The sequence below is a fragment of the Jaculus jaculus genome, chromosome 2 (assembly GCF_020740685.1).
Source record: "Jaculus jaculus isolate mJacJac1 chromosome 2, mJacJac1.mat.Y.cur, whole genome shotgun sequence".
Lineage (NCBI taxonomy): Eukaryota > Metazoa > Chordata > Mammalia > Rodentia > Dipodidae > Jaculus > Jaculus jaculus.
In genome coordinates this window covers 163250655-163394833 of record NC_059103.1, presented here as the reverse complement: position 1 = coordinate 163394833, position 144179 = coordinate 163250655, and the positions used below count along the sequence as shown (strand labels likewise).

Below are 144179 nucleotides of genomic sequence, written 5' to 3'. Positions count from 1 at the left end.
CCCACTTTCACAAGAACTCCAGACAAAGCTCTAGCACTTTGCATATCTCTAGACTAGAATTCCAAGTCCACCCTCACACCTTATGGCTGGACCCAGAATCTAACCAATGACACCTCCTCCAGCCAGGCAGCTGGAGATCTAACTTACAAGCTTTAATAAACTCCTGAATGTATTGAGGGACATACATTCAAACTGCCTCAGGTATTGTCCAGGTGTTGGCTTTTATTGGGTTTCCCTGTACATTCTTAGTCCTATGCTACAGTCTAACCATGCTTCCACCTCACACATGCCTCTTTCTTTACTTTCATTCTCTGCCATCTGAAGGCCACCCTTGCCTGTTTGAGCTTCCTTCCCTTTACATTTTGGAAATTTCTCCCTAGTAATATCCTGCTCTGGCCTCTACTTCTTAGAGGACCCCCACAACACAGAAAAATTTGTTCTACTATCCTTGCAAACTCTTTTAAAATATATGCTCAGAAATGGGCTCTAACCTTGTTAGAAAGAATATATATTGCTAATGAAAAGTTGTGATTGTGCTGGGAAGATGGGCCAGTGGACAAAGTGTTTACCATATAAGCATAAGTGCTGAGTTTGGGTTCGCACCACTCATGTAAATATATACAGCATGGTGGCACACCTGTGATCCAGCATTGGGCTGACAGAGACAGGCTGATCTCCAGGATATATTGGTTGTCTAGTCTAGCTGAATGAATGAGCTCAAGGGTCAGTGAAAGATCCTGTCTCAAAAAATATTATGGAATGAAACTGAGGACATGGATGTTGACCTTTGGCCTCCACACACACACCCATGAATGATGAATGAGAACCCACATCCTCAGGTGCATCTACATACCAATGGTCATGTGTATATGCACTCACACACCACACACACACACACACACACACACACACAACAAGGTTACAATTATATTTGTTACCCTGAAGACACAATAAGTACCTTTCATCTCATACTCATTTGATTTTTTTATTATCATGAAATATTTTCACTGGAATCAATTTATAAAGCTGTTACGGATAAATATTGACAGATCAGTGTTAACATCTATGAGGGCTTTGATTTTGCTGCTTGCTTTCAAGATATGGATTAGTGATAGGCACAGATAATGTTGCAAAATCATGCCCAGTTGGTGGCTACAGATCCTGCCTAAGATAAACTAATTGTGGGCTGGGGCAAGGATTAGGGTTTCAGAGTGCATGCCACAAGCATGAGGGCCTGAGGTCACCTAAGCTGGATTCCCTAGAACCCACATAAACACTTGGGTGTGGCCTCACATGGCTATAGTCATAATCCTTGGGGAGAAGAGACTGCAGAATTGAAGGGAAACACAAAAACCACAGCTCCATGTGCAGAGGGAGACTCTATCTCAGGGAAATATATAGATGATTGGGAGAGAAATGACACCCAAGATCTGGTCTCTCTCTGCACACAGAAACATGTGTCTTCACATACATCATCTGTATGTGCATGTACACACACACACCATATATATATATATGTCGCATACTACATGCAAAATAAAGAAATATTATACAATCTTGAAGAAGATGAAGGCTTATTCCCATTAAACAGTTACTTTTAGTTGACATTCTGCTAATGCTGTGTGTTACAGGGTTTCTACAGGCAAATACTCTTCTGGTTACTGCTCTAGTTTACCTAGTCCAGCAAGTGTCAAATTTTGTTCATGTTTTATTCAAGCACACACATTTGTCCTCCATATATATACATACATATATACGTATAAATTTTCTCTATTTAACAAATAAAAGTGTTAGCATCTGAAAACCTAGATATTCAATGAGTCAACCTCTTTTACAGGGAGCTCTTGAATCCTCCTACCTTGAAGTTTGAAAACTACCATTTAGACTATTGCAATCCTTTGAACTACAAACTAAATTTATACCCCATATGCCAAAGGAAGGTATTTAAGGACCTTGCTCCATATGGTGTCTTTTTTCAATTGTGACAGAACTTTCTATGAATGACAGTAGAAACTATATATCTGAAGTTGGAATGGACATTTTTTTTTGGGGGGGGGGAGAAATTTGTCTTTGTTTAGGAAAATATTGCAATAAGTTTTTAAGAGAGTGGCATCTGAGGCTCTCAAGCATGGGCTTTGAATTCAAATTTGAAAGTGACAAGTAAAATACTCTGCCAAAAATGTGTAAGAACTAAAGAATAAAGGAGGAGCATCAGGAGAAAGAAGAGGTAGACAAGTCCGTGGCTAGGAAAGGATGGGGACAGAAACATGAGGTATGTTTGAAAAGGCCAAAATGTATGATATGCATCATTATAATTTTGATCCCACAGTACAATTATGTATGACTCCCATTATGGGAAATCTATCTGCATGATACAGATAATTTATCTAACTTATTTCTCAACATAAGACTATAGCACTCCATTTACACATATACACTTTGAAATACATGTGTTGACATGTTACTTTTATCACATGTTTTTAAATATTGGGTGGCTATACAGGTGGAAGGAGGTAAGTTTCAGTCCCAGGAATTAAATTTCTTTACTTTATGTTGGTGGTGAAGAATTTAATGCTAAGTGTATGTTTTAAAAGAAAATATACTTCAATGAGTCAAACTCTTTAAACAAGGCCACTCTTAAGAAGTTAGGAATCTTGGCTTCTCTACTTCGTCATGTCTTAGAATAGACCCAAAGTGGGTGGATAACCTACTAGAACTGTACACCTTACCATGTGTTATTGATTACTTCAGGCACCTTTCAGAACTATGCACAGGACTTGGAACAGTGCTTGGAATTTAAAATGTCTTCTTCTGTGCTTGATGTGCCTAATTATGTCAGCACCAGCTGGAAGGAGATATTGACAAGGCAGTACAACACGGCTATGTTCCTTGCATAATTCAAATTCCATGGCAGACTTCCACCTCCGTCTCCCCCTTCTACCTCCATCAGCATGAAGTGGAACAACTTTAGCTCTCCATATTAAATGGAGAAAAGAAGGGCACAAAAAGAAGGGCACTGCAAAGACAGATTTTCTAGTCTTTCAACCCTTCAGTGTCAAAGGTCTCTAAAATCAACATTATCAACAAATTATGTAATAACCACAGAAAGTGCCTGTCATGGGAGTTTTACAGTGATATTTTCATTCCTTATTAATTTGTATTTTGATGACAAATTTTGATCACTATTTTCCCTGCCTGTGATAAAACAGTGAAACATTCTATCTGCTTCCATCATATTTGGAGCATAATGAAATGGCATCAGGAGTCTAACAGTCTGTTTGGAGGTATATATTCACTGGAGGAATTTTGTTGCAACCTTGTGCATATTTTTCATAGTTCCTTAAAAGATGGCATATATGCCTCATCTAGTTTTTATTTTTTTCTGTGATTTAACAGACATTTATTGAATGCTTATTATGATCCTGAGGCTAGGTATATAAGATACAGGAGATGGTTTGTTCCTCTAGAATGTTCAAGCTAGTGAGGGATACTGAAAAATAAGCCAGTAAGTTAATCAAGAGAAATATGAATTTAAAAATATTAGAAACAATGAACTTCACATAATGGTAGAAGCCATTCTATTTAAAAATTGTTATTTGAAAATCAAATGTTTACATAGTCTCCATAATGTAAATCAAAAATCAAGCTTAACAAAAAATTTTAATTGAAAATTTTAAAACAGAGGAGCAACATCACCAACAGAAAATGCCCAATGCAATTTAGCAATACTATGTATTATTTATTTATTTATTATTCATTTATTTATTTGACAGAGAAAGAGGGAGACAGAGTGAGAGAAAGGGCATGCCAGGGCTCCAGCCACTGCAAATGAACTCCAGATGTGTGCGACTCCTTGTGCATCTGGCTAATGTGGGTCCTAGGGACTTGAACCTGGGTCCTTTGGCTTTGCAGGAAAACACATTAATAACTAAGCTATCCCTCCAGCCCAAGAATATATATTTTTAATAGCTGGGCAGGTTAACTGCATTTCTTATGAATAAATAAAATAACATGTTTGTTTTAAAAATTCTATATTCTTGGGCTTAAGAGATGGATCACCAGTTAAGGAGGTGGTCTTCAAAGCTTAACAACACAGGTTTGATTCCTCAGTGCCAGAGGCACAAAGTGATACATGGACCTGCAGTTCATTTGCAGTGGCTGGAGGACCTGGTGCGCTCATTCTCTCTGTCTGGTCCTGTTGTCTCTCTCTCTCTGCTTGCAAATAAAGTTTTAAAAAAATTTAAATAATCTATATTCTTAAATTTCTATAAACAATGAAGTAAGAATACACTTTTTAAAACTTTCTTGTTTATTTTTATTTATTTATTCCAGAGTGACAGACAGAGAAAGAAACAGGCAGATAGAGAGAGAGAAAGAATGGGCATGCCAGGGCTCCCAGCCACTGCAAACGAACTCCAGATACATGTGCCACCTTCTGCATCTGGCAAACGTGGATCTTGGGGAATGGACACTCTGGCTGAGGTCCTTAGGCTTCACAGGCAAACACTTAACCACTAAGGCATCTCTCCAGCCCAATGATAAAATTTTAAAATAAAACTATACTATAGCACTACTATATAACATTAGAACAAAATGAGTAAGGGTTATTGTCCATAAAAGTTCTTAGAATGTGGACTATTTAAGGAAATGTACTCAAGTTCCCCCACAGGTGAGGCATAGGAAACACATGAGAACAGAGACCTCGGTGTAGAATGTAACATTACCCAGTTGTGAAGTATTATAATTCATTACTGTACATCAGTACACTATTACAGTAGTATGTAATGTAAGCCCTAAAGTTAACCAATTTTGTGTTTTTTTTTTTTGTTGTTGTTGTTGTTGTGGGCAAAGAACAAAGATTCATTCCAGTTACCTCATGCAGGCCATATAGGAACAAAAAACATTTTTCAGTAAGAGTAGGAACCAATGAGCCAGCAAGCATCCTGGTGAATAGAAAGCTGCCTTTATCAGACAACCCACTCTCAAAATACCTTGCTGATTCTCTAGCGGTAGGTGGTCCACCCCTCATGTGAGCATCCATGTCCACCTGCCTGGCTTCCTTTGACATGTTTCCATTCCTACTTCCACCACCACTGACTTGCCTCTCTCCATGACCCTATTTGATCTCACTCAGGATAAAGATCTGATTAGTTCAAGGCATCACTGTCATTGGGAGGAAAGTCTTTCATGTCGTGCCATTTAAAAAGTCTCTGGATACCCTTAAGTTTCGTGCCTACTTAATTACATTACAGTGGTCAAGATGATAGGCCCAGATATAGATCTATATGAGTAAGATGCTGTCTAGGGATTTTTTGTTGTTTTTTACATGAAATTTTATGAATCAGTAATAGTTACTTCTAAAACTTGCTCCAATGTATAACATGACATGTTTGTCATATACTGAATTGATATTTTTTATTCAATTACTGGTATATTGTCTTCAAATTGCCTCAAGTTTCTCAAGAAACAGCAGTATGTACACAAAACTGTAATAAAAACAGTAAGTGCATTATTTTCTGCAACCACTGCAAATCTTTAAAAAATACTGGTCAATCTCTAGCATTATAGAAAATATGTAAAAATAAGACTTGAAGCTCTAGAGGTTTACCAGGTGAAACTCTATCAACTGAAACAATTAATAATTACTTGACTCCCTGAATTAATTAAAAGAGGTCAAAAGTCATGCACTCAAATCAATGCATTAGTTACTCATGCTTTCATTGTTACAAATATGTTTTTGTATTACATGCCTATATTTGGGATAGGTGTACCATAAATATGCAAAGTTGTATATTATTGTTAATATTTTTAAAATTTTGTTGTTTATTTTTATTTATTTATTTGAGAGTGACAGGCAGAGAGTGTGTGTGTGAGAGAGAGAATGGGCATGCCAGGGCTTCCAGCCACTGCAAACGAACTCCGGACGCATGTGCCCCCTTGTGTATCTGGCTAATATGGGTCCTGGGGAACCGAGCCTCTAACTGGGGTCCTTAGGCTTCACAGGCAAGAGCTTACCCGCTAAGCCATCTCTCCAGCCCTATTGTTAATATTTTAAATGTCAGTAACTCATTGGCCAACATTTATTGTCTGATTAGAATGTGTTACATATTATTATTTTGGTACATTAAGTTACTTGTTTGCTTAGTGTTGCTGAGACTCAGAGCTAGGGCCTCCATCATGTTAGGCAAACTCTCTAATACTGAGCTACAACACGAACTCACATTAACTTACAGTAGCTATTAATTAGACTTATGTATGGATAAGGTAACTGTCTGACAGAAAAATTAGATTCTTGGCTCAGATCAACACATACCTATCAAGTATGGAGGGTGTAATTTTATTACAGACTCGCTGAACTCAGAGCCCATCGTTTTCCGCACTGAACCAGACTTGCTGCAAGAAGGCAATGTTTAAAGAACAGGGTCGTCATGACTTTGAAGAAAACATTTGCTTATCAGTCTGATCTTGCTGAGAAAATAAATCTTTAACTCTTCAATACCTCTGTGATCAGCTGTTCAGGAATAAGAACAGAAATTAACGAAATGTCAAAAGCACTGAAGGAAGTTGATCCTGGAGATCTACCTGGAGGAAGATTGGGTTCTCGATGTGACTCTAGTATCCAAACTCTTGATATATAAACATATAAGGCTCACACCATCCCACGTGTTTTTCTTTCATCTTTTCTACTGTCTAAGTATCCATTTAAACGTCATCTTTTGTAAAGGTTCCTCCCAGTATCTGCCATCTAGTCTTAGAATTCTATGCTCCACAAATTATATAAGAAAAGTTGACTCTTACTGAAGCCCTTGGCTAGGCTCAGTTTGATGTGGGGATGAGGGAGAGCAGGAATAAGCAAGTGTGTTCTCCCTGTCTCTCATTATCTCTGTATCTGTCCTCTCTCTCTCTCTCCCCCCCCACCCCCACCGAGTATATTTGTGTGTTTCTAAGAAGTGCTGTGACTCTGATAACCAGTTATTTAAATACAATGCTAGTGAGACTTGATTCAAGACATTTTAAGATTACTTTGATGGTAAGGATAAGAACTTGTCAAGCATTGTGTTCTCTTCATTTTATGGTAAGAACCTGCCTTCTCTGTATTTGAAATAAGAGAAGTCTTTTTAATGGTCAGGTTAATTCTTCTGTCCCTGGCTCATGAAAAGTAGTTTCTAGAAAAAGTAACTCTCAAACAAACTAGGCTTCTGGGTACTTTGACAATATTTTTGTCCTAACACCTATTTGAGATCAGATGCTTTGAGAGACAACATCCCTACACTGATGGTTTCCATGACAAGATATTTTCCCTAACTACATGCCAAGAAACAGATTTGAAAGGATGCAAAAATAGCACCATATTGTTAGTTGTTGACAGAAATTTTCCTTCCCTGGATTTCTTTTTCTTTCTTATTTCTGCCTCAAATGATGATCAACCTAGGAAATAAACTTCAGGTGTACACTGTCAGCAGTGTGTGGCTTCAGTGCATTTTTATCAGATCTTATTAGAATGTAATCCATGGAAAAACTTTTAAGTGTCATTAAAGTTTGTTATAAATTTTCTTTTTCATTTTTGAGGGAGGGTCTCACTGTAGCTAAGACTGATCTAGAATTTACCATGTAGTCTCAGGCTGGCCTCGAACACAAAGTGTGCATCCCACCTTAGCCTCCAAGTGCTGGGAATTAAAGGCATATGCCACTACACTTGGCTAAGTCTATCTTTATTGTTAAGATGTGCCCAGCCTTTTATTTTTGTGTATGCAACTGCACTGAATTTAGAGAAAAATACAGCAGGTATCATAATGCAATACATACATTCTCAAGAATAATTATGGGCTAACATCCTGTGCTTTTTTCATATCTTTTAAATTTTATTTTGTAAATAATAATTCATATTTGTAGATTGCAATTCATATTTTAGTAATCATGTATACATTGTGTAATACACATTAGAATTAATATATGCACCATCTCACATATTTATCTTTTTGATGTAAAGATGTGAAAATCTACTTTCTTAGCAATTCTGAAATTTACACTATGAACTATAATCCTAATGTTGGATATGCATTGTTCCCTGATTTCACCATGTATGTGTTTTCATAGGTTAATGTGAAGACCATAATGTCAGAAATAAGGCTCATATTTGAAAGTGTTGCTTGAGTTCTATAAAAATTTAATGAACTTGTGAAGTACAATTTATAAATTATTTTCATTTTATCAGCACAATTAAAATTATAAGTGGGGGCTAGAGAGATGGCTTAGCAGTTAAGCGCTTGCCTGTGAAGCCTAAGGACCCCAGTTCGAGGCTCAATTCCCCAGGTCCCACGTTAGCCAGATGCACAAGGGGGTGCATGCGTCTGGAGTTCGTTTGCAGTGGCTGGAGGCCCTGGCATGCCCATTCTCTTTCTCTCTCTTATCTGCCTCTTTCTCACTCCCTCTCTGTCACTCTCAAATAAATAAATAAAAATGAAAAAAAATTAAAAAATAATTATAAGTGGACTTTTTCACTTAGTATATCAGTTTGTTAACACTAGAAAATGAAGCCACATGTTCATCTCACTGTCCTTTGATAATATTGAAATGATTCATTTCCTATTGGAAGAGAAAATGTCCACTGATTTTAAAAACACTTGGTGATAACAGTGTTGGAGGACATGTGAGTTATCAGGAAATATATACCTTTTTGAATTAGGAAGTACATATTATTCTTAAATTTTAAGGGCATTGTTTGGTAAAATGTACTTTTCTCAGTGTGATAACTGTATTCTAGTTTAAATTATTTATTATGAGATTTTATACTATACTTTACAATCTGAGGAGCATGAGTCCAGAGCATGAGGCTCTGTGGTAGTAAATCTTTGCTCAGCAGTACTTCAGATCATCTGTTCTTAGTGGGGATTTACAACATTAGAAGAATTAGTATGTTCTAGCAATATACATATGAAGTTCAGTTCTGAAGAACAAATTTTGCTTTATTTTATTCATTTTATTGTGAGAAGTTTGTTTGGTTTCTGTTTCACAAGGTGTTTTGTGGGTTACACTCATTAGGGTTAATGGGATGAAGATGAAAAAATTCTCTCCTGCTCCATGAAATATACAGGCCACATAATGTTTCCAGGAGGAATACTCTGAAACCTTCATAAAACATTTATATCAGTAGGACAGGAAAAAAGGTAAGGGAAAATCTCCTTTAATAAAACATTTGTCCCTATTATACTATGCTGCTTTAAAATTTTATTTATTCAAGTATCATATGCAATAAATTTGAATTATATGTACAGTTTGCACAGAAGGAAAGCATGCCAGCACTATCATGTTATGAAGAAAGATAGCTTCCCATTCAACAATAGTGCAAATTTGGTAAAGACATCCCTAAATCTCTTCTGTCTTCATTTATGTGTATGATTTTCTAGTTTGGACTCAATCTATTGATCTTAATATGAAGAAGAAGATAAAAATTATGGTTATTTAACTTTCAAGGGTGAAGGATTAGTAAGACTAAAATTGCATGAAGCAGAAAATAACAGATTTTTTTAAAGAAATCTGACAGAATGGGCACGTACTAAATTTGCTTGGTACTATTATTGTACTTCAATTATATTAACTCAAATTTCTGTTGGAATTTAGGACAAAGGAATCTGCAATGATATAAAGCTCTTTTTGAAAGTTTTAGGTAAATGTATTTTTTTTAAATAGCAAGGAAGAATAAAACATCTTATTACATATACATGTGTGTGCATAAATTCTAGCAAATCATTTTTTTCTGATCAAATTTTCAAAAATATTGCTGCCAACATGATAGTATCAGAAAGGTATAGCAGTAAATATAATGTTTATATCTTGAGTAGAACGTGCCACTCTTCTTGAGGAAATGTTAAGATGTTGAACATCTATGTTCTCCACAAGTAAATAACACATTATATGGCTACATTATGACCAGATTATATCTATTAGTTACTGCTGTGCACCATGTAAATCTCTAGATTCCCCTGGGAAATGAGAAAATCATTTCAGACTTCAATAACTAACAATCAGTTATTGCTCTGGGCAATAATAAAGCTGAATGCAATTACCTAAAGTGAAGTTAGCAGTGTAACAAATGAAATAGATTTTTTTCTCTCTTAAAATAAATGTAGCATCTCCTTCTCCCACATGACTTTATATTATAAGAGTCATTCTGACAGTACATTGTTGAAATAGTCTACTTGAGATTTGAAGCATATGTGATTAAACTTATAAAGTTACTTTTTATGCTGTCATTTACTTGACTGGTATTCACAAATATCAACAATAGCATATAGCAACAAGAGTAAACAGAAACATACAATCAATAAGGTCCCCTAAAGTGAAAAATATATGCACTACAAAAAAAAATCACTAGATGAAATTGTATTTTTAAAAAGTACTAATTTCCCTTAATGAAAAATTTAAATCTTTGTTCTCCTAGTCTTTGTTCATGTAGCCAAAAGGCTAGCAGGAATGATGATAAAATCTTCGTCTGAATTTGCTATGATGGGCTTACACATGGTTCACAACTCTAGATGGTTAAAGTTTACTGAAATGCATAGTAAAGAGCAGTAAATTGTTCATAAGAATGGATCATTTACAAATTTTACTCAGACCTTTTTCTTTAACATTATTTATTTATCCAAAATTGATTTCTAATTTATTATTTGCATATTTTTCCTATTTGTCACAACAACATACAATTACACTGAAGCAGATTTCCCAGTAGAAAGTTTATCCTGCTGTTTCACATTTTGTTGAACCATTTTTTATGTATAATTGTAGTCTGTGTGCTGGCACAGACCTCTCCTGAAACAGTGGATTTTCTGGCAATTGGGCTGTTAGCATACATTCGATAGTGAATCTAGCCTTTCATTAGCTCTGTATTCACATAGCACTGCCAAAGTCTTTTTTCATGTTCTTTACTCATTTCTGTTTATCATAAATCCTTGGAAGCCTGAAGCTGACATCTGCTTTCTAATGTAATCCCTTCTCTTTTCTCTGTATGGGCACATTTGAACTTATTATTGTAAGGTTGTTTATTGGACTTGGACTGCTAGCAATTATTAAGAAAAAATGAACTGTTTTCTGGGCAAAAACATGTAGGGAAACTGCATGAATAATGTTACTACAGGTTATGTATAAATTGACACCTACAAACATTGACAGCATCTGCTTAGCTACATATTTATATTCTATAGTTTTATGTGCTGAGTAATTGGAGGGTTGCCTCTGTTTAATAGTCCATAGTATTTGAAAATAATGTTCATGTGGTAGAGTACAATTATTACTGAATTTGCTTGATTAAAATCATATTTAAATCCTTTATTTAAGTAGATTATTTTTTCTGACTTTCTACCTCCTTTTCTTCTGTCCTTTCTTCCATTAATTATTACTGACTAAGCAATATTTGTTAGAGGTCTGTACATCATCATCTCTAATGGAAGCTCACAAGCCAGCAAATATGAGACACATAAACAGTAGCAATAACTTTTTATTTGTTTCATTGCTGTTGTTTTATTTGTGATCCTCAGCATTGATCCTGGGGACTTTAGGCAGGCTCTCCAGCATCCTAACATTGGGCTACGTCCCTATCCCCAACAATTACATTTTCAGCCTAATGAGTGTCAAGCCATGTACTTAAAGTGTCACTTAATAAAGCCTTACTAAATAAACACATTTATTCATTAATTAGCAGTTTTTCTGAGGAAGGAATATTGATGAGGTTGAGTACTACCCTTCTCTATAACCACCTCTGAGTGAATGCAAACACATAATGTTAAAGTCTTAGAAACCTACTCTGGAGAACTCTGAAAGAGTTGACAAGGCTAGTTTGGTTGACTAATCTGGGTGAGATGTCACATTTCTTAGTCACACATATACACGCAAATATCCAGGTCGTCAGTGGCTTTCAAGTTTAGTATCAGAATCTCTATAAGTGTCAATCACTTAGTCCAAGTGTGCATTTTTTCTAATTCAATAGATCCAAGTTACAGTCTGGAAATTTTCAGTCAAAGCAAGTTCTAAAGTGCTGCTGCTGCTGCGCCAACAACTGCACTTGAGAACTTTGCATTAGATTATCCAGCATCATTTTCATCTTTGATTTGCAGGTTATAGCAACGAAATCAACTCTACTGACAAATGTGGTTGAGTACAAGATGTCAACAGGTACATCACATGGCAGGCCGTTGCTGCTTTACTGTCTTTGTATCAAGGGGCAAGCCTTGACAAGATTTGGATAAATCTGAACTTATAGATACAAATTAATTAAAATCAAACATAATCAAAAGCCAGGTAATTTTTGTGTAATTGTTGTAGTCCAATTTTTTTTTTTAATTTATAGATGAGATGACCAACTAAGACATGATGTTCATAACCACACTAGAGAATTTATTGTCTTGAAGTCATGGTGTATTGGTACTATCTCCACCACTACTTACAGTTAATAATTTATAAGACTGGTACAAATGCACACACTATGTTTTACCTGATCATTAGTACATACATTTCCTGTGCATTTGGCTGGATGCAGAATATTTTCTGGAAGTATTATTTTTTGTTCATTGTAAAAGGAAATCATGAAAAAAAGACCTTACCCTTTTAAAAAAGTTTCTGGTTAAAGACTTATGGTTAACTCATCCAATTTAAGCCCCTTATTAGTCCATATTATCTTCCTACCAGGTTCTAATTTCTATCGCATTTCCTTGGATTTTCATTTCTTGACTTCATACTTCAGTGCTAGATATTGCTTCATGCCCTCTCTAGACTATTTTCTCATGTTTTTTAAAAACATTTTTTGTTCATTTTTATTTATTTGTGAGTGTGTGAGAGAGAGGCAGATATAGAGAAAGAATGGGAGCACCAGGGCTTCCAGCCACTGCAAATGAACTCCAGATGTATGTGCCCCCTTGTGCATCTGGCTAATGTGGGTCCTGGGGAATCGAGCCTGGAACCAGGATCCTTAGGTTTCACAGACAAGCACTTAACAACTAAGCCATCTCTCCAGCCCTTTCTCCAGTTTTTAAATATTGTCCCTTGCCTTCCCCCCAACAGCCCTTCATCATCTACTATCTTAATCCCTCAGAATTTCCATGGAGTTTGGCTAAAAGAAAATCTGCAGCAGAAGTCTATTGGGCAAGAAAATGGGTTTTGGATCAGGGAGTGATTGAATGCAATCCTTGACAATTATGTGCATTATTTGGATCACTTACCAGGCTTTCTCTTCCTCAGTTCATTTTTCTGTAAAGTAGGATTGATTCCCACTTCATAATTTCATTCTAATGCTTGAATCATATGATTGAAAAGTAAAATGTAGTGTTTTGGTATACAACAAATGATTAATTAATGGTATCTTTCTTTCTCTTCCTTCTCTACCTCATTTTTGGCTAGAAAAATATACATTGTAAGGACATCATTCTCTTTCCTCCTACCACCTTCTCACCGTGTGTGTGTGTGGGGGGGGGTTACATGAACATATGCTATTACCTTTTGCAAAAAGAAGTATCTTTGGCTGGTGATGAGTATAGTACTAATCTATGGGCATAAACATAATATGAAATTGTTAGGGAGAAATTTGATGAGAATATCATATCCATTCAGTCAAATGGCAGTAGTAGCTTCTTTGCCATAGCATTTGACTAAGGTTTTATTACCAGGCATGGATTTCCTCCTACAGAGTGGGACTGATATTCAATCAAAAGAACAGCTGGTTACTGGTATAATAGTCTTGCCACTATTGAACCAGTAGGCTCATCTTCCCTGGATGGTTGGTTATGTAGCAAGCACCGTGGATCCACCCCTGAGAAAACCTGCTGATGACATCTCTTCTCCAGCAGCCTACACAGCGCTGTTCTGCACTATGATAGCCAGCCAGGAGGGAGGAGGCTTCCAACTAAGTTCTAGTTTGATTCAGTATTCAGTATTCTGGAGCTGATGCAAACACTGTCTTCAACAAGATGGTCTTAGCATCTAGTACTGATAGGCAACCAGAGGCTTTGGCAATATCCTGTATTATTTATACTCACAGGGTAGTACCCCATTCTTGATTGGTCTTAGAGTTTTCTTGCAACAACCTATGACTTCAGAGAACAGCATTGCCACCACCACAGGAACTTTTGGCTCAAACTTTCTGTCTAGTTACATTTTTCAAATAGCTTACAAAATGGGTTACCCTAAGGGATTTTATAATGTCTTTAGGGTTGGTTAACCACCACCCCCACCGTTCCTCTCCTCCATTTCCATTTTCTGATCCATCCATATTTTTGTTTATTTATTTTTATTTATTTATTTGAGAGCAACAGACAGAGTGAGAAAGAGGCAGAGAATGGGTGCTCCAGGGCCTCCAGCCACTGCAAATGAACTCCAGACACGTGCACCCCCTTGTGCATCTGGCTAATGTGGGTCCTGGGGAGTTGAGCCTCAAACCGGGGTCCTTAGGCTTCACAAACAAGTGCTTAACCGCTAAGCCATCTCTCCAGCACTCAATCCATTTTTTGAATTTCATTTTTTATAGATGAATGAAACACCATTGTGTATATGTGCTACAGCTTCATTATCCATTCATCACTTGATGGGCATCTAGGCTGATTCCATTTTCCAGCTGTTGTCAATAGAGCATCAGTAAACATGAGTGTACAAATATCTCTGCAGTAAAGTTGAGAGTCCTTAGGGTATGTGCCCAGGAGTGGTAAAGCTGGATCTTAGGGTAGATCTATTTTTAGGTTTTTGAGAAGCTTCTGCACCAATTTTCATAATGGATGCACCAGTTTATATTATCACCAAGAGTGCATAAAGGTTCCTTTGATGTCAGTTTGGTATTTTTAGGGTATCCATTCTGACCAGTATACTGTAGAATCTCAGTGTAGTTTTAGATTGCACTCCTGTCAGATATAGATGGCAAAGATTTTCCCCCCATCCTTTAGGCTGTATCTTTACACAGTTGATGGTTTCCTTAGCTGGACAATAACTTGATTTTGCATTTTGGATTAGACTTATCTATTTGGGGAGACAATGAATTTGTCAGGACTTTCTGGCACACCTGTGTTAAGTGAGTGCTTGGAACAGTGCTTGATGCTTCTTTGTGTTCATGTTTCTTTGATCTCCTTTGTGTTACTTGGAGTTTAGTCTTGAAGACACTTGCTACTGTTTCATGACTGGGAAGGTGAGGTGATCTCAGTTGGGTTGTAGCCCCAGTGTAAATGGAAGATTATCAGCACTCCTGTGGTGAAGGGAAGAGACTCTTCTCAAGGCACTATATGTAATGTTGACTGACTTGGACCTAGGGGAAGATTTCACCATCTTTTCTTTTCCATGTTTTAAATTATTTAGTTATTTGTTTTAATTACAGAGTAATTTCCCTATGAGGTTTCCGTATTTATTGCATTTTGGTTGATTCTATTCCCTCCACTATCTCTTTATCTCCCTGCTTCCTTTTCTCTCTGTAACCTTCCTCTCCAGTAATCCTCTTACCACTTTGTTCTATTGTCTTCCTCAATCACATTCCTTAAGCCCACCTTTGTCCCATCTCTGGGTCCTTTCCTTGTTTCCTGGTCTTCTCTATATTTACATCCACCTGAGCACACAGGTTTAACAGATAGAGGATAGGATCCACATATGAGATCAAATACACTGTTATTGTCTTTCCAAGTCTTGGCTATTTTGCTTAAGATGATTTTCCAGTTTCACATAATTTTCTGCAAATGTCATAATTTCATATTTATTTATACCTGAATATAATTCCATCATTTACATATTATATATATTATAGATAGATAGATTCATAGATAGATAATACATTTTCATTATCCATTCATATGATGATGAAATCTAGGATGATTCCATTTCCTTATAATTGTAAAAACAGTAGCAACAAACATGGATGTACAGGTATCTTTGAAGTAGGATGATAAGTCCTTTGGATATATGTTTAGGAATGGTATAGATGAGTCATGATAGTTCTATTTTTATTTAGCTGAGAAATCGCTGCACTGATTTCCATAATGGCCTCACTTTTCCTCACATCCTCCTTATCTGTTGTGATTTGCTGTGTTGGTGGCAACCATTCAGATTGGCTTGAAAGGAAATCTCAGAGTAGCTTAATTTGCATTTCTCTTATGTTACAGATGTTAAACATTTGAAAAAATATTTGACATTTTTATTTCTTTTTAATTTTAAAAAAATTATTTGTGAGGAAAGAGAGAGAATGGGCACACCAAGGCCTTGTGCCACTGCATATATCTATTTGTGCATTTAGCTTTACTTGGGTGCTGGGCAATTGAGGCCTGGCAAGCAGGCTTTGCATGCAGGCAGGTTTAATCACTGAGCCATTTCCCAGCCCTATTTCTTCCTTTGAAAATTGTCTTATATCATTGGCACATCCGCTGATTGATAGTCCTTATTTTTTAAGTTTAATTTTCAGAAATCTTTAGATATTCTCCCCTTGTCTGATATTACAGTCATTTTAGCAATGTTGTTCCAACCTATACATTAGCAATAGCATTAGCAGTCTTTCCATTTTCAAATATCTACTTTAATTTCTTCCTTTTTTCCTTCAGTGTCCTACTGTTTTCATTATAGAGGTCTTTATCTCCTTTTTAGATTTCTTCCTTGGAATTCTGGTTATTTTTCTTCATTGGAAATTGAATATCAGTCCCAACAAGAGCTATCTATTTTTATATTGATTTTAGTATCCTGTTACTAGGTCAGGAATCAAACTATTCTAGATTGATTTTGTTTTCTATTTAATTGATAGACTATTTTCCATCCTTTGACTATTAGTCTGTTGGTGTCTTTAGTAATGAGTTATCTTTCTTGGAGACAACAGAATGTTGGCTCTAGGATTTTTATTTGTTCATTTATTTATTTATTTTGATGCAGGGTCTCACTAAAACTTGGGCTAACTGGAGTTCCCTTTGTAGCCCAGGCTAGACTCATGGCATTAAAGGTATGAGTTGACAGGATCTAGTTATTTTTTAAAATCTATTCAGTCAGTATCTTGTTATTGGTGAGTTGAGGGCATTTGTATTTATGATTATTATTTAGAAATGTTTACTAATTCCTGCAATTTTGTTTAACTGAATGATTAGATTATTGTTCATTGTTTACATTCTCTTCTATTAGTATCAGGAGTTTGTTAGTTTATTGTGCTGGACATGATAGATTCCCTCCTGGCTCTCCATTTTTTCATTATTCCTCTCATGAAATTGATTCTTCTCGTGTTATGATTAAGTCTATCTTTCTTTCTTTGCTTTGCATACTATTCCTTCAAGTATTTTCAGCAGTGCTGGCTTGGTGGTCATGAACATCTAAGTTTCTGTTTGTCTTGAAGTATCCTTTTTTCCCTGTTGATTTTAAAAGACAGATTTATTAAATATAGCATAAATATGGCAGTTATTTACTTTCAAGTTTTGAAACATTATTTTGTGCTTTTCTGACATTGATGGTTACTAACTAGGTATCTGATGCTATTCTGTTGCTATCTTAGTAGGTTAATTAGGTAGTTTTCCCTCACACCTTTTAATATTATTTCATTTCTTTGTATTTTTGACATCTTGGAATTTAATGTGGCATGAAGAGCTTCTTCTCCAGTTATGCTTACTTTGGGTTATAAATAATGTGATATTCAAAACAATGGTTTTAGTTCATTAAGGATGAAAAACATTAAATTAATGAAGTAAACCAATTGGGTGAGCAAAATTTTACATCTGGAGCTTCAGTGATTAACTGAGTGTTGATCCTAGAAATTGTCTACAAAATTCTGATTGCAAAACTATTAGTAGAAAAATATGATCTAGCTAAAAGGCCTAGTGATTCCAATATTTTATTGGATAAACACTTACTAGATTTCTCTAAAATTAAACAATAAATTAACAATAATTAATAATAGAACAATAAACAAAAAGTAAACAATAAATTTGTATATGCATATGTTTAGAGATTAAATATTTGTTAGCTAGTGTTGTAAGTTTATAATATGATTCATATTTAAAAGTCAAGTTTTTATTCAATAAATCAAAATAGGTTTTTATTTAAAAATTTTAAAACAAAACAACAGCAACAAAAGTAATCTCACTGTGCAACATATTATTTCACAAAATATAACAAAGATTTAATAAATGGTAATTGGCTAATACACAGTGAAGATAATGAAATAACACTATAGAAGAATTATACAATGGTCTTGAAAAATTACATCTACTTGCCTTAAATATGGTCATTTATAATAATCCTTCATGACACTAAATGTAAAATGCTTAGAAAAGACAATGAACTATTTTTTAAGTTTAGTAAGAATTATTACAAGCTATTGGAAGAGTCTAATATATATGGTTAGTGAAAAATTATCACCATTTATAATGAAAAATTTAATGAGATTATTAAATATAATGAGCTAAAATATGAAAGAAAGATAAATAAATCATAAATGAACATCTAAAAGCTAAATATTACTCATTTCAGCTATGATACCAGGAGAAAAGTTATATTTATCATGGAATTTTCATTATATGTCTTATTAAGTTTCCAGAAGAAGAAAAATTGTTCAAAGTTATTGACTACTGTATAAGCTTCACAAATTTGTCTTTTAACTCCCATAAAGAACAGAAGGAAAGGGAGCTTTCAATTTTAGACAAAGGTTCAAAAGTCAACATGGTAACAAATCTGACAGGATTGAAAAAGGAAAAAAAAAAAAAAAAACAACTGACCATACACCACATATTTTAACTTATATAGAGGACCATGACTTCTACTGTGTTTATGATAGGGCTATTATTTGGAATAATTAAATATATATATATATATATATATATATATATATATATAGTTTTTCTGAAAGACCACATTCACACACAGAGAACCCTAGGTTTTATTAAATGTTATCAAGTACTTTGTAAATATTATTTTGTAGCTACCTAAAGTTAAGTTGTTTGGCTTGCTTTTATATATGTATCCAACATAATAGACACATTTGAAACATGGAATGCATATTCTTTCATACTCCAGCAAACCATTTTCTCATGGTTCAATGACTTTAAATCTGATACATGTCTAAAACACTGTACTAGAAAAATATGTTCTTTTCCACTCAAGATATCTCTACTGGTGCTTAGAATCATTTTTGAAAATCTTTTACCTCAAATCTAATGTCTACCCCCCCCCACACACACACAGTTCCTAACATCCTTTGGCTTAACCTACTAAAATATGTTTATCTCTTTAAAAAATGTTGCCTGAATTTTCACTACAGGAAAAGTAACAAAAAGCTATCATTTCATTCTTTAGTGTCAATACCTGAGGTATTAATAAGTCTAAATCCTTAATAGCTACATTTTCAAATAAATATAAACTAATAAAATAATAATTTACTTTAATATAAATAAAAATGATTTTCTAAGATGTAAATGTAATTATATGTCACCTAAAACTCACCTTATATTATCCCAGAAATACTTATTTTTACTAAATTAACAGTTTTATTTTTATAGTCTTTGATGAGATATTAAGCATACACCTTGAAGTTATTGGTTTAATTTTTTGTTCTTGTACTAATACCAATATGTTAAGAAATACTCCAGTTTCTTTACATGAACTATTTTATTATTAATTTTCTCATCAACTGCCTGTCTTAAACTGCATATAAGTTCCTCACACCAAAGTATAAACCCATTCTACTGTTATTTTAAGTTTTTATGAGTTAAAATTAATTAAGTTTAAGCAAATATCAAAATTAAATGTATCAACATTAATTAAGTTACATATTTAATTATATACAATAGTGATTAAATATTAATTTATCATGCATACATTTACAGAGGAAATACTGAAGACCAGGTATAATTTAGGGCACTGTCTATAGGATTAAAATATGAATATATTACTGTGATTATTTATTAAAGTCTTAGATGAACACTTTAGACTAGAGGCTAAGTGAAAATTTATACTTTTTATTTGTTTCCATAGTTGTGACTGCCTCGCATATTAATCATTTATAGAGAAACAACTTTTTATGTGCTTAGAAAACTATTACTATACTATAGTCAATTAGTCTAGCACAATCAGTGTTATAACATGTCTAGCTTTCCTTCTGTTTCAATTTCATGTTGTTTTACTGTTTGAAAGCTCACAATATTCCTTCCTAACCTATGAGAAATACAAAGATGCTTAAAGACAAATTTAAAAATTCTTTACACTATGGACAGAACTTCTAAAGTTCATAAATGTGCACAGTGTGAAGTATACACAGTTTTTATAACACATTAATTCATCCCTTTATTAACTTTATTCACTTATGCAGGCATTGGTTGATCCATTCATCCAACAAATCAAAATGCACCATCTGCATATGAAGAAATAGCCATGTTTTTTCCCATTGTTCTCATATCTGCTTACTAGAGGTACAACACTGAGAAACAAATTCTCTATTGTTGCTAAGTGTAAAAGTAAATCAGAAGTATGACGTTTCACTACCGATGAATACAAATATGACAGAACTTGAACTCCATTTATGACATAATAACTTGCCAAGTGTGTCATTATACACCAGTAATACCAGCACATGGTAGGTAGAAACAGTAGTTTCAAAGATTGAAAACCAGCCTCTTTGGTACACAGCTAGTTTGAGAACAGCCTGAGGTACATGAAACCTTGGCTCAAAATAGAGTAATAATATCAATAATAATAACAATTGTAATAAAAAATAATATAAATCCTTTACATGCATTAACATCCCAGAATGACATCCCAGAATGACATACCCTAATGAAAGCCTTGCAAGGTTGACAAGATCTTGTCTTCTCTTTTAGAATGAAAATGGCATTTCAAACACTATCATGTATCTTATGGAAAGTTCAACATGATCCAAAATATTTTTGAGAACTCTTCAGAAGCCTGTTTCTAGGTTTTCCTTGACAATTGAAGGACCTAGTGCAAATCTGTTTTATTGTTCTGTGCCTATTGCCCAATATTCTGTGGTTCACTCTAGCACCTCCTCTCATCCAAAACACTGAGAGCACTATAAGTAATAGGCTTTTGTTTATTGAAAGATGGAAGGAAGTTAGGGGAGTTATAAACATGCCACTTATAAATGTAGGGGTATAATTTAGCATTGGCAATCCTAAAACTATCAGATCCTCTTCAACACAAGGAGAGTCTCAGTAAAAACTAAACTAATGTCCAGGGATGATGTTGTGTCTCCATACTGATTATGCTCTAGATATCTACTGGAGTGAATTTCCCATTTCCCTGTTTCTTCCACCAATAAAATTTCTTGTAAGCAAATGATCACTACTGATTTCTTTGGAAGGGTAACCTAGTACTTAGTTCACATGCTAGTCCTAATTCTAGACCTTTAAATAAAAAAAATCTGATGTCTATTAGAAGGAAGGGCTTCTATACAAAATTGAGAATATTCAAGTGGATAGATATATTTAACTTGATTTAAACATAAAGACATGCATATATGTGTCAAATCTTCATGGTATTCCATTAATATGCTTTGTTACAGATGAGTTAAAATATACTTACAGAAGCCGATTTTGGTGGTGCCACCTTTAATCCCAGCATTTGGGAGGCAGAGATAGTAGGATTGTTGTGAGTTCATGGCCAGTTTGAGACTACATAGTGAATTCCATGTCAGCCTGGGCTAGAGTCAGAACCTACCTCAAAAACCAAATATGAAAAAAATCTTACAAAACATTTAAGTATATGCACTTAATAATATTGTGATGGCAAATTAGTAACATGTTAAGGTGGGGTTTTTCAAGAAAGACATATAGTGGCAAATCAACAGTACTTATAATAAAGGGTCTAAATATCTGTGCACACAAAATTCTAGAAATGAGAATAGCAAATATTAAAGGCATTCTATGAAACTTAAATTGTCAGGGTTTGGCATAATCGGGCAGAAAGTACAGCACTGAATTGTGGCATTAAAGATTGTATTTGGGGACTAGAGAAATAGGTTAGTGGTTAAGGTGCTTGTCTGCAAGCCAAAAGACCTAGGTTCAATTACCTCATACCCAACATGAAGCCAGATGCACTAGGTAGCTAATGTGTCTGGAGTTAAATTTTCAGTGTCTGGAGCACATGGCATACACATTCAATCTTTCTATGTCTGCTTATCTCTCTTAAATAAATAAATAAAGTATTTTAAAAATTGTGCTTGGCTTAATACAAAATTATAAAAATATATTTTGATTGTCAAGAATGCAAAGAATGAGAAACATTTTAAAGCAACAAAGACAAAATGTCACTAAAGAAAAAAGGCAAAGGAAATTACAAAGTAAAAGAAGGTAAAATTGCATCACATTTTTTCCTATACATATGAATGCACTGAACTCATCCTGTTAAAGTGGACCTTGTCAACATTGGAGATTCACTTGTTCTTTTTCATTGAAGAATGTGTAGGAAGTGTACAGCTTGAAGAAAATAGGTTCATCTTTTCTCAAGAAAAGTTGGACATCTGAGTAGTTGAGTAGTTCTATTCATTAGTGGAACCGGTTTCGGTTTTGACAATGCTGTCTGTCTTCACCTCCAGTAGAGCAGGACTTCAACTTCTTCCTGAAATGTGGTGCTTTTCTATGTCTTAGTGAGGTGCCGAGGCTAACAGAGTATTTTGTTGTTGTTGTTGTTTGTTTTGTTTTCTGTTTTCTAGATCTACTCTCAGCTTTCAGTAGGCCCTCTTCACTTGTCTATAGAGGAGTATGTCCTCATGCTCTTGAAACAGACAGCAGACTTGGAGTTCTGTGTCTTCCTGGCCCCATTGGACATGTGTGTAGGAGCACAATTAAAGAACTGTTGTTTTTTTTTTATTGTTTGTTTTTTTGTTTTAGTCTATGAGGAAGCATGGAGCTTACTGAGGATGAAGGAAAAAAAGAAAACACAAGAAAGGAAGGTGAATCTGAATCATAGCCAAATTTGCAAGACCCAGGGCTATGTCTAGCATTCTAACCCTTTGTCTTGTGGCTGGCAAACTCTGACACATGTCTGTGTGGAGTTATGAGTCTGAGAAAATGTTCTGTTCCTTTATCAAGAGACATGAATACAGATTTGTGTTAGCAAGGAAGCCTGGATGTTTCTCCTCCTTCAGGTCAACAGTCTGTATTCCTCACCAAACCAAGAGCAAAGCTACTTTGCCTGGAACTGTCCAGTGGTAAAAAAGATATTGTTACTGGCACAAACCTTTTGGTGAGGGATAGTTTTTCTGCCCTTTCTTTCAGTGGCAGAAGGATTTTATTAAAATATAGAATTTTTTTCTGTTTCTTTTAACCTAATTTTGTGACCACCTCATCCTGTTAGGGTCTGGCAAACATGAATTTCATATGCTCCTGTCTCCTTGGAAAAGACAAATCAGCTTTAAAATTCAGTGAAACACGGTAAGGCCTGGGAGTGCTTAAACTTCAAGTTAGAAACAAGTCAAGGAATCTTTCACTATCATTTTCAATTCACTTACATCAATGTCCATGTCTCCCCATATTTTAATTTGTCCCTTAGCACTGAAAAGGACATAACATCTTGTGTATTGTTACTGCTGTGGTTTCTTGGTGTCATATTCTGCAGAATGTAAGTTCCATGACAGAAGTTTTTTTTTTTTTTCTCTTTTGTACATTGTTATATTAACTTGGATAGCTCCTGGCACAAGAATCAACTAAGCAGACGAATTTGCTAAGTTCTGTAACTTAATCCATGTTGCTGTTGAGGAAATAAATAATGAAATAAGATAAGAAAATTGAATTGGAAGAGCCAGAATTACTTCTTTGTCCTTATAAGTGCATATACCAAGAAAACCTAATCACTTAACTGAAAGGAAAAAAAAAAAACATAAAACATAAAACAAAAAACAGTACTTGAATTAACAACCAATTTGGTAGTGAGTCAGATTCCTTCTCCCAGACTCTGAATGCAGAGATGTATGAAAATTCCACAGTCATATACGTACTTGTGATTTATTTGCTGTGATAATAGTGTTCCACACCTTCATTTATGTACCCTTGCTCCCAAAGATCTTGGTGCTTCTTTATGTGTTTCAATTCTATAAATCCAGACATAGGTATACACACACACAAACACACATATATTTTTTGGCTTATTTGAATAAAAGTCAGTATTTATCAATTACATCCTACTTCATATATTACATAAAATATAACATTTATGTTTTAGCTTACACACTAATAATACAGATTCATCTTTGGCAAGCTTGACTATAAAAACAGAGAAAACACAAAAATAAAATAGACAAAATGATAAAAGAGCATCAGTGCAAAAACAGCATCCATATTAGCACATAATTGACTGGGATTCTAAAGCAACAGATGTTCTGGTTAATTTAATTTTCTTATAAATTGACAAATAAAACAGATGCTTCCAACACTTGGGAACTCTTTATGAAGTGTCTTTCTTCATGTCATTGTTGCAATAAGCAATGGGAAGAGCATAATACTGTTTCTGGTAGCTCCAGGTTTGTGTCCAACATGTCAGTCTGACCATGACTGCATGTTATTACATATTTCTGTTTAAAATCTATATTTTATGAGTTGCCTCTTATAATTTTAGTTAGTTATCAAATTATTAGTGATGTGTGTGTTCATGTGTATAGGGGTATAGTGTGTATATGGGCATATGCACATTTTAGAGTTTGCATGTATGTGTCAAGCAGAGGCCAGAGGACAACTTTATTTCTTCACCTAGGGTATCATTCCTCAGCAACACCATCCCATAACCTCCCTGCCTTTTTTGAAACAGGACCTCTCAATAGTCTGCAGTTCCAAAATCAGGCTAGACTTGATGACCATCAAGACTCAGAGATTCATCTGTCTCTCTTGCCCCAGTTTCAGGATTATGCATGTATGCCACTATGCCTGGATCATTGTTTTCACATATGGGGACTGAAGGGGGCATGCACATGTCAAAGCACTCATGTGAAGCTCCAAGGACAACGTCTGGGGTCTCTTCACCTTCTACCCTGTTTGAGGCAAGTTCCCCCCTCCCCCACCATCACTGCTGTATTTGCCAAGCTAGCTGACCCATGAGCTTCTGAAGATTCTCCTGTCTCTCTGAGTTTCATCTCATCACAAATGCACTGGGATCACAGACACTTGTGCTACTGTCTCAGGCTTTTATGTGGGTTCTGGAGACTGAAACTCAGACACTCAAGTGCAGCAAGCATTTCATCCAGTGTGCCATCTCACCACCATTTTAAGGTGTGTTCTGGGGATCTGATGGCCTAAGTCGGATGACCTACATCTTTAAGGAAAACACTTTACCAAGTGAGCTATCATCCTAAGACAAAATTATTAGGTTGTTTAAATTGCTTATGTGGGGATGACCAGCTCTGAACCCCCTCCTCACAGAAGCCTGTTTCTCTATCTCTTACTATCATTTTAAATAAACTATGCTCTGCTTTATCTTTTTAAAAGTCCATTTGTGGGCTGGAGAAATGGCTTAGCGGTTGAGGCACTTGCCTGCGAAGTCTAAGAACGCTTGCTCAAATCTCCACGTCCCACATAGATGCAAAAGTGATGCATGCGTGCAATGTTGCACATACGCACAAGGGGGCGCAGGCATCTGGAGTTCACTCAAAGCTGGTGAGAGGACTTGTTGAGCGCATTCTCTCTCTAGCTCTTAAATAAATAAGTATAATAAATAAGAGATAAATAAAAATTTTAAAAATTACTATGTGATCTGGATTGTCAACTTGGCAGTATTTAAAATCACCTAAGAAACACACCTCCGAGCAGGTATAAAAAGGTGTTTCCTGAGAAGTTTAACTGAGAATGTGGGCAGGACCATTCCATGGACTGGGGTCCCAGACTGAGTAAGGATGGTGCATTTATGTTTCTCTGCTTCTTAATTGCAGACAAGATGTGACCACCTACTTCATGTTCCTGGTCTATCTCACCAGCACATATTCCCTCTCATGATGGTGTATATCCCTTCAAAGTGCAAAGCAAAACAAACCCTTTCTTCAGTAGGTTTGGTCAAGAATTTTGTCATAGCAACAGGAAAACCAATTAAACAACTTATTAAAAACTTACATGTGGAAGTCAGTAATCCTGTTCATCATCTTGCACTGTTTGTTGTTTCCTTGAACTTCTGAATTAACAATATGTTCTTACAAAATGCCTTTACATAGATTCATGCCTCAGTGTATTTGGGACAATTTTTTCACTTGCTTTATGTTTCAATGTTTCTAGTTATTCAAGTTTTCTGGTGTATTTTCTTGTAGCCATAATATCTTCCATGTTTTAATTTTAAATTTTTATACAGCTGGAATCCATTGTGGTTTGGGAGTGAATTGTGCTTAAAATGGATTAATTTAACATAGAAACATACTTATAGCCTAATCCTTTATTCCTGAATATATATTATCTTTATAGCATATTAAATTACATTCTGATGACTCAAATGTTTGTTTATTGTTGTCTGTTATCCTCCACTGACTTATGCACATGTCCCTGACTCTATGAACATTCATTTTTAAAGTTCATCTTGTTCATTGACTTTCCAAATATAAATTTACAATTATTTTTGCATTCTTGATGAAAAATCAGAATTAGCATAATTTTGGGAGATGGGTGGAATCACTGATCAAATCACTGATATCCATACATGATGTAAAATATAATGCATTCAATCCAACCTTCAAAGTCCTCATAGCTTTTATCAATCCTGATGATGTTCAAATATCCCCATAGTCTAAGGTCTTTTAACTAAGCCATAATACAAAAAAAGAAAAAATCCCCCTAAAAACCCAATAATGTCACAAAATAAACATTCACACCGGAAAAGATGGCACTGGGCATAGCAAAGAAATATTCAATAAACACAAGATGTAGACAGGGCAAACATCTAAGCTCTAAGTCCCACAACTCTAGTCAGTGACACATATCCAAATCTGGTAATTGTAATCAGCAATGAGTCTCTGAAGTTCCAGTTCTGCCTCTCCATCTAGGTTACTCACAGTCCTGGACAACTTCATCTAGGGCTGGCAGCTCTCTTTAACAGCCTTCTCGTGGTCCCAGCATCTCCACTGGGTCTCCTCTGCAACCCATATATATCCTCACCACTCCATGGGTCTCCATGAAGGCATTCAACAAACCTGCTTCACACTGTCGATGGCCATTTCCAAAACATAAGACCATGGTGCAAACTCAATGACCCTCTCTCTTGCATTTCTTATACTCCAAAATACCAGGTAGGGTGCCAATTTGTTAATCTGGGGGTGGGCAGGGTGGGCATGGGTAAAGAAGACTTTGAAGAACAGAACACTCCTTAAGAATTTGGGCCCTTTCAAAAAACTCCATTCTTTCTGTTGTCCCAATGCAGGTCACCTGACCTAATCTCAATGGCTGTAATCTCTTGTACAATTGCAGCTGAACAGGCAGCAGTTTTGGCCTAAAGATTTCTTTCTGTGCAATATCCCTCTGTTCACACCAGTCCATTTCTATGCAAAGCAACCCTGCACAAATTCTTAGGACATGGGCATAACAGCAAGCTTCTCACACAAACCACTTCTAGCCCAGTCCAAGCAAAGATCTTTCTCACCCTCATAAGCCAAGGGTCTATATTTTTCCTGTTGTCCCAATACAAGTCAGCTGACCCAATCTTAATGGTTATAATCTCTCAATTGTAGCTGAATGGGCAGAAGTTTCACCCAAAGATTTCTTTTTTTTTTCCCTCTTCCTCTGTGCCATAGTCCTCTTCTCACACCAGCCCATTTCTATGCAATGCAACCCTATAAAATTCTCAGGACATGGCTGTAACAGCAAGCCTCTCACACAAAATGCTTGTAGCCCTTGTAGCCCAGTCCAGGCAAAGCTCTTTCTCACTCTCATTAGCCAAACCTCACAGTCCATAGTTCTTACTACTTTCACATCTTTCAACTTTCACCAGAATAGTCTATCAGGCTGTACTTACAGCACTGCAAGGCATCTCTTAGGCCAATGTTTCAAATCCTTCCACATTCCTCTTGAAAATTGGCTACAAAAGGCCAAAGCTACACAGTCAGATGTCAGGCAGCAATCTCACTCCTTGGTATCAACTATAATGTTGCAGTCAGGTTTGCATTGTTAGCATAAATCACCTGACCAAGAGCAGCTTTTGGGGAAAAGGGGTTTATTTTGGCTTACAGACTAGAGGGCATGCTCCATGATGGCAGGAAAAACAATGGCATGAGCAGAGGGTGGACATCACCTTCTGGCCAACAGAAGGTAGACAATAGCAACAGGAGGGTGTGCCTAACACTGGCAAAGGGACACTGGCTATAATACCCATAAGCTCACCCCCAACAACGCACTGCCTCCAGGAGGCCTAAATTCCCAAATCTCTATCAGCTGGGAACCTAGCATTCAGAACACCTAAGTTTACAGGGAACACCTGAGTCAAACCACCACAGCAGATAAAGAGACTGAATTGTCATTCTAGGGCCTCTAGCTACTGCAAGTGAACTCTAGATTTGTGTGCTACCTTGTACATCTGGCTTAGGTGGGTACTATGGAATCATGCCTGTGTCCTTAGGCTTTACAGGCAAGCACCTTAACCTATCAGCAATCTCTCCAGCCCAGACCATTACTCTTGTTCACTCCTATTAACACAGTTGAACATGGCTGTTACTCTTTACCAGTTCTTGGATTTAAATGTTTGTTTTTTTTTTCTAAGTCATTGTAATTTGTAGAAAAATATTTAAAGGAAAATGTTTAATGTCAGTTTTAGATATTGCATATATCTTATAGTCACAAAGTCATATGAAATAGAACAAAGATTGCAGTTGATATTTGAGAAAATAGTGTATAGCCTTTCAAGAACTTGCATAAAAGACTAAAATTAAGTTCTTCTATATAACATAAAATGGCATGTGTGAATCTGAATTTGATTTTGCAGAAATCTGAAGGGTTCTTATCCAAATACCACTATGCCTTCATATTACTCAACTGTTATAGTAAAGACTACAAATGCTTCTGTAGTAAATGACAACTATGTAAATCATATATAGGAATGATATGTGATAGTTGAATAATATCTTGCAACTTTTACAATATAAGATACAAAGTTGATGGTAAGATTTTCTATGTTAGCATATTATGAGCTTTGGTGGGATGCAATAAAATATTGCTAACATACACCAAAATTCGTGCACTGAAAATATGAAGGTTTCAAGTTTGGGTTATGGTAATGATTTACCCTCTTGCTTGACATGAATTAGGTATAGAATTCCTTAATAACAATAACATCACCACCAATATTACCAATACCAATGCCAAAGGATTTATTTCATAACTGTTTCCTGAATAAAAACCACATTTTAGTTGGTCAAGTTTTTCAATTTTTTATGACAATTGGGTCTGATGAAATCTTGATGGACTTCAAGGATATAATACAAATATTATGGTTGTTTTACTGCAGCTAGCAATAGGAATTATAGTTATGCTAAACCCATATAATGATTCTCAATTAAGTTAATCTCCAGATTTTTGTGATAATAATAGATATGTTTATTAATGTCAATCACCATTTAGTGTTTGATAGGAGTTAGTAGGGGATCAAAAACAAAAGCCAACAATAAAGGAGGGTAAAAACTAGAAGCTATCATGAAGAGAGGAAGGAAGATTTCTAGTCATTATCTAAATTGTTAATGGACTTTTAAAAATAAACATTCTGTTTTGTTTTGTTTTTTTTTTCTCCTCTGTCTAATTTGTCACCCATTTTTATCTCTCATATGTAAGGCAAAAAAGTCTACAAATCATCTCAAGCACCAGAGATCATTAGGGAACAATAATAGTCACTAAAAATCAATCATAGTGTCAGTTGACTTTGAAAAAGAAAACCAAAATGAGACAAATGCATGGTAGTATTCAACTTCACACTAGGAAAAAATTAAGAAAATGAATTATTAACCTTAACACATGTAACAGTCTGAAAGAAATTTATCATGGCAAGTGTCAGAAGAATAATTTATTTACAGATAGAATTTAGGGAGGTAATGAATGCCATATTATTCAAAATAATTAAATATTACTTTGTGGCTTTCATATTATATGCAATATAAAATATGCAAAATATATATAATCAAGAAAACATTTTCATTAAAATGATATATGTAATGACTGAGTATCCTTAATAAATGATTAAACTTTTAGAATAGACAAATATCTATAATAGAATAAATGGCTTAGTAAATACATTCTTATTTCTAATTATTTAAAACAAATTAGCATAAGGAATCATCCATTCTTTTGTTTCACTTTTTGAATAATGTCTATGTATACTTTTCAGACCATCACCTCTAAAAAGTCCATTCAGCTTTACATCTTCTTCATCTGTCTTTGAACTTCTTGACTCATATGGAGTGATACGATTCTATCCACTGTGATGACTTCATATCTTTATATAAAAACCTATTTGAAAGAATTCATTAAAAGCATATTCTGGCCAGATAACACATGCAAATTCAAATATACATTTAATATTGAAGAAGTACTATTTTCACAGAGATGTGGAGGGGATTGATGAAGACAGGAATAGAGTGCTAATGGTATGCCAACTTATGTGTCCAGCCATCTTCTAAATGACAAACTAATGTTTTTTGTTTCTTTTAAAATAGTTTTATTTACTTGCATGAAGCAAGACAGAGACTGAGAAAGAGGTAGAAAGAAATAGAGTACATGTTTTTCAGGGCCTCTTGATACTACAAATGAACTCAAGACACATGTACCACTTTGTGAGTCTGGCTTCATTTGTGTACTGTGGAATCAATCCCAGACCACCAGCTTTGAAAGAAAGTGCCCTTAATTACTGAGCCATTTCTCCAACATTGTTATTTCTTAATCTATATTTTCATGAATTTTTCTCCATCTATATTACCATCTGTGGTTTATGTAGAATGTTTCTAGGTAACTAATACTTGGAGAGATTTAATTACCTGACCAAATTTACAAAAAATTAAAAAGAAACAAATGATTCATTACAAAGTCTTAGAAAAGGAAGGCAAAGCCAAACCCAAAGACAAAATAAGGAAAGAAATATTAAAGATCAGTATAGAAATTAATGAAACAGAATCAAAAAGAATAATATAGGGCTGGAGAGATGGCTTAGCGGTTAAGTGCTTGCCTGTGAAGCCTAAGGACCTCAGTTCGAGGCTCAGTTCCCCAGGTCCCACGTTAGCCAGATGCACAAGGGGGCGCACGCGTCTGGAGTTCGTTTGCAGAGACTGGAAGCCCTGGCGTGCCCATTCTCTCTCTCTCCCTCTATCTGTCTTTCTCTCTGTGTCTGTCGCTCTTAAATAAATAAATAAATAAATAAATAAATAAATAAATAAATAAATAAATGAATAAATAAATTTTTAAAAAGAATAATATAAAGGGTCAATGGAATGAAAAATTATATCTTCAAAAAGATAAACCAGATTGAAGCCCCAAGTCATTTTAATGGAAAAATATAGAAAGCCTAAATTAATAAAATCACAGGTGCAAGGGGAGATTTTACAACAGATGCTATCGAGATCTAGAGAATTAGTAATATTTTGAAATTACTTCAATGCATTGATTGAAAAATCTTCGAGATATATGACATTTCAGATTTTTTTTTTTACAACATAAGAAGCTGGACAATCAAAGCATGTTAGCCCCCATGGATATATGAGGACAGATTTAGAGTCAGGGCCTATCAAAATAGTTTGACTGCAGTATAGAATATGGGACAAAAGGGAATGGCAAAAATATTGCTTGGAGCTTCTCTACAAGTTCTTACAGTGAAATAGTTTGGAAGGTTTACTAAGACTGGCTGTTATAAAAGCTGCAAGAAGAATAAAGACATCAATGGTTAAACAGAGCTGAGAGGTCAAATTCCAGAGCAGGAAGAATAAAGAAACCACAAAACTATAATGCATAAAATATTGGAAAGGCTAAGTTTCAAGGACCCTACTCTCAAACTACAAGAACAAAGATTAAAACCAAGCCTTGAGAGGAACTGAATGAGAAACTACTTTCAGTATGAGTCTAGCATTTGCAAAGAGTCTTGAAAGGCATCTTAGTGTCAATAAATTCACCTTAACAGAGCATAATGTCAAGCTTATAAAAATGCAAGGTGATTGGTCATAATTGGTCTTGCTGGAGAAAAGTATCCTTGGTCTCTCTCTCTCTCTCTCTCTCTCTCTCTCTCTCTCTCTCTCTCTCTCTCTCTCATACTGTGCTGTGGTAGTTTGAATGTGAATTTATGTCCACCATAGCCTACAGAATGTATGGTTAAGCTTGCAACTTGAGTTTCCAGAGGCCTACTAAAGAAGGTATCACTGGGGGTAGATCTTATACTGTAACCTTAAGGTGTGTTCAGAGACACTTAGACTGTGGCTGTTTGTGTTAACTGGTGGTTTCATGGTGTCTCTCTCCCCTAATCTTAGAAGTAAGCCAGCTTCTATCATTGATGGTGTTTCTCCTGGATTCTGTAAGCCTAAAATAAAACCTTTCCTCCTATAAATTGATTCTGGTCAGATGTTTCTCTTGCAACATGAAGGTAATGGCAATAGTAAAATTGGTATTGAGAAGTGGGGTTGTTGCTGGGATGAATCTGATCATATGCATTTTGGTCTTTTGGAACTTGTGGGCAGGAGGAATGTGAAATTATTTGATACTTTGGATTGGAAATTCCTTATAGTACTATAAGCAGAGCTTCATGGGGCTGTTGTACAGAGAGTCTGAAAATTCTAAATATGAAGAGAAATTTGAATTGTGAAGTCTTGGCTTATGTACTTTCAAAAGGAAAAGAGATAACTTTGTAGGAAATGGGCAATTGGCATAAAGACTGGTTGTGTGCCACCTGTGCCCTGAGAGTTTGATCAAGGTTGAATTTAGAAGCAATAGACTGGTGAGCTTGGTGGAAGGTATACAATAGAAAGATATGAAAGATGTACAATTTCACAGGAAAAATTCAAGCAAGCTTAAGACTGGTTTTAAGTTACTGAAGCTACAGGTGTTAAGCAGATTACCACCAGTAAGTGTGGGTCAACTCCTATGCATTGGGCCAATGGAAATGATTCCTTGAGGGTGAGCCTCAGATGGGTCAAATGAGTAGGAATATAAATTCTTTTGAAATGAGGCAGCTTGAAGGAAGACTGGGGAAGAAGTAACCTGCTCTTCAAGGTAAAGATTCACTACGATAGTCAATGGCCCCCTCCCCAAATTTATAAATTTGGCTATCCCACATACCTGGTAATGGTTTGGAAGCATGAAAATGCAGAGAAGCTGGTCATGAATTGCACATGTTTCCTAGGATGTGAAGCAGAGCTAGGTCCTTGTGTACAGGCCCAGTAAGGCAATTGTATGAAGGTAAACTAGTTCAAGAAGCCACCTCTGAGATGCAGAATGGGAAAAAGCAGCAAAAATCAATCCCTGTATTGGAGGACAAATAAAGCTATTGCATGGAGCTGTGATGGTGAACCATCATTTACCCTGTAGACCTAAGATTCTTTGGATGTACTAGGACTGTGGAAAAGTGTCCATGGGGAGTTGTTCAGTCAGGTCAGCTGGAGTAGCATAATTGGGACACAAAGACTTTTATCACTGATTATGGATGTTGGACTTGAATGCAGATATTTGATGTTTACCTGCTATTTATTATTTGCATTTAAGACTCTCTTTGTTAGGCCTTTTTACAAAGGAAATGTTACCTCTGTGCTATTATGGAAGTATTTAACTTGTGTTTTGATCATCTAGGGTTCACATTAATGAGAAGTTGATGTTGAACATCTTTCTCTGTTTCTCTCCACCTTATGTTTTAGAAACAGGGTCATTGCACATACAGCTCATAGATTCAACTAGACAGGGAAATCATCAAGTATTAGAAATCATCCTCTCAGCTTTCCCAGTACTGGGATTACAGGCATGTACCACACCACAGTTGACATTGTGTGTGGGTGCTGTGGATCTTATTTCAGTTCGTCATGGTTATGTGGCACTTTACTGACTGAGCCATATTTCTGAGCTCCTGTCTCCTGCCCAGTCATTTTTAGAAAAATGCAATAAAATTGAGTTCCTTCAGCATAGCATGTACATACAATGTCTAGTTTAGATGTGGATTGCTGGGTTAGAATCTAGATTCTCAGCTTGGTGATGTACAGAGATGGTGAAGGCCTAACAGAAGGTCCTCAGATCAATTAGTGGCATGACCCTAATAAGGGACTGTTAGATTCTAAATTCACATGGCTTCTGCCCTTGTGACTCTTAGTCTCTATGTATTACTACACTGATGCCTCCTCCACTAGTACTTTACTAAAAGCCAAAATCAATGTCATTGCTTAGTCATGTACATCTAGCATCTAACTCCAAGATAAATAAATAACACTTCTAATAAACTAGTCTACCAGGGCTGGAGAGATGACTTAGCAGTTAAGATGCTTGTCTGCCAAGCCTAAGGACACAGGTTCTATTCCCCAGAACCCACGTAAGCCAGATGTCCAAGGTAACACATGCATCTGGAGTTTGTTTCAAGTATCTGGAGGCCCTGGTGCTCCCATTCTCTTCCTATCTCTCTCTCTGTAGCTAATAAATAAAATTTAAAAAAAATAAACTATTCTACCTCAGGTAATTTGTTATAGCAACAAAAAAAATGTACCAATACATGCTGTAGAAACAAAAAGATTATCAGATATGTAGAAGGGCAAAAGATGATCAACAGTCAGGAAAAGCAGCAATTAATATAATGCAACTTCTTGAAGATGAAGTTGTAAACATCAGGTGTCAAAATAACTATCAACAATATGTTCAAATACTTGAATGGAAATATGACATTAATAAAAGAAGAGTAAGAGAAATTTAATATACATTTAAATAGAAATTCTAGAAATTCTATGGTAATTGAATTGAAACCTTCACTGGATAAGCATATGAATGAAGAAATAACTGAAATTAGCCTCTATTTGGAGAGCTAGAATAAAAGCTTGAAAAGTGAACACAGCCACAGTGACCTGGGTGACACAATTATCAGTCCTATAACTGGAACCACAGCATAACAGGATACTTAGGAGTGGGCCAGTAGTTATGTGAAAAAGATTTGGATACAACTTCCTAAGTGATATTCAACAATGGAATACAAATCCAAGAAAGCCAGTAAAATCAAGGAAGGGTCAACCCACAGTGAAGTGTACTGACAGCCAGATGAGTGTGTAACATTGCTGAAATGAAAGATGAAATCTTCAAGATATTTGGGAGTGCAAAGTGAGAGAACCAACTGGAATAGCAAGATAAATAAAGGTTCAACCCATAAGTAACAAGGTGGCAAAAGCATTGCCAAGTTTAATTATTCACGTATCTAAACACTGAGAGAAACCTAACTTTCAACACAAAATCTGAAGAAACTTTAAAAGAGAATAAAGACATCGGTAGATAAAAGTGCCATGAAAGAAATATAATGAGGGCTGGAGAGATGGCTTAGTGGTTAAGCACTTGCCTGTGAAACCTAAGGACCTGGGTTCGAGGCTCGGTTCCCCAGGTCCCACATTAGCCAGATGCACAAGGGGGCGCACACATCTGGAGTTTGTTTGCAGTGGCTGGAAGCCCTGGTACGTCCATTCTCTCTCTCTCCCTCTATCTGTCTTTCTTTCTGTGTCTATGGCTCTCAAATAAATAAATAAATAATATAACAAAAAAAATTAAAAAAAAAGAAATATAATGAACATGAAGCTTGCACTACAAAATGATAACTACGTAATATGAAGGGCAATGATGTCACTGGAAATGTAGCAAAAACTAGAATATGCTAGATATGGTAAATTGAATAAATATAAATTCTCTTAATTTCCTTGCAAAATTCTGACCATATAAATAAAGAGAAATTGAATCTTAATTTGAAATTTTATACTTCAAAAGAAACATTATAATTAAGGATAATCCAGGCTAGGGGCTGATAAAAGGAATCATATTTTTATAAGTTTCTTACATGCATGATATGTGAAGTTTGAATAAGAATTATTAACTGTTATGTGTAAAATATGCAACTCTGAACTCCAACTCTAGATATTAGAGTTAGGGGGAGACTGGGGAATACCATGCAGGGAGACCACAGAGTGATCATTCATAATAATATAACATTACACAGTAATAATAATGTCTATTATATCTTAGTAAGGATTTAAGGATGTCCACTATTAATACTACTCTAACAATAATCAAATGTGGCTAAATAGACTTTGGAAGATAATGCTTTAAAAAAATAAGAAATAAAGATGGCCAAGTATATTTGACAAAACAGGAGAAACAGATGATTAAAAATTGAATTGAAAAATATTAATACATAGAAATATTATACAGTTAAGCATCTGCATCAGTAATTACAGTAAATATAAGTGGAGTAAATATTAAGTATTGTAAGACTACATAAATAAACTCAATAATATGTTGGTTATAAAGTTACACTGAAATATAAAGATACGGATTACTTAAAAATAAAGGTAGGGAACTTGATCCTATTGAAAAAAAAAGGAAACCTAAGAAGTTTAGTTATAAATCAAAGTTAATTTTAAGATAAGGAATATTACCACAGTTAGATGTTTAAGAAGCCCAAATTTCTTAATTATAAAAGGCTTGAATCATAAGGAAGTAATCATAACATACACATGTTTCTAATAACATAGCTTCAAAATTTACTAAGCAGGAAATAATTAAAAGGAAATACAAAAATTCATAAGCATAGTTGAAGATTTAGCACAGATATGTTAAAAACATCATTAAGGATACAGAGTAAAAAAGACATTTATAGAACTCTTTAGCCACAATTATAGACTACAGATTTATTTTTTCAAGTACACTTGGTGAAGCCATCAAAAGAGGCCATATTCTGGGTTATAAAATAAATATCAATAATTTATAAATTTTTAAAATCTTACTGAGTATGTTTTCCAATCACAGTGGAATTGAATTAAAAATCAATAGTAGAATGCAGGTGTGGTGGTACATGCCTTGAGTCCCAGAACTTTGAGACTACAGAGTGAATTCCAGGTCAGTCTGGACTACAGTGAGACCCTACCTCAAAACACCAAAAAAAAAAAAAAAAAAAAAAAAAAAAAATCAATAAATCAATAGTAGATTCCAGAATATATACCAGTACTTGGAAACTAAACACAACTCTAAATATGAAATTGAATAATAAAATAGCTCAAAAAAGATAAATTAAAACATATGCAAATTGAAAGACAATTCAAATACTACATATAAAAATTATGGAATACTACAAAAGCAGTTATTTTTTTGATGATGACTTAAAGTTAATTTTTTTAAAGGTGGTTATTTTTGCAATGCCAAGGTTATAGGATTGCATGGAGAAGTAATGTTTCTCCTTTTCCTTAACCAAGCTTTTTTTTTAAACTTTCTTTAAAAGGCAATTTTTTTTTTAATCTCATAGATAATGATATAAAACAAGTGAACAAGCTTTCTCCAAAGGGCTATATAGTAAAAAAATTAGGTTTTACATCCACTTATAGTCTCTGTCATGTATTCTTTTATAACCACTTAAAAAAGTAAAAATCATTTTTAGTTTGTACTATACAATAAAAAGACTAGGCTAAACTTGGTCTATGAGTGGTAGTCTGTTGACCCCTGGTATAAAATATCTACTTGTCAGAGAAATGGCTCTCTCCAGGCAGCTGTTGCCCAATGCAGGGCAGGACCTGATTTACAACTGAGCATTGTTAGACAGAAGTAGATATGAACAGTCTCTGATCACTTCATTCCATTTGTTCTTTTCATAAATGTGCTAAACACCTACTATGTACACTTGTTTTAGCAAGGTTTTATTCCAGTATTCTCTCAAAAACAATTCTTCCTTCGAGTTTCTCTAAACCAGAATTTAGGTTTTACAGTCTGATTTTAGGGGAAATTAGAATTAAAATCAAGAGGGAATTCATGATTATAAAAAATGAATCTAGCTAACAATATCTTTTCAGTCAATATAAGTACATCCTTCTTGAAGAAACAGTCTACATGAGGAAAGATATGTAATGCTATTATGCTATTTAAAAGATACCCTTTTACCCCATACTTTATTGTGCATGTGTGGTATTAGGGATCAAACCCAATTAGTACATGCCAAGGAAGCAATATACCACTAACTATATCCCCAGCCCAGGTTGAAACTTTTTCAAAAAATGTTGCCACATCTATAACACCCTCAGATAATTCCTTCCCACTTTCCTAATTTGCTGTCATATGTCATAAAATGTGGATAAAGGCAGGGCTCTTTAACAGCCATTTCAGCCATATACTACGACTACTGTAGCCAAGCATGACAGCTCATGTCTGTAATCTCAGCACTAAGAAGCCTGAGGCAAGGGTACTGTCATGAGTTCAAGGATAGCCTGGACTATAGAGTGAGATCCTATCTCAAAAAACAAAAACAGATTAGATTTAAGGGCACATATTGCCTCCAAAGCAATTTATAATTCTACTTTTCTTTTTTAATCATAGAAGGAATGAATAATTATGCTTCCTCCAGAATGAAAACTATAACTTAGGTTTTTGAAACAAAAATGAGGGACACCTTTAAAAAATAAAAAGCCAGAAGGAACACAGAACCTCAGTATTAAAAAAAAATAATAATAAAGGTTGCCCCTATTTAAGATCTTTGGTAAAGACACTAACTATAGTTGATTGCCTACAACACAAAAACATGGCACGTTTTGTAGTTCAAAGTGACTGTGATTTTCCTTTTGACTATGTAAACAAAAGGACCAGGGCTGGAGAGATGGCTTAGTGGTTAAGCGCTTGCCTGTGAAGCCTAAGGACCCCGGTTCGAGGCTTGATTCTCCAGGTCCCACGTTAGCCAGATGCACAAGGGGCGCATGTGTCTGGATTTCGTTTGCAGTGGCTGGAGGCCCTGGCGCACCCATTCTCTCTCTCTCTCTCTCTCTCTCTCTCTCTCTCTCTCTCTCTGCCTCTTTCTCTCTCTATCACTCTCAAACAAATAAATAAAAAATGAACAACAACAACAACAACAAAAAGGACCAAAGCCTTGGGAGATCTTGGGAAATGTAATGACTCCCATTTCTCTTAAACACATGTACACAGAATCAGTCCATGGGTAGAAGGAAGAGTGGGCCAGTGTTTTCGTTTCCTTTCCCCGCTCTGTGTATTTTTCTTTTCTTTTTCCTTGTGCTCCTGCTTGGCTAGTTTGCCCCTCTCTCTCTGAAGCTTGTCCTGCTCCTTCTTCTTCTGGGACTCATCCTGAAGTGAGTCTCGCTCCAGTTTCTGAGCATTGAGAACATCTTCCACGTTGGTATTTCGGAATAGGGATTTGTCAGAACCACTATACATTGTCGAGGCACCTGAGTCACCCTTTTCATCTGCCTCGTCCTCTTCATTTGTCATGTCAGCATACTGGGCCAGCAGGGCGGCTTTTCTCTGTTTCTCTTCTTATGACACCATCCTGGGCTTCACAACAATCTGAGCCTGCTTCTCAATTAGGATAATAAGGCCCTGAACCTCATCTTCATTTTTCACTTTGGTGACAATATTCTGCGTTTCAGACCATCATTCTACAATTTCCTTGCAGATATTAAGGAGGGAATCTTCTTCCAGGAAAGCAGAGAGGATACCATGCAGAGCGTCCAGCCTATGTTCGTCCTCCTGCAGGACACCAAGGATGGAGGCGCAGTACACGGCTTGGTCCACTCCCAACGCCTCCAGCCATCAGTCTAGCCAACATCCCAAACCCGCGCAGTCTCCCTCGCTGCGGTCTGCCTCCACCGCTCCTCTGGGCGCCACCATCTTGGGGCCCAGGGTCCTCGCAAAAGCACTTCTTATAGCCAATTGCTTAGCTATAAATCCTTACATAAGAAAATAAAAGATTTAATCCACTCTCAGTTTCTACCTTAGAAAATAAGGTAAAAAGAATAAGTGAGAGGAAAAAATGTAGAGGATAAAAAAAGAAGTGAAGGGAATAACATATTATCAAAGGTAAAATTTGGTTTTCTGAAAAAAATCATACATTTAGTGTCTCAGAACTTGTTGAAGGGCAAAATAATACAAACATTTTGTAAGTCAATTTGTTATTTTAATTATTTTTATTTTTAAATAATATTTTATTTATTTATTTGAGACATGAGAGTATGGGAACACCAGGAACCCTGGCCATGGTAAATGAATTCCAGAGGCATGTGTGACTTTGTGTGTTTGGCATTACATGGTTACTGGGAAATCAAAGCAGTTTCAGTAATCTGTGCAAGTAAGTGTCTTCAATTATTGAGCAATTTCTTTAGCCCCTATTTTACTCTGATGTAGAATACAGACATAACTTTCAAATTTTGAGATCCTATACATAATTATAAGTTAAACACAATGCCTTGAAAATTTGTACGAGAAAACTCATGTGTTTATAAACATATTACTTGTTATAGAAGAAACAGCAGTAGTCCAAATGCCCTCCAATAGAACAAGTATACAAACTGTAGTATAGTTCAGCACAAATATATTTTAGAACCAATTATTTATGGCATAACAATTAATTCAAGGCAACACATACCATGGAAATTTATTAAATGAGTCAAGATGGGAAATAATTTCTTTACATAATTTAAATAAGGATCAACCCAAATTCCTCCACAGTTTTAAACCAGGAGATACTAAAACAACTTAAAATATGTGCTTGACTCAGATCCTAAAGACTTAAAAAATGTGTGTATGACCTAAAAAGTAATCTATGGCAACTATATTTAAAGCATTAAAATTAAGGTGAAGGACTTCTAGACAAGATAAATAATTTCACATTATGTCACTTGAATGTATTCTATATGCTTCATATATTTTTAATGTAATCATCAATCGAGTAAGATATTTGAGCCTTAAGCTAATAAAAGTTATGCAAAAAGCTAAGTTGGTTCTATTAAATTTCAAATGATAGGGGTATTCACACCCAGACCAAAGTGTTGTCATGTTTAGTTACTAGGTTCTACCTACCAAAAACAGAACCTAAATAATATGTGGTTGTATGAAAAATAATCACATTTACAATGTAAATCTCAGTTTCTATATGTGTGTGGAATTTTGAGGCAGGTTCTTGCTATGTGTCCTTCCCAGGCCTGGTACTTGCGATGTAGCTCAGGCTGGCCTAGAAATCAAAGCACTTCTCTTGGCTTAGCCCTCTGCAAGTTGAGATTATAGGAATGTGTTAGTACATGAATTTTTCATTCACATCTTGTTCAGTGTCTCTCAAATATACTTATTTATGTATTTGGTAAGCTATATTTTCATTCACAATTCTTCATATATAGAGACACAAATATATAATATATAACTAGATATTATACATATAAGTCTATAAAAGGGGTTTCAACTTTTGGAATAGAAGCATCAGATACAAAACAAATAATGAAGTGTGGATAACATTAAATTCTTCTACCCCAGATTTGGTCAACATCAAGTTAGTTGGAAGCATTTTATCTTAATTATTTAGAAAGACTAGAGGCAGGCATGGTGGCACATATCTTTAATTCAGAATTCTGGAGGCAGAGGTAGGAGGATCACTGTGAGTCTGAGGCCAACCTGAGACTACATTGTGAATTCCAGATCAGCCTGGATTATAGTGAGATCCTACCTTGAGCCTGTCTTCCCCTGCAAAAAAGACTAATGTGCAGTAGTTGTATTCATATAGTATGAATTGGTAGTGTTTTTTGTTTTGTTTTGTTTTGTTTTTAAGATCTGTGAAATGCTTGCAGAATTAGTACTTAGAACAAACTCATCTCACAGTAACAAATTCAATGGCAGGGACTCATTATTTGCTATTCTCTATAAGTCCCACAATGTTTTCTTTGCATGTATGACTAGATACCAAGGGGTAGAGTTCCAGGCACTTAAATATATGTCTCTTACATCTGGAGCTATACACATGTGTAATATATAGCTGTGCTTATTTTAACAATTACACATTTACATGCATACATTTACTTAAATGTCCAATATTTCATACATGTGAGAAATTCTACCAAATGCGTTTATTTGAACATGCATCTTAAACATGATTCAAACCAACATTTACCATTTGTATTTAAATCTAACAGCACTTATTTAAAATACCAATTAAAACACAATCATAACTCCTTTACACTAAAATATTTTTAAAAGATTAAAGAAACAATATGGATCAAGAGTCATACAAATCAATGAAGTTTTGGGTGGATTTTTTAAATTTCGAGTAAGCATTTAGAAGAAACTGAAAATTAAACAGGGTAAGAAAATAGTCTTTTGCAATTTAAGTATGATCATTTTAAAAAATTTTTTATTTATTTATTTGAGAGCGACAGATACAGAGAGACAGATAGAGGGAGAGAGAGAGAATGGGCGCGCCAGGGCTTCCAGCCTCTGCAAACGAACTCCAGACGCGTGCGCCCCCTTGTGCATCTGGCTAATGTGGGACCTGGGGAACCGAGCCTCGAATTGGGGTCCTTAGGCTTCACAGGCAAGCGCTTAACCGCTAAGCCATCTCTCCAGCCCAAGTATGATCATTTTATTCCAACAATTTTATTACAATGTTGTGGGCATTTGACTATCAAATCATGGTCTTGGTGTATTAGTCATCTTTCTTAGAACTACCAAAACTGACACGATAAACACATTTGGTTGAATAAGTCTAATTCAAAAGGCTTCACTATTTTAGAACACGCACACCAGATAAATATGACAATAATATACTGTCATTTAACTTTATCTTTATTTCTGAGTGTGGAACTGCATACCAGAAAATGATAGGACAGAAAATAAAATTGCAATGTGTATTAAGTTCCTCACAGTATCCTGGTTGCTACTTGGTCTTTTTATACTTGTCTCCATTTTTCTGTGTGCGTGTGTGTGTGCATGCACGCATGTGTTATTTTAAAGAAGCTTTACTAGGGCTGGGGAGATGGCTTAGCAGATATGGCACTCACTACTTAATCTGGAGTACCTGAGTTTGACTACTTGACACCACTTTAAGAAAGCAAAGTATACAGTTGGCCAGCCAGAGAAAGGTAACATACTTTAGTAACAGAAAAGTTTCCCTGGAAGCTCTATATTTTAAATTAGTTTACCATAGTAGAAAACTATGATTACAGATCCTCAGACTTGTTCAGTGATTAATGATTGCCAGGGTCTTATATTTGCCTGGAACTGTCAAAGTAGGCTAATCTGGCTGGACAGGGAGCCCAGGGATCCTCTTGCTTGCTCCTACTCAGTGCTGGGATTTACACTCTGAGTTCTATCACTCACTTGTTATTATTTTTCTAACAGATCTCCCAGGTTCGGTCTCAGGTCCTCAGGCTTCAGAGGCAAGCATTTCACCTTTTACCAACTGATCTGTCTTCTTACACCTTATTCCTATTATACAGATGTGAAGACCAAGGATCCAAAATAGATTCCAAACCTTAGTTTATAGTTATGCTTCAGAAAGATGTTTTCTCCCTAAATCAATTCCATTAAATTACCATTAACTTTTCCTATATATATATTTTATTTATATATATATATATTTTATTTTTGTGCTGCTGAGTCTCCATTCAATATTGTTTACACAGAACTTCTACATAAGGATTTTCAGCTGATTTTGCAATGTGTGTCTTTGTATAAGGCGAGTATGGAACACTAATTAGAATAACTTTTTCTTGTTGTTTTATGTCTGTAAAACAAGACAGAGTTCTGACTTTACCACAGCTAGAAGGTATCAGGGTTCTCAACTCCTCTCCAGGAGAAGCAAGGGCCCAGGATGCGCGCACAGCGGCGAGGGCCCAGCCAATCAGAGAGCCGACTGGGGATGGCCCCGCCCCTGCCAGCCTGGCCCCGCTCTCGGCAGTAGGGGTGTGCTGCTCGATGGTCACGCCCCTGCCTCTGAGTGACAGGACTGTGGACAACAACACTCCCACTTGGACTTGAAGTTTGTCGGCCCTTGGCTTGGCTGAGCTGAGGTGTGTGTTTCTGGCGAGGGCGAGGGGGCTGGGGAAACTCCTGGCAGCGGGTCCGCGGTGGAAAACGGGCGCACCCCCTTACCAGAGCCACCCAGACGACGTGGGCTGTTCAGCCCGACCCCTTCTTCCGGGAGGTGCTGAGGCGGGCTGGGCGCTTAGGAGGCCGCGTGGTTTAGCTCGTCCAGCCTGGGCCCACTTTCCGGGAGCCAGGTGCTCGCACAGCGCGCCTAGGGACGGCGAGCGGCCACCGGGTGGGGCGCGTGCGGGCGGGGCCGCCGCGGTTGCTAGGGAACGAGCGGTTCCCGCCCAGCCAACGTATCCGGCCACGGGCTCTGGGTCCTGGAGAAGTCAATCCCTCCCACTCCTCTTCCGCTCGGCTGGGGATTCGCTGAGCTGTGCTGTCAGTCAACTAGCCTGCCTGCCCTCCAGCTTCTACAGTGCCTACTGAGGCCTCCCTTTTCTGCATTGTGTTTCTTGTTTCCATTTATTAATGAACGGGATCTGCAGACCAAACTTTGCAGAGAAGGGTTGCTTTATTAGTCGGTGGTGGTGGTGGTGGAGGAGGAGGAGGAGGGGGAGGGGGAGGGGGAGGGTTGGTGAATGAAGGTTGGGTTTGGGGTTGTTCTGGAATAGAGGGTTCTGAAAAAGGTTCTCTCACACATGGAGACCTTTTCTTTGATGCTATGAAAGAAACTTGGTGGATTTCCCCAGGAAGTTAAGGAAATTCGTTACTGGAATGGCTGTAATAGCTGATCATCTTTGTAGTAGTCTGTATTGTGGAGAAGCATGATAGACTGTTAAGCATCTTCTTCCCATATTTAATGGTCAACTGCAAGATGGTAACGTTTCAGATCTTTTTCTGTTTTTATTACATTTGGCCCCATATGATTCAGCAGAAAAAAAGTTGGAGGGGGGGGGGTGCACAGAAGGGCTAAATTCTGCCTTTACTTCCCTGGGCCAGGTTTGCAGTGTAAATCTCCAGAAAGGAGGCTTGTATCGTTTGTTACCACTGTTACCACTGGCCTGCAAGAGAAGAGGCTGGCAGGGTTGTCTTTAGACAAAGTTTCCTCATAACTGCTTCTCCTCCAGAGAATGGTAATACTAGTATGTGCATTATCAGGATTAATTAATTTTAAAGTATAATTAAAATAACAAACCTGCACAATACAAGATGTTATTGATTACATTTTCAATCTGTATAATTTGATTAAAATACATAATTTAATAGTACTTTGGATTTTTTTGGTGACTTTTTTGTGTATCTTTGGGTTGATTAGAAATGAGAAAGACTCTCAAACTTCTATCCAGTATGCATTCAGTCTTGTTACTTTGTATGTAGCACCTGAAAGGTCCTGCATAACAGATTCTCCTATCTTAATAAACACTAGAATATATTTTTTCAGATATCTTGAAAATATTTCTGAAAGAGATAAGGAAACTTTAGGTTCAAATTTATTAAGGACTAATGTTTTGATATCAAGCCAAGGAAAACCATCGACTGTCCTCTTTGAAAAAGGTGCAGGGTGAAGTTTATGTGGATGCTGCATGAAGACAACTTGTTTCCTTCAACTTCTTTAGGGTTAAGGAAGTTATTTTCTTCATCATGTGTCTTGTCAAAGAGGCAAAGTAACAGATGGGAGCAGAGCTGATTTCTTTTGCCCTCTTTCTTTCAAGATGCCTCCTTTCATGCCTTTCTATTCAGTTATTGACACACTCACCTCCATTTTTTTTGTTTTCGAAGTAGGGTCTCACTGTGGCCCAGGTTGACCTGAAATTCACTCTATATTCGTAGGGTGGCCTTGAACTCATTGGGATCCTCCTGTCTTTGCCTCTTGAGTACTGGGATTACTGGCATGCGGCACCCTGTCCGGTTTACCTACCCCATTTTATTAGTAATTAACGAACTACCAGTGCTCAGTTAATTTGTTGCTATGTTATAGTCTGTATTTCGTTTCAAATGTTAATTGATCATAGGGTCTTAAAAAGGCTTGAGAGGTTGCTTAGTGGTTAAGGTGCTTTCCTGTAAAGCCTGAGGACCTAGGTTGGATTCTGCAATACCCATGTAAGCCAGATGCAAAACATGGTAAATGTGTCTGGAGGTCATTTGCATTGGCTGGAGGCTCTGGTCCACCCATCCTTTCTCTCTGTCTTCCTCTGTCTCCACTGTCTCTTAAATAAATAAATAAATGGCATATTTAAATCATATTCTGATAATTAAAATAGGTAGAAAAAATTATTCTAATATCTGAACAAGTGAAAAAAATGAAGTTAATGTTTATGAACATTTTAAATTTTATATTTGAAATAGTTAAATAAGTACATAAATTTTGAGTATCATTTCATAATGGACAAAAAGCTGATTTTTGTGACATTGTAATGTCATTGTCAGGTAAACTATTTTTTAAACTTAAGTGAATAATTTTTAATATTTTAATTTCCTGATGTTAAAAAATACTATGTTTGGCTTCATTGTGTGTCTTTTCTCAGTATTTATATTCAAGTAGCAGGCAGCAAATAGAGATTGTTAAATCCTGTGCTCAAATTACCAGTAAAGGGATATATTACTTTTGTCATAGATGTGATTATTTAGAAGTACCTGGCATTTCTTTCACATTTTTATATAAACCCTTTAGTACTTGATTCTTCCTTTTTTTTTTTTTTTTTACACTTCATATTTGGTGAAGAAACATGACTAAAGAAACATTAGAGGGAACATTATACTGGATTTAAAACTCTTCAGGGATTAATAGATTTTATTCCTGTTTGGAGTTTGTGAAGGGTTTCTTAGCATCAGTTTGCTATTAACAACCTGATTGGTGCTAGTGCTTTTAAATGGAGATGAAAATTGAATATTAGTTCCTCCTGCCCTTTGTAACCTTCTATCCCCTAGAACCTAGACATTAATCCACTTTGAAAAAAAAAACAATTAGTTTCCAAACAGATGTAAATACCCAGAACTATTGCTCATTGATCATTTGTGCTGTAACCTACCTCAATATTTGATAATATTTATGGCAAATAGTATTGTACTGTGTGGATATAATATGTCATTTGATTCTCTTTATTATGGTTTGTTTCTATATTTTTGATGTTAGAGTAATGTTGTTATAAAAATTTCCATATATGTTTGGTATATAGAGATGTTTTCACTTTTCTTTTGTATACCTACAAACAGAATTGTAGTCTATATGGTAACTCTGTGTTTGGAGTTTTGAGGAGAGACTGAAGTGTTTTCTTTGGTTTCGTTTTCTTTTTATTGATTAGAAACTTTGTTATATGGACAAATCATGTGTTGGTCCCATTCCCCTCCTTCCCTCCACTACTCCACTGAGGTCCCTCCTCAGTGTGATTACTGATATTTACTCTGGGGCTTTGGGTTATGAGAGTAGAATTCAGTCAGTGTGGGTGGGGACAATGCCTCTGAATAGTATTCCTGCCCACCCTGTGGCTGTTATAATTATTCTGCCCCCTCTTTTGCAATGTTCCCTAATCCTTGGTAGGTGTGTATAAGTCTACTTTAGTATCAGGCTCTCAGCAACTTCTGAATTCTTGTTTTGACACATTTTGAGTTTGTTCATTGTCTGTCACCATTTCCTGGTACAAGTTTTCAGGCTCTCTGTGAGACCAGCACTCTTGCTTAACTTGCCATTTCTTCTCTAGTTTCACCTGGCCCCTTGGGTCTTATTCAAGAGATGGCTCAACTCATGATACGGAGATAGGGAGTCAGCTGTCTTTTTTTGTTGAAGGAAGCCCAGCAGACTGGCCTTATTTTATGCAATAGAGAGGGCAGAGAGAGAGAATTGGTGTGCCAGGGCCTCCAGCCACTGAAGTTGAACTCCAGACATGTGCACCCTCTGTGCTCATGTGCCATGTTGCATTCTTGCATCACTGCATCTGGATTACGTGGGACCTGGGGAGTTGAACATGGGTTCTTAGGCTTTGTAGACATGCACCTTAACTGCTAAGCCGTTTCTTCAGCTCAGGAGTCAGCTATCATTTATCCTCATGTTATTGGAGTTTGGTTCTCCCAGGTTTTCACTGCCTTCTGTAACTAACTCCACAATGCATGACCCATATACCTCAACAAGGAGGGTCCACAGGTTGGGATAGGACATGGATAAGCCTAACAATGGTACCAACTTGACTGTATTCACTGAGTACAAAATTAATTAATAAAAAATAAATAAATTATTTAAAACACAGAAAAATAAAATAGATTCTCCAACAGACAGAAGCATGGATTATTAAGGGGGTAAACATGGTTAGTAGCCAATTGAAAAATTTAGATGGGGCTAACCTCTCTTTTGGCCAAAGACTAGTGGGAGCTTCTCACTTCTCAAGGGTCTAAGATCCTTGTCTGCATAGGATTCTGTCTTGGTTTCTAGTACCTGCTATGTGTTCCTTCCCACTGAGCTTGTCTCTTTGTTACTCACATAGGCTAAGTACTACTATTGCACAGGTGAGTGCATCTTGTTGAGATGGTTGCTTTCATATCTAGCAGGATCTGCTGCATGTTCACAACATTGGTGGCTATTTCCCCCCAGCAGCTCATGTAGCACTTTCCACACTGTGAGGGCTAGCCGTCGGGGAGCTGAATTACTTCTCTAAGTGCCAGTGTAATCTCTCAATGGCATGTGGATCAGCATTACAGTCTTCCCTTTTAGCTCTGGCAGATGTATGTTTTCATATTTATATTTTGAGTACAAATATGTATGTTATAGTGCATGTGTGGAAGTCAGAGGAGGACTTTGGACTCTTCAGTTACCACCTGCACTTGAGAATTACCAAAAAATTGCAAGCTATTTTTAGTGGTCTTATTAGAATTAGTAAAATTTGTCTTCTTAATTTACTAGTGTCAAATTTTGAGTTGTTACTATTATCATTGAACCATTCAAAGTCAATACTCTCATCCATATGAGAGTAATTTCAATATAACACTGAAGAAAATTTCAGTGTTTGGCAAATAAAATATATTAATTCTGATAAATTGAATAAAATAAATAAATCAAGTAGTAATTGATCATTTTTCCTTCTTAATTTTATTTTTTAAAGTTTATCTTATTTTATTTGTTTGAGAGAGACACAGAGAAAGAGGCAGATGAAGAGAGAGCCAAGAATGGGTGTACCAGAACCTTCAGCTGCTGCAAATGAACTCTATACACATGCACCACCATGTGTGTCTGGCTTATGTGCGTCCTGGAGAATCAAATATTGGTCCCTTGGCTCTGTAGGCAAGTGCCTTAACCACTAAGCCATCTCCCCAGTTCCCCATTCATACTCTATAGTAGAAATATTTCCCAATGTTTTTAAGATAATCTTTCAGGACATATTGGGTAAAGAAAATTTAAGTAACTGAGCTTTCCTAGTATAGAATTTCACAGAATCCTTGGTAGTGATTTGCACTGTTGGAAAATAGGCTATTAAGATGCATCATTTTCCAAGTATATTCTGGCAGTAGACACTGATTTGGATTAAATAGATAAAAGCATTATCAAACCAAGAATCACTTAAAATGCTTTTATTGCATCTTATTTTATAGATAATTAGGGAACTGGAGATCATCCATTTAATATTTCCATATACTCTTACACTAAATTCCAGTAAGTAAAAGCAACCAAGAGTATTATTTTAGGAGTCTGGAAGTGAATCTGCCAGGAATGAAAGCACAGCATGCTCACTTAGGACCTTGGTTTGGGAAGCATCTTAGTCTTTGGCTGCTCTCCAGAGTTTAGTGTTAGCAGCATCAAGGACAGAACACAAGGTGTGTCTATTTGACAGAACATTTGGCAAATATGTTCTGATTTGTGTTCTGCCTCTTTCACTTAGGTTTTTCTGTTTTGAATTGTTTGCCTTGTCAATAACCTTATGTTTTGAACTTAGTTGTTTTTATTTTTTTGTTGTTGTTATAGAAAGCACTTTATATTAAGAAAATGTATTTACTTGTATTTATTTTGTGGTGTTTGTCTTTATGTTTTTTATCTGTTTTTCTCACCTGGGTACCAGTGATTCAACAAAGGTCCTTATGCATGCAAGGGAAGTACTTTACTGTCTGAGCTCTCTCTCAAGTGCTATTTTGTGGTATTTGGATGAATCCAAAGAAATGAAGCAATAAACAAAAGCTATGAAGCTTATCTGACTTATTTATTAAATAGTATTGTGTTATTGTATATTGATTTGTTGCCATATTTAATATGTAGTTTCTTGATATATGGTATGTTGTTATACTTTATTACATTATAATAGTTTGGTAATTATAAATTGCTTTTAATCTATGTTGCCACATAATTTGTGAACAAAAATCAATAATCCAGCATTATTTTTACTAGCTCTTAATTAATTGACCCATTATTCCACATGTATTGTAGAGAAAGTACTACATAAAATGAAAGATTATTGGCTCCTGTTTTTCTTCTGACCTCATCTTCTGTGCTTTCTCAACTCAGAACCTTTGAATTCGTCAATGAGTAAAATGATGATTTTAAAATGATGATTACTCATGATGAATCTAGTAGTCTTAAACAAGCCTGTATTTTTCTATACAATCTGTCCTTTTTATTTCAAATTTTATCTATGTTATCATCTTCCTTTATTTGTTCCAGAATTAGAACTTAACTCATTGTTTTCCTTTGAACATGTCAGGCGCTCTCCCATTTCAGAGTTCACAGACTTACTATTGTTTTCTTTGAATTGTTCTTCTCACAGATATCTGCTTTTCTAATTTCCTTATTTTCTTTCACATCTCTATTAAAAGGCCATGTTCTCCACATATGATCATCCATTTAGGAGGTTGGCCATTAAACACTTCATATTTCCTTTTCTGTATGTAGCATTCATTAGTATTTAATAAGTTATATATTTTATACTTATTTTCTTTTTTACTGATATTATCTCTAACTAGAATCTAAGGAGCATTCTGTATTTTGAATGTGAAATGACCTAGATAGATTCATGTGTTTGTACACTTGATCCCTATGGGTCCTTTAGGATGTGGAGCCTATGTGAAGAAAGTGGGTTACTGAAGGACAAGCAGAGGTTGTATGTCATAGCCCCACTTCCTGCCCTGTGTTTGCTGCTTGGACCACAGAGATGTAAGCAAGCACCCTCATGCTCATGCTGCAACATCATTGAGCTGTACCTTCTACCATACCCTCCTTGCAGTGATTGACTGTTCCCTTAAACTACGAGTCAAAGTAAATTCAAAGTAAATTATTCTCTTAAGTTTATTCTTATGAGGTATTTGGTCACATCCACTAGGGAAGCAAGCAATGCATTCATTAGATGAGAGAAGAGAGTGTTATTTGTTTTTACTCTGTCTCCACAGCCTACAGTAGTCCCTGACTAATGATAAATGAATTTTGGGGTAAAACTATTTACTAAGAGCTGTAAAAAGTATACATTTTCTACCTACAAGAATACAGTTTAATAAAGAAATTATAATATAGCAGCTACTTTATTGGAGTGTTGTAGAAACAGTATGATTGAACTCTATATAACAACTTGATTTAAATCAGACTATAATGTGTTCATTAAAGGCTCCTTAAATAAAGAAGATAATTCTCTGCATCAGTTGAAATAGGATAGAATATACTGAGCAGATAAACAAGCTCACATCTCATTGTCATGATTCCATTAATGTTTATTTCTCATGTAGTCTATTTTCTCAGAATGGGTTCTTAAGAGTCTTGCAACCCCAAGACAGTAAAAGTTTCAACTGAAAATACTTCTGTGATCACTGCAGCAGTAGAAAATTAGATGAGGTTAGTATGTATTGAAGCAAGGAATTTCATTGGCCAAAGCAAATTGCTTAGTTACAAATGAAGAATTAAAAGAATAATATTGCTTTCTACCCAGAATGCAAGGGTAGTTATTTTATGTAAGTCAAAGTAATAACTGTCACACCTTTCCACTGTTTTAAAGGAAGAACTTTAAACATACAAGTAAAGCGGTATTTAAAAATATTTTCAAACAGAGTATAGAGCCAAGACAGGCACCGTGAATCAGGTATGATAATTTCTGGTAATTGTGTGTAATTTAAAATAGTTGGAGCACAGTATATGCAGGGGGAGGGTAAAGACAGGGAAAAGAAAGGTGACAAAGGAAGGGCCAGACTATACCAAATGATGTAGATGACTCTGGCAGTGTGGAGATGTATTTGAAGGACGGATGACTAGGTATAGTAAAATACATTATCATACTAATTTAATAAATCGATGAGGCCCAAGGTGGAGGTATTGACTATTAGATAGAAAAGAGGAAATCAAAAGGTAGAAAGGCCAGGATACGATACAGGTTAATTACCTTCACATAGGAGGCAAGATTATTTAAGTGGAGATACTATCTTTGGTAGAGTTTGTTTCTTATGATACACATGTATATTTGTGCTTATTGTAATGTATGTGAGAAAGAGTGAGTTATAGCAAGCTTGAAAACTGAGTGATTATTACGTGGTATTCTATTTATAGGAAATTTGAAATAATCCCATAGTTCTAGACAAGAATGAAGATGGATGCAAGATTTGAGAACAGCTGCAGATATGAGAATGGCTAAAAAAAAGAGAGATCTAGCACCAGATATGGAATGCAGAGATTATAGAGCAGTGCTAGACACTTACAGAACACCTGATTACATATTGTACTCAAAAAGTTGCTTTGGGAACTGGGCATAGTGGGCATGGTGGCACACACCTTTAATCCCAGCACTCGGGAAGCACAGGTAGGAAGATCTCTGTGAGTTCGATACCAACCTGAGACTGCATAGTTAATTATAGGTCAGCCTGGACCAGAGTGAGATCCTACCACAAAAAAAAAAAAAAAAAAAAAAAAAATTGCTTTGAAAAGCTCACTTGCATTTTTTGTTAAATTGTTTAGAGTTTAGCAATAATTTCACAGCAGGTCCCTTAGTAAAATTCTGTGTATGCTGTTTTCCTAAGAAGGGCTCATGAGATAGAGTCTAACCCCTAGATAAGAATCTTGTATCATACTATAATAAAGTCCAAATAGTTTCATAACAGAATTTTTTTTCTAAAACTTAATTTTCCTGAGATCATGTTAGGTGAGGAGGCAATTGAGAGTGAAAGTCATTGGTGGTTTTCTTGAATTTTGCTTATCATATATGACATAAAATACCTGTCAACATTTTTTATTTGGATAAGTAACCAAGGATAATTTAACTAATTTTGAGTATTTTTTTTTTTCTGTAGGGTGAAAGGTAGAGATGTATATTAGGATAATTTTAGGTTCACAGGACTATGGAGAGGATAGTATAGAGATAGCTCTTATACCTTCTGTCCTAACACATGGATCATTTCATTGTTGTCCACATCCCCCAGCAGAGTAGTGCATTTGCTGGAGTTTGTGAATGTATCTTGTTATATCATCTACCCCCGCAATTCATAGCTTACTGTAGAGTCCACTGTATTATAAATGTTGTGTACTTGGACAGATGTATAATGGTATGTGTTTAGGAGAATATACACACTGTTGGAATCTTATGTAGACTGAATATTCTTCTCTCCCTTGCCTTCCAACATCTGGAAACTACTATATAGTGGAATGATAGAATACATTGCATTTCTAGTTTTGAATACTTTCTATTCACTTCAATGGCCATTTTATTGACTGAAAGATTTTTGGAGGGGGCATTTCTTTTTCTTTTTCTTTTTTTTGGGGGGTTTTCGAAATAGGGTCTCACTCTAGCTCAGGCTGACCTGGAATTCACTATGTAGTCTCAGGGTGGCCTTGAACTCACAGAGATCCTCCTACCTCTGCCTCCCGAGTGCTAAGATTAAAGGCATGTGCCACCACACCCTACAGAGGGGTGATTTTAAAAATATTATTTATTTATTTATTTGAGAGAGCACAAGAGAGAAAAAGGAAGATACACACATACACACAGAGAGAGAGAGGGAGAGAGAGAGTAAAAGAGAGAGAGAGTGAATGGGCGAACCAGGGCCTCCAGCCACTGCAAACGAACTCCAGAAGCATGTGCCACTTTGTGCATCTGGTTCACATGGGTCCTAGGGAATCAAACCAAGGTCCTTTGGCTTTGCAGACAAATGCCTTAACCACTAAACCATCTCTCTGGGTCTGGAGGGGTTGATTTCTGCAGTTCTTCATATATTCTAGACATTAACCCTTTGTCTTAAATGTAGTTGTTAAAGATTTCCTCTTATTTCTTAGTTTGTTGGTTCATTGTGCTGATAGTTCCCTTGGCTATGTGGACACTTCTACAAGTTTCATGTAATCCTGTTTGTGTATCTATAGAGTTTTTTTTCCTGTGCTTTTGGAGTCCTTTTCAGATATTCCTTTTTGTAAATACCAAAGAGTGTAATTGTTGGTTCATGTCCTAAGTGTGTGGTGAGTTTTGTAAGAAGCTACCCCACTGTTTTGCATTTCCACCAGCAATGAGTGAGGATTTCTGTTCATCCACATCGTCATGAGCATTTGATGTACTTAGTGTTGTGGTTTCTGGCCCTTGTGAGAAATGTGAGATGATTTTTCATTGATGTTTCGATTTGCATATCTTTGATGACATGGGATGGCACATCCTTTCATATGTTACTTGCTAATTACATGTCTGATGCTTTCTGTGGTTGCTTTTGGTTTCCATTTTTATTTTTTCTTCTACATTTTTGCCTTTTATGCCTGTAGTATGGATTTTATATGCTCTTTTTGCTTTTGCAACAAATATTCTTCTTTCTAAGATTTTTTTTAGTGATTGTCTTTGTATCTATACTGAATATTTACAATATTATATGTCTTCTTAAAATAGTGATATCCTACTTGACATATGGTATGAGTTCTTTACAATAACAAATAATAATTCTGATTCCTCACATTCATCTCTTTTATTATTGATGTAATTATTTCACTAATAATACATAATCAAATTTAAGTATTATTAAAATTTTATATAAATAAGCATACATAATATAATACATTGATGTTGGTATTTTTGTGTGTGTGGTGTGAATAGATGTGTATATGCATTTTCTTATATATGTGGGCAAATATCGTGTAGGCACATGTGAAAATCAGAGTTGACATCAGATATTACATTTGTTGGCTGTCCATCTTATTTCTGAAATATGGTATCTCACTGAATCTTACCAATTTGGCTCAACTAGGTGTCCAGTAAGCCAAAGGATCCCCAGTTTCTGTCTGCCTAGAGATAGTATAATAGTTGCACACTGTGGGTCTCAGTATCAAAACTACAGTCCACATCCTTGTGTAGCAGGCACTTTGCTCAGTGAGCTGTCTTCTCAGTCTCTTTTATTGGTATTTTTAGAACTATTATTTGATAGACCATAAAAATTAAAAATGTTTTAGAATATTTTAGTTACTTATTTATTTGAGAATTAGAAAGAGGCATATATAGAGAGAAAGAATGCGCCAGGGCCTCTAGCCATTGCAAGCAAACTCCAGATGCAAGCACCACCTTGTGCATCTGGCTTATGTGAGTACTGGGAAATGGAACCTGGGTCATTAGGCTTCACAGGCAAATGTCTTAACTGCTAAGTCATTCCTCCAGCCTTTAAAATGTTTTGTTTTTGAGCTGGTCATGGTGGCACATGCCTTTAATCTCAGCACTTGGGAGGCAGAGGTAGGAGAAATGCTGTGAGTTCAAGATCACCCTGAGACTACATAGTGAATTCCAGGTCAGCCTGGGCTAGAGTGAGACACTACCTTGAAAAAAAAAGAAAGAAAGAAAGAAAGAAAGAAAGTTTTATTTTTGTTTGTTCCTTCTAAAATGCATTTTACGGAGATCCAGGTTTTTGTCTGGCATTGTGTTCCTTCTCTCTCGAAAATGTCTCTTGTAAGGCAGAGCTATTGGCAATGAATTCTTTCATTTCTTTTCAGATAGTATTTCTTTTGTTCTTTTTGAAGAACAGATTTCTAGGTATAGAAATATATTTTTTCTTTGGACACCTAAAATATTCCTTTGGACTCTTCCAGTGTATACAGCTTCTGAGGAGAACACAGATGTAATTCTCATTTTGTTAATCTGAAACAGTGAGGTTTTTTTTTTTTCTTTCCTTTTTAAAAGTATTCCTGTAATTTCTTTCAATTTTTTTTTTTCAATCAAGGAAAATGTGATTAGGTGTTGCACACTGGTACTTATAAAATAAAAGTCTCTGCTATTGCTTGACATGCTTCTTCTGTTCTTTTTCTTCTCCTAGTACTCTCATTATATGTAAGTTATATCTATTATTATTGCCTTGCAATCATTAAATATTATACTATTTTGTCTTTTTCTGTCTTTGCTTTCCAGTTTTGTGATGGTTGATCAATCATTAAGCTCAGAAATTCTTTGATGGAGAATGGAATTTCAAAGGGGAAAGTGTGGAGGTGGGGAGGGAGGGAATTACCATGGGATTTTTTTTCTATAATCATGGAAAATGTTAATAAAAATTTAAAAAAAGAAATTCTTTTCTCAGATAGTGTACAATCAATGAACAAGCTTATCCACAACATTCCTTCCTACTACCATGTTTTTATTGCTCTTAGAATTTCCAGCTCCCTTGCTCCCATTGCTATCTGTTGTGGCATGGTGGCCAGTTTGCCTGCTAGAGCCTTTAGCGTCCATATCACAGTAATATTAAATTCCTAGCTGGGTGTAGTGGTTCACACCTGTAATCTCGGCAGTTAGAAGTCAAGGCAAAAGTTTTGGGAACTCAAGAGCAGCCTATGTTAAATAGTGAGTTTAAGACAAACCTTAGGAACATGGCAACATCCTGTTCAAAAACAACAATAGCACAAGAAAGACAAACAGCAAAACACACAAAAAAGCTACTTCTGTAATTCATTTATCACTGACATGTCTGATTTGTTTACTTTCTTTTTTTTTTTTTTAATTATTTATTTATTTATTTGAGAGCGACAGACACAGAGAGAAAGACAGATAGAGGGAGAGAGAGAGAATGGGCGTGCCAGGGCTTCCAGCCTCTGCAAACGAACTCCAGACGCGTGCACCCCCTTGTGCATCTGGCTAACGTGGGACCTGGGGAACTGAGCCTTGAACCGGGGTCCTTAGGCTTCACAGGCAAGCACTTAACCGCTAAGCCATCTCTCCAGCCCCTGATTTGTTTACTTTCTACTCTTCAAATTGTTTTTGTTTTTGTTTCTTGTCTTTTAGTGTACCTTGAGTATTTTTCTTTTTTTTTTTTTATTTTTCTTGAGGTAGGGTCTCACTCTAGCTCAGACTGACCTGGAATTCACTATGGAGTCTCAGGGCAGCCTTGCCTCACAGCTATCCTCCTACCTCAGCTTTCCAAGTGCTGGGATTAAAGGCATGCGCCACCACGCCCAGCTGAACATTTTTCTTGACAGTCACATATAATGAGTGGTGTGGAAGGAACTGCTATAAATAGGTCTTTAGTGCAGTACGCCCTTCTGCTTATCTGTAGAGATATGTTTCAAGACCCAGAGGGGTGCATGAAACTGGAATAACCAAACCCTACATATGTTTTTTTTTTTCTACATATGCATACTTTTATTCAAGTGTTGTTTATAAATTAGATATATTTAGATATTAGAAGAGGGCTGTAGAGATGGCTTAGCGGTTAAGCACTTGCCTGTAAAGTCTAAGGACTGGTTTGAGGCTCGATTCTCCAGGACCCACATTAGCCAGATGCACAAGGGGGCGCATGCATCTGGAGTTCATTTGTAGTGGCTGGAGGCCCTGGCACACCCATTCTCTTTCTCTCTCTCTTTCTCTCTCTCTCCCTCTTTCTTTCTCTATATGTCGCTCTCAAATAAATAAATAAAAATAAACAAGATACTCAAAGAATAATGAATAATGGAGAACAATTAGAACAGCTGTGATAATATGCTGTAAGTTATGTATCCTACATCAGTCTATTGCTCAAAACATTATATATATATTTTTATTTATTTTTTTTAACTTTTATTTATTTATTTGAGAGTGACAGACACAGAGAGAAAGACAGATAGAGGGAGAGAGAGAGAATGGGCGTGCCAGGGCTTCCAGCCTCTGCAAATGAACTCCAGACGTGTGCGCCCCCTTGTGCATCTGGCTAACGTGGGACCTGGGGAACCAAGCCTCGAACCGGGGTCCTTAGGCTTCACAGGCAAGCGCTTAACCGCTAAGCCATCTCTCCAGCCCAAAACATTATATTTTTTATCTTTTATTTAAAGAACACTTTATAGAGTATCTTTGGTATATCTGTACTGCCAACATAACTATTTTTGTGTTGGGGCCATTATTAAAGAAAGTAAGGATGTATATGACGAAGCACTGGGGTACTCTATGACAAGTGACATAATAATCAAAATGTTTACTAAGGGAATAATGGTCTGGTAAGATATGCATTGTGGATACACTGAACAAAGGGATTACTCGTGTTAAGGCAGGATGAAATGTGAAAATAGGGGATTTTATCACACTACACAGAACTATTGGAATTTGAATTCTTATGGGCTATTTCAGGAATTCAATACTTTCACTGGTGGTTAGTAATGAATAACTAGAACCTTAAAGTGAAACTGTAGAGAAAGAAATCAGAGCACAGAGACAGAATGGTAAGGCGAAAGGGAAAAGGAGAGACAGTATAGAGTATTCCTGTGGTCAGGACTTGGTTTCTTCTCCATTAGGTGGGACAGAATGTCAGTAGTGGTCTGGAGTTGCTTATTTTCCTATTCTCACCTGAAAAGTTAGAGCTTACTGGAGTTAGTTATTTTTCTTTCTCCATGTCAATTAGGCTCTTGTTAACTAGTTTCTTTTGGGAGCAGAACTTGTTAAGGAGGACAGAATGCTCTTATGTATTTCAAAATTGCTCCTTTGTCCCTCTCCCTGGTGGAAACATGGGATGTTTTCCCTAATATTTAGTATACGATCAACTTCCTGATCAATCTTCTTAAGATAAACTTACAGAAAAATGGGTTTCCTCTACCTGTGTGAGACTGGAGGTTTTTCATTCTTAGTTTTGTTTGCAGTGAGCTTCTAGCAGTTGGTCAATTAGTTCATTTTCCTATTTTACCTCTGGCTCCTGAAGATGTTTCTGCTTGTGAGTCTTTGCCTCAGGAAGCTGTGGCTTCCTGTATAAACCTGCAGTGAAGTGTCATTTTCAAAAAGAAAACAAAAATGTTTTAAATATTTATATTTTTCTTAAATTTTTTTTGAAAGATTAACTCAAAGGTATTGTACGAAAATTGTGTTTCTTATCTTCACTTATGAGTTAAAAAACAGGATTATTTTAAGCATTGGGATAATACATTTAGTGTATGAGCCCTTTTTTTTTTTTAATCTAGAAGCATTCTGTTTTAGAAAATTTGAATACCCATTAGGCACATTTAATGTCAGCATGTAAGTAATACTTTTTAAGCCCAGAGCTTCCAGCCCTTTATTAGCAATAAGATAGCATGCATAATTTGGCATCTTGAAACTTATCCAAACATTCTTTTATTGAAGCCACTTAGCTAATGATAAAAGATGGTTAGAAGATCAAGTAATAGCTGTAGCTGTACAGTACAAATTATTAAGCTGTTCCAGGCTTAGTATATCCTCATGGTATTATATCCTAAGAACTTTACATATAAAGGGAACTCATAGATTTTTAATAAATATGAGTTCAAGTTCAGGAGTTTTATTTTATTTATTTTAGTATCTAAAATAATTTGGGTTGTGTGATGCCTCAATAGGAACTTGTGGTGATACTGATGACACTTACTTTTTTTGTTTATTTTTTATTTATTTATTTAAGAGCAACAGACAGAGAAAGAGGCAGATAGAGAAAGGCCATGTCAGGGCCTCCAGCCACTGCAATGGAACTCCAGATGCATGCACCACCTTGTGCATCTGTCTTATGTGGGTCCTGGGGAATTGAGCCTTGAATTGGGGCCCTTAGGTTTTACAGGCAGGCGCTTAACCATTAAGCCATCTCTCCAGCCCACTGATAACATTTTTTCACTGTGTGAAAAGTATCATGAGAAGTGTTTGATATTATTTATTTAATTTCCCCATTGCAACACAAACATAGTTATTCTTACTGTATCCATTTTATAAATGGAAAATGAGCTTACCTTGATCAACAGCTAAAATGTGTCAGAATCAGAAAGGAAAAAATAAGAGAGGAATTGATATGCTTTATTAAGTTAATATTCCTATGAAAGATTGTTTTAGTAGTATTTTAAAATTGAAAGTGTCTTTTTAGATTTTACTTTCTTTCTTTATTTTTTGACATTTTAATGCACATATACTACATTTTGTATATATATACCCCACACTGTTTTTCTTCACCCACTCAGTCTCATCATACTCCATCTCATCAGTTAAAAATGGTTATGCCCTGTGAGAAAGAGACTCCCCCTCCTTGGCAATCTTGAACTGTCAATAACTGATTAGCAAGAGAGTGGCCTCCCAAGCCCCACTTTTCTGTATTGCAGAACGTTGACAGGCCCCATCATGTGGAGCTAACATTATCTGATGTTAAGTTCATGGGTGCAATTACCTCATTTTATATTAAGTTTGTCTAATTTGGAACCAAGCATATGTATTGTAAGATAACATAATTATCTTCTAGAGGATAGTTACTCAAAGATATGCATCCAGTAACTACTATGTCTCTGATATTGTTCTTAATGTTTTCAATTCTTCAGTATACAATACAAAGATCCATGTTCTTTTGGTACTAAATTGTAGTCAAAGTCAGTAAAATACTAAAACAATGTACTTAATTTTAATACAATCAACATTTTAAAACCTATAGTTGATAGATTTGAAGTAAAATTACTTTTATGTTAGAATATCAGTAATCTAATTGTTCATATCACTTTGTGGTACCTATATGAAATCATTAAAATAATAAAATATTGAGTGCTGTGAAATAGCTATTTACTTTCAATAATTAATTTGAAATTATCTAGTGCTAGCTATTACAGTAGAGAAACTCTCTTCTCTTCCTTCCTTACACACCCAAGATATGGCACTCCAAGGAAGCAATTAAATGTGGTCCATGGTTAAAACAAAAATGAAAGTGAATTTTTTTAAAAAAATGTTTATTAGTTATGTACACAGTGTGTATACAGTCATGTTGGTACTATCGTTAGCCTCTTCCCTGTCCTTCCTCCTCTGCAGGGACCCTCCTTGCTGGGGAATAGGGGTCATGCATTGTGGAATAGCCATCAGTTATGGGTAATATGTAGTGTCTCTGTGCATAATGACCCAACTTGTGGCTCTAACAATCTTTCTACCCCCTCTTCCACAAATTTCCCTGAGCCACATTGGATTCATTTTAGATCTACTGCAGTGATGAGGTCTTGGGAGACTCTGTGTCTCTGGATAATGGGTTTGGTAGGAGTTTGAGTGTTCTCTGTGTCTATCTCTTTCCCTCTTTGGCTGGTACCAGGTTCACCAAGAAAGCAGCACTCTTGCCAATTTTCCCAAATACTCTTGGTTTCAGCTGGAGCCCTGGTGAGATGTGATCAGCCGATTCTCTCCTTTGGATCTGCAACCATCTGAAAAAGTAAAGCAAATTCTCCAATGGAAAGTAAAGCCAGCACAGGATAAATGCAATAACCATTATTTGTTTAGAGAGAATTTAAGAGGGGATTTATTAGGTATAGGACCTCTTGAAGCCCATGATTGAAGGATGCTTGATAGTGGAGAGTGGGCTCGTTTTTTGGGATATGGTTTTGACTTGTTTTCCAGCTCCATCTGTGGGTTCCATTCAACCTAATGGATCAATTAGCCAAATCAAGAGAAGTTGATTACCCACCATGGCTGTGTGCCACTATTGCACTTCTGTGAGCTTAGATCATGATTTGCTTGGACATATGTTGGTCAGTTTCTCCAAATGCTCATGTAGCATCTTCTGGCAACTCGATGAGCTAAGTGTCTGGGGAATGACTCTCTTGTCAATTCCAGCAGGTCTTTCCATGTTCTGTACCAATAGCTTATGGTGTCTTCAGCAGTCAGATTTTACCAATAACCTTTGGTGGGTCATCAAGTACTGACAGAAATCTGTCTACTTTTGGGAAACCTTGTAAGTTTCTCTTATCAACAGCTCATTGTGGATATTAACCACATGCTGGTACTGGGAATTACAGGCAAGCATAAAGAGGGAAGAAAAAGGTTACATAAAGGAGATAGAGAGAAGAGGGAGAGAGAGAGACAGAGAGAGAAAGAGAGAGAAACAGGAGAAGATTAAGGTTAGTCTTCATCTTATACTCTCCAGGGCCCTGTGATTCAGGTGTTCCCTCTAAGGACCTGATGAAGGTTCAATCATTTAGTTTGTCTTTTAGAATGTACAATTTGTAATACCATTGCCAATTGGGTGCAGGTTTCTGTCCCTCAATCCAACTCTTACCCTCCCCTCCTGCCTTACCCTCCCTCAAGATGCTTATTAGGCATGTCAGCATCTTAGGCCAATTCAGGTTAGGAGCCACAGATGGTTGAGACCATGCAACTTTTATCTTTCTGATTGGGTAATTTTGCTGAGAATGGTCTCTTCCACTTTCAACCATTTTTCTTCAAATTTCATTGTGTTATGTTTCCTTACTGCTGTGTAGAATTCCATTGTGTAGATAGAGCACATCTTGGTTATCCATTCATCTAATGATGGACTGGGTTGATTCCAGCTCTTAGCTGTTATGAACTGAGCAGCTATGAACATGGTTGAACTAATCTGGCTGAGCTGAGGTGTGAAGCTTTTAGGGTAAATACCCAGTAAGGGAATAACTGGGTCTGTTGTTAACTCTATAGTCAACCTTTTAAGGAGTCTCCATATATCTTTCATAGTGGCTGTACCATCTTACATTTCCACCAACAATGAATGAGGGTTCCTATTTCTCCACAACCTCACCAGCATTTGTTTTCATTTGATTTTTTAATGTTTTCTATCCTTACTGGGGTAAGGAGGAATCTCATAGTAGTTTTAATTTGCATTTCCCTAATGATTAGGGATGATGAACATTTTCTTAAGTGTGTGTTTGCCATTTGTATTTCTTCCTCTGAGAACTGCCTGTCCAGTTGTTTGTCCCATTGTGTGAGTGGGTTGTTTGACATTTCATTGTTTAGGATTTTAGATTCTACAAATAAGCTTCTGTCATTTGTATAGCCAACAAAAAATTTTCTCCCATTCTGTGGGTAATCTATTGGCTGTGATTATTGTATGTTTGTCTGTGAAGAAACGTTTTAGCTTCATGAGATCCCAATGTTGAGTGATAGTTTAAGTTCCTGAGTGACTGGGGTTTTATTCAGGAAGTCTTTTACCATTCCTAGAAAGTTCATCATAGAAAGTTCCTCCTATTTTTTTTTTTCTTCTAGTAGTAGCTGAGTTTCCAGTCTTATATTGAGGTCAAGGAGTGAGATAGAGAGATAGAATGAATAAGAAGATTATAATGAATTGTGTCTGAACTCTGTAGAAGCTATTGTTTCAGGAACTTTTCAGAGTACCAACACTGTAGTCCAGACAATTGACTAAGTGTTTCCAAATATTGTTAAAACAGAGATGCCATTTTCTGTCTGGTTTCTCTTTTACTTTTTTTTTTTAAAATTTAATTTATTAGTTTTCTTTTCAGCAAATACAGGCAGTTTGGTACCATTGTTTAGGCTCATCAATGATCTACCCCCTCCCATTGGACTCTCCTTGTTGATGTAAATGGGTCGTGCATTGTGGAGTTAGCCCACAGTTATTGGTACGATAAATGTCTCTGCATATCATGACCCAACATGTGACTCTGACATTCTTCCCGCTCCCTCTTCCACAAAATTTCCCTGAGCCATGTTGGGTTCATTTTTGGTCTGCTTCAGTGCTGAGGTGTTGGGGACCTTTGAGGCTCTGGCTCTCTGATTTGGTAGGAGTTGATTTTTCTCTTTGTTGGTCTCCTTCCCCTTTGTGCTGGTATCCGGTTCATCAGGAAAACAGCACCCTTGCTTGTTTTGCCAATTTTCCTTAGTTTCAGTTGGGCCCCTTTTGAGGTATGATGGGGCAGCTCTCTCCTTAGGATCTGCATCTATCTGGAAAAGAGAAGCAGATTCTCCAACAGAGAGTAAGTTAGCACCCGGAAAATTGAGATAACACTTACTTTTTTGACAGAGAGTTTGATAGGTGTAGGCCCTCTTGTACCCCATGATTGATGGTAGCTTGATATTGGAGAGTGGGCTTATGTTTGGATATGGTTCTAATTTGTTTCCCAGCTCCAGCTATGGGTCTCGTGCCACTGAGGGGATCAGTTAGCCAAATCAAGAGCAGTTCATTCCCCACCATGGTTGTGTGCCACTATTGCACTTTTGTGGGCATCACATCAGGTTATTTGTTGCTAATTAGGTTAGACAATGAGTTGCTTGGACAGATATTGGTCATTTCCCCCAGTCACCCATGTAGCACCTTCTGGCACTAGACACGCTGACTGTCTGGGGACTGACTCTCTCCTGGCTTCCAGCCATGCCATTCCATTTTACATGTCAGCTGCATATGGAGTCTTCAGCAATAGGGTCTTAACACTGGCCTTTGGTGGGTCATCAAGTACTCTGACAGAAGTCTGTCATTGTTTTGGGAAACCTTGTAGGTTTCTCTGATCAAAAGCTCATTGTGGATGGTAGCCCCAAGCTGGAAGTGGGGGTTACAGGTCAGTGCCCACTAAGAAACTGAGGAAAAACATAACTAATATACAAGAATTAGAGAAGAGAGAGATGAGGGGAGAGGGAGAGAGGGAGAAAGGGAAGATGTAGAAGATTTAGGTTAGTCTTGATCCTACCCTCTCCCATGTCTTGTGGTTCAGGTATCTAAATAATCTTGGTATTATTATATTTGTTATTCCTTTATATAAACATGTCTAGTATAACACACTGAACCTTATACTTCATCCTTACTTGGGTAATTAGTTATTAATTCTTAGTTCTTGTTAGTATTTTAAGGAGTCATCAATAGGTGGAATTTAAGGATTTTATTATTGAAATAACAATGACTTGGTGAGAATTTGAAATGTTTAATCATGGCATTACCAAAGAAGGAAGAATTAAGGGCAAGAGAAGAAAGGTTTTAAGATAAAACTCAAACACATCTTGAATATAAGATGAGTACTGTGTTGAGAAGACAGAATTTGTATTAAGAGTTTAGATATGCTGGTGACTGTATTTTTTGTATCACATTAGTTAACATGTAAGTGTTCAGAATAGACTCTAAGAATTTTGGAAAAAGTAGAGCTAACAACAGTGACACATTAAAAAAAAGACCAAGTTGGGGAGATGGCTCATTTGGTAAAGGTGCTTAAAGCAAAGTATGACAGTCTGAGTCCAATTTCTTAGTACCCATGTAAAGCTAGGTGCAATAAGTGGCAATTGCATCTGGTGATCATTTGCAGTGACAAGATGTCCTTGTACATCCATAATTTCTCATTCTGAAATAGACAAATAAATATAAAATGTGATATATATATGTATATATATATACATATATATACATACATATATATATATATATATATATATATATATATATATATATATATATATATATATTATATATCCATACAATAATGTCCTCAATAAATATATAGTCCAATCTGAGGTTGTGATTATGGCCAAATTTCATTAACATTTTGGAATGTGATCTTTGTTGTTAATGGCTTTAAGTAATTTCTTCAAGGAATAAGTACTACTACTTCTCTACAAATTCCATTTTCTGAATTGAACTTACCAATGCAAGTGTAAAATCTGGGGCTCAGAGTAAGAGTAGACTTCCTAATATCTTGGTTTTTAAATGCTTTATCTGAAAGTAATGTCCTGTTCATGATTTCCATGGCTTTCCCTGTTTAGAAGGAGGCAGATGGTATGAAAACTGGACTCCCTTACTTAAAGGGAGTGTTGATATTTATAACCAAGCTTATCTCCAGCAAGATTTGTTTTTTGCAGCTGTTCCAGGTTGGAAAAAGTATATTAAAGTCCTGGCTTGCTGTTCTTTCCATATTTAGGGGGAAGTCTTCAAAATGTGAAAAACTGATGTTTGGTTTTAAACATGAAAGCAATGTAAACTGTGATATTTTCCATCTATATGTGAATTTTCTGTTTGTATGCTGTGATGTTCCTCTTTTTGTTTCTCTGATCTATTTCCTCAGTACATCACACTTGAGAAATAATTTGCTCATCGTTTCCTGTATTCCCTCAAAGTACACTAGGAAATACAGTAGGTTTTGTTCAGAGTTAGCTTAGGCTATTAAACAAACCACTTCCTAATTTCCCATTTTGATGTTTTTGGCAGTTTTCTTTCTACTAAGAACATCTTTTTCAATAGTAAATCCACACTGCTTTTCCTTATTATTTACTTTAAGATATACCATTTTTTTTGTCTTTTGTCTTCTGCTGTTTGCTTCTATTTATAATTATAAGTACTTCTGTTTTATTGCTGGATGTATTTTAGATGCCTCGATTTGTAATTTGGTTCAGAATTAATTGTATTTCACATCCTAAACAATACACAGAGTTATCTAGTTTGGTACAGAGTAATATTAAAGGATGAATATCTATGCCTATAATTGTTTATAATCTTTGACATGGGTATATTTGTATATATTCTTACACATATATTATTCCATAAGGAAGAGTGATTTGTGGTTAATATTTAGTGAATAAGTATGCTGATTATTAATTAAATTGAGGATGGCAAGCAGTATACTTGTTAAACTTTTTAAGTAGTTTAGTTATTTGAGAGCAACATACAGAGAAAGAGGGAGAGAGAGAGAGAATGGGCACAATAGGGCCTCTAGCCACTGCAAATGAACTCCAGACACATGTGCCAGCTTGTGCATCTGGCTTACATGGGTACTGGAGAAATGACCCTCAACCTGAGATACTTAGGCCTCACAGGCAAGCATTTAACCACTAAGCCATCTCTCCAGCCCTATACTTGTTAAATTTAATCAAACTCCATTATTTAACAATTGTTTTCTTAAATATGAAACATTATACAAATTATGATTGTATCTTAATTTTTTTCTTTTAAATTTGGAAAACCAATTTTTATTTATTTATTTATTTATTTATTTTTTTATTTGGTTTTTTGAGGTAGGGTTTCACTCTAGCCTAGGCTAACCTGGAATTCACTATGGAGTCTCAGGGTGGCCTAGAACTCAAGGCGATCCTCCTACTTCTGCCTCCCAAGTGCTGGGATTAAAGGCATGTGCCACCATACCCGGCCTAATTTTTTTTATTATTAAATATGGACATATTTTATGTAATCATCACATGATGATACCATTCTTTCCCTCCTCCCTACCCCTTTTCTGAATTGGCCTTCTTTGTTGGGGATGCAGTCAACCCAATGTGGATTGTGGGCCATTCATTATGGGGCAGCAGTCAGTTATGGAGGACAGGCAATGATTCTGTGGAAAATGTCCCAACTTGTGGCTCTACCAATCTTTTCACCCCTTCTGCAAAATTCCCTGAGCCATTCTGAGACCATTTTAAGTCTACTTCAATGATGGGCACTTAGGAGCATCTGAATCCCTTGTTTGGTTGGTGTTGAGTATCCTCAGTATCTTTCTCCATCACCCTTGTGCTGACATCAGCTTAACTAAGAGAACAGTGTTCTTGCTCATTTCCCAAATTCCTTTGCGCTTTCAGCTGGGGTTGGGGTGGAGTGTGCTGGGTCATTTATCTTCTCAAGTCCAGTTCCCATCTGAAAAATAGAAGCAGAGTCTCCAATGGAGAGTGAAGTCAGTGCCAGTTAAATGGAATAATCATTATTAATTTAGAGAGAATTAAAAGGGTTTAGACACTTTTATAATATAAGGTTAGTGGGAGCTTGACAATGGAAATCAGAATCATTATCTGGATATGATTCTGACTTGTTTCCCATTTCCAGATATTGTTTCCTTTCCACTGAGTGGGTATGTTAGCCAATTCAAGAACAGCTGGTTACCCACCATGAGCATCATGTCAAGTTGTTTGCTTCTGAGTTGCTTAGATTTTGAGTTGCTTGGACAAATGTTGGCCACTTTCCTCTGATAGCTCACGTGGTGCCTTCCAGCAGTAAATGGACTAATTATCTGGGGAATGCTCTCCTGTGGATTCCAACTAGGTCTTTCCATGGTCCGTCCAACTGTGTTTGGTGTCTTCAGCAGTAGGGTCTTACCATTAACCTCTGGTGAGCAATCAAGTGCTCTGACAGAAGTTTGTCTTATTTGTTTTAGGAGATCTAGTTGTCTCTCTGATCAACAGCTCATTGTGGGTATAGACCATATCCTGGTATAGGGAATTACAGGCCAGCACCAAGGGAAAAGAAAAAGCCAGAGAGGAATGATAAACAACAGAAATTTGAGGTTAGGTTTCATCTCAGTTTCTCCAGAGTCCTTCAATTCAGGTGCTCACTCTAAGGTCCACTTGAGGGTTCCATGTTTTAGTCTGATTATCAGGATATAGGATTGTATGGTACCAGTTCAATTTGGGTTCAGATTTTGTGTCACCTCCCTCTTTTCCTTATCCCCAAAATATGAAAATATGGGAACTTTCAGTTAGTGTTTCACTAATTTTCAAGGCAAGTGTGCTTTTGCTCAATAATAATAATAATGCACTACATGGATGCCATTCTTCCTTTGCATAAGTATTTATTATTCATGAATTTAGAAAACAATAATTAATTTGAATTTTCAAAATTAAGAAACTATTAGATGTGAAATAGTTAAAGCTTCTAGAATTCCATTAGTGAATTCATTCACTGTGTGATAATACTGGATGTTCTCTATAATTCTATTACTGCATGCATTCAGTGTTTGATAACATAGAGGTTCTCCAGAATGCTATTGCTGTATGCATATATTCACCATGTGATAACACTGAGGTTCTTTAGAAGGCTATTACTGAGTACATTAATTGTGTGATAAGAGTAGCGAATCCCTAGACTGCTATTACTCTGCACATTCAGTATGTGATAACACTAGTGATTCTGTAAAAGGTATGAAACTATGTAAAAGTGTTGCAAAACTTTCTGGTTTGCATATTACTGGTGTATGTTTGTTTGCAGTAAATACCTGTATGAATAAGTGCTCTGGCCAAAAAATAGAATTTCTTGTTTTCTTATATGTTTTTGCTTATGTATAAGCAATCCTTTTCTCTATTATAATAGTTTAAAACATAGTTAATAGTACATTTAATATTGTACTTTTTCCCTCTGTTCTCTATAATAGAGTTATATAAGTATAACACAGTACTTTTCCCTATTAGTTTCTTTTCTCATTATTTTCCATTTTGTAAACTCATACTTTATTTATTGTATTTCTCTATTATATAATTTGGTGGTTTTATAAATGTGTAATTTACATTTCAGTTTGCAAATATAGACATTAATCTCTCAGTTGGTTTGGAAACTACCACTCTGAGAAATTTGTATATTAGTGTTTTGGTAATGATGATATCACATGGGATTCTCATATAATGAATGCTTCTAATGCAGTCTCTGCAGTTGAATATGTACTAGTTGTTGTATGCTTTTGACATCAGCTTACTAATAAGGCTATATTTAAATAAGTAATGCAGAATTACAGAATTACTAGAAACAAAATAACCATAAAGGGCATTCTGATGGTTTTCCTGACCTATTTGTTTCCTCTTACACATTTCAGTTATGCTTTGTTAATGTCTTTCAATGATTTAAAAGATGTATGTTGAAAGATTATGTAGTATTATTAGCTTATCCTAGTATGCAGAGATATATTTTCAGTCATGAAAATAATTATTCTCAGCCTAGAACATATGCTTATGCATGCTAACCTTTTAAGTTGTGAACAACCTTAGGAAATTTTAAGAGGAAAGACTGTATGATTATCAAGTCATCCAGTCTTTATTGAAAAGTTATGGCTAAACTAATGCTTTATACATTTTGATTTGGTCTATTTTCCTATTACTCCATATTTGTCATGGAACTGATATTAAATGTTTGGAAACTCATGTACTTAATTTGAACTTTCTTGTTCAGCTTGCTATTCTTAAAGTAGTTAGCTATCCAGAGAGATAAAAAAGAAAGTGTCTTTCCTTATGTTTGCTTTGTTAAACTTGAACACTTGCTTATTTGAAGTAGATGTGCACAATAGTGACATACAGTGAGCCAAGCAGTACCTGCATTAACATAAATCAAGGAAGCTCTGTTTACAGTACGTCACTGCATTAGTTACTAATGCCAGACAAAATCTCTGACAAACATCAATTTATAGGAAGAAGGATTTATTTTTGGCTTGTAGTTTCAAGTGGACTGTATTCTTTCATGGTGGGAAGAGCATGGCTACATAAGCTGAAACATCTGGTCACATTCAGGCCACAGTCAGGAAGCAGAGCAGAGTGATAAATGCTGGTGCTCAGCCAGCTGTTTCCTTTTTATGCAGTCCAGGATCTCATCCCATGGAATGATGCCACCCACAGCTCAGATAGGTCCTCACAACTCAATTAACATGATTAAGTTAATCCCTCACAGGCAGGCCCAAAAGCTAACCAAACCCCTCACAGGTGATATTAAATTTCTGTCAAATTGACAATCAGTGTAAAGTATCATGGACAATTATATGTTTTATAGTCAAAAGTGTGATAATTGTAGTTTTTAAAACATTAGATTGAGATAAGGTGGCCAAATGGCTAAAGTGATAGATTGCTAAAATATTAGATTGTGATGAATTAATATATACATATTTATGCTAGAATTTCACAGTAATCTTGAATTTTATCAATTTGCTATGTACACTGTATTTTTATAATTATAAGTACATTGTGACTGCACATTGAAAATAAACTTTTAATTTTCTATGTAGAATCTTCATCCTTTATCTTCGAAGAACTCTGATTTTCATCCACTATGTACCCCTTTCATGGATAGCCATTTTAAGGGAAACTAGACCCAATGTCTTTAATGGTCATAGTATATTCAAGAGCAGTCATTCTTTCTTTATCATATAGTGGAGGCTAAACTTCTGTAAAATATAAAATAATGTGATAAGCTTCTATGGGATAGCTAATATTTGATGCTACCATTATTTCCAAGTTTGTCTACATCAACACATTTGTTGTATGGTAGATTTAGTTCAAATAGACTGATTTATTGTCCTGTGGATAATTTGTAAATGTAAAAAATAAGTACTAAATATTATATAGAAATTAAGCATGGAAATTTTTCACTGATAAGAATATGACAGGTTTGAGCCAGGCATGGTGGTGCATGCCTTTAATCTCAGAGGTTGGGAGGCAGAGGTAGGAGGATTGTCTTGTCATCAATTTGAGACCACCCTGAGACTACATGACTATATAGTGAATTCTAGGTCAGCCTGGGCTAGAGCAAGTCCCTATGTCAAGCAAACAAACAAAAAAAAGGATATAACAGGTTTATCAGTATGAGAAAGGAAACTTACTCATATAAAGTAGAAATGGCAGGCCTAGAATCAACTTTATGGTGCTTGACTGTAAGTACTGATTTTATAACACCATATTTTAAAAATTACTTATTTATTTGAGAGAGAGAAAAAGAGGCAGATATCTACCTATCTATCTATCTATCTATCTATCTATCTATCTATCTATCATCTATCTATCTATCATCTATCTAAACAGATAGATAGACAGAGAGTGGGGGGGGGAGAATGGGTATGCCAGGGCTTTTGGCAACTGAAAATGAACTCCAGATGCATGTGCCATCTTGTGCATTTGGCTTACATGGGTACTGGGGAATTGAATCTGGGTCCTAGGCTTCACAGGCTAACACTAAGCCACCTCTCCAGCCCCACACCATGTTTTTATTTGAATGTAAAGTATCTTCCATAGGCTCATGTGAATGAGCACTTAGCTCTAGGTGGTGATACTCTTTTGGGAGATGGTAGAACACTTAGGATGAGGTCTACCTAAAGGAAGTGTGCCACTTGGGTTAGATCTCTTGAATCACCCAGTTTTCTCCAAGTTCTCTGTTTATGTATATGCCATGTAACCAGTCTCCTGAGGCTCCTGTAGCCCCAGCTATAAATGCTCCCTCCAATATGCCTTTTCTATTGTATGAACTATTTCCTTTCAAAATGTAAGCCAAGGTAAATTCTTTTCTCTGAATTTTCTTCTTTCAAGTATTTATCAAAATGATGAACAAAGAATGAGTACACACACAAGAGTGTGCATAGTCCCTTGCTCTGTTCAGCTTTATGGACTGGTAGCAGGATTCCTGCATTAGAAGAGAAGATATTTTGATGGTAGATTTGGATTTTCTTTCTTTTTCCTTACTTTAGAGAGAGAGAGAAGCAGATAGAGAGAATGGGTGCATTAGGGCCTTCAGCATGGCAAATGAGCTCTAGATACATGTGGCACTTTGCATCTGTGTTATGTGAGTACTGTTGTATGGAACCTGGGTCCTTAGGGTTCACAGGCAAGCTCCTTAACCATTAAGCAATCCCTTTAGCAGTAACCCAGGGTTTCAGAAACCATTTTCCAGTAAAAAGGAAACTAGGTCTCTTAGGAAAGTGGCAGTTTACAGGGCAGGAATAGGGGAAGTATAAGTATTTTTGAATGTCAGTAAAGAAGGAAGTGCAAAAGTGCTTTATACCTCATGATGGTACATCAGAAGGACACAGACTACTACTGGATAAATTTAGGACAAGTTGAGCCTCAAAAAAATACAGATGATATAATTGAATTCTTACTCATTGAGCAAAAACAATTTTTATGAATATATACTGCTATACACATATAAATATATAAAAGAATGTTACAATATTATATGTTATAGTATAATGACAGCTAACAAATATACTAGAATAAAATTTGCACATCATTATTTTGATACTGTCAGTTTATTTACTGCAATATAAGTAGAAGTCAAAGTAGTCATTCCAAATTTGATGAGAAACAAGATATGTTTTATGCAGTTTCAAAACTTATTGTAAAACTTAGTAATTGCTAAGAGGAAACTTTTCAATTCACAGTTGGGAACTGTAGGCAGATAATTTAATCAAGTGATTACATATACCACTGAAGACTTCCTGTCAGTTCATTTTGAATAATATGTGGAAGAATGAAAGAAAAGTCAAAAGAGAAATGAGAAATTTAGTTGGCCATGCTTTGGTAAAGAATGTTAGATATATGATTAAAAAGCAAAAAAAAAAATCAAAACAGGGCTAGGGAAATAGTTCCGTGTTTTACATTTGAAAGAGTGATGTACTCAAGGGGGGCATGATGTAAGAGGAATACAAGACAACAGTTTTACAGGAAGATGGTACTTATGAAGGAATCTGAGAAATAATCCAGATGTTGGAGAATCAAGAGAGCATTGCCTTAGAAAACAGTTGGCTAAAATATTAGGACAGAGTATTCCATAGTGACACATGCTGATTACGTTGTCAATATGGATGACTTATTTCAAAATACAAGCTTCGCATTTGCACACTCATATCTGATACAAGGATTGTCTAGAATATCAGTCTGTTGAGGGATCCACGTCAGCTTGTGACCAAGTGAGACCCTTCTCTGGTGCAATCCCAGTTACCTTGGATGATTTTGGTCTCAGTCAAGTTGCTGGCTGAGTCGTTGGGTTGCTGTTCTGATTTCTGGAGCTGGGCACTGGCTTTTCTTTTTCCTGTGGGGCAAACTGAGCCTGGCAACTGTGGCCCTGAAGAACAGCACCCCCGCTGCTAGAACTGCTACTGCTGCTGCCAAAGCTGCCACTGCTGGATCTGTCACCGCTGCTGCTAAAGCTGCTGCTGCTGGGTTTGTTGCCACTGCTGCTCAAGCAGCTGCTACTGGATCCACCGCTGCTGCTGCTGCTGTAGCTTCTGTGGCTGGAGCCGCTGCTGCTGCCGCTGAAGCTGCTGCTGCTGGATCTGCCGCTGCTGCCGCTACTGGATGTGCCGCTGCTGGGGCCGCTGTTGCCGGTGCCGGAGCCACTGATGTTGCTGCTGGACTCTGCTCCTGCTTGGGTCCCACTGTCGGCTCAAGTTTGCATGGCTGGGTCCCAGGACCACTGCTTTGTTCACTGGAGCTGGGCACAAGTGGTGGGGGAAGGGAGGGAGCCGATGCTGCTCTAGTTCTCTCGCTGTCCCATGTGTTCTTCTACCTTGTGATCTGCTCTTCCATTGTTCACTGCCACTATCCCTTCATGTTTCTTGAGTTGTGGAGAGCTCTGGTGTGAGTGGAAGCTCCCCTCACCTGGCTTTTCCTGCATCTCTAGCCGAGCCTGGCAGCTTTCTGGTGCGCTGTGGTCGGCGGACCTGCCAGGGCTGCTTTTGCCGGCCTTTGTGGGCTCTGGATGCTCTGGATCTCTTCTATTTCTCCACTGACATTTCAATTTCCTGTACACCTCGCTTTTTAGTAAAAGTGTGTATTTTGCTGAGTTTTTTTGGTCTTTTTCCCCCCTAGGCTGCTTTGGCATGGTACCTACGCTGCCATCTTAGCCAGAAGTCTAGAATATCAGTCTGTTTCCTGACCCTCATTCCAAAAGAGGGCTTGCTGGTCTTGTCTTACAAAAACTAGTGTGTTGTAAGTAGTCTAGTGTACTTCAATGGTAAGGCAAATGTGGTTGTTCTGGGGTGGTCCTGATTTTCACTTCTTTTGGTGTGATGGGACTCACTTTCATTCTTAAGGGTGTATTGGTTTAGATGTGGTCACCCTATGTATTACGTGTATCTGTTAACATAATGTCTTTTGGGAACTAATGGAAAAACATATGTCTTAGTCAGATATTGTTACCTTTTATTCATTAACCAAATGCTGATTCCTCTTACTTATAGTCCTATTAAATCAGCTTCTTAGTAACCGAGACTTCTATTTCCTGAACTTACATGGATCATACTACATGAGGTAATAATGCACACAGTTTGAAAAGATGGACAAGTAACTTAGAAATGTATCATACTCAAATCCTCTCTGCTGAAGATTAACAATCATTTTTTTGGGGGGGAGGGGTAAATGATTACATAATAAAAATTGTCTTCCTGGGGCTGGAGATATGGCTCAGAAGTTAAGGCACTTGCTGGCAAAGCTAACAAACTGGGTTCGATTCCCAGGATCCATGTAAAGCCAGATGTACAAAGTGGCACATGTATCTGGAGTTTGGTTGTGAGGGCTAGAGACCCTACCACACCCCTTCTCTCCCTCCTCTCTCTTCTCTTTATCTCTATCTTCTTGCAAATAAATAAAGTAGAAAGAAATTGTTTTCCTTTTATGGCCTGTCAGATTCAAAGTGCCCACTGCTGTTATACTTGTGCCAAGTTCAGAATTGTGAAACATAATTCACTGGGACCCGGCTAAGGCAGCACCACATCCCTCATTGCTGGATGTTGTTGATGGCACACACAAGACAGTGTTTTGTCTATTCTGGGCAGTATAAATTTAATGTGTTGTTTTCAAGTGTGTCATGTGTCCAGATGCCACAACAATCTGTGCATTAAAAAGGCTTTAAAATAAAAGGAAGCAAAATATTTGTGGGTATTTTTTAGTGGAGGATAAGGTATTTTTAATACAATCATATTGGATTCAACTGATTTGACTGGCTTTTAAGAAAATCAAGTATACTGTTTTACTATGGTAATTATAAACATTTTATCATGAAGACTTCTAACACTCCCCAACCCTTAATACCTACCCAATATGTCTTTCTAGATCACTTATTTCTGTTAATGGCATTACCATCTGTCTTGCCTAAGTATGGCTCACAATCACCTGAATTTGAAAACTCTGGTGAGGATGTGGTGCTGGTTGAGTATGTTGCCTATAGCCTCTGTCCCATCTTACTCTTTCTAAGAAGAGGTACTTTGTACGTTGTGTTTTATTGACTAAACTACCCTTGAGTTGAGAAGTATTCCTATTAGCAGTTTTTCTGACTCACTCCTCCATCTGGCCTGTTTCCTAATTCTACAGTGTCAAATACCAAGTATCATTCCTTTTGTACTTGCTGCTGTTCCCTTACTGGATTGGTTTTTCTTTTCTTCTAGTTCTTTGTGTGTGTGTGTGTTTGTGTGGGTGTGTCCCTTAGTCTATTAATTATCTTACAATTTTCTAGTCTTTGTAATCTTATTAAAAAATTTCTCACTTGGTTACCTTACTATCCAAAACTATTTGATGTTGATGCAGGATTTTGGGGGTCCAGAAGGGGTCTCCAAAACTTATGCACCCCAATTTTGTGTCCTTATCCTAATTTTAACAAAGAATTGATAATAATGGACACAAGAAGGATAAAATATGATTGTATTTATTTTTTATTTATTTATAGAATCAGAGAAAGGGAGAGAGAATGAAAATGGGCATGCCAGCGGCTCTAGCCACTGCAAACTCTTTATGCATGTGCCACCATGTGCATCTGGTTTACATGGGACCTAGAAACTCAAACCTGGGTCCTTAGGCTTCACTGGAAGCACCTTAGCAACTAAGTCATCTCTGCTGTGCAAATTATGGTTTTTATAGGCTTCTATTTATTTATTTATTTTTATTTGAGAGAGAGAGAGAGAGATAATTGGTATGCCAGTGCCTCAGCCACTGCAATCAAACTCCAGCCGCTTATGCTACCTAGCAAGCATGGGTGACCTTGTGCTTGCCTCACCTTTGCATATCTGGCTTACTAGGGATCTGGAGAGTTGAACATGGTCCCTTAAGCTTTACAGGAAAATGCCTTAATCACTAAGCAATCACTCCAGCCCAGGATGAATTATGACTTACTGACTTTATTAAGGGAGAAATCATATATCATATGATTTACATAGGGAAATTAAAATCCAGTGATGAAGCTAGCTGAAATACTGGAGCCAGAGGAGAATTCTTCTTGTCTACTTGGAAGGGAAAAGGAAGATAGAGAGATACCGACACACATTAAACAAAGAATAAGAACAAAAAGATCTCATTCAAATAAAAATCCAAACGATTAAGAAATAGTGAAGGACTAAGGAATCAAAGAAAAAAAATTATACATATAATCAAAGTGAGAAAGTACTCCAAAGCATGACACAGATAAAAGGCTAGAAGAAAAATACCCAGTCTAAGAAAGGATTCCCTTCTTCCCAGCCAGGCTGGGAAGGAGAGATAGACTTGTGGGTGTTCAGTTCATGTCATAGGGCAAAAGGGGGACAAGGGTAGCCCAAACCACTTTATAAGTATCAGACTTCCAAACAGGGCGAACCTCATCAGCCTTGGGTATGTAAGCAGAGACCTGATTGGTTCATGTACTAAAGTAGCTAAACTAGGAGGGCAAAGATGGTTGGTGAAGAGAGACTGAGCTGAGGAAGAAGCAAGAAGATCTTGCTGGGTGTGTCACTGACAGCCATCTTAGATGAGACAGGATTATACACAAGTTTTCCTTTCTGCCGAAACAGAATGGCATCTCCTTGTTTCTTCTTTGGGCTTCTTTCCCTGAGTACCTATCTCAAAACAAACCTCAACAAAAAGAAAACAAATGATCTCACAGTTTCTTCCCAAGCCTCTCATCTTCATCTGACACCTTTACAAATGCTAGCATGCAGAAGAAGTAACCGTGAGCTTATTGAAAAGAAAATCTGAAGTTCTAAATTTAAAGGGTGATAGCAAGCATGCTTGGGAAGTCTAAAAACAAAACAGTGCTGCATCTCTGTGGACTAAGTCACTGAGGTTCTGATCCAGTGAGACTGCGATAGGGCTCAAGGATCTGATCTTGACCAATAAACAGATGATTGATGTATCAACTCACTTTGTCAAATGCTGACCTAGAGTCATTTCCTGGCAAAAAGATGAGCCTGCATCTTGAGATCTGTGACTTTCCTCAGAGGTGTTGACTTTTAATCAGTTAACCTTCCCCAGAGTAGCTTGAATTTCTCCATTTTCCTCGGGCATAGCTACCTCATAAAATCCCTAGTATTCAGCGCAGATTTGAGAGATAGCTAGTTCATATCTCTGAAATTTCCATCCTCCTTTTCACAGTTAGCAGATAACATCATCTCCTAGATCATAGTGCAAAACAATTTACCAAACTCTCTCTAATTTGAATACCAAATCTTTGACCTTGTTTATTAGTATCTCTGTGTGTGTGTGTGTGTGTGTGTAAAACCTTTTCTTTTCTGAGGCATATGTGACAGGAAATGAACAGATATTACCCTTGTCAAATAATAATACACAGACAGTGAAACTGATGAGTGCCCATTCATTTGGGGCCTAAAGAAGCGATCTCTTTTGAGATCTGTCTGTGTTACACATTCTCAATATTTTTTGGTTGAGTAATAATATGCTATATATTTATATATTTATATGCTATATAAATAAACTAAATTTAGCCATGCTTTTGTTGATCAACATTGATCATCATTTGGATTTTTCCAACTTTTTGACAATTATGAGTAAAGCTGATATGATAATTTTTGCACAAAATATTTTGTAGCCATATATTTTTAAATCCATACTTTAGATGTAGATTTGCCATTTTTTTACTTGGCAAGACACTGCCAAACACTTCTGAAATAACTGGATATTTAACCATTAACCAGTACTTTCAGTACTTAAATCCTCTTCAGGGTTTCATATGTGAAGTCTTTTGCTATTGAACCATTCTGGTAAGTGGTTAGTGTATCTCGGTTCAAATTTTCATTTGTTCTTTTGACTACTAATAGCATAAATAATTTTTATTAATGTGCTTACTTGTCACTCATACATTAGTTTGAGTTAACTTTCTATTCAAATCTTTTCCTTAAAAATCAACTTCTATACCTTATGCTACTAAATATTTCTCCATGCATTCTAGATAAGCCATGTTTTTGAGACAGAGTCTGACTATGTATAGTTTGGTTATATGGAAAGGTATGCCATTTTAATCCCCTCAGGTTCTGGTATCTGAGGGGAACATTGAAACCCATACTGAGGCACAACTGCTCTATGTGCTTATTATAATGTTAACAATTAATAGTAATAAGTAAAATTGATTTAAAATAATTAACATTATTTAACATAATAATAGTTTTATGTCATAATACAATACACATCTGTAATCCCCACAGTTGGAAGGTAGAAACAGGAGGATCAAGCGTTCTTGATTACGTAGTGAATTCAGGAGCAGCTTCAGGTACATTCTGAGTCCAAGGCAAGCCTGGGATATGTGAGATACTGCTTCAAAAACAAATGGCTGGACTTTATAGTGCAGTGGAAAAAAATAACAAACTCAGATCTTTAGTGGTTCTTTAAAGATTTTTCCCTCATGTAGAAAATGTGCCATCATTTGTATGATTCAAGTGTATTAATTTTACATGGACAGTTTTTAATTTGGAATATTCTGAACACAGAACTTGTCCTAATATCAGAAATGAAGGTTAATTGTGCTCTCCATGACACACAGCATCCTGCAAGAGCTTGTGATTTTGTGACTGTTTCTTGATTTTCTACTAGCCATACCAAGTTTTTTTTTTTCTGCCTAATTAATAACTTCATTTTAATGGAGTCTTCTTAGGTGAGGGTCTTTTTAAAAGCCATAAGCTGTGATAATTATATTTTTTGTGATCATGGGGTAACTCTTTTAGCAAACTATATTTTGATATGTATGTAAATGTCACAGTCTGGATTTAATTTTTTTCTGAAAGCAGATACATGTGTGAGTCTTTGGATTTCCTGCTTTTGATTTTATTCTTTCTGGATTTCATTAAAAGGTAGAAATGAGCAAAAATAACTTGATGTGAATGTGATTGTATGTATGAATACCTTTGTTTTAAAATATCATGGGCTATGCTTGAAAATACATGTAGCAAAACTGCTGCTTAACTCAGGTTAAGAAGGCATAACAAATACAAAATGATACTATCTTTAATCTTAAAAGCTCTAGTGTATAAAGTTTTAATTAACTAAAAGTATAACCATGATTTTTTGTTTGTTTGTTTTTTGAGGTAGGGTCTCATTCTGGCCCAGGATGATCTGGAATTCACTATGTAGTCTCAGGGTGGCCTCAAAATAATGGTGATCCTCCTAACTCTGCCTTCCAAGTGTTGGGATGAAAGGTGTGTGCCACCATGCCCAGCTTGTAACCATGATTTAGATATGAAATTTAAGTATAAAGTAAAATAAAATTGAAACTTTTTCCTTTAAAATGTGTTATTAAATTTCAAGGATGTTAGAAAGTTCTCTGATGATTTAATATGAAATTATTCCCACAACAAAATTCATAAATAATAAATACTATCTTATTAATCCATATTTTAGTTTAGTTGGGTTTCAGAGCAAGTGAGTTCCTTGGGGAATGCAGTGTTCTTTATAAAAGAAGGTGATGAGACATAATCTCTAAGGAATTAAATTGTGAAAACAATCTTGGTATTGTACATGCTAATGTAAATCTGCTATTCCCTTTCCACATCTATCACAACACATTTTAAATTGTGGCTGATCTTGTATGCAAATAGCTGTCTTATTAGAAATTTCAGCTGTGTGCCCTCATGTCTCCCTGGATTTCTATGAAGGTTGCTATCATACCATCAAAGCAATAGAAATGAATGATGATTATTACAAGACTTTGAAGAACAAAGAAAAGTCAGAACATCTTAGAGGTTCTAGATGTCTGAAACATTGGCAGTTTGCCCTGTGCAGCTGAATGGGCACCTCTTTAGATCATTGTAAATAGCATCAGCATATTTACTAGTAAAGTAAAATACCATTCACCATCTTATGTTTCTTGCATCTAACAAAGTGTAAGTCATTTTGATTGTATGCATTCTCTATGCATCCTTTTCCTTCAGCATTTGACAAAATGCTTTTTTGTTTAAAAAAATAAAATACCATGAAGTCCAAGAAAAGAAGAAAGTGAATTTTTAAATTTTGATTAATATTATTAATCATAAAAATAATTAAGTAAAAAAATTGAAATTCAGTTACTCTTTCATATACCTTTGCTCAGTATAGCTTTATCATTTTGATATTCAGAATATTATTTGTTCTTAGACTACAGACCTTTGCTAAAATTTAGATTATTTAGACTTTGTTATGTTATTATATAAGGTACTATTAAAATAAGTAAAATTTAATATCATTTGCTTAAAAGCTTTTCTTTTCATTTATCGTTACAAGTAATAAATCAAAAGAATACTGTCCTCTAAGTGTTATCTCTGTTGAGATGTTGATTTAAGTGACCAGGAAAGAAATGAATGCATAGAAAGTGATCATTTGGCATATTACTTTAGTAATTTTCTTTTTTTTCACAACAACCATATTCCATAAAGTTAAAAATCACCTAAATTGAAGAGGAAATATCTTCTTTTATTTTAATAAGAGAACTTTTCCCCTAAAATAAAATATCTCTTTGAGCTCTAAACAATAAAAATATTAAAAAATTGTCTCTAAAATTAATAAATGCAAACACTATGCAAATGGAATTGCTATATGAATATATCTACTAAAATTATTTATGGTATTTGTCTTGAAAGAATTGTTTTTAATATTTTGAATTATAACAAGTAAGACTATAGGATTAGATGATATCTTCTTGGCATTTAGAGAAATCAAGTATGCTTTATCTTAGATGCAATAATAACATAGTATATAGAGTTAAGCTTAATTTATTTTAGTTATTGTTATCCCTAAGTATTTTGTATCCTATATGTTGTTATAATACTATTATGATTAAAGATAGGGTTTTAGATGAATTCATAATTTCCCTATATATGATTAACAATTATTAACTTGGGGATATCTTCAAGGTATTAAGGGAAATCATTGTTGACTAACTCTGTGAGTATATATAAATAATATTGTTGAACAAATTTCAGATGTACTTGGCATTAGAGAACCTTAATGAATCACATTAGGAAATTTGTACATGTTTACAGAGAGATAATGCACAATTAAATAGTGGTTCATAATCTGTCATCTTAGTACTTCTTTTTGGAATAGAATGAAAGAGTGTCACAAGCTGGTTGGATAGCTGTACTCCATGTTTTCATTCTGGATCCAGTATGTCTCAGGTTGGCCATCTTCCTAATATCATTTCCTAAATCACACTGGGAGTTAGTGAACATGGAAGGCCTCTAAAACACTGGAAGTAAGTGAAAGTGGAAAGTTTCTATGGATCAGCTGTAGAAGAAACAATCATGGATTTATAGCATTTTGTCATCAGAGAAGACTTGAAAATTCAGTCAAGCATACCTAAGAAAAAGAAAAGCATATATTCTGGCTAATAATCAACAACTTTTGCTATGGATATCTTTGTGGCTCTAACACAGTCATAGACATGATTTTCCCTGCTTCCCAGTAACAGCTTGCATCCAAGGATCTAAAGCCAATGTATGGTTCTGTCTCAAATTCAGTTGAAAGACTTCAAAAGAGGCCTCCATCCCATCTCATTCCAGCAACACTAATAGATGTTCCTTGATTAGAAACCTTAGAATTAAGTCATGTATTTTTAATTTTTTTTTGTTTTTGTTTTTATTTATTTATTTGAGAGCAACAGAGAGAAAGAGGGAGAGGGAGAGAATGGGCACACCAGGGCCTCCAGCCACTGCAAACGAACTCCAGATGCATGCGCCCCCTTGTGCATCTGGCTAACATGGGTCCTGGGGAACTGAGCCTCGAACCGGGGTCCTTAGGCTTCACAGGCAAGCGCCCAACCACTAAGCCTCGTCTCTAGTCCTAAGTCATGTATTTTTAGAGGAGCTCCTTTTTCTATTTGTCCTGGCTTTCCCCTCTGGTGGTTTCTTCCTTCACAGTCCCTTTAAAAAGTAGATGTCCCTTCATGTTCCATACCAACAGCATATGGTGTCTTCAGCAGTAGAGTTTTACCATTAACCTTTGGTGGGTCATGATGTACTCTGACAGAAATATGAGGCTGGAAGCTAGAAGAGAGTCAGTCCCCAGACAGTGAGCTCGTCTAGTGCCAGAAGGCGCTACATGACCAACTGAGGGAACATGATCAATATCTGTTCAAGCAACTTGTGGTCTAAACTACTCAGCAGCAAATAACCTGATGTGATGCTGACACAAGTGCAATAGTGGTGCACAGCCATGGTGGGAAACCAACTCCTCTTGATTTGGCTAAATGATCTGCTCTGTGGAACGGATCCCAATGCTGGAGCTGGGGATCAAGTCAGAACCATATTCAAAACGAGCCCGCTCTTTATTATCTAGCTCCCACCAATTTCAGGCTACAAGAGGGCCTACACTTATTAATTTCTCTCTAAAAATCAAAAGTTATCCAACTTTTCTGGCACTAACTTCACTCTCTGTTGGAGAATTTGCTTCTCTTTTTTCAGATGGATGCATATTCTAAGGAGAGAACCCACCCGTCACACCTCAAAAGGGCCCCAGCTGAAACTAAGAATAATTGGGGAAATGAGTAAGAGTGCTGTTTTCTTGGTGAACCTGGAACCAGCACAAGGGTGAAGGAGATAGACACAGAGAACACTCAACTCCTATCAAACCAGGTATTCAGAGTCATAGAGGCTCCCAAGACCTCATCAGTGAAGCAGACCTAAAACGAACCCAACATGGCTCAGGGAAATTTGTGTAAGAGGGGGTGGAAAGAATGTCAGAGATACTTATTGGGTTATGATATACATGGACATTGCCTCCTACTGATAACTGATGGCTAACCCCACAATGTATGACCCCTATTCCCCAATGAGTAGGATCCCTGTGGAGAGGAAAGGACAGGGAGGAGGCTACTGATGGTACCAACTTGACTGTATGCACTGAGTACAAAACTAATAATTAAAAAGTAGATGCCACAAACTGTACTGTTCTTGCTTTCCTCAGAGATATCTCCTGGTTTGAGTGTAGAGGCCCAAGAATTAATTTTCATTATAGACATTTTAAAACTTAGTTTATGTTTTCTTCATAAATATACTTCCCTCACTTGTTCCTAACCTTTTTACCATTTCTTATAAGTTTTACATGACTGTAGTCTCACAGCAATTTCTTTCCTAGGTATAAATTTTATATCTGCTTTTTATACTTCAGAACAAATTTGCTTATTTCATTTTATCCACTAATGTCTACTCTGAGATAATTTGAAACAATAGTCTTAGGTGAGCCAGTGACACCTATAATCTATCTGTCTCCCTCTCCTCTTCCTTCTCTCTCTTCCTTTGCTGAGAAATACTAAATAATGTTTGTTTTTCAAACATATTTCAGGTTTATTTCTCCTATTTGCTTTGTACAAATCGGCTCTTCCATCCTTTTTGAACATAAATTATTGGAATGCCAACTCCTTCATATTTTTGCTCATGAATTGACTGCATCTGATATGATCTTGCCTTTTTCTTAGAGCACTATACTGAAAGGAATAAGGAACAACTTCCAGATCTTGGTGCTTTAATGAACATTTACAAATATAAGAAGTACCCCCAAATGCATAGCAAGTCAATTACAATAGAATTTTTATCACTTTAAAGGATGGAAAACAAATTAATGTACATGCTTTCTTCTACAACTGGGCCAAGTTTCCGTGTCTCTATAAATAGTCCTTCAAGGTTTGTCTGGGGCTCAGTTATATTCTAGCCAACTAGAGGATGAGGGGAAAGTACATGATTTTGGCTTGGGTTTGAAAGTGATGCATATCACTGCTATTCGAATCCTTTTGACAACAACTAAATTATATACTTGAGTAAAAGCTAAGAAATATACTCTGTGTAAGTAAGAAATTGAAAATATAGATTGGTGAGCAGATTATAGTTTCTGCTGAAATATTTAAATTCTATCACAAATAGGTTTTGAGGGCTGAGGTCCGATGGCTCAGTGGATCAATTGCTGGTAATGTTAGCATGTTCATGATTTTTGAATCCCCAGAACACACATAAAATGTTGGGCACTGTAGCAGGTGTCTACACTGCAGTGATATCTGTGGTGAGGTAGAAGTTATAGACAGAAGTTTCCACCAAACCTCATGTATCAGCTATCCTTTTTTGTCAAGTGGAGCAATAAACTGCAGAACCTACCTCAAATATGGTAAGGAAAGGACAGCCCTCAAAAGTTGTCTTCTGATTGCCCACATTCACACACATGAACAACACACACACACACACACACACACACACACACACATACACACACTTGCATGCACACATACAAAACAAAAACTAGAAAACGATGTTGAGGATTAAATAAAACTATACATAATGTAAATAAACATGAGAGTTATTAAATGTAGTATTTTTACTGTTTGCATTAAGCAGCTCAGAACTAGAGACTTTAAATCCACCTATTATGGTCACAAAGCCACATATTTTGGTTTCTGACACATGTAACTTATTTTATGGCAAGTGTGCATAAAAGGTACAAAACTCTCAAGTCCTTGACTTTTGGGGAATTTTCAGATATAATCCCAATACTTTCTTTTGTCTCCCACCTCTTACATCTTCATGCATTAAACTTCTTTCCAAGAAGACCATCTGCTATTTAGTTGACTTTTTTCACCCTCTTCCATAATCCTTGTTGAAAGGTTGATGAGCTTATTTTATGGAGATTTTGTGGTGGTAACACTAGACATTATGAAGTCATAATATGATGGTCACTTTGTGCCCAGAAGATAGTGTCTCTTAGTTCTCCTCCCTTCTCTTCTGTGGCTCTGAAGATCTGCCCCCTTCCCTGCATTCTCACTGAGCTTAGGAGAGAATGTTATAGATGTCTCATTTAGCCCTGAGCACTTAGCCTTCACTTATTCTCAGAATTTGATGAGTTGTAAGTTTTAAGTCTCCTCAATAATCTGTCAACTGCAAAAATAAGCTTCTCTGACCAAAAAAAAATAAAATAAAAAAATAAAAATAAAAACAAAAACAAAAAACCCCACCAAATCCCAAACAAACAACAAAAAAAAAAAAAAACCTGCCATCAGCACCAGTCTTTAAGGCTAGACATATTATGCCAGGTTCCTGCCCAGCAGGTAGGTAGTGCTGAGGAGGGACCAGGCCCGCTGGTTCCTCCCAAGGGGTTGAGGACGAAGGGATGAACATCAGTAGACTCAGAATCGCTCCTAGTCACTGGAGAAAAACCACACTGAGTTGGGAGTCTTGTTGAAGCAGGAGCTTGCTTTATTGTTACAGGCAGTTGCCTATATAATGTTGAGAATAAAGGTGGGGATTTTAGGAGGGGCAGTGGGGGAGGGGGTGGGGGAGAAAGTGAAGTAAAGGGCTAATAGTAAACCGCAACCTTTGAGATGATTGGTCCCAAGTGCACAGGGGAATTCCAACTCCTATGGAAGTAGCAGGCAGGAAGCCATTAGGCATCTTGCTGAGTCCTAGCTGGCCAGAGACAGGTTGCCAAACTTTAGCTAGGCTCAGGAAGTTCCACTAGGCCTCACACCCGGGCCTCTCAAGGCCCAACAATATTATAAATATTTATAGGGCAGTAGGACACTTTGATGGGAACAACATATCTACTTAGTTAACAGTAGTGACTGCTTATGTAATATTCTTGATGTTCTGTATCATAGTGCTTTGACTAAGTTTTCATTACAAGTCATGAATTCTCTGCTATGGAACTGGTATCAAATCCAATCAGAGTAGCTGGTTACTCCCAATATGGTAATGCCACTATTGCACTGGTGGGCACTTCTTGGGTGGCTAGTTAGTTGTGTAGTATGCGCCATGTTTCAGCCATTAGATAAATTACTGATGAATGTTATCACTTCCCAGTCTGTATAGCCCTTTTATATTATGCCAGCTAGCCAGGGGAGGAGGCATCCTGCTCATTTTCAGCTTGATTTTTTTCATTGTTCAAGCAATAACACACATATTGTCTTCATCACTAAGGTTTTACTGTCTACTTGTGGAAAGCATTCAAGACCTTTAGCAATACCCTGCATTGTTTGGGGACACATGTGCCTCTATGACCAACAACTCACTGGGAAACATCCCAGCCTTGGCACTCGGGTTTTCCTGCAACAACCTATGGCTTCTGTGAGGAGTGTTATTTATTGGGATTATAACTGAAGTTCCTGCCATAGCTGGTGTGCACATTTCTTTTTTTTAAATATTATATTGTTAATTATTTAAGAAAAAAGCAGGTTCCTTCTGTCTTTTTTTATAGCATCTCAAGTTTTGATTAACCTTCCTCCCTCTTTGATTTCCCTCCCTTGATCCCTTTTTAACATTTCTTCCCCTAGTATTCTGTCACTCTGCTTACTTGAACTTCAAACTTTAGCTTCCTCTTTTGTGCATTTTAGCAGGTAATTGGAAAAAAAACAAAACAAAACAAAACAAAAAAAAACTTGTCACTAAAAGCATCCTAGATTTCTGACCTGTTACTAGCACATGGTTTTACATGTGTAGATAATGTCCTCTACAGTGTGGTTCCATTTAACATCGGTGATTCTTGATGACATGAGTGTTACCAAGAACAATTAATTGGGGATTTCATTACCAGTAATTGTATTCCTAATAATTTATTTAAAATAATTTTATTTTTAATTTGTAAATATCTTATGGGAATAAGTCAGTGGAATTTTCCCCATTGCTTTAAAAATGAGTTGTAAGAAACAAACTACTCCCAAAGTTTTCAGATACTCTCTTATAACGAATATCATTACTTGTTAAAAACTTAGTTTCTTGTTATTTATTTATTTGTAAGCAAAGAGGAACAGAGAAAAGAGAGATAGACACAGAGAGAAAGTATGTATGCAGCAGGGCCTCCAACTGCTAGAAATGAATTCCAGAGGGCATGCACCAATTTATGCATCTGGCTTTACTGGGGTACTGTGGAATAAAACCTGAGATGTTAAGCTTTGCAGGCAAGTGTCTTAACCTCTAATCCATCTTTCCAGCTCTTGAATTTCTTTATGTTTTCTTATTTTTCAGACGATATTTTGGAGCTAAACGATGGGTAGAAAAGATTCCTCGACTACAAAACTTCCTGTTGATCAGTATAGAAAGCAAATTGGTGAGCAATGAATTCACTTTAATACATCACTGTGAATTAAGGTTCAGGAAAAACCAATTATATGCATGAAGAATTAAACTTTCTCATGTATTTGAAATAAAGTACTTACAGTAATTTTAGGAATAAAAACTAAGTATACCTGGCTTATCATAAAAGAAAAATGCTTCACATTCTTTTGGTTTTAAATGGTTTTGTAATTTTATTAATTTAATAAAACCAATGTAAATTTCATTAATATTATAACTATATGCCATAATATTTTAAAATACTAGCATCTGTTAACAACTTTGGCTATTATAAACAATGCTGCCTTGAAGATGGGGGTGGAGATGTCTCTACAATGTATGATTTCTTTTGTTTGGGTTTCACTGGAAGACATTGGAGGATACAATGGCCATTCTATTTTTTTAAAATCTTATTTCTTTGAGATGGAAGTGGTTAGGAGATAGAGAGAGAGACAGAATCTATCTATCACTCTCAAATATATAAATAAATAATGAACAAAAAATAATAAGAAAAGAATAAAGTATATGGGGATAAATTTTTTTTAAATTTATCTCAAATATATAAATAAATAATGAACAAAAAATAATAAAAAAAGAATAAAGTATATGGGGATAATTTTTTTTAAATTTATATCAAATATATAAATAAATAATGAACAAAAAATAAAAAAGAAAGAAAGTATATGGGGATAAATTTTTTTAAATTTATTTGAGAGCGACAGACACAGAGAGAAAGACAGATAGAGGGAGAGAGAGAGAATGGGCGTGCCAGGGCCTCCAGCCACTACAAACGAACTCCAGATGCATGCGCCCCCTTGTGCATCTGGCTAACCTGGGTCCTGGGGAACCAAGCCTCGAACCGGGGTCCTTAGGCTTCACAGGCAAGCACTTGACTGCTAAGCCATCTCTCCAGCCCTACTTTATTCTTTTTAATGATATTTTAAATTGAATTTTCTTGGTATCTTTTTACAAAAATTTGTTGCCAGTGTATTAAAGTGTAATGTAATTGACTTTTGTATATTATGCCTCCTATTTATTGTAGTATTCTGGTATAAAATGTCATGCATACAAAGCCATTTTATGTCTTTATTTATAATTTGATTCTTCTTTGTTTTCTTATTGTCTAACTACTATGATATTTTGTTGGGGAAAGAGGTAAGAGAGAGCATAATTCAGCCATACTTTTTGTCAGAACACAACATGAATTGCCTGTAGGCCGTTCCAGCTCCTTTAATTCTTTTAATTCATTCTAGGACCCTAGCCCTATGGGGATTGGTGTCACCCATATTGAGGTTGGATGTTCACTCTGTGGTTAATCTTTTCTGGAAACATCTTGATAAACACTTTGAAGAGTGTTTCCATGGTGATTATAAATCCAGTCATATTAACAATTTAGATCATCACACTAGAGAAGGATCCCACTTGTTCATTGTGGATAATCTTTTAAATATAGTATTGAATTTGCTTTCCTACTACTTTATGAGAGATTTTAGTAAAAGTATTTATCATAAATCTAAGACAGTAGATTTTTAATTTATGATGTTTTTGTCTGGATTTGAAATATAAATTACTCTGGCTACTAGAACAAAGAGTTTCCTTTACTTTATTTTTGAAGTTCATAAAGGATAGGTACTCTATATCTCTTTTTTGGAGGATTTCTTCTGTAAAAGCAATCTGGTACTGTTTTTTGTTGTTGTTGTTGTTGTTGTTAGGGAGTTTTGGTTTACTGATTGAGTCCCTCTCTCTCTTTTTTTGTTGTTTCTTTAGTTGTTTTTTAATTTGAGATGGAAAAAGAGGCGAGGGAGGAGGATGGGCAAGCCAGGACCTTAAGATGCTGGAAATGAACTCTGGAAGCATGTGCCCTTTGTGTGCATGTGCAACATTAAGTGTTTGCATCACTGTACATGTGGCTTACATGGGACCTGATAATTCAAAAATGATTTCTTAGGCTTCAAAGGCAAGCACCTTAACCACTAAGCCATCTCTCCAGCCCCCCACTTTTTATTTGAGAGAGAGAAAAAGAGAGAGAGAGAGAGAGAGAGAGAGAGAGAGAGAGACAGAGAGAGAGGGAAAGAATGGGTAGGTTTTTTTAAAAAATATATATACTTGATTGCTTCCATGTGCTAAGTGTTGGGAGAAATGCTTTCATGTTCCTATAAATATACATTTTTCTTCTCATTATACAGTTTGTTGTCATATAGTCGTTCGAAATGGTTCGAAATGTAATGATCTTTTCTCCTGTAGCAAGGTTTTCTTCTCTTTCACTTATAAGCTTAATTATTAGAATTTGTCCTTTCTGTTTCCTGCCTTGTTGTCTATTTTGCTTATCTGTCAAAAAACTTCCACTCTGTTTTATAATCCTTCCTTGTTGTGTTTCTATTCTGTTTTTATGGCCAATCTCCTCTGTTCTACTGAATTTAAAATGGGTTTGTTCCATTTTAAATTTCTTCAGGTATAGAGTTAGGCTGTTTAGTTGTGATGATTCTTTCTACTTTTTTTATTTATTTGCAAGCAGAAAGATACAAAAGAGACAGAGAGGAGAAATAGAGAGAGAGAGATAGAGGGAGAGAGAGAGAAAGAAAATGAGAATGGGTGTTCTAGGGCCTCCTGCCACTACATATAAACTCCAGATGCATGTGTCTCTTTGTGAATCTGGCTTTACATAGGGGCTGGTGAATCAAACCTGGGCCATTAGGCTTTACAGGGAAGTGCCTAAACCATTTAGCCATCTCTCTAGTCTGGGATGGTTGTTTTTAAAAATATTTTATTTTTATTTATTAATTTATATATATGAGAGGTGGGGAATGGGCACTCTAGGGCCTCTAGCCACTGTAAAACCTCCAGACACATTTGCTACCATGTTGGTTCGGAAAGTCAAACCTGGGTTCGTAGCCTGCATAGGCAAGCACCTTAACCTCTAAGCCATCTCTCCAGGCCAAAATATTTTATTTATTCACTTATTTATAAACAGAGAGAAGAGAGGGAGAATGACTGGGCACACTGGGACCTCTAGCTACTTCAAATGAACTCCCTGTGCATGTGGGTAATGTGGATTCAAACCCAGGTCGTTGGGCTCTGTCATTTCTTTAATACCTCATTCCCCATGTTTCTTTATAATGAAGGTGTTCATTAATATAAACTTCACTCTTCCTACTGTAGCAGTTCATTTTCTGTTGCTCTAAGAAAAAATACCTGATACCCTATAATAAATAAAGAAGTAAGGATCTGGGAAGACTTCTGGACAAGATGGCATCCGCCTAACCATGCTGAACCTCCCTGGGAAGGAAAGGCAATGCATTAACAGTTCACTGGGTCTTTTAGGGGAGGGCACAGAGTGGGGAAAAATGGAATTGGCTGATTCCCTCACTCTTGGGTAGCCCACCAGTCCCCCAACCCTCCCAAGCAGCTGTCCTAGCCCTAGTCCCAGACTCAACATACTCCCACACTTACTGCAGGAAAGGGGAGACCCAGGCCAGCATAGTTCCTCTCGCCTCACTGCATGAGGTGATCGCCCAGATGCCCCTGCCCATGTGCAACCTTGGGCAGTTCCACCTGCTCGCCCATGCAAACTCAGGCCCCAATCATCCACCTGCCTTGTGCATGAGGTTAGGCCCACACTGCCCATCTGCCCACAGGAGCTCGGCCCACTCTGCACATCTGCCTGCCTGCTGCTCTGGCCACCTGTCCACATGCAAGCTCAGGGCCATTCCACCTACCCATGCATGAGCTAAGGCCCATTCTGCCTGTCTGCCTCCTCCTCCACCCACTCTGCCCATCAGCCTGCCTGTGAAAGCTCCAGTCTAATCCCCTGTCTGCCCACCCACCAAGTCAGTCGCCCACCCACATGTGAGCTCATGCCTGCGCCATCCTCTTCCAGCCACAGGTGGTGATCTGCTCACCCATGTGTGAGCTCAGGACTGCTCTGCCCATCTGCTTGCCATCGTGCAAGCTCAGGCCCACTCTCCCAAAGAGGCACCACTTCCTCCGCCCTTCAAGAGTACAGTCCTACTCCCTCTGCCCATACACTGTGATGGGCAGACCACAGCATAAAAGGAATAACATGAAAAATCAAATGCAAGTAAATCCAATAAGATCACCCAGTCCTACAATGGATGTTTTTAATCAAAACATAGAAGAAGCATTAGGATAAGAACACCAAAATGAAACTATGAGCAATGCAACCCTGACCAAGCTACTGGTAGAACTTGCAGAAGAGTAACAAAGAACCAATAATTGTGTGGATGCTGCCATCACTAGACTAGACCTAATAGATAAGAAAATGGAAAGAGTTCAAAGACGGTTAAAAGATATGAAGCAGAGTGAAAAAAGAGGGGGACCTCAAATATCAGCTGGGGATACTAAATGAAGACATAAAGAAATGCAAGGATGAATTCCAAGAAGCATCAAGAATATCAGAAAATAATGTGAAAAGGGAACTTGACAGAGGGATACAAGTTATACATAGAAAAGTAGTAGAAAATACAAACCTAAGTGAACATGCTCAAAACTCTTGCAGAGACATTTATCATACCAATAACTGTGGGCTAACTCCACAGTGCATGACCCATATACCTCAACAAGGAGGGGCCAATAGGGAGGGTGTAGGTCATGGATGAGCCTAATAATGGTACCAAATTGCCTGTATTTGCTGAATACAAAACTGATTAAATAAATAAATAAATAAATAAACAAACAAACAACTCTTTAGAAACTCTCAAGAATAAAGTCAGGCATGTGGAAGATAGAAATTCAGATCTGGAAGATAAGACAGAATAAACACTTTGAGAGTTCAGAAGTTTCAATAAGTTCAAATATTTATGTGATCAGAACATGAAGGAATTGTGTGATACCTTTAAACATCCTAACATTTGGATCATGGGAAGACCAAAAGGAGAAGAATTTCAGACCAAAAACATGGAGAACTTATTTAACAAAATAATTGAAGAAAACTTTCCCACTTCCTCAAAAGAAAGGCAGCTCAAGATACAAGAAGCTAGCAGAACTTTAAACAGATTGGAACAAAGAGAAACTCTCCAAGACATATTGTCATTAAGACTCTAAACATTGAAGTCAAAGAGGAAATCCTAAAAGCATCTAGGGAAAAACAGCACATCACTTTTAAAGGTTACCCCATCAGAATTACTTCAGACTTCTCAATGGAAACACTGAAAGCCAGAAGGGCTTGGAATGGAACACTGCAGAATCTAAGAACCTATGACTTCCATCCCAAACTACTTTACCCAGCAAAAGTATACCTTATAATAGATGGTGAAAGAAAAATGTAATAGAAGAATTCAAACCAATCTTTCTCAAACTGTGCTACACAATTGGAGAACAGGGAAAGCTCCCAGCTCCTTCAATGAAGCTAGTGTAACCCTAATTCCAAAACCAGGCATATATGCCACAAGAAAAGAACACTTCCAGCCTATTTCCCTGATGAACTTAGATGTAAAAATTCTGAACAAAATCTTTGCAAACCGAATCCAACAACATATCAAAAGAATTATCCATCTTGATCAAGTGGGATCCATCCCAGGAATGCAGGGGTGGTTGAACACATGGAAGATTGTCAGTGTAATACACCATATATACAAGGTTAAACACAAAAACTACATGATCATTTCAATAGATGCAGAAAAGGTCTTTGGGAAAATGCAACATAACTTCATGATCAAAACATTGGTGAGAATTGGCAAGGTCAGTTTCAATCTTCCCATGATAAAGCTATATATAAAGGTCCTAAAGCCCAAATAATACTTAATGGAAAGAGACTGGAGGAATTCTCATTGAGATCAGAAGCAAGACAGGGTTGTCCACTCTCACCTCTGCTCTTCAATATAGTACTGGAGGTCCTAACTCAAGCAATAAGACAAGAGAAAGAAATAAAGGGATACAATTTGGAAAGGAAGAAGTTAAATTAGCTCTATTCACAGATGACATGATTCTATACATAAGAGACCCAAGAGACTCCATCCCAAAATTCTTGAAGGTGATTAACTACTTTAGCAAAGTAGCAGGATACAAAACCAGTGCACAAAACTTAGTAGTCTTTCTATATGCAAATGACAAAGATACAGAGAAAGAAATGAGGGACATTGTCCCATTTTCAGTAATCACCACAACAGAAAATACCTTGGAATAACATTAACCAAGGAAGTGAAAGATCTATACAATGAAAACATAAAAACACTCAAAAACGAAATTGAGGAGGATTTGAGAAAATGGAAAAACCTCCCATGATCCTGAAAAGGCAGAATTAACATTATGAAAATGGCAATCATACGAAATGCAATATACAGATTGTATGCAATTCCAATTAAAATCCCAACATTGTTCTTCACAGAGATAGAAAAAATGATCTCAATATCCATATGGAAGGCAGAAGGCCTTGGATATTCAAGCATATACTCAGCAAAAGAAATGTCTCTAGAGGTAAAACCATACCTGGTCTAAAGCTATGTTACAAAGCAATAGTAATAAAGACAGCATGGTACTGGGGAAAAAAAAAAAACAGGAATATAGACCAATGGAATAGAATTAAGGACCTGGACTTTGGGTCAAGCAACAATAGCTACATGACATTTGACAAAGGCTCCAATAATATAGGCTGCAAAAGAGATAGCATCTTCAACAAATGGTGCTAGAAAAACTGGATAACCATATGCAGGGAATTGAAACTTGATCCCCACATCTCACCATGCATAACATTCAAGTCCAAATGGACCAAAGAAACTGAGCTACTACTGGAAGAAAATATAGGAGGAACTTTCCATGATACAGGAATAGAAAAAAGACTTCCTGAACAAAATCCCAGTAGCACAGGATCATAAACAATCACTCAACCAATGGTGTCACATGAAGCTGAAGAGTTTCTTCACAGACAAACATACAATAAGCAAAGCCAATAGATTACCTAAAGAATGGGAGAAAATATTTGCTGAATATACAACTGACAGAAGCCTAATCTCTAGAAACTACAAAGTACTCAAAAACCTAAACAATAAAAAGTTGAACAATCCACTCACAAAATAGGGCAAAGAACTGGACAGGCAGTTCACAGGGGAAGAAATACAAATGACAAACACACACTTCAGAAAATGTTCATTATCCCTAATTATCAGGGAAATGCAAATTAAAACAACTATGAGATTCTACCTTATCCCAATAAGGATAGCAAACATTAAAAAATCAAATGAAAATAAATGCTGGCGAGAATGTGGAGAATTAGGAACCCTCATCCACTGTTGGTGGGAATGTAAGATGGTACAACCACTTTGGAAAGCAATATGGAGACTCCTAAAAATTCTGATGGTTGAGTTACCAACAGACCCTGTTATTCCCTTAAAAGACATGTACCCTAAAACCTCCAAACCTCAGTTCAGAGAGATTTATTCAACCATGTTTATAGCTGCTTAGTTTGTAATAGCTAAGAGCTGGAATCAACCCAGATGTCCATCACTAGACGAATGGATAACTAAGACATGGTATATCTACATGATGGATTCTACACAGCAGTAAGAAAAAAATGACACGATAAATTTGAAGAAAAATAGTTGAACCTGGAACAGATCATTCTCAGTGAACTCACCCAATCACATAAAGATAATTGCCTCATAGTCTCATTCATCTACAGCACCTAACCTGAATCTATCCAAGATGCTGACATACCTAGCAAGCATCTTGAGTATCAGATAGTGGGGAGTGGGGGAGAAGGGAGGGGTTTGGGGACACAAATCTGGTCCCAAATGGCAATGATACCATAAAATATCACATCCCAAAAGACAGACCAAATGGTTGAACTTTTGCCAGGCCATTAGAGGGGACATCTGAGTCAAAAGGGCCTGGAGAATGTACGATGAAGACTGACCTCCTCCTCCTTCTTCTCCTTCTCCTCCTCCTCCTCCTCATTCTTCTTTTCCTCCCCCTCTTCCTCCTCCCGCTCCTCCTCCACCTCCTCCACTTCCTCCTCCTTCTTCTTCTTCTCCTCCCCCTCCTCCTCCTCCTCCTCCTCCTCTCACTCCTTCTCCTCCTCCTCCTTCTTCTTCATCTTCTAGATCTGGAGGCTAGGGCATGCAGAGTATACACATTGAAATTGCATGAAAGCCTCCTTGCTGCACCATTACCTGGCATAGGGCATTCAGTGGGAAGACAGACAGCATGTATCAGGTCTATCAGTGTTCCTCATGTAGTCACCACTTCCATCAATACAGCCCCATCCTGATGACCCTGTGAAATCCTAATTACCTCCTTATGCCCACTGCCTCCTGCTGCCCAATGGCATCAATATTTGACTTTTGAATTACATTTCAATGTGAGTTTCCAAAGTGATATTCTAACTATGGGAACTGCTTCTGCTGCTGCTTACATTAATGCTTGTATATTCTACTTTCCATGTGTCTGAGAATGTTTCTAGTTTTCCATTTTAGTTTTAGTTTTTTTTTTTCTTGAATCAGTGCTTTAAGAGTTAGTAATTTATTTTCAAATGTGTTAATGTTTTTAGTTTTCTCATGCTTTTGATGCCAACTTCAATTTTTCTGTATTCAGAGAATATGTATTGTGCCTTCGAAATCTTAAATTTTTAACCCTGATGGTGTGTCCTGGCATGTGATTTATCCTGAAGAATGTTGGTATTCCTTGGAGAAAAAGGTGCACTCTGATGCTAAGAAATAGAATATTCTACACTAGTCTATGATGCATATTACTTTGACCTTGAGTACTCATCCACTAATTTGATAATTAACCTGCTTTTCTTTACTACTATTGTATTACTTTCTATTTTATGTCTCATTCTAGTTCTATTTTATATACATGTATACACATATACATACATACATGTATACACCCACACACACATATAAATGCAGATAAATATGTGCATTCAACTATTGTTTCATATAATGTATGGATGGAAGGCTTTCTGTAGTCTTGGGTTTCAAATTGCATGGGTTCAGTTATGCATAGAATGAAAATTCTTATAAGATTTATGTCTTTGCTTAGCCTGCATGGAATCCTTCTTTGTCATCATTACCCAGATAATATGTATTATGTAGGATTTACATTATACTAGGGACTATACGTAATATAGAGATATTTCCAGTGTAGAGACCAATTATGATGGGTGTGTGCTGATACTGTGCCCTTTTGTATATACATATATATATGTGTGTTTGTGTGTGTGTGTGTGTGTATCTTGAGTGTTCATGTATTTTTAGCATCTATTGGAGGTGCTAGAATCAATCTCCTTTCACTATTAAGGAACAATTGATAAGTTTATACTCTTAAACCTTTCTATTTGGCTTACTCATTGTGCCTTATGTTATGACATTTTTCTCTTGTGGCAACTTTTTTAAAGACTATTTTTTGTCTATCTGCCCACAAACCCATAGTTTCTTTGTTCTTGAAATATCATTTTCCATTTCTTAGATCTAAAGTAAAAATCATGAAATGCTATAATTGACTCTTAAAACACTCAGCCATCTCTTTTTATCAGTAAGTTTTATACCTTTACATTCAAAGTAACTATCAGTAGAGAAATAATTACTTTTGCTATTTTGTTATTTTCTATGTGTATATAGTTATTGTTTTTCTTCCTCTCTTGCTTTTTCCTTTGCAGTTTGATGATTCTTTATACTGACTGTAACAATTGGTGCTTTCTATGGGATTATCATGAAACTTTCTTAAAATATAGTGGTCTAATTTGAGCTCATAACAACTTAAGTTGTATGCAAAAATCTCATGTTTTGTTCCTACTCTGATGGATTTAAAATCTTGGGGGTGTTTTCAGGGAGTTTTCTATTTGATTATGGGTTTTGACTAAAGGTTTCCTCTAAGGTTTAAAATGCAGCAAATGTTGATAAAATGAATTCATAGGTTTTTTACTAGTATTTACATGCAATATTAGTTATGGAAATTATGGATTCAGGTCTATTTTGTCCCTTATGTGTATTTAACTTTCATTTTTCAAGAAAGATGAATTAAAATAGCCAAAATTATTTCATTTCTATTTTAATTCTTTAATATTCATCTTGCTTTCCTATCATTCATAAATTGACATTTATGATATCACTTTTCTAAAATAATGACTGACTTGTAAAGTACTTGTGAAAAACTTTTTGTTGTAAACTCATATTGGTAAAATTTCTTTTGCTTAGCATTCAATTGTTTTAACATTTGATTCCTGTTTTGGATATACTTCTATATAATCCTGATATCTCTAAACAATTTTAAGAAAATAATTTTTGCAAATTCTACTTTTATAGTTAGATTTCAGTTTTCTTCTAAGAAACAAGTTAGCATTTATAGTATTTGGTGGTCCATTGTTTGTTTTGTTTATTATGCATTAATTTCCTTTTATTAATTTGTTTAATATTTTAAATATTTGTAATTTTGTTTATCTTGAAGATATAAAATGCAAATTATTTGCTTATTGACATAACTACAAGAATTTGCAATAGGACTCACTAAGGAAGACTATTTATTATTGGCTTTGGTTTGGCAGTGTGTCTTCAATAGTTAAATATTGTTTGTAATACAGTAACAAAATTGTATTTGTATGAGAGTTAAATTATCTAACAAATTGTGTTGATCTTTTTTATGTAATCTGTAATATGACAAAAATAAGTGTCCAAGTAATGATTTGCTTTTGGAGGTTGGAGGAGGGTTTTCAAGGAGTTGATGAGAAATTATTCTAAAATGTTGAAGGCAAAATAAGTCTTACTGTTGATTAGCAAATATTATTTGTCAGTATTTTGGCATGCTGTAATTAACTCATTTTCCAATAATTCATTTGAGTAATTAAATTTAGACTGCAATTTTTTTCTTTTCAAATATTTTGACTCTTATCTCTCTGCTTTTCTATTGTATCTTAATTGGCATGGTCTCTATAAATGGACAATAAATTATATATCTTTGTTATAGAGATCAGACAGTGAATAGAGCTTGGTATTCATCCCAGACAGAGTTATGATTGAATGTATTTGCAAGATTAAAGCACTGAATTTACTTTTTTTTTCTAATTAAAGGCAATTAAAGATTTCTAGACACAAATAAAGACAATGAATTGAGGAATAAGTATAGGAGCAAGTCCATTTGCAGGTGAAAAGATGTGCCTTTGAAGCAGAACCAGCTGTATTTTCATTGAAAGAATAACAGTTTAGGAAGCTTTTCTGCATGTGCTTGCTGGATAGCATAATGTAGTCCTAAGCAGCTTATACTGCATTCAGAAAATAACAGTGCATTAATTTTTTAAAGCAGCAAAGGTAGAGGACAAGCCCAATTGCCTTTGATGATAATAGATGCCCTGGCTCAATGTAAAATTGAGTGTGTAGAAAGGAATAAACAGTCAGCTTCTGAAAAAAAGACCATTTATTAAACAATACCCAGATATTCATATGATAATGAACTTGGGCAGCAATATCAACAAAGGGCAAAGGTGGAGTATTGTTTCTGCCCAAGGCTAAGAGTTGATTAGGAAAGAACCAAATTCAGTTAAGTAATTTATTTATGCTTTTTACTAAACCAGGGAAATTCCCATATAAAACTATGTCATAGTTAAATCCAACTATTGATTTAAATGTGAAGTATTTATGGTATGTAGATTTAGTATTGAACACAGCATATTAATTAACTTATCCTTTTCTAAAATAATGTAATATAAGGGCAATAGATAATACTAGTAAGGAATCAAAAATTTGTATTTATTTACACAATATTTTTACATGTTAACATTAGCATATATTCAATACTTATTTAAATATTTTGTTCTTATAAGTGGCACTGCTCAGTCTTAAGTTAAATATGCTTATTTATACAGAACATATAAGCAAATAAACTTTCAACCCAACTACTGACTGTTTTTCTACAGGTTAGGAAATGAACTTCAAGTTGCCTTTGAAAGTTTTTTGTTTACAAATCAGATACTAAATATTGTCTGCAAAGTAGATGGGAATGATGTGATAGTATATATACTACCATCTCCATTATCAAAAAGTCCAGACATAAGTTTTAAAGTTTATGATTACTATATTTATGTTAATTTTGCTTTTAGTTGAAAAAATTCTCTTGTATGAATTAAGGAGGGAAATCCAATCAATTATCTATCAAGAGTTTTCAAGTACACATTTATGACATGTTTCTAGTAGGAAAAAGCAAAGACTAATTTCATGAGGGTTTTTTTTTTTTTTTTTTGAGTTAAGAGCTATTCACATGTTCCTAAGTGAGTCTTAGTCTTAAATAATTGGATAAACCCAATGTGTGATCTTCAGTAGTGCATAATATAAATTATCACAGAGAAGTGTGCATGTAAGTTCTACTTTGGTCTTCATTAAATGTGAGGCAGAGATGGAAATAGACTTAATGCCAAAGAAAGACAAGAAAAAAAAGCTGACTGATAGGAAGTCCTTAATAGGGCAAAGACATGGGTCTGCAAAGCCTAGTGAACTGGGTTTGATTCCCCAGTATCCATGTAAAGCCAGATGCATAGTGGTGCATGCATCTGGAGTTCATTTGCAGCAGCTGGAGGCCCTAGAGTATCCATTCTCTCTCTTACATCTCTCCTCTCTCTCTCTCTCTCTCTTTCTGCTTGCACTCAAATAAAAAATATTTTAAGAAGTGCTGGGTGTAGTGGCTCACTCCTTTAATCCCAACAATAGGGAGGCAGAGGTAAGAGGATCACCCTGTGTTCAAGGACATCCTGAGACTACCGAGTGAGTTCTAGGTTAGGGTAGATTATAGTGAGACCCTATATCAAAACAAACAAACAAAAAAGAAAGAAAGAAAGAAAAAGAAAAAGAAGGAAAGAAAATAAAAAGAAGTTTTGGGGCTGGAGTGAAGAAATAACTCAGCAGTTAAGGTGTTAGCCTGGTAAACCTAACAATCTAGGTTTGATTTCCCCAATATCCACATAAAGCTAGATGCACTAAGTGGATCATGCATCTGGAGTTTATTTACAGTGGCTAGAGGCCCTACAGTACCTATTCTCTAACCACCACCCCCCATCTTTGTGTATAAATAAGGAAAAATAAAATATTTTTTAAATAAAATTCTTATGTTTCCTGACTCCAGTTCTTGTTAACACACTTCCAAATTCTTAGTATTTTCTTATTTTATGGTCTCTCTCTCTCTCTCTCTCTCTCTCTCTCTCTCTGTCTCTCTCTCTCTGTGTGTGTGTGTGTGTGTGTGTGTGTGTGTGTGTGTGTGTCTTTCATCATTCCAAGTTGGATTTATATCTCCTGCAATGAGAATAGTCCTGATCAGGCTTTCAGGATATCTCCAGTTAACATGTCCCATGTAAGCCTGAGCTTATATGGTCTCTAAGTTAGGATCTTATGTGACTTAGTATTTTTTTTTCTCACTTAATACAGCTAAAAGTGAGAGAAAGGAATATTTTAAAATCATTAGAAAAAAAGTTAGGTGTTCATACATGTGGGTGTTCATATTTAAGTATATGAGTATGAAAGTTAGAGAACAACTTTCAGGTGTTTGCCAACACCTTGTTTAATGTGGGGTCTCTCACTTAGCTGTTTACTGCTCCTAGCTTCTAGGTCTTTCTCCTGTTTCTACTTCCCTTCTAGCTACAAGTACTGTGACTTACAGCTGCTCATCCTACTGTATCTGTTTTATGTGGATTCTTAGCACGTTATCTCAGGTACTCATGCTTACATTGCAATGAACTTATACATTGAGCCTATTCCCAGCTCTGAAATCTTGCTGATTACAGCTAATTGTCTGGAAAGAATAACTAGTATATTGTAAGGACAGCAAAGAAACATTGGTCAGGCTGCCATTCACATTTCTCTAGCTGATCATCATTATAACTTGTGACCTTCCACTCTGCACTCCAGATCTTTAATAATTGTCTTATTTTCCTGAGGGTCTTTGCTTTTAGAAAGAATGCAAATCTTTATTTTGATATTCTGTATCCTTGGTGATTCTGTTAGTTAGAAATATATCTGAAAATACCATTAAATAGTATGCCTGGTCATCGTAATCACCTTAAGTTCCTTCATACCTTCCCATATCCCCTTTGATATTCAGTGTTTGGACAAACTGTTTTATTCTCAATAAAAACCATATATCACCTCACTTTATACTGATCATGGTGGTTTGATTCAGTTTTACTCTATAAACTTTTGTGTTCTGAATGCTAGGTCCCAAGCTGGTGGCAGTTTGGTTATTGGAGCCTGCTGAAGGATGTATTATTGGGAATGGGTTTTCAGCGTTATAGCTAGATTCTCTTTGCCATTTTTTGGCATATTCTCCTGCTGCTGTTGTCCACCTGATGTTGGCCAGGAGTTGATGGTCAGTCTCTGTTGATATCATCATTTTCTCCTGTCATCATAGATCTTCCCCTCAAGTCTGTAAGCCAAAGTAAATCCTTTCCTCCCACCAGCTGCTCTGGTTGGGTGTTTTCTGAGAGTAATGTGAAACAGTGCAACAGTAAATTGGATTCAAGAAATAGGGTCATGACTGCTAGAAACCTGACTGTAGCTTTGGTCATATGAAACTGATTTGAGGGAGGAATGTAGATGGATTTGTAACTATGTCCGAAAAGGAGTTTGATGGATTCTGTTCAGAGTTGAAAGACCTGAAAGCAGTATATACTAAGGACTGTGAGGTTTGGTTTATGAGGGTGAGAAAAAGCTTTACCTGGAAATGGACTTGGATAAAGACATCTTATGTGAGAGGCTTGCTGTTATTCCTATGTCCCAAGGAATTGTTTAGGGTTGCATTGTATAGAAATAGACTGGTGTGAGCAGAAGGATATGACAAGAAATAAATGAATCTTTGGGCCAAAATTGCTGCCTGTTTAGCTGTAATTGTTTGAGTGATTACAACTATTGAGATTGGGCCAGCTGAAATGCACTGGACAACAGGAAGAATGCAGATTTTTTTTTTTTTGAAGGAGTCCAAATGCTAAAGGAGTGTCCTGTTCTTCAAAGTCAGCCTTATTCCCCTTAGATTAACAAGTTGGTAGCCCATGTAGAATTACAGAGTTTAATACAACAAGTAAAAGAGGGCCACTGAATTTGCAACATGGATTTGTTTTTTGGAAATGACTATGGGCAGTGTGAAGCAGGCTTTTTGTATTATCTGCATGGAGCCACTATGGAGCCATGTGGGGGAACTGTGGGTTGCAGCGGAGACCCAGTGGAGATGTCAGGACTATGGGATGGCTGCCAAGGAGAGCTGCCAGCACTAGATGAAGTTGTCTGGAACTGTGAGCGGCCTAGCTAGAGGGAAAGAATTGGAATTCTGGAGACTCAACACTAGTTAGAATTATCAGATTTGGAGACTTGTTACTGGTTAGAGTTGTCAGACTTGGAAATATAGAGTTTGATATTTGCCCTAGCTGTTTTAAATCCTGTATTTGGATGAATATTTCTTTTATAAGCCCAATGCTATTTTTTTTTTTTTTTGTCGTGTATATGCTTATTTTGTGCCATGGTGAGTTTTTTTTTTTTTCTTTTGGTATTACGTTGGACTGTGGAGATGTTTGAATCACATTAACATTGCTTAAAAACAAAAACTAGGGGAATTTTAAAGTTGGACTGAATGCATTACATTTCACATCATGGGTGGTTATTAATTTATGGGTGGCATGGGTGGGATGTGGTGGTTTGACTTAGGTGTCCCCCATAAACTTATGTGTTCTAATTGGTAGGTCCCTAGAATTTGGATTTGGAGCCTTCTGGTAGTGACATATTTTGGGGCATAGGCTTATAGGTGTTATAGCTAACTCCCCCCTTGCCAGGTTTGGCACACTTTCCTGTTGCCGTTGTTCCCCTGATTTTGGCCAGGAGGTGATGTCCTTCCTATGCTTATTCCATTGTTTTCCCCTACCATTATTGAGTTTTCCCTTAATTGTTTAAGCCAAAATAAACCCTTTCTACCCACAGGCTGCTCTTTATCAAGTACTTACTGACAGCCACACAAAATTGACTGCAAGACTGTTTTACCATTTTTCCTGTAGAGAGGAAAATTCTAAACAGACTAAGTGGCTGGTATGGCTTCTGATTCAATGACTCATACTGTATCTTAGAAAACTGCTTTTTCTATGTAAACTGTAAAATATAACATACCACTCAGTCTTTGACACTGTAAAGATATCCCTTTTTCCTTGTCATCTAAGGCCATCTCTAAGGACTTCTATATCAACAATCTACTTCAAGGTAGTGCCAGAATATTATAAAGAATGGTTTTTAAATATTTCAGATACGTATATAGTATATATAACTTCATAATATTTTGGCCAGATAATCCCCAGTTCATAACTCCTCAATCAGGCCTGATGGTCCCCAAGTCTCATGACCGGATGTGCAATCTCCATCAGAGATTAGTAGCAACTCGGGTATTGTTTTCTTGCCCGCTCTGTCATCTCCCTAGCCAGGAAGTCATCTTATGAAGTACCACTTCTTGGGAGGTGCTGTCTGAAATAATAATATCTTCCCTTTATTGTCTATCCTTTATGTCTATACAATGCTAACTTTTATCTGATAAAAAGAATAACTCTTGGGCTGGAGAGATGGCTTAGTGGTTAAGCGCTTGCCTGTGAAGCCTAAGGACCCTGGTTCGAGGCTCGGTTCCCCAGGTCCCACGTTAGCCAGATGCACAAGGGGGCGCACGCGTCTGGAGTTCATTTGCAGAGGCTGGAAGCCCTGGCGCGCCCATTCTATCTCTCTCCCTCTATCTGTCTTTCTCCCTGTGTCTGTTGCTCTCAAATAAATAAATAAAAAATGAACAAAAAAAATATTTCAAAAAAAAAAGAATAACTCTTATGTATTATCTTTATTTTACAAGGCTCAGAGCAAAAGGAACTTACTCTATTTTGCTCATATACCATTTACCAACCAAACTGTTATATTTATATTTGCCATTTATTCTCATTTCACTGTCAAGAAAATTAAATAGATAAAAATACATACTTAAAAAATCTAACAATGTAAAATGACCAGAAATCTGTGTAGGAGGAAGTTTATTCTAGAACTGAATAATCATATATAAGGATAACCTATAGGTCTTATTGTGAATGTAAAACTTCAGTAGCCTTTAAGTTTTATAGTTTCTCTAGTTTCAATATTTTTATTGTGCATATGTTATTATTATATTTATAAACCACGGAGCCATTTCTCCAGCCTTCCTCTTGTTGTTGTTTTAATTTTCATTTCATGTGCATGTATGGATACCCTAGTATCTCTGGTCAGTGGGCACAAACACTATTTCTTTTAAATTTTATTTTTATTTATTTCTTTGAGAGAGGGAGGGAGAGAGAATGAGAATGGGCACAACAGAGCCTTCAGGCACTGCAAATGCACTCCCACATGGCTGTATGTGGGTACTAGGGAATTGAACCTAGCTTTGCAAGCAAGCACCTTTCATCATGGAGCCATCTCTCTACCCTCCTATTTCTTTTCTTTCTTTTTTTTGCAATTATGTACTTTATTTATTCATTTATCCTTTCACTCACCAAATCCTTCATTCATTACTTTACCATATTTGATGAATCACAGAGTATATAAGTCCTATTCCCAAATATAATTGGGAGATAATATCACTTATCCTTAAAATATTTTAAAGCTCACCTAGCATGATGGCACACAACTTTAATCCCAGCACTAGGCAGGCAGAAGTAGAAGGATTGCTGTGAGTTTGAGGCCAACCTGGGACTACAGAGTGAGCTCCAGGTCAGCCTGGGCCAGAGTGAAACCCTGCCTTAAAAAACCAAAAAGAAAAAAAGGTTTTTCAAATCTGTATCTTATTCATAGTTACAGCTTAATGAAGTTAAGACTGTTATTTACATTTTTAGGTGAATTTAAATGACCTTCTTAAGGCTTTGCAGGAAGTAAGTTGTATCTGAAATTCATTTATTTTTTTCCCTCAATTTTTATTAACATTTTCCATGATTATGAAAAATATCCCAAGGTAATACCATCCCTCTCCTCTCCCCCAGTTTCCCCTTTGAAATTCCATTCTCCATCATATACCCTCCCCATCTCAATAAGTCTCTCTTTTATTTTGACATCATGGTCTTTTCCTCCTCTTATGATGGTCTTGTGTAGGCAGCGTCAGGCACTATGAGGTCATGGATATCCAGGCCATTTAATGTCTGGAGGGAGCACGTTGTAAGGAGTCCTACCCTTCCTTTGGTTCTTACATTCTTTCTGCCTCCTCTTCTGGATTAGACCCTGAGCCTTGGAAGGTGTGATTGAGATGTTTACTCAGTACTCCAGTCACTTCTTTCCAGCACTATGATACCTTCTGAGTCATCCCAAGGTCACTGCCATCTGAAAAGAGAAGATTCTCTACCCAAAGTGAGAGTAGTGTTAATATAAGGGTATAAATATTAAGAGAAGTACTTACTGGGCAGTTTTATAAGCATAGTATATACATTTTTCAGACATCAGCAGATGTTATACCCCTAGGGCTCATGACTACCCCTGTTTTAAGTTTTCAGTATCAGAGATGTGTATCCCCCCATGGAGCAGGCCTCCAGTCCAATTGGAGGGCAGTTGGTTTCCACCATGACAGACATGCCAGTATTGCACCCATTGGCTCATTTGGACTGGCTGGCCAATTATAAGGCTTGCAGTGTCCACTGTTGAGTATCTTCATTGGTGGTATCTCTTTCTCCCATTGAATTACATGTAGAATGGCTTCTTCTAGCTTTCTGTCAGCTGGTCTACATGGTACCCTCCTGTTTCTTATACAGGTCAGTATTACTGTTTCCACAGTGAAAGATTCATCATTCAAGAGAACTTGAATATGTGTTCCTGGGCCAAAGTTACATATAGCTGGCTCAGAATCAGCTGTCTCTTTTTCTTTTGGATGCAAGAAAGAATTTTTGTGGCTGTTTTTCTTAGTTGCACATTTTTGTGTTTTGTTTGTTTTATCTCTCATTTTCATAGTATTGAAAGAAGGGAGAGAGAGAGGGAAGGAGAGGGAAGGAAGAGAGAGAGAGAAAGAGAGAGAGAGAGAAAGAGAGAAGATGCACCAGGGCCTGTTGCTGCTGCAAAGTGAAGGAACAGACACTTCTTGGTGCTTCTAGCTTTGCATAGGGAACACAACTTGGGCTGGCAGGCTTTGCAAGCAAGACCCTTTAATCTGTTGTATTTATTTTAATTTTCCATGTAAAAATAAAAATTGAACAAGGTTTTATGTGATGTTTTATTACATGTAAATATTATGTGGTGCTAAAACATATTTATATCCTAAAATTTCTTTATGTTGAAAATGTTCAGAATCATTCTGAATCCAGATATTACTATTATCTGTATGTGCTCGATATTTTAATGCAAGACTGTAGGGCTACAATTTGAACACAAACCAGTGTCTTGACAGGCATTTAATTAAGTAACACCTGCCTCTGCTACAAAAGTATATTAAACTGTATACTTTTTTGCATGTAGGCATTTAAAAGGCTTGCATATGTCCAGAACATAAATATCCCTAACTTATGATAAATGTCTGAGAACTTAAAATGTAAGCAGAGAAAAGCTAAAAGGTACAATCAAAAATTAGTAAAGCAATTAGTATTCAGAAATACACTGCTTGTTTCCATCATATTACTATATCAAATGTATTGAATATGATAAAAATATTTCAATATTTTTGAAAAGCAGAGGTGAGAGAGGACAACCCTGTCTTGTTCTTGATCTTAATGGGAAGTCCTCCAGTCTCTCCATTAAGTATTATTTGGGCCTTTGGAGCTTTGTATATTGCCTTTATTATGTTAAGATATGAACCAACCATGCCAATTCTCTCCAATGTTGTCAAAGGCCTTTTCTACATCTATCGAGATGATCATGTGGTTTTTTATGTTTAACCTTGTTTATGTGGTGTATTACATTGATAGATTTCCATATGTTGAACCACCCCTGTGTTCCTGGTATGAATCCCAGTTGGTCAAGGTAGATAATGCTTTTGATGTGTTGTTGGATTCAGTTTGTGAGGATTTTGTTCAGGATCTTTGCATCTAAGTTCATTAGGAAAATAGGCAAGTAGTTTTCTTTTCTTGTGGCATCTCTGCCTGGTTTTGGAATTAGGGTGATACTAGCTTCATAAAAGCAGTTGGGTAGCTTTCCCTGTTCTTCAATTTTGTGGTACAGTTTTAGGAAGATTGGTTTGAGTTCTTCCATGAAGGTTTATAGAATTCAGCTGAGAAGCCAATATTTTTAAAATAACTTAGAATATCTTAAAATTGGAAAATTACTTGAACACTCTGAAACAAACAATAAAATATTATTCTAAGCTTTAAGGTCAAAATTACAATGCATGAAGTATAACACTAAATATTTTCAAGTAATCCAAAAAGAGGATAAATTAAATAGAAACAAGAAGAGGGAGATAAAAAGAAACCAATGATAGGTTGGAGGGATGACTCCACTAATAAAGGCCTTGCCTGCAAAGCCTAGCAAGCTGAGTTCGATTCCCCAGTACTCACATAATGATGCACAAAGTGGCACATGTATCTAAAGTTTGTTTGCAGTGGCTAGAGGCCCATTTGCTCCTCTTCCTCTCTCTTTTTCTCTTTCTGTCCTATGTCTCTCTTCTTGCAAACAAATTAATAAAATATTTTTAAAAAAGAAACAATTGATAAAATTGTACAGCTCAGTAAAGATGATTGAAAATTAGGGCATATTTTCACATTGAAACTTTTATAGAATGCCCACATATGGGCAGTACATAAGAAATTCACTGCAAATATAATAACATTGAAAGTAAAGTAATGGAGAAGTACTTCTTACATAAGCCAAGCACCTCTGAAAATCTGTTCCTATATAAAGGCAATAAGAATAATAGCAAATCAAAAATTTTTTATATCACTTATTTCATAAGCCTGAAAATTAACAGCCTAATAACAGTCCAAGGTGTATTTATTCAAGAAAAATAGCTGACAAAGCTGGAGAGATGGCTTAGCAGCTAAGGCATTTGCCTACAAAGCCTAAGGACCCAGTTTTGATTCCCCAATATGCACAAAAGCCAGATGCACAAAGTGACGAAGGCATGTAGAATTTGTTTGCAGTGACTGGAGGCACTGACATACCCATTCTCTCTGTCTCTCTCTCTTTCAAATAAGTCAATAAATAAAATATTTTAAAAGAAAAGTGAAGAAAGTGACTCTCAGCAAGAGCACCAAGCTTCATAGTGTTTGGAGTTGCCTTGACCCATCTCAGCCTTGCTACTGAGATGTGGTCCATACACAGAGAAGTACAATAAATTGTTTCTAGGGAAGCTCATTTATTAACAGGTGTGATGGTGCACACCTTTAATACCAGCATTTAGGACAGGAGAATCATCATGAGTTCAAACCTAGCCTGGGTTAGAATGAGACCCTGCCTTAAAATTCAAAAGAGCCAAGACTTAACTTACTGAAATAAGCTTTAATCAGCCATTTAAATATATTTTAAAAACTAAAAACAGTCTAAAGAATTAAATTAGTAAGATGACATGCTATCAAAGAATATTACTAGAAAGTTATAAATTAATTTATGTACAATTTTCCATCATTATTCAGGACCTCATGGATAAAGAAACCTAGATATGCTCAAGTTCATTGTATATAAAATGAAATAGTGTTTCTTTTTATTACCTATGCACATCTTTCTGTGTACTTTCATTCATTTCTATATTATTTTTAATACCTAATATAATGCTGTAAAATATTTATTCTATTATATTCTTTATGGAATGATGACCAAGAGACCTGTAAACATTTTTAGGAAAAAATGTATTAAATGTGTTTGATATGTGGTTGGTCAGTGGTCCTATTTTATTATAAACATGATAGATATTCTAGTGTTTATAAATATTGTAACTTATACAAACATCTTACAGGGCACCCTTAGGCATTTTCAACTGGAAAAAGAAAAAGTCAAGGCACATAAAGAGAAATGCAGTTTGAATGATATGAAAAATGACAAAAATGATGCTACAGAGTCCTGCAGTACAGTCTTCAGCAAAACAAATTGTACAAAATGTGGATTCCAGGAGATATATAGAGACAGCAACAAGGAAAAGGAAAATTGTTTGAAAATTAAGGTCTACAACTTTTTAAAACACTGACAAAACTCATTGTATGGAAGGTACTTGAACTGGAAGTGCAATAAACTCCAAGATCCATACCTATCCCTGGCATAGATAAACTGTCAAAGATCAAACATAATGTATATGTTGAATGCACTTAGAGAAAAATACTCACTATTTACAATGTGCTCATAATGAAAGATTCCCAAAAGCAGATCTATAGCTTAGCACACAAAAGAAGACATTATGTGACATTATGTCATTCGTATCTAAATGAAACCTGTAATAATCTTTCAATGTCAGGGTTGCCCCATAGGAAGTACTAAAATAAAATACATCATGTTAAAATGAAAACATAACAGGCAGTTACCTGAATACATACATATATACATACACACACACACACACACACACACACACACACACACACACACACCATACATGCCAGAAACAAAACTTTCTTGGTAAATGATATATGTCTTTTGTGTATAAATTGAGGAATGGTAAAGTAGAAAGAAAACATGATCTCAGGGCTGAAGAGATGGCTTAGCTGCTAAGGCACTTACCTGAAAAGCCAAAGGACTCAGGTTCAATTCTGCAAGACCTACATAAACCAGATGCACAAGGTGGTGCCTGCATCTATAGTTCATCTGTAGTAGTAGGAGGCCCTGGTGTGCCTATTCTATCTCTCTCCCCCTTCTCTCTCTCTCAAGTAAATAAATAAAGAAAAAATTAAAAAAAAGAAAACATGATCTGGTAAATAAGAAACATATTTTGGATTAAAGACCCAGATATTTAAAAAGTATAATAAGAAATATATATATATATATATATAAAGAAAAAAGTGCTCAAATGAGCTAGGTTGAGTACACGAATACTATACAAAATAAGCATTAAGATAAAAATTGTGTTAGAGATGAATATTTTATAATGATAATGAATGTTAGTTTTCCTGGATGATATAATAACTATAAGCACACTTGACTCAAAGAGAATCTCAAAATGCATAAACCTAGACATACCAGAATCTTGAGTAATAAATAGATAATTAAACAATAATAATCAGTTTTCAGTATTCCATTTTCAATAACAGAAAAATTTGAGAAGCAAAAGTGAAACAGGAGACTCAATCAACACTAGATACTAAATAGATCACTCTATGCTATATAACCTTTACTCAACTGCACATGGGACATTCTCCTAGATAGACACTGGTCATATGGTAGGTGATAAACTGAGTTCTAACAGATTTGAAAGAACTTAAATCATTGGAGTTTATCCCCTAAAATGAGAACATGAAATTATAAATTGATGACATAAGAAATATGCATAGTAAAAATCAAAATATGTTTATTAACTAGAAGTCTTCCAAATAAATGACTAACAGCTAAAAAAGGTCAGAAGCTAAATGTATTATGATGAGTAAAATGACAACATAGCATGAAAAAATGTGAGTTACAGCTATAGAATAATTATGTGAAAATTTCTATCCATGAGTGATGATACTAATAATGAAAAATATATTTTATCTTTATTAGTTATGTTCATACTCAATGTGTAAACAGCCATGTTGGTACCATTGTTAGCTTCCTCCCTGCCCTCCCCCTCCCAAGGGACCCTCCTATTTCGACTGATTATGACAGAAAGAGAGAAAGATATTCTTTTTCTTTTTTTTAAATTTTTCATTTATTTATTTATTTGAGAGCGACAGACACAGAGAGAAAGACAGATAGAGGGAGAGAAAGAGAATGGGCGCGCCAGGGCTTCCATCCTCTGCAAACGAACTCCAGACGCGTGCGCCCCCTTGTGCATCTGGCTAACATGGGACCTGGGGAACCGAGCCTTGAACCGGGGTCCTTAGGCTTCACAGGCAAGTGCTTAACCACTAAGCCATCTCCCAGCCCGAGAGAAAGATATTCTTATAGAAATAAAATACATATAGCTACAATGAATAGTTGTATGGTTTCAAAAGTATCTTAGATGAAACTATATTAACTCTTAATAATCCTAAATTGCTTATAAATTGCTAAAGGAAATAAAAAGATGTTACAACTACTCTGAAAATTGTTTGGCAGATAGTCCATTATCTACTATAGTGGCTTGAATGTAAAATGTTCCCCATAGATTAACATATAATTCACAGTTGGTGACACTGTTCAAGGAAGCTGTAGAACCTTAAAGATTTAGAGTTTTGCATGGAGGAAGTATTTCACTGGGGAAGGGCCTTAAGGTGTTACAGTACAGTCTTATTTGCTTTTCTCTCTCTTTCTCTCTCTCTTTTTCCCTGCTAATGGATAATATCACCCTTATTTCCTGTTTACTGGACCTGCCATTGGTTTCCCACCATGCTGACCTATTTCCCTGGGAACTATAAGCACAAATAAACTTTTCTTCCATAAACTGCTTCTTGCTGGATATTTTTTTTCTAGCAACTAGAAAGTGACTGATACAGAAAATTGATATTGGGACTTGGGCCATTGCTCTGATAAACCTTACCATATGGTTGTTAGTCATTTTGACTTGGTTTGAGGGAGAAGTTTGGAACAATTTGGAATTTTGGATTAGAGAAGACTTACAATTCTATAAGCAGAGGTTAATGGGCCATAGTGGTGGGTGTTTCAAAGACCAGAAAGCCAATAGAAGGGCAGACAATGAGAGTTTATTTAATGAGGTTGTAGAGGGGAGAAAGGACCTTATCAGGCATAGGGGTAGAGACAGTTCTTGTGATATTTTGGTAAAGAAACTGGCTATAGTCTTTCCATGTCCTGAGAACTTCAATGGAGTAAAATTTAAAAGTGAAGGGCTAATATATTTGGTAGAGGGAATTTCAAGGCAGAACAACATTGGGTATGTGACATGGTTTCTCTTTGTTGCTTTATTCAGCTCTACTACTAAAGAGAAGAAAGATAGAGCAGAAAGATATGAAAAACATAAAGCTTTACAGGGGAAGAAATGTAAACATATGTAAAGCCCCAGGCTCAGAGACTGGAGCCAAGTTGTCTTTAATTGTCAAAGATGTCACCATGAAAGAGAAATCTGCTGCTCTGAAGTGGCAACCAAAAGGATGCCCTGAAGGCAAGACCCTCCCTAAGAAAGCTCTAGCTTGGAAGAACTTGCACCATTTTGAAAATAAATAGCCTAAAGGGAGAATAAAAGTATTCCTTCATCTCCAAAGTCAGCAGAGGCTTCTACTATTGTAGCCCCAGGCTGGGCTTTATCTGGATTTGGCAGCAGTACTTGCCAGAATTTCCTACATGGTGATGGATTTGGAAGAATGAAAGATACAAGATGGAGGAGGTCATGAAGTGTAATACCATGGTTCTGTGGCTCCACTAAGCAATGTCAAGGAGAGTCAAAGTCCCTGCCAAGAGGCCCCATGAGCCCACTTTCTTATAGAAACTGTGAAAGAGAACACTAAATTACACTGGCAACCTTAGACATTAGAAATGCCAGGATCATGGAGCAGCTTTCAAGAATAGCAGCAGGCTTGTGGTGGATAAAATTCATAAGAGAAGTTAAAGGAAGCACAGTTGGAGGGCCACAAGGACATTAAATCCATTGGAAGGCCAGATAATTTAATCAATATGAGTCCCAGTTATTGAACATGAAGTTGTAGGATTTGGTGATGTTTCCCCTGGGTATTAGTCAAACTTTGGTCCACCCTTTCCTGATTGATTATTCTTCCCCTTTGTAATGAGAATATTCTGTGTCACATGTTGGAAGTATGTAACTTGTATTTAAATTTTACAGGGCTAATAGTTAAGAAACTGCATTGAGTCTCATATGACATGTTAGATTTTGAACTGTAGAACAGTGTTGAGGCTGATAAAAGCTATAGGGATTTTAAAAGTTAGACTGAATGCATTTTGCATCAGGAACCATAATTCTATAAGAGTCAAGAGCAGAAGATGGTGGTTTAAGTATAAAATTTCCCCCTAAAGCTCATGTGTTTGAATACTTGATTCCCAGTGGCACTGTCCTGGAAGGTTGTAGAACTTTTATAAGGTGGAGTCTTTCTGGAGAAAGTATGTAATTATGGGCAGGTTTTGAGTTGCTATAGTCCAGTCCTACTTGCTATTTTTTCTCTCTCTACTTCCTCCTTGTGGCTATGTCTATGTGGATCCAACTTCCTGTTTCTGCCATGATTTCTCTAGAGTGAAGGGCTTTACCACAGAACTGTAAGCTGAAAATAAATCAATTCCTTTCTTAAGCTGCTTCTGGATGTTTTGTTCCAACAATGAGAAAGTAACTGATAGGCCTATTGAATCACATATTTCTCAAATGAATTAGATACACCCCCTCTAGATAGAGAACAACACATTTTCTGTATACCTGTAAACTAGCCAACTTGAAAAATCCTAGAAAATCCCAAATTTGCTTCAGTGACTGAATCAATAAGCCAACTATGATACCTTCCCACAATGGAATGCTATTAATTAATGATGAAGATGGCCTGGTGCCAAAACCATATAAGGCCACAACAAAAAATGAAAACTTTAAAGCAATATCCATGATGAGCACATATGCAAAATTCTCAAGCCAAGTGTAATGACATACACTTTGAGAGTTTGAGGCCAGCCTGGAACTATGGAGTAAGTTCCAGGTCAGCTTGTGCTAAAGTGAGCCCCTACCTTGAAACAAAAACAAAAACAAAAACAAAACAAAACAAATAAAAAAAAGGTGTTCTCAATAGAGTAACTTGAAAACTATATCAACAATACATGAAAAATATATACTATGATGAATTTATCTCCATTTCACAGACACAGGATGGCTAAGAAATCAAATGCAATAAAGCACTAAAATAGACTTAAGGACAGAAATCACATGATCTTCTCAATCAATGCAGAAAATATCTTTGACAGTGTTTAACATCCCTTCTTGATAAAACCTCTAAAGGAACTAGGATATAATGAACCTATGTCAACATGATAAATGCCAGTGTTATACAAGAAACCAATATCATACAAAATGGTGGAAAAAGTAAAAGCATTTTGACTAAACTGAGAAATGAGAAAAGGAACAAGATTTTATTCAGTCTTTTTCAATATATTCCTCGAAGTCTTAGATAGAGTAATAATGCAAAGAAAAAAAAAAGACATAGCAAATAGGAAAGAAAAAGCATTTTAAACCTTTTGGTAGACAATAGCTGTATACTTGAAAGACTTGAAGACTTCACCAGAAAACTCTCAGATTTGCTAAACATTTTCAACAAATTAGCAGTACTAAAAATCGAGATATAAAAATCAGTAAATTTTATTAATTTCAATGACAAACTTACCAAGAAATAAATAGAAAGAAATCTTATTTGCAGTCACTTTAAAAAAAATGCATAAGAATAATTACAACCAAGGGAGCAAATGACATCTACAGTGAAAAGTTTAAAACACTGAAGAAACAATGAGGAAGAAACAAATTGAAGAAGAAGCATGATGGAAAAACTGCCTGTAACCATGGGTTAGCAGAATTAATATTGCGAAAATGACTGTTGCCAAAAGCAATCTGTAGAGTAATGCCACTATCATCAAAATTCCAATGACAATATTCACAGACCTAGAAAAACAATCCTAAAATCTTGTGCAAGCACAAAGCACCCAAAATAGCACAGCAGTAGTCAACAGAACGAGTAATACTAAAGGTTTTACAATACTTGATTTCAAATTTATTACCTAGTCTTAGTGCCAAAAACTTCATAGTACTGACACAGAAACAGACCTGTAGACCAGGAGAATGGAAGAGAGGAACCAGAAATAAACCAACCCAACTATAGCCACCTGATTTTTGACAAAGATGCCAAAAATAAACACTGGGAAAAGATAGCCTCTTTGACAGAGGATGCTCAGAAAACTAGATTTCCATATGTAAGAAACCAGATCCCAATGTCTTACACTGAATGAAAATCAATTCACATAGACTGAAAACTATTATGTAAAACCCTATATTTTTGAAAATACTAGAGGAGAGCATGTGGGAAACCATTTTCTTAAATAGGGATGGGTAAGTGCTTTCTGCAAAGAACCTCAACAGATCAGGAAATAATAACTAGAAGTGACTAATAAAATTAAAAGGCTTTCATATAGAAAAGGAAAAACAGAGTGAAGAGACAGCCATACACTGAGAAAACAATATCTGCCTAGGTATATACCTGAAAAGTGATGCATATCTATAATCCTTAAAGAACTCCAAAAATTAAGCATCAAAGAGTCATCTAATCTGTAAGTGAGCAAATGAATTGAAAATTGAACAGACAAAAGTAGAAATACAAATAGCCAGTAAATACTTCAAAATATTTCTACATCCTTAGCTATCACTGAAATAGAAATTAAAACCATTTTGTGATACTCTCTTGCCATTGTTAGAATGACTTTTACCAAAAAAAAAAAAAAAAAAAAAGAACCAAGTTCCTGGCAAGGATGTGGGAAAAGAGAAACTCTCATACACTGCTGGTGAGAATATAAACCAGTACAGACAGTATGTAAATCAGTCTCCCAAAACTAAAAGTAGAAGTTCCATATAATTTTACTATTCCACTCCTTGAGCATGCACTCATAGAATTCTCCATCAAAACACAACAGAGATACCTGAACACCCATGTTTATAAGAGTACTGATGACAAGTGCCATGATATAGAACTGGTCTGCATAAGTAGATAGAACTGAAGATTATCACAGTAAGCAGAAAAAAAAACATATTTAGAAAGGTAAGTGTCATGCTTTGTTCTATAAACATATATGCTTTCACATATTTATATACACCCATACATACAGAATTAACAGAAGGAGTATATGGGGGTGAAAAGATCTAAATAGTGGTGGGGGGGGCAAGAGAGTGCCATTGGAGAAAGGAAAGTATATTTTTTCTATGTGTGGAATTTAATTTAAATGTATATACATATGCATATGTATGACATGGAAGCAGAAGGGAAGCTGTTTGTGGGGATGAACTGAGCTAGTAGGAATAGGAGTGAGAGCAGAAGGAAATGGGGGAGTGGGCAAACATAGACATAATACAATTACAGATAAGCATGAAAGTGTTAAAACAAAGCCTATTATTTTGTACAGGATTTTTTTTTTTTCAAGAATGAACAGGCTGCTGCTACAGAGAGCATGGGCAAATCTGAAGGCTTTCTATGAACACACATGCTTTTGTCACTTCCTAGCCACATGGTTACAAAGGCAAGGCTACAGAAGTGGAAGTAGGCTTGCAATTTTAAGGAAATATTGTGGGGGATGGCATGATACATGTGACATGTAGAATATGTGAACATGAAGTTTTGAGGTGTGATATGACTATCCTGTGCCTTGTTCATTATGATAGTTACAGGTATTATAATCCATGTATATGTACACCAGAAGGGTAATGCAAGTTATATTTGTGAAAACTTTAAAATAAAACAGTATTATAAAATTAAATTGAAGAAATGAACCTCAAATCAATCTATCAGAAACATGACGATGATGCCAAAAATCTTTGTACCTATACTGTGTCATTGAAAGTGAATACCGAAATTGTGTGGACAATGTGCTAGAACTTTTGCCACTGTGTCAATATATGTGACAAATAAAGTTTAAAGTTCAGAATTAGTTATTTTCTCTAATTTTTCTATGGTTTCAACCTATAGTCCTTTGATTCTAGATCCATGACAAGATGCCATGTAGGAAGAGCCTATGGCACAGGTATAGTCACCTGACAGCAGACGGTAATCAAAGAAAGGACAGGCTCAGGAAATGACATCTATATTTGGGGACCGTGGTCCCAGTGATCTACTCTCTCCATATGAAGACTACCTCCTGAAGTTTCTACCCTCCAGAATTAACTTCTACACCAGCTGGGAACCAAGCTTTTAATACATGAGCCTTTTGTTGGGGGGTGGGAGACACTTCATATCCAAGTCTTAATAGCTGGCATCATTAAACGCAGAGAAACCAGATAACTGATGCTCCAGAATGGCTTTTTAAACCAATATGACAAATACACATTCATCATGTGACTCAGCAGTCCTATCCTTAGATAGAGGAAAACTTGTGGGATTGTCTTAGCAGGTTTAAATTATATTATTCTCTCTACTTAAAACTTAATACATAACTATCACAAAGGTACTCTGGTTACTTACTTCCTTATACTTATCTATTTTTATAGGTGCTAGAGATGGAAGCCATAGCTTTATATATATTCTCAGCACATTCTCTGCCACTGAGCTATATCCCAAACCCCTATTGCATTATTTTTTAAATTTATTTATTTGAGACCAGTGAGGGGAGCGGGGCTGAGAAAGGGTTGCCAGGGCACCTAGCCATTGCCAATGAACTCCAGACACCTCTGCAGCCTTGTGCATCTGGCTTTACATGGGTGCTGGGGAATCAAACCTGCACCATATGGCTTTGCCAGCAAATGGTTTAACTGCTAAGCCATCTCTCCAGTCCCCCTATTGCACTATTGATACACCAAAGATCAGACCCAGATGTATGTAGTGCTGTACATATACAGTCTAGATTATATGATGAGTTTTCCTAGATGCAAGGTGAAAGAAGGGGCTTCTGCATTTTACACTTTTTCAGTCATTTTAGCATAGACATCTGTCTTGAAGCCATTTATCCTATCCATAACTGTGGGCTGATTCCAGAATGCATGACCCATATACCTCAACAAGGAGGGGCCAAGGGGGGGGATAGGTAATGGATGAGCCTAATAATGGTACCAAATTGACTGTGTTCACTGAGGACAAAGTTAATTAATAAAATAAAATGTTGTGTGAGCATGTGATAAACAGCTGTAATCTCTGCTGTTTTGAGAATAAGAGGCAGGCAAACTGTCTCAAGTTTGAGACTAGTCTGGTTTACATAGTAAACCTGGTCAGCCATGATAACAAAATAAAAACCTCATTGGGTTCAGCAATAGATGAAGGATAGAGTAATGCAGGGGGTTGAATACAATAAAATTATATACATGTAGAAAAGTATCAAAACTGTTTCTAAATGAAAATAAAAAAGAACTCAAAAGATGCCTCTGTAAATGTTTTAATTGGGAAGCACATCATGCACTATATTCTTCTGGATATAATAGACAGAAAGGTTTATGCATAAATAAATACAGATGCACTGTTTGGAAAAGTACCATGTATACAATAATTTAACATTGATTTTAGATGCACGTTAAAATGTTTATATCAACTTTAGGGTAAATGTAGAAGTATTGTTCTTGTAGAGGATATAAGAGTTAAACTGAAAAAGGATAATTTACTCATGGTTATATGGTACTTTTAGATGAATGACAAATTTTTACAGTGCCATTGAGTCTCATGTATATTTGATTCTGTGTTATGACAGAACTTTATACAATTTGATTCATATTTGCATGGAACATATATTGCTTCTGATAACCCTTCTCATTTATTTTTTCCATTAACTCCAAAGATTATTATAAGACATGTATAGTGTAAATAAGAGAAAAATTTTGCTTATATCTAATCTTTAAATTCATTCTTAGAATTCCATTAGAAATCTGAGTTATAATTCTGAGTTGGAGACATTTGATGTGTCACCATTTTCATTGTTCTCAACTGTTTATATCTCAGCAGGAATAATGTCAGGAATAATTTGACTATTGAAATGTGAAATCAGAGTGAGTACTTGTCAAAGTTTTTTCAGCAAAATTAAATGTTGCTAATTTAAAATGCTCCAGAGTCAAATTTTCTACATATTATTTATTCCATGGTTTAAATTTAGATCATTTGATATACATTTTTACAATTGACTCATTTCTGCATCATTAAACCCCATCAGCAAAAAAATACTCATTAAGCCTCTGCTCACAGATTCAGAATGACGACTTCACATCAGCAGTAAGGAAGGAACATAACACTCCTTCCTTCAAAAATAATAACACACAGCTCTTCAATAAGAGACACACTTTTATGAGTCTAATGAATTCAGCTGTAGTATTTCTACTTCACTCCCTTCCATTTGCCTCACTTCTCTCCACTATTTCTACTTCTAAAAATCTATATGAAATTTTAAAGATACTTTTAAATCATTAGCAAACACATTAAATTTTTATGATATACTTTATATTAGATCAACTGCTTTCACATTTATTTTACTGTGAGGAAGACATGGAAATTAAAGTTAGAAGTTGTATCATTTAGATGAGGGAAATGTAAGCTAAGCTTTGGAAAGAAACTGATCACTGGAATGAAAACAGATAAGATGGAAAAAAAAAAAGAATAAGATGGAAACAAGAAGGCAAAATAATATGAAGTAGATTCTAGCATCATGTAAAGTGCTATTTAGAATAACGTGTCATACTATTAGATTTAAGAGTTTTCCACTAAGTTCCTAGTTTAAGAATTTGGCCCATTTTCTCTCTGCCTCTTTCCCTCCCTCTCTCTCTCTCTCTCTCTCTCCCTGTGGCTCTCAAATAAATAAAAATAAACAAACAAAACAATTTTAAAAAGGGATGGAGAGATGGCTTAGCAGTTAAGCGCTTCCCTGTGAAGCCTAAGGACCCCAATTTGAGGCTCGATTCCCCAGGACCCACGTTAGCCAGATGCACAAGGGGTGCACGTGTCTGGAGTTCGTTTGCAGTGTCTGGAAGCCCTAGCGCGCCCATTCTCTCTGTCGCTCTCTGCCTCTTTCTCTCTCTCTTGCTCTCAAATAAATAAAAATAAACATACAAACAAAACAATTAAGAATTTGGTTATCAAAAATATAATAAAATGTGGAAAAAATGATGGAGTGCCATATCTGCATCCAGATAGCCTACATTTTTTCTGGCTATATTGATTTTGCCCATTAAAGATGGAACAAAATTTAAATATGTATTCTGTAATTTATTCAGGGGATTAAAAGTTAATTATAGACGGATTCCTTCTTTAGTTTCAAAGAAAACTAGAGAATATGTCTCAAGTTGATTATTTTAATACTTACTATATTCACAATAAAATACATTCATAATGAACCATCCCTCTTTAATTATTAAGAAAAAATATTTTTCCTATTAATAGAATTATACATGTACTTATTTATACCATTGTTTCTAAGTGTTTCCCAAATATTTAATCACTTTACCTTAATATTCTTATTTTCTTAAAAATATTATAATGCCTAGATATTCATTGCTCATCAAATCAAAAATATCTGTTAGAATTTTCATTCTAAAAAAAAAAAAAAAACAAGGAAGTTGGCCTTTGGGGACAAGTTATGGTAGTCTCAACTGTAAACTTCTGTGTAACTGTGTCCCTGCTTTACTCTATTTCACATTCATTGACATTTCACAAATGACTGTAAAATCTGAATTATATATAAGCATAACTCATTGCCTGAAACATTTTTTCTAGGTAAACAGGATTATAAAAAAAACAAACCTATTTTACGAGCAACCAAATTAAAAGCAGAAGCAAAGAGAACAGCAATAGGCATAAAGGTAGGCTTCTCTTCAATGACTATAGTTTAATATATGCATGTCACCTCATTTTGTATGACAAAGTTGCATGAAGGCTGACTTTTGAATGTTTTATGATACTCAGAAATCTAAATAGATTACCAGAATTGAAGGTTTATGTTGAGAATTTACTTAATGGAAAACATCCTTCCTACTTTGGGATTCTGAAGGGATCTTAAAACAGTTACTTAAGAAAACCAAAATTTGTCATTTGCTGTTTCTTAGCTCTTTTGAATATTGTTCACATACTTCAGTAATGAATGCATGCTTAGTCTAAAACATTTTTGACTTTCAATAATTTCAATATATAGTTGTTTATATTATAGTTATAATCATATATAGATGGATCATTACAACATGTAATTTTACTGTCTTTTTACTGTTGCTGGGAGGCTCTATGATGAAATTCTAATGACATTTTCTAACTTGTCCTTCTTGCAAACCAGTGTTTATTTGCTTAAGAGGGATAAATGCAACTGAGAATAATGTTAACATATTAATCCAATGTGCTAGCACAATAAAGTTCAACAAAATTACATTTACATTATTATTAATGTCATTTTTTCCAAGTGCTTAGATTTGAAGTAAACTAAGTAAAAAAATTAATTTGGCAGTTTGACTATCCATTGTATAAAATAAAAATGTCCAATATATATTTTATTTAAATATTAAATTGTTAAAAGAAGATTTTGGTTTTCATCTGGAAGATAAAAAAATCAATTTTTCTAAGTTACAGCTTATAGCAAATGCCAAGGTATTACTACCCAGCTGGAACAGCTGCTGGGCTGCCAGATGATCTATTTGGTTGTCTTCCAGAATTTGCTATTATGATCATGAAACTCTGCCTTCTTTTCACTGCTGATTGCTGATTCTGATCAAGCCTTATCATGCACTGTGGTGTGTTTTCACAACACTGTCTTTTTGGTTAGGTTGTGTGTCAGGTTTTAATGAAAAAATATATCTTTTGTTTAAAAAGAGAGATTAATCTCTTAGAGCTTTTTTCTTATTTCACATGAAATTATACTCATCTATAAAAAATATTAAATGATCTGCTTTTGTATAATACTTAGGATTTTTTTAGATTTCATATTTAGTTACTTGGTGATTATCTCTAATAGAAAGACCAGCCTCCAAAGCAATGTTTAACATTTACTTTTTCACAGTATGGCTGGATGTTTTTGCATATTTTTATGGAGTAAAATATGTACTGCTTGCACATTTTATGTGTTAAGGTTTGAGAAATATCACAGCCATTCATTTATTTATACACCATCTTTTTACATACATCCTTTGTTGAATTTGCACTTGTCCTCTCATTTCTATTTTAGTTTGAAGAAATACCTGTTTTCCAGTTATAAGATAAAGCCTAGCAACATTGCCGTTATCTAATGTCTTTTAAAAACAATGTAGAGTTTACTTTTTAAAAAATGTCTTAGATTTTATTTCTAATATAAAATAATATAGAAGAATTTCTAACTTAATATAAAGATATAGCTTATTTTCATAAGCCAGCATGTCAATTTATTGGTAATCCTTAGAAAACAAAGGCTTTAACTTTAAACATTGATTATCTTGCTTGAAATTTTATGTACAGAGACTATTAAAATGATATAAAACTTTTTAGAATCAAAACTGTGGATGTGTTCTACATTTCAGATTTGGCATGTTAATTAGTTTGCCCTGTCAAACTTTGATTGTTTTGTCATTTTGACATAGGAGTTTAAATAACAAAGTTTCTTTGAGCAATTGCCTTTTAATGCTTTTTAATTTCCCTAGTGAGTGATTTTATCCATATTTATAATGTCAGAGAAGCAACTGAGAACTAATGAACATCAGACTTGTTTGACTTTTGTCTGGTTGATCCACAATGACCATAATCATGTATTATGTCATCATTTTACTACTTATTCTTTCAAATGAATAAGAGTCATACTCAAAATAATTGACATCTACAGAAGATATGAATAAGTGTATGGAACTAAAAAGTGCCAATAACAATGCTGCATATGTAATTAAAAGACCCAAGATTGCATTTTTGACCCTCACTGATGCATAATATGGCTAAGTCTAAGAAGCTGACCAGTAAAATAAATCATGCCATTTACTGCAAAACATTGTCAAGTAATATAAATGACACAGTAAAAATACAGAGCATGGATCTACATTGATCTACATTGATGTCACTTGTGAGTTGTTTGTTGATAGAGAAAATACCTTTTAAAATTAGGCACTTCTATATTGTATAAATAAGACCCAATTTAAACGTTTGTCTGTGATTTTCAACTAGCTGTGTGTTATGTAGTATTGTTACATATTATAAAATGCTCTGAAATTTGCTATGGAGGTAAGTTGTAGATATTATTATTATAAATTATTAAAAGCATTATATAATTTCAGTATGCCTTGTATAAAGGTCATGTATCCATTGCTTGGTATATTTTATTTACAAATTATAAGAGTGTGATGGAAAGAAAAAAGGATAATTACTAATTATCTTGGAAGAGCATTGTACGAAATCACTTCCATATTTAATGACCATGTTAAGCTAGCAATACTGTTTTAGAAATAGCAAGGTAGAGATATGAAGAGTTATACAGTAGACCTTGACCCCTACAGGCTTCTAGTGCATTTTTGAAAATGTCTGTTTAGTTAAAATTGTGGAGAAAAATTAATGATTTCAGTATAAAATATGAGTAGATTATAATAAATAGAGTTAATTTCTAGTTGAAAGCTATTATTATTTCTTGTTCTTTGGAAGTGTGAATAAAATATATTATGACATAGTAATGCAACAAGTGATAAAAATTCTCCAAAGCTAGCTGTTGTTTGGTGCTGTCCTACTAGAAAATTATTTTTCAGGAATTACAACATCAAGAAAATTCTTTACTAATGCAAACACGTGTATATCCTAGCTTTTAGAAGGCAGTTAATCTATATTTGTGAAGTAATTTATTTTAAAAGATTATTTTAAAAGCACACTTATAATAAGAGAATCTGTGTAAAGATTTGGTTTTATTACATAGGTAAAATATACAGCGTCAGTTGGATCCTGCAAATATCCCCTTGGGATGAACAGCTTGAAATGTTATGATGTTCTTTTTGTTATTTCTGGTTTAGAGCTAAAAATTACCAAAGACCAAATGACAAACAGGTGTCTAAAATAGGGTCACCATACCAGCATCCTGAACACTTAATTTTTGAATTTGATCGTTGTTTAAATCCATCAAACATTCAGCTTACAACTTGCTGGTTGTTTTGAAGACAAGTGTTTGACATGTGTCCCCACGATATTTCTGTAGCTGTCGTCATGCCATGTGCTGACTTAACATCCCTGAAATTGATGAGTTTTTGGTGAATAGTCTCTGCATTCTACCCTATTTTTTTTTTTTTTGTCCCATGCCCCTGAACATTCTGACAAACGACAGTGAGGGAATAAAGAGTTGTCTCAGGGACAATAAGGACCTGAAAAATAGTAATTAAAGTTGATATTCAGTAAGAGGGAGAAGCATGGACTCTAGGTGAGAATAAAACTTTATGTTTTGCATTAAGCCCAGGTAAATGGTGACTGCTATTGGTAGGTTCTGTTGTCCACTACAAAGAGCAGATGGAGTTTGCAGTTGTGTGCTACTTGTTTATTACATCCTCTTAAAATTAGTAGCTGTGTAACCAGATGGGTCTGTGAGCACAGCTGTGGATATACGGAAATAAATGAAACCTGTCTGATGCTGCCATGCCCTTTTGAGATGCCAGAGTGTTCCAACTGTAACAAAGAAAAATTCACTTCCATTTGACATTTTATTGATATATCAGATTTTAAATACCAGGGGCTATAAAAATTTTTGAAACAGTGTTTTCAGCCCTTTAGTTTCCATTAATATTTATTTTCATAGTTTGGATATATAAATATATTTAATCATGAAGCTAAAATTATACAATTTTAAAAATATTTTTCATCACTCAGCTAAAATTCTATGTTGTTTATAAATCAAATTCACTTTAATGTTTGTAATATTTATTAGGTAGCATGTGCTGAATTATTTGTTTTATCTTCATATTAAATGTAGGACATGTTCATATGAGAGGGAATGAAATGCCTGCCCATGGAATAATGCTAGGTAAGGGTGTGGTGCACAATGGAAATCAGATAGAATATTATAAACTTTAGGAGGCTGAACTTCTTTTCTACTTAGCCAAATGACTTGATAATATTGAGAAAGTTACTTTATAGTACCTCATACTTTTTGAAGAAAAATCTGATTTTTATCTTATTTAGTATATATTGGTCTTTTTTAAAATATACCTAGCTATTATAATCAGCATCAAGATATCAAATGAGATATATAATACCCCCCTTCATAGCTGTAATCAATTGTACTGTATAATTTTTCATTAAGTAACTATTCAGTTTTGTTTTTCTATTATGGAAGCTATAGAATTTGCATTATAAATTACTGTTTATAGCTTGATGTGGTGATATACACCTGTAATCCAGCACTCAGAAGGCTATATCAGGAAGACCAGCAGCTTAAGTCCAGCCTCAACTATATTACTTGCAAGTTTCAGTCCAGTCTGGCAAGGAGACCCTGTCTCAAAACAAAAACAATATCATTAGAATTTGAACAAAGTTATATTTATATAGGATGTATTTATACACATAATCTAGAAATATATTATCACAGTTATTTCTTCCCAGTAGAAATAAATTGATATTTTTCATAATAATGAACAAATTCTATCACATCAAATATGTTATTGAAACAATGAATAGGATTATTCACACTCAACAAGAGTCCAAATAAACTTCTTAGCACAAACTACTTGCTTATATTCTAATTTTGATATCCAGACAATGAAAATATTTGTAGACAACAAATTTTAGATTTACTATTAGAAAAATTAAACTAACTAGTAATAATAGAAATGACTCACCCACTCATGTACTTACGATTGCAATGGGCATTTTCATGTGAAAAATAAATTTCTTAGTGTAGTATGTAAAACAAAAGAATGTTATGATTTGGTTGAAATTTTACCTTCTACATTGTGGAGCAATACTGTCATTGTATCTGATGAAGTTGAAAGCGTTTACCAGTCTCTCTGTATCAATTTCAAGTATACTGTTTTCTCTTCCGTAGGAAGTTGGCCTTGTACTGGCAGCTATTCTGGCCCTTCTGCTGGCTTTCTACGCTTTCTTTTATCTCAGACTGTCAACGGATATGGACTCTGATTTGGACCCAGATGAAGACTAGCTGAACAGCAATCTGCATAGAAGGGAACTAATTTTTATAGAAGCACATTTTGAGACAAATATATTCTGAAGTACTTAGGACTTAAGTTTTTAAAAATATTTTCTTCTGGTACTTTCAGCTATCAGAATTATCTTTTTGCACAGGATATCAGTAAGAGGACACATCCTAGCAATCTAGTGCAATGTATGGTTTTTGATACTTTTATAAGAATTCCTTCTTTGATAGGTATTAATTTAAATAAAATAGATTTAGGATGCTAAATTTTTCACGTGTGTTACTGTACTTAAGCGTGTAATTCCATCAGTTACAGAATATTAGATATTGTTTTGTTCTATGTGTATCACAAGTGAAATTATCTATCATCATTTACAGAGGCATACTCAAATCATATTCATAGCAGAAGAAGAAATGTAAAGGCATGGGAAATTTTACTTTACAAAGATGCCCTGCTTTCCTTCCAGACATATTTTATATCACAAGAGAGACTATCTGCACACACATCTACAGTCATCTTTTTCCTTCCTTGCCAACTGTTAGTGCACATGTGCTCCATCAGAGATGGCACCTGGATGACAGAAGCTCAAAGAGTCACATATGTCTCTAAGACAGAGTTCCTTTCCTTTCAGGCTTCCTGGTGTAAATAGAAAGTTCAGTTGATCTTGATTTTAATTAGCTTATTACTCTATTAATATAAAGTTGAAATTCTATTTTAATTATATCGTTCTGGCTGCCTGAAGTATCAGTTGCCCCTGTGTTAGGGAGATATGTAACAATCTGTCACTTAATTGTGCAGGCATTTTCATGCCACAGAATTAGCAGAAGCACTTCATACACAGAACATTTTCCTGGGTAGACTCCTAAGTCTGAACATTACAAAGTAGTTAAAGCTATATTTTGTTTTTTCTGAGAATCAGTTAAAACTCTGTAATTAAAAATAAATTCACATCAGATTACTTTCTATGCACTGTTCTATAAGTTTTTGGCATAGTTTTCATTTGTTGTAGCCTAATGGTTATTTAGTATGTTTATCAGGAGCAAAATTTTTAATACATTTTCTAAAACACATGAACACATGAAGCTCAGAAAATTGGAAAATATCTTCACAAGAGAGTTTTTACATTTACTACCTAATGTAAAGAATATAGAACGTTGACATTTTGAAACATGTACATGATGTTTTAAAGTATATACATTATATTTATGCAAAATAGAAACAATATTGTTTCTGTACCTGTGAATTAATAAAAGCTTTAATAAGTACTGCATGAGGATACATGGCTTTATAAACACAATTTTTAAATTTTTATTTATTTATTAGATACAGACAGAAGGAAAAAGAAAGCGAGAAAGGCAGATAGAGAGAGTGAATGGGCATGCCAGGGCCTCTAGGCACTGCAAAGGAACTCCAGATGCATGTGCCACCATGTGCATCTGGCTTACGTGGGACCTAGAGAATCGAATCTGGGTCCTTAGGCTTTGCAGGCAAGCACCTTAACCACTAAACCATTTCTCCATCCCTATAAACACTGTTTCTAAAAGAACAGGTATTCTTTGCTTCTTTGCAAAAAGTTGAATAAGAGATTGTAGCACCATGTTCTGTGTTTTTTTTTGTAATTAGCATAACTTATTTCATCAGTGTGAAAATAGTCAAAGTTTCCAATATCCTCCTAAATTATTTATGCCACACATCTGAGGGCAAAATTTAGTCGGTGTTATTTGCTGGAATGTTCACCATGAACTCACAAGCTTAAGAGACAGAGAGTTCTTATATACTTGCCACAGTGGACCAATCCAAGTGGCATTTTTAGGAAAGGTTGCAGCATTTGACGCCATGTGGTATGTCTGTTCGCGAAGTGGGAGGCAAGGGAATATCCAAGCTGGCATTTTGGATAGGATGGGCCTTTTACTTTCCTGAGTGACATGCCACATGTCAAGAAATACTGCTTTCCTCCAGCCCTATCACATTTACGTGAGCAACTTTCATTTAGTTATTTCCCTCACATATGGTGTTAAAAAGCAGTCACATTAAATAAAGATTATTTCTGCGCTTTAGTGGTGATTTAAATGAGGGGATGTGTAATAATTGCTTAGCAGATACCTATCCAAGTAAGATAGTGGCAGGGAGTACATTATTTAAAATAGATGATTATCCTCTTGGAAATGTTCAAAAATTGATCATCTTAAGAAAAAAAAAAAAAGACCATTCTGCTCCACTCCTGAGGTATTCTTTTGGGGAAAATGTTGTTTCTAATAATAATAAATATTAGTCTAAATATGCTGACAGAAGGATTTCATTACCTAGTTTTATCAGTAGCCAGAGTCCATTTGTGTAGCTGATTGCAGTGGCTTCAAGAACCATAAATTTCAAGGCAAAAAGCTTCAATTTTAGTAAATAGCAGGTAAAGTGAGACAATATATGTTTATATAACACAATTTTCATAAAATGCATCTCATGAAGTCATACTAACTGGGCAGCAGCCAACTCTATAAACAGAAATCCAGATTTAAAGTCTGGTTTGATTCTTTAAAGAGAGAAAGGTGTTATCTTCCTGCCGTTTCAGTGAACTATGCTTTTGAAAAGTGAGTGGTATTTGACAGAAATTTGGGATTGATATCAAGTATAAACTTTAGAAGAGACTATTTCTCATATAATAATTTATTGCTTAGAGTACTTAACAAAACAAAATCAGAAAACGTTAGAATGACAATTTAGAATGCTCGATTCTACTTGTTAATTCATTTGGCAGAATAAATTTTTAACTAATGCAAAACAATTAAACTATAACTTGTGCAATAATGCAAATGAAATGCAGAGGTTTCTTATAGTGCATGAAAGTTTAGACAAAAGAATACTTAAACTTATTTGAGAAATGTTTTTTTTTTAATAACATAACCACATATAGCATTTCTTTTAAAAAATCAGAGAACCTATGATAGTGCAGACATAGAGTTGGTGTTTTTATTGTGGGTGCAGAGTATATCTAGATTTATCATTCAAGTGTTTTCGTAAAGGCAAAGGATGCACTCTCACCTGAACCAGTGATTTTAAGACCTGATAGTATGTGTTTTCTCATTTACATTATTCCCAACATGTAGTACTCTGCACACAAATTTGAATGTATGTAAAATATAAGGTAATAAATTATTGTTTTCTCAGTTTGGTATAATTTTGGTGTACAATGTGTGATTAAAATGGTTTGAATTTAATAAATCTAGGCATCACAATATTGTATTGATCAACTATAAATTTTTAACTCTTAGCCCTATGTTCATTGTGTCTATTATAATATATAGACACAAATCATATATATATATATATATATATATATGTGTATATATATATATATATATATATATATATATATATATATGTATAGGCTTTGCAGGCACGCACCTTAACCACTAAACCATCTCTCCATCCCTATAAACACTGTTTCTATACATATATATATATGATTTGTGTATATATATATATATATATATATATATACACACATACATACATATGTACATGTGTATATGTATATATAGAAGCTAGTATAAAATAGAACATTACATTGATCTTATATAGAAAGTCAAGTATTTATATTTATTTAATAAAATATTCTCATTGGAATTCAACTTGGCATGCATTTACAGTTGAAAATATAACTAAATATAACTACTTTTTTATTATTTAGTATGTATGAAAACTGGAGAGGTCTATTTTCTAGACTGTTAAAGTATATAACCAATTCATTTGAGTGATTGTACTTTACATCAGCTTCATAACCAAATCCTTAGAAAGTAAACTTGGTACACTTTTAGTGGCCCTACTCTGTAAGAGATTCTTGAGCCTGAGATAATGTTTTATTCTCTCTTTAGCAGCAATTAGACTTCTTTACACTTACCTGAGGCTTCTCTGAGGAGTTTCCTACTTCTCCCTCAGCAGCTTTGCCTTCTCTATTAAAATCATTCCACTGTAGCCTGGAAAGAACGACATTTGCTAGCTTTCTTTCCACTGACATCATATCTAGAATCAGTACAACTCACAGGAAAAAAAAGTTGGCAGATGAACTCATACCTTCTGAAACATTTTTACTATTTTCTTCAGGTTGTGACTACATAGGTAAATATAGAGGGAAGTTGGAAAGCAATTTAAAGAATTAGACTGGTGTGGAAACACTCATAGTGCACCAGTAATTCACTGAAAACAATTGAACTGCAGCCGTATTCTGCCTACTGACTCCTTGTTAGATAATTTTTTTTATCCCTAGCAACAGATATGAGATATTTCAAGAAAAATAAGATACTTTACACACCATAAGAATTTTTGATGACAGTACCCCCTCCTATTTTTCATTTTTTAAAACAACAACCAAATTGGTGGGGAGGCAGCCAAAATTTGAGGTACCAGTGCTTCTCGAACAGATGTCGCACCATTATTTTTTAGCTCGTTTAGATGAATAAACATGTTAAACTGTGAAGTATTACATTTTAGATTTTTTCATTAAAAAAGGAGACAATCTGTTTACTGTCCTAATTGAGACAACAATCCTTGTGTTTGCCAGTTTTGGCAGTCATAACAATGAACTATAAATATTTGGACCAATCAAGGAAATGGTGACTATGAAGGCTATAGCATGTGCAAGGTTCTGTTTTCATGGCACCATCTTAGTAACTTCATCAAATACAATCACTTGTGTGAAGATAAAGTTTCATGGTAAAGCTAAAATAAATTGATTTCATTGTCTAATTTCCTTCTAGTTTATCAACCTTTTTCATGTTCAACTATCCATCTGCTTGCAACAAATTGCTTCTGTAGTTGCTCTGTTGAGTGCAATAAGACAGGTCCTCACTAGATTGCCTACACTGTATGTTTTGGAATAATACAAAATCCAAGGAATTTTGCCTTTACTTTGTGCAAATATATAAAAGGAGATTAAAGATATTTTAAGTACCCTAAATCGCAGCAAATAGTTTACTTTCAAATAAGACTTTCTGGATAAACACTAGTGAGTGTGTTTGCTGTAATGACCAAGAGAAGAGGGTCGTAATCTTTCCTCCTAAGGTCATGCTTGGTGTGCATAACCAGAGTGGGGCAGTGTGTAGACTGGTGACTATTATTTACAGTGCTAGTTCTAAACTCTTGTGATCTAGATAAGGGGTTTTTATCTGGACAGCTTGTTTGAATTCTTCAGGTGTCTGGCTCCAACTATTCACTTCTGCACTGTATCTTTCACTTCTGCACTGTATCTTTCACTTCATACTTGGGTGAGTCTTTAACATTCCCTCAGGTGTTTCATCTTGTTTTTCTTAAGTCTCACTTCTACTTTAATGAGTTAGCCTACTCTTGTTCTTACCATGAGTATGTGTGCTTTTTAAATACTATCTACATTGAAGAATCATTCACCTTTCCTTATTTCTCTTTCCTACTACTTAGCTGCTCTCTATGTCTTGTGCAAATATAGCAAGAACAAGGCAACGAACTTCAATGTTCCCAACACAACGTTACAACAATTGCATTGTAACTGTTTTGTTAATTTTTCCTTTTGTAAATACTCTGAAATAGTTTGAAGTAAACCCTAGGTTTTTGACATTTTTGTAAGCAAATAATCAGTATCCCTACCATACAAGAATGTGGGCTTTTCATCTGGGCATGCAACTCAGTTGGTAGAGTACTTGCCTGGTATGCATGAAGCCATTGAGTTTAATCCCCAGCACTACAAAAACCAAGTGTGAGAGTGCATGCCTATTATTTCATCAGTAGAAGCAGGAGGAATCCTCTCTCTACAAATTGTTTTTTGTTTGATGCATATTGCCAGAAGCCATTGCTTCACCAGATAGAATTGAATATTATTTCTTAGTATATTCTAATACCAAGTGTGGTAGTTTTTTTAAAAGATTTAATTTATTAGTTTTCTTTTCAGCAAATGCAGGCAGTTTGGTACCATTGTTTAGGCTCATCCATGACCTACCCCCTCCCAATGTCCCTCCTTGTTGATGTAAATGGGTCGTGCATTGTGGAGTTAGCCCACAGTTATTGGTACGATAAATATCTCTGCATAGCATGACCCAACATGTGACTCTGACATTCTTTCTGCTCCCCTCTTCCACAAAATTTCCCTGAGCCATGTTGGGTTCATTTTTGGTCTGCTTCAGTGCTGAGGTGTTGGGGGCCTCTGAGGCTCTGGCTCTCTGATTTGGTAGGAGTTGATTTTTCTCTGTGTTGGTCTCCTTCCCCTTTGTGCTGGTATCCGGTTCATCAGGAAAACAGCACCCTTGCTTGTTTTGCCAATTTTCCTTAGCTTCAGTTGGGCCCCTTTTGAGGTATGATGGGGCAGCTCTCTCCTTAGGATCTGCATCTATCTGAAAAAGAGAAGCAGATTCTCCAACGGAGAGTAAGTTAGCACCCGGAAAATTGAGAGGAACACTTACTTTTTTGATAGAGAGTGTAATAGGTATAGGCCCTCTTGTACCCCATGATTGATGGTAGCTTGATATTGGAGAGTGGGCTTATGTTTGGATATGGTTCTGACTTGTTTCCCAGCTCCAGCTATGGGTCCCAGTTCCACTTAGGGGATCAGTTAGCCAAATCAAGAGCAGTTGGTACCCCACCATGGCTGTGTGCCACTATTGCACTTCTGTGGGCATCACACCAGGTTATTTGTTGCAAAGTAGGTTAGAACATGAGTTACTTGGACAGATATTGGTCATTTTCCCCAGTCACCCAGGGTAGTTTGAATGTATTCCCCATAGACTCAGGTGTTTTATTATTTTTTAATTGAACTTACAACCTGAGCCCCTAGATGGCAAATCACTGTTACAGGGGGTATGTCACAGGGGCCAGATCTTGAGTTCATCCCTAAGTTGTGTGTAGTTTTGCACTCTGACTGTTCCTGTTTGGTACTGGTAATTTTGTGGTGCTGGCTGGTTGTTGTTGTCTCTTTGTTTGGATCAATGAAAATGAGACAGCTTCTTCTGCCATTGATGGTTTTTCCCTGGAATATTTAATCCTAAAATAAACCATTTCTTCCTATAAGCTGCTTCTGGTTGGATGTTTGCCCCAGTAAAATGGAGCTGAATTCAATAACAAGTCATTATTTAAATATCTGTAAATATTATAAAGATATCTACTTGTGACAGTTTTTAATTAGATCCATTGTGCACTTGGAAGAGTGTCTCTCAACTTCCATAACCAACCATTTTTATATTTGCACGTTCTTTTGAACATCCAATGTACTTGATTTGTACTTAGTCATTGCTATGCATTTTATTCTTCTGCTTTTCATAAATTAATGTTCAATCCTTGGTGCATTTAAAATAAGAGTATTTCATAATACTGAATAAGGAATATGATATCTGTTTTCTCCTTTGTGCAGGTAAGATATATCAACTGGGTTTATATGCTATTAACATGATTCCTTTTGATATAAAATTTCCTATGAATATGGATTTCAGTATCCAATTAAAATTGTTTATTCATTCTGTTATCTTATTTGTCACGTAGGAATTGGGAAACATGGATGGGATTTCCAGGTACTTTTTTTTTTTTTTTTTTTTGGTTTTTCAAGGTAGGGTCTCACTATAGCCCAGGCTTACCTGGAACTCGCTATGTAGTCTCAGGGTGGCCTCGAACTCATGGGGTTTTAATCAGAGGTATCATGTTAATTATAAGCATTCTTCATTCTACACTAATTATTGAACTTGAATCCAGTACTTGGGATGATGCATGTGGGTGGTGGGGACTGAGAATGGGCATGCTGAATAAAGACGAAGCTTGCTACAGCCCGGATGATGAAATATCTGATGGCATTGTAAGCTCATTTTGTTTTTAATATCCTCAGAAGAGAAGAAGAGAAACTTAAGATGCTCATTTTAATAATCATTAAATTAAGTGATTGTTTTTAAAGAAATTTTGAAAATTGTAAGACAAAACTAAAAGTGAAAGAAAAATTTTAAATAGTAGGTTATTCTTTTAATTTATATATTTATTTAAAAACATTGTTCTATATGGACAAATTGTACATAAGAAACCATAAGTAGGGCTGGAGAGATGGCTTAGTGGTTAAGGCATTTGCCTGCAAAGCTAATGGACCCATGTTTGATTCCCCCGGACCCACGTAAGCCAGATACACAGGATGGCACATGACTGGAGTTTGCTGTAGCTGGAGACATTAGGGGACCCATTCTCTTTCTGTTTCTCTCTTTCCCTCTTTTTCTCTCACTTTCTCAAATAAATTGAAAAACATGTTTTAAAAAAAGAAACCATAAGTAACCTCTTGGACACATAGACTTAAATTTTAGTAGGACTTTTGAAACTTTCCCATATAAACACTTTCATCAATGCACTGATTATGCCTAACACTCATTTTTTCTATGTTCATGTAAAATGACTAATGTATTTAAATTGTATATAGTACATCTATATCTATACAATTGAAAGAATATTACCAAATTAGCAATCATCTTTCTGCCTGGTGCCTGGCATGTTAGAATTTGGTATTGTCTGTCATCTTAATTTTTGCCATTTTGAGATATCTATTTATTTAGATACACAAAATTGTGCTATTTTATTTTTAGTTTCTCACACAGTTTTTTTCTCTTCTTAGCAATGCAGCTTTCTTTTCTTTTTCCCTTCCAGAGCACATGTTAGGTAGAGCTCTAGTCTACACATAAACAGTCAGCATGGGAGGCTAAGGTCTTTACTGACTACTGATGGAGGAGAGCAAAGACCTTGCTTGTTTTTTCTCTGAAAAATTCTTAATTTATTTCTCTTCATCTTTTATATTTCTACTACACCATCAAGCACAAAATCCTTTTTCTTTGATTTTTGATTGTCAAGAAACAGTGCTTTTCAAAGGTGCTGATGTTTCAAACACTTCTCCTTTTCACTTCTCTACAGCCAGTGCCTCAAACTATCAAATATCAGACCCAGACTTTCAGGATGAGTTTTAGCATTCTGTTCCTCTGGTCTGTGCCCTGGGCTTATTACCATGCTCCATCTCCATGGCCTGGGCCTTGCTAGGATGCACACCCTCCATCTCCTCTTGTGCTTCTTAAGCTTCCCTTGTCTGTTTTCTTCATCCAAAGGTTTACAGTAGTGTTAGAATGTCTATGTCATATGACTTTAATACATCAACTAAGTAATTGGATAGTCATGGTGTGTTCTACTTCCCAGTAAGGCTAGTCTTGATTTATTTGTAATTTTACTTGAACACTGTTTGAGACAGCTTTGCTCTGTAGCCCAGACTGCCTTAGAACTCATGACTTTGCTGATTTTGTTTCCTGAGTGCTAAGGATTCCAAGTGTACACCACCACATCCAGCTGATTTCTTTGTATGGATGTATGTGTGTGGGTGGGGGGGATTGCACATGTATGTGATTGTATACACATGTGGAGGCCAGACCTTGACTCCAGGAGTCTTCACACCTCATTTTCTGAGCCAGGATCTCTCATTTAAATCCAGAGCTCACTGATTCACTGATTTTGTTAGTCTAGCTAGCCATGTTGCCCAGGGATCCTTGACCCCTGCAGTCTTGCAAGCACTGAGATTACAGGCAGCTTGCCACACCCACCCAACATATGCATGAGTACTGGCGAGCTAACCTTGGTCACTCACAGTTCTATGGCTAGTGCACTACTAGCTGTGCCATTGCCGCAGCCACCATCTTACTCTTTTATTTTTTTTTTTTTTGGTATTATCAATATGAAGTAACATTTTTGAAGAAATTCAAAGCCATGAGGACTCTGTTACTTCCACTGCCAGGATTTCCTTGGAAACCAAGATATGAGGTTATCATTTTTCTAGGATAAATATATAGCAAAATCACCTTACATGTTTATCCATAGGTTTGTAATGATTTGCATTTAAAAATGTATCTTTGAGTTGTGTATTTATAATTACTCTCTATACTTTAAGGAAGGAATCTTATAGTTTTAATTTTTACCACATTACTTCACATAATAGCTTACAAATAATTTCTCAATAAACAATTACTAAGAATAATGGCTATAAGAAAACAATTTTAAGGAGGTATAAGCACAACATGTTCTCGGCTTTTTATGTTACATGTCTTTTTCTAAATACCTTGCATAGATAACTGCTATGAAATATCTTCTAAAACAATTAAAATATAGTCCATCTTACTTAAAAGGCACTATATTTTAAGAAGAAACATGCTTCTAAAATCATATGCGTCTGAAAAAACTGAACATAATGGAGACTAATTTCTCTACTTCTTATTTTCTCAATATCTTTTCTGTAAAAATATAATTAAACACCCATAAATTCTGTTCTTTATTGCAGTGTGTGTAGAAATTTAAGCAGCAAACAATAGGAAAATATAACATATTATTTAATCTCTGCTATTTGTTAATTCATTTAATTTAAATGCAAATTGTATGTTTTATTAATCATAAATTGCTTGGCATCAGGTTTTTCCGGGTAATGAGCAATTCGGGAGATGGCACTTTTTTGAAATTCTAATAAAGTATTCTACAGAACCTTCTTCCTTTGTGAGCATTGCTGTCCCTTGAAGCATCCTGAAATATGGAGCTAAAATGATTTCAAACCTCAGAAGGTTTTCAGGGTTGGAGTAGAGACCACTCTTGGCTTCATGGCTAGATCTGAACACTGAGTTAAGAAGCAATTTCAAATCAGTCTGTAGAAATATTTCACTTGTGATCATGAGCAAACAGAGGCCCTCTCTCCAGTAGGTGTCAGAAGTCATGTGATGGACACTAATGATGTCTGCTGCCTTTTATCATCTGTCAGGGACAAGTCACATTTTTTTCCACACTGACAGTTAAGAACATTTAATGAAACAAAACAGCATTATCGAGCTCCAGGTTCCCTATCTTCTTTGGTCCTAGAAATGAGGGTCCAGGTTCATTAAATTGTTGCTTGTGGAGGTAGCCACAATTACAATCTGTCTACTGAAGCAAAAATTATGATTAAGATCCCAAGCAAAGCTTTCATGCACACTGACCCTTTTGTTTCTACTTCAAAAGTTCAAATCAATTCAACAAATAGCTCAGGCTTAGGATATACATATTCACATATGTATATCACATATATATATATGTACGCATCTGTATACATATTTATGTACATAAAGTTTAATCATTCTTTTATATACAAGTATATGTTCATTGTTGAAAAACATAAAAACTAATCACATACTAATACTTTTTGATATTTTTTTCATTTTGTTATTTAACTTTCTCTATATAAATTTAGAAAATGTTCATATTCATACAAAATGGACAACTTATTTGTTCCCAGTCCTCTGTTAATGACTCCAGTAATATCTAAATTCTGTCTTAAACCAAGAGATGTATAACTGTAGACAGAAACTGACCAGTTATATTGACATTTTCTTTCTTATTCATTCAGCCAATATATATTCTTTGGGTTTCTATAACATGCAAAGGCACTTTCTAATAAGAAGAAATGCTGCAGTGAAGTCAAACTAAAATAAAAATACATATACACACACACACACACACACACACACACTATGGCTTTGTAATATATCTTTAGATCAGGTATGGTGATGCCACCAGAGGTATTTCTTTTACTGAGGATATGTTTGGATATGTGAGGCCTTCTGCCTTTCCATATGAAATTTGAGATCATTTTTTTCTATCTCTGTGAAGAACACTGTAGGGATTTTAACTGGAATTTCATTAAATCTATATATTGCCTTTGGTAGGATTGTCATCTTCACAATGTTAATTCTGCCTATCCAGGAGCATGGGAGGTCTTTCCATTTTCTCAAGTCCTCCTCAGTTTCTTTTTTGAGTGTTTTTATGTTTTCGTTGTATAGATCTTTCACTTCCTTGGTTAACATTATTTGAAGGTATTTTATTTATTTATTTTTTTGTTGCTATTGAAAATGGGGCTATATCCCTTATTTCTTTCTCTGTATTTTTGTCATTTGCATATAGAAATGCTACTGATTTTTGTGCATTGATTTTGTATCCTGCTACTTTGCTATAGGAGTTAATCACCTTCAGGAGTTTTGGGATGGAGTCTCTCGGGCCTCTTACATATACAATCAGGTCATCAGTGAAGAGACCTAACTTAACTTCTTCCTTTCCAAATTGTATCCCTTTTATTTCCTTCTCCTGTCTTATTGCTTGAGCTAAAAATTCCAGTACTATATTGAAAAGCTGAGGTGAGAGAGAGGACATCCCTGTCTTGTTCCTGATCTTAATGGGAATTCTATAAAAACAACATGGTACTGGCATAAAAACAGGAGTATAGACCAATGGAATAGACCTGAGGACCCAGACTTTGGGTCAAACAACTATAGCTACTTGATATTCGACAAAGGCCCTAACAATATAGGCTGGAAAAAAGACAGCATCTTCAACAAATGGTGCTGGACATACTGGATAACCACATGCAGGAAACTAAAACTTGATCCACACATTTCATCATGCACTACACTGAAATCCAAATGGAGAAAAGACCTCAATATAAGACCAGAAACTCGAATACTACTGGAAGAAAATTTAGGAAGTACTTTCCATGATATAGGAGTGGAAAAAGACTTCCTGAACAAAACCCCAGTAGTTGACGATCTTAAAACAGTCACTCAACCAGTGGGATCACATGAAGAAGAAGAGTTTCTTTACAGACAAGCATACAATAAGCAAAGTCAATAGATTACCCACAGAATGAGAGAAAATGTTTGTGGGTTATCCAACTGATAGAGGCCTAATCTCCACAATCTACAAAGAACTCAAAAATCTAAACCATAAGAAGTCAAACACCCCACTCACAAAATGGGGCAAAGAGCTGTACAGGCAGTTCACAGAGGAAGAAACGCAAATGGCAAACACACACTTAAGAAAATGTTCATCATTCCTAATCATCAGAGAAATGCAAATTAAAACAACTATGAGATTCCACCTTACCCCAATAAGGACAGTAAACATCAAAAAATCAAACGAAAATAAATGCTGGCGAGGATGTGGAGAACAGGAACACTCATCCACTGTTGGTAGGAATGTAGGATGGTACAACCACTTTGGAAAACAATATGGAGACTCCTGAAAAAGCTGACTATAGAGACACCAACAGACCCAGTTATTCCCTTACTGGGCATCTACCCTAAAACCTTGAAACCACAGGCCCAGAGAGATTTGCTCAACCATGTTTGTAGCAGCTCAATTCATAATACTAAAAGCTGGAATCAATCCAGATGTCCATCACTAGAAGAATGGATAACTAAGATGTGGTATATCTACACAATGGAATTCTATGCAGCAGTAAGAAAAATCAACACAAAGAAATTTGAGGAAAAATGGTTGAACCTGGAACAGATCATTCTCAGTGAACTTACCGAATCATAGATAAAAAATTGCCACATAGTCTCACTCATCTACAGCACCTAACCTGAATCTACCCAAGATACCTTACATACCCAGCAAGTATCTCATGGACTAGACAATAGGATGGAGGGGGAAGGACGGGAGGGCATCAAAGGGGTGAGAAACACTAATCTAGACCCAAATGGCAATGGTACCATAAAATTCTACTTCCTAAAAGGCAGACCAAATGCTGAACCTTCACCAGGCCCTTACAGGAAACACCTGAACCATAAGACACTGGAGAGGGTAGGATTAAGTCTAACCTAAATCTTCTATATCTTCCCTCCCTCCCACTCTCCCTTCCTCTCTCTCTTCCCTCTCTAACTCTTGTATATACGTTATCTTTCTCCTCATTTTCTTAGTGGACACTGACCTGTAATTCCCAGTACCAGCATGGGGCTATTATCCACAATGTGCTTTTGATCAGAGAAACCTACAAGGTTTCCTAAAAGAATGACAGATTTCTGTCAGAGTACTTGATGACCCACCAAAGGTCAGTGGTAGGACCCTATTGATGAAGACACCATATGCAACTGACATGTAAAATGGAAGAGCATGGCTGGAAGCCAGGAGAGAGTCAGTCCCCAGACAGTCAGCATTTCTAGTGCCAGAAGGTGCTACATGGGCGACTGGGGAAATGACCAATATCTGTCCAAGCAACTCATGGTCTAACCTACTTAGCAACAAATAACCTGGTGTGATGCCCACACAAGTGCAATTGTGGCACACAGCCATGGTGGGGTACCAACTGCTCTTGATTTGGCTAACTGATCCCCTCCATTGTACGGGACCCATAGCTGGAGCAGGGAAGCAAGGCAGAACCATATCCAAACATAAGCCCATTTTCCAATATCAATCTATTGTCAATCATGGGCTACAAGAGGGCCTATACCTATTAAACTCTCTATAAAAAAAGTAAGGGTTATCTCATTTGTCCTGGTGCTAACTTCCTCTCCATTGGAGAATCTGCTTCCCTTTTTCAGATAGATGCAGATCCTAAAGAGAGAGCCCCCCCCATCATACCCCAAAAGGGCCCCAACTGAAACAAAGAAAACTGGCAAAACAAGCAAGGATGCTGTTTTCCTGATGAACCGGATACCAGCACAAGGGGAAAGGAGACCAACACAGAGAAAAATCAACTCCTACCAAATCAGAGAGCCAGAGCCTCAGAGGCCCCCAACACCTCAGCACTGAAGCAGACCAAAAACGAACCCAGCATGGCTCAGGGAAATTTTGTGGAAGAGGGGGGCAGAAAGAATGTCAGAGTCACATGTTGGGTCATGATATGCAGAGATATTTATCATACCAATAACTGTGGGCTAACTCCACAATGCATGACCCATTTACATCAACAAGGAGGGCCAATGGGGAGGTGGTAGGCCATGGATGAGCCTAAACAATGGTACCAAACTGCCTGTATTTGCTGAATAGAAAACTAATAAAAAAATTTTAAAAAATATTTTCAATGTATACTTGTACTTATGTTTTGAAGAGTATGTTAATACATATATAAAATAAACTCATCACAGAAAACAAGAAAATATATAAATGCAATCTTTCAGATAGTTAGAAGTGCTGTGGAAGAAAAGAAAATGAGGACAGGGAAAAGAAGAACACTATATCTATTAATCCAATTGAATTCTATCACAGCCACAATGCTGACTGACCTTGATTTCAGTATATATGATTATTCCTCAGGGCCTTTGAACTGAATGCTCCTTCTAGATTATGAATTTTCTCACTTATCTCTAATGTTTGTGAAAATGATACCTTTTCAATGAGATGCACGCAAATCATTCTATTTCAAATGTGGACCTTCTGCCCCATCCTGCCCTGGAATTCCCAATCCATTTGCCATACTATTTTTATTACCACTTAATACATGTGAGTTTTGAACATTAAACTTATTTTAGTTGTAAAAGCTATTTCAATCTTCCTCATAAAAGTGTATTGTTATTTTTCTGTTTCTTATTATGGACTACAAAGTGTTTTCACCTAGTCACTAATGAACTTGTGCTTAGCATGGGTGTTCTAAAAAATTTGTTGGACATTAAGTATATAGGTGTTAGATAGTTAGAACTCACATTTTGAGGAAACATAAAGGATACAAGTAAAATTTTAGAAGCCATATAGGCTGAAATTATAATTCATAAAGTAAAAAGAGGTCCCATAGGGAATGAATGAAAATGGACAAAAGAAGAGGCCGTGGGACAAATCCTCTGGGTTTGTAAATATTAAATTAAAAGACAAAGAGATGAAGAAATTCCAGGAAGAAGGTTGAGGAAAATGAGCCATGAAGTATGGATGAAACCCAAGTTAGCACGTGTCCAATGACCCAAGCGAAGACATTGTTTCAGTAAAGAAAAGTTCTGTAGATGTGGAAAGTGTGAGGTGGCCCAATAATATAACAGGTAGCCTACAGCATCTTTTAAGATTTATCATTCATTTAAATTCTGGGACAAAATAACATTTGTATTTGGTTTAAACATATGTTATTATAACTCCAGTCTCATTGAAAGTATCATAAAGAGTATATTTATAAATTATTCACATGCAAGACTATGACATATATAACATGCTGACCAGAAAGCAGTTTGAATACCATAGGATGCACAGTTCTACTTCAGTATGTATTGTTCTAGAAAAAAAGATTTTTCCCAGCCTGTCTCATGTTTTCCACTGGCTAGTACCATTTACTTCAGCAAAATAATTGTTCTGATGATTTCTCTTCAATACCTTCCCACCAAGTGCCAAGGTGTGGTAGCCTCATATCTGTGCTTTCTTGCCTGTCCCTTTCTTTTCACTTTCGGTGAAAAATTCATATATATATATATATGAATATATATATATATATATATATATATATATTTTTTTTTTTTCCTAGAGAGAGAGGAGAGAAAAAAAAAAGAAGAAAGAGAAGGAAAGAAAGAGAAAGAAAGGAAGAGAAGGGAAGGAAGGAAGGAAGGAAGGGAGGAAGGAAGGAAGGAAGGGAGGAAGGAGGAAGGAGGAGAAGGAAGGAAGGAAGGAAGGATAGAAGGAAGGAAGGAAGGAAGGAAGGAAGGAAGGAAGGAAGGAAGGAAGGAAGGAAGGAAGGAAGGAAATCAGGTTGGCCTTAAACTTGCTATATTGGTGAGGATGACCTTGCATTTCTTTCTAATCACTTCTCATTCTTCTGCCTCCATCTCCCAAGTGCCAGGATTATAGACATGTGCCACCACTTCCACTTTATGCAAAGCTATAGATAGAACTCAGGGATTCCTGCATGTTAGACTTTCACACTACCCACTGTGACACATCACCAACCACTCTTTGAGTGTTTTATTTCAAGACTTACTACAGTAGTTTCTATCGGCTCTTCAAAAACAAACCATAAAAGACCTCTCAACTCAGACCCATCCATGCTCAGCCAATGTTCTTCCACACCCACTTCCACACCTCTCCTGCTTCCCTTCGATTTCTGGCCTCAAATTATCACCACATCTGCTCTAGCTGAGATTAATGATAATTTCATAAATGTTCAGTTTAACTAAAAATTGTAGTCATGTTTTCATTTGCTGTCTTAATTCTTTCTTTGCCTGGCTATGTCATTTCACACTGTTAGAGGCTGTTAGAAGCCATGTTCTGCTGGAAACCCTTTCTTTGTATGGCTTTGGTCCTACCATATTTTCCTATATGTGCATAACTTCCTGATTCTTTGCAACCTTCCCTGTGTTCTCTCTCTCTTTTGTCTTTGGCTGTAAATGTCATTGGTCCTCTGAGCTAAGTCTGTTGTCTGTCATTTCTCAAAGTCTTGTTCATTTCATGAGTGCATTTGTTCCATTGCAGCTATACTCCTTTACTCCCACAGCTTCCCTGTGCATTCCCTCTTTGGTCCCTACTACATATCAACTCAGTGACAGACTTTTAGTAACTGATGCTTCTGTTCTTAGTTTAAGCAATGCTTTCTTATCCTCTCCAGAGGACCTCAACTATACCTTTCACAGGTCATTTTCTCAGCCCTTCAATTATTGAAATTAATATATTCAGCCTACTATCTCCCTATGGGCTTACTTCATATCTTATTCATTCTTTCCTGTAGTGGCATTGGATACAGCCTATATATATGTTTATTTATAAAGAATGTATAAATAAGATTGTCTGCTGTTAGGAATGGTTCAGTCACAATCATTAGGAGAAGCTCATTTTGTTATCATCATCCAAAACTGCCTACCACATTTCCAAATTAAGGTCAGAGTAAATTAATCCCCATCATAGAGAATGTACCATATGTCACATATTAGTGAGTCATGGGAATGGACCAGATTTATTGTGAAGTAGATACTATTTTTATAATTTCAAATAACTTCGCAGGGAAATATAAGATCAATTTATAAATATTCATTTAAAAGGGATTGTCCACTTTCTTTCAATGAGCCATTATATTTGCATCAAAA

At 35.9% G+C, this 144179-nt stretch overlaps 1 protein-coding gene and 1 pseudogene across 1 annotated transcript; one reads left to right on the top strand and one right to left on the bottom strand.

Annotated features, from left to right (window-relative positions):
* Window positions 1-39026: 39026 nt before the first annotated feature.
* Window positions 39027-39743, bottom strand: LOC101608878 (annotated as a pseudogene).
* Window positions 39744-43777: 4034 nt separating this feature from the next.
* On the top strand, window positions 43778-127643 carry Triqk (triple QxxK/R motif containing). Its single transcript, XM_004656932.2, has 4 exons — window positions 43778-43906; window positions 87589-87670; window positions 121031-121116; window positions 126270-127643. The coding sequence occupies exons 2-4, from the start codon at window positions 87610-87612 to the stop codon at window positions 126381-126383; spliced, it is 261 nt and encodes an 86-aa protein (XP_004656989.1). The 5' UTR covers window positions 43778-43906; window positions 87589-87609; the 3' UTR covers window positions 126384-127643.
* The last annotated feature ends 16536 nt before the right edge of the window (window positions 127644-144179 follow it).

Coding starts and splice junctions, on each gene's coding strand:
- Triqk (XM_004656932.2), top strand. CDS start 87,610: ATGGGTAGAAAAGATTCCTCGACTACAAAACTTCCTGTTGATCAGTAT. Junction 87,671..121,030: donor TCAGTATAGAAAGCAAATTG/GTGAGCAATGAA, acceptor CATTTTTTCTAG/GTAAACAGGATTATAAAAAA. Junction 121,117..126,269: donor GAACAGCAATAGGCATAAAG/GTAGGCTTCTCT, acceptor TCTCTTCCGTAG/GAAGTTGGCCTTGTACTGGC.